This window comes from Pinus tabuliformis, chromosome 4_1 (assembly GCF_031772625.1).
Source record: "Pinus tabuliformis cultivar Carrire ecotype Pingquan chromosome 4_1, CPIR1, whole genome shotgun sequence".
NCBI lineage: Eukaryota > Viridiplantae > Streptophyta > Pinopsida > Pinales > Pinaceae > Pinus > Pinus tabuliformis.
Window position 1 is genome coordinate 495,893,478 of NC_142303.1, and position 144,179 is coordinate 496,037,656.

The window sequence follows — 144,179 nt, forward strand, 5'->3', positions numbered from 1 at the left end:
TGTGATGAAGATCATTACACCAAGGAGTGCTCTCATCGCGCTGAAGTTTCTAAATTCATTAAGGGTTAACTTACTCATGTTGTTTTGAAGGATCCATTTCCTTCTCAAGAAAATAAGATGGTTTCTAATAACCCATCTTCCTCTTCCACTTCAGCAGACATCATGATGATGTCTTCACCAATTATGGTAGCTACAAGATATAAAGACTATGGATCAGTATGTCCTAGTTTGAATGGAGATGATCCCGGTTTATTTGTTCAAGCTTTGACAATATATTCTCCCCCTATTTCTGAACCATTACACATAGAAAAACCAAATCCTGATATGCTAATTTGACCGCCTCCTAAAGATGTTCTTCGAAATTCATCTTTTAAACCGCATGCTAGAGATGCATAGAATTATAAAAAATTTGAAGATTTTCCTATGTCACCTTTAGCAATGTCCATTCTCAAAGTGCTTCAAACTTGTCCAGCACAAAGGAAATTACTATTATTATATGTAGAAGTAGTAGATCTCCAGGACTCTAGTCTAATCATTTTTTATCTTGAGAATCATGTACCACAACTCCCACGTCAACTGGCAGTCCAATTACCAGTTTTTGTCAAAATTAGATGAGTTTTCCGAATAGTAATTGATGAAGGAGCATCTACATGCAGTATGTCTATTTCTTTTTGGAAATATTTAGGTTCTCCAATGATCAATTAGTCTCCCATGACTTTGAAATCCTTTGATGGAAGAGGTTTTCGACCTTATGGAATTTTGAACAATCTGCATGTAGAATTAGAGGGTAAAACAATTGCGATTGAAGTTGAGGTCATCGATGCTCAACTTGATTATAACCTTTTACTTTGTCAAATTTGGACTTATGCCATGTCTGTTACGGTCTCTTCGATTTTTCAAATGATCATGTTTCCTCATAAAGGAAAAATTGTGAAAGTAGAACAATTTTCCTATTACAGTTCATACCCTAGCTCTGTTGGTAGCATTCCTTTTGATGGAAAATAGACTACTATGTATGAAGATGTTGGTGTTGGTCTTCTTAAAGACTCACCTCTTATGGGGACATTCGTGTTCCATCCACCAAACTTTCCTCATAACGTTTCTGAGTTCAACATTATTACATCAATCACTTTTAAGTCTTTTGATCCTTTGAAAGTGCCTTTAGAGTCAAAATTAGCCTTATACAGTAGTGAGATGCCACTTAGTCCTTTTGAATTGGCTGATGAGGCAGTTCAATCCTTTCCAACCCATCACCATCCAAAAATGATCAAGTGAATATGATCATCAATGATTATTCTCTTTTGTCACATTTAGAACCAATATCGATACCTAATCCTTTTGATAGAGAGTTTATAAATGATGAAGGCATTATGGAGGTAATGACTTTAGATGAAATGCCTTGGGACAATTACCATTATGACTCATATTTCTTACCCTACCTTGGAAAAGTCGAGAATACTTTTTTGTCTATGTTTTCACTTGCATTTGTGAGTAATTTTGAATGCCCAATGTTTATTTTTCATTCTGAATCTGAAAAGAATTTAGAAAACATATTGGCAACTGTGTTAATGAATATCTTAGTGAAACTAGGAATTACTTAAAATATTCATATAGGATTTTCTTGTTGTTTTGAAGAAATTCAAATATATAAAGCCCTATTCTAGGAATTCTACGACATATTTTCCTGGTCATATGAAGAAATGCCACGAATCGATCCTAGTATTGTAGTGCATGAAATTAAGGCTTATTGAAACGCCAACCCTATTAGACAAAGATTGTGTCCTATGCATCTATGAAGAGCTACTGCTATAAAAGATGAAGTTGAAAAACTATTAAAAGTAGGATTTGTTTACCCTATTCCTTTGATTTATTGGGTATCAAATATTGTACAAATTAATAAAAAACAAGGAACCATATGACTATTCATTGATTAGAAGGACATTAACAAGGCTTATCTAAAATACAATTACCCAACCCTGTATATTGATCAAATTGTTGACGATTGTGCTGGAAATGAGATTTTCTCTTTCATGGATGGATTTTCCAATTACAATCAAATAAATGTACTCCATACCAATTAGCATAAGACTGAATTCATTTGCCCATGGGGAACCTTTTCGTATTGCAAACTCCCATTTGGTTTGAAGAATACTGGTGCAACTTTTCAAAGAGCAACATCTTACACATTTCACGATATCAAATATATTGTCCAACCCTACCTGGATGACCTACCAGTTCACTCACGGAAACAAAAGGATCATCTATCACATTTGAAACAAATTTTCATTAGATGTAGGCACTACAATATTCATTTGAATCTGCATAAATTCATTTTTTACGTATAATCTAGTCGACTTCTAGGATTTGTTGTTACAAAAGAAGTCATCTAGGTTGATCCTCTTAAGGTAAAGGCAATTCTAAACTTGCATGCTCCTTCTATTCTTAATCAACTCTATAGTTTTAAGGGGAAAGAAAACTTTTTATGAAGATTCATACAAAACTATGCTAATCTGACCAAGGGTTTTACCTGACTTTTAAAAAAGGGAATTTATTTCATTTGGGATGAGCTTACTGAAAAAGATTTTGATGCATTGAAATACGCATTGACCCATGCACCATTATTTCATCTACCTGATTATCATCAGGATTACTTTCTATATTTAGCTACATGAGATGCCACCATTGGCATGGTATTAGTGCAGGAAGATGAATCTAACAATGATCATGTGATCTATTACCTAATTCGAAATCTCACTCAAATGGAGATCAAGTATGCGCACGTGGAAAAATTAGCATTAGCAGTTGTTCAAGATGTTCAACATTCTTATCACGATATACTTTTACGAAAAATGATAGTCATTTCGGATTGCAACCCTATGATGTATATTCTTACCAAACAATTGCTAGGGGAAAAATACTCCAAATGGATAGTCATTTTACATGAATTTAATTTGGAATTCAAAAGATCTAAATCAAGGAAATATTTAGCTTTCGTTGAATTATTGTGTGACTTTCCCTATACTAACACAGAAACAGTGGCAAAAGATTCTCTGGCAGAAGAGTCTCTCTTTCTTATCAGTACGTCTGATCCTTGGTACAAAGATTTCATCACATATCTTTAAACCCAAACTTTTAGGCCTAAGTTATCTCGAATTGATCGATGTTGAATCTACTACTAATCCCAACAATATAACATTGTTGTTGACTCTCTTTATCATCGTGGCATTGACTCTATCTTTTGACGATGCTTAACTCTTCAAGAGGCTGAAAAGGCACTAAATGATTTCCATTCTGGAGCATGCAGTGGTCATATATCTGGGTATGCCACTAACCAAAAGATATTATGTGTTAGCTATTTTTTGCCTTCCATGTTTAAAGATTGCATTATTGTAGTCAAAAAATGCCATAATGTCAAAAAATGTGAGTGCCTCCAGCTCCTCTTCACCCTATTATAGTTGTCGATATTTCTTCAAAATGGGCAATATATTTCGTCACCTGTAACCCTCCTCGATCGAGGGGCATGGGTATATTATCCTTGTATTTGATTACTTTATGAAATAGGCTGAGGTGATGCCTACATACAGGGACGCTGAAAAAATAGCAATAATTTTGCGCTTTCAATCATGTGATTGCTTGGTTCAATGTCCCACATGGCATTGTTACAAACCATGGTAGCCATTTTCTCAACTTTATTATGAATGAACTATCAGCACAACTCGGCCTACGCCATGATAGCTCTACCCCTTACTTCCCACAAGAAAACAGTCAAGTTGAAGTTGTTAACAAAGTTTCAACAAACATGATTAAACAAATAGTTGGCATCCATAAAGGAAACTTGCATACTATGAATTTTTCAGCCTTGTGGGCATATCATACTACTATCAAAGCATCTACAGTTCTCACTCCCTTCCAACTTTTTTTATTGTTTGGAGGCAGTTTTACCGATTGAATGTGAAATTTCGTCTTTGAAACTAGCCATCAAGTTATTGCTAGCTAACTCTGTAGAGAAAGAGCATTTTTTTCATTTAGCACATTTGGATGAAACACACCATGAGGCTGCATTGGATAGCGAGGCTCATAAAAAACTAATCAAAGCTCAAATTGATCAAAACATAAATCCTCTTTCTTATGCAGAAGGTGACCTAGTCTTGGTCTATGATCAAGCACATGACAAATTAGGTGCACGTAAATTCAATCCTATGTAGCATGGCCCTTACATTGTAAAATGTGTATTAGCTAAAGGAGCCTGTGAGCTCGTCGATTATGATGGTGTCTCTTTGGGAAAACCTAGAATTGGCCTTTACCTCAAGAGATTATGCATAAAATATTTCATGGAGATTTTTACATTACTTGTATTATAATTTTATAAGTGTGTGTGGTAGTTTTAGCAGTTTTTTCAATCCACTACTACTTCTACTTGTCTTGTTTTACAATTGATTTGAAAATGTCGACATTCCCTCAAACTTACATTGGCTTTTCTGATGGTGCTAGTCATAGTACTCGAAATTTGTCTTCTGCAATTTGGCTTTTCTATTTAGCTAGATATGAGTTAGTTTCTATTCATGGCATATGCCTTGGTCAAACAATGAACAACATTGAAGAAAATAGTGCAGTCATTGAACAATTATTTGATGGCATCTCATTTGGGATTTGACATTTGATTGTTAGTTTAGATTGGCAACTCATAGTATTACATTTAAAAAGTGTCTACACAGTAAAAATTTCATCAAAGTTAAGAATATCTTTAAGCATCCATTTGTTGGAAAGGTAGTTTGATTACATTGAATATCAACACATTCCAAGAAATTTAAAAACTTTAACCGATGCATTACCCAACCATGTGTTAAATAGACATTTTCAACCTTTGTAAGAAAAAACAATATATTGATCAAGATAAACTGAAATCAAAAGTAGTAGCTTTTCATTAGATAAGGTATGTAGAGAGTCTTATACAAAAATATGTCATTCAAGGACATCAGGCCCCATGGCCTTTATTATCTAAATATGTCGATACAAAAATCAAAATATATCCCTAGAAGCTAAGCAGCTAAGCACGATGATGATCATGATAGCAAACTATAGCACTATGTTGGGAGTGGGATCCCCCAAGGACAGTTTTGGGGCTAAAAGCCCATGTTTGAGTCAAATTTTGTAATAAAATTGTAAAGACTTTTCATTTTGTGGTCGTGGAGCACGAAGGTGTCATAAGTCAACAAGGGTTGTCCGCGCTTCATTTGTAAATTAAAGTTGGTTGTAAGAGATCTACCCATGGTCCACAGACCATGGGATTGTATAAAAAGAGCTAAGCTCTAAGTTGTTAAAAGGATGAATCATGTAAGAGAGTTGTAGCTCTAAGTAAGAAGTATAAGTTTTCAGGTCATAGCATAGGTAGAGGCTGTGCAGTTGAGTGTGCAAAGGCCTAGGGTGGAAGTCTACAGCTAAGTACATGGACCCCTGCAACTATGTGTGCAGGGTGGATAAAGTTTGTAAACACTTGAAAGATATCAATAAAGAGAAATATTCTTCTATTTCAATGTCTTTGTTCTGTTGATTCATCCTGATATGTTATGTATGAATGTCGTTTATTACTCTTATATGATGCAGGAATGAATATAATTACATTAGATAACTAAATGCAATTACGGTTATCTGTTAACGTGAGGATAACTATAATTGTTTGATAAGATAAGCAAGTCGCTTAGATTAATTGGGGAGTCTACACGGCATGCTTCCATAGCAGCACGAAAGTACCGAAGCGACAGACTAGGGTTGCGTGAAGTTTAATCGTACCCTTCCACGGAGGTATTGAAGGATGGAATAGAGGGCTTGTCTTGTAAGTCCTAGAGTGAACTGACCTGCACGAAGGCATGGATAGAGTGAATGAAACGACATAACAAACATATCATGGTGCGGAAACTTGGTTCTAGCATCCCCCCATACTACTTTAGGTGGGACTTCGGTCCGCACTCTATGGGCTGATGCTAAAAAGGCCAGTAGTGTAGGGATTTGTTTGGCTAATTAAAATTTGACCTACATTAGGTGCTCTAAGGCCAACATATTGTTCTGTTTCCAGGACCGAAATCTGCATAAGAGATGTGTGATGTCATATCACTGGAATCCGACTAAGAAGGAGATCAGAGACTGGTTGGATAGAAAGATCCACAAATTCGCGATGCGGGAGAACAAAAACCCATGACTAACAAACGAATAGTGGTTGGACAGATAGTTGTACACAGAGATCCACAAAATCTTTTTATGCTCCTTTCTGAGAGAGCTATACGAATGGATCGTGAAGCTAGAAGATAGCCAAGGAAGCTGGAAACTTAATGTTCCTATTTTTTGGACCCCGGAGCTAGTACAAAAACTGGAAGCATCTGAGGACAAGATTGCCCGCACTATTGATCATTGGCTCAATCAAATCATAGGAGGATTTGTGACTGAATTCACGATCGACACCTCAGTCAGCTACAGTGAGGTAGAGTAATGCTTTTTCAAAGGATCATGAGGTAAGTACGTGAAATCATTAAATACATGGATTAAAATGTTATTATTTGAAAACTAGGTTATGCAGCTACCTTGATGTTTACGACTACGTGAAGTGAAAAAACTTACAAGAACAAAAGAAAAAGGGTCCAAAGTATAGTCCATTGATTTCACCTCTGCGATGTAACGAGGAAGGGATAGTAAAAGTTTCCCCACAAAATGATATTCAGTTAATAAGACAAGGATTCTCAAGAGTACCACCTCTGCCCACACCACCTCCAACTTCACCCCCATCACCTGCAACTTCACCCGTACCACCTTCACCTCCACTGCAATTCAGTATGGCAAATTCAGTGAAGCTACCTTTGTTCAAAGGCTTGGGAAATGAGGACCCGAACCAATTCTGGTTCATTGTGAAAGCTGTATGGGAAGCTCAGGCTGTTACAGATGATCATATAAAGAAGCCGGCATTGGTTAGTGCTCTGCAAGATAACGCACTAACCTAGTATATCAAGTACTCTAACGATAACATGAATGTTGGAGTGGAAGACATCCAGACAACACTACATAGAGAATTCAGTAGGCCTAAATCTGAGGTACAGTCAATTGTGGGATTCGAAGAAATCATGATGCAACCAAGCGAGATGCCTTGGGAACTAGATCAGAGGTTCAAGTGTACAATCCATGAATTCAACATGAATTTGACAGAAGGAAAGCATCACAAGTGGTTTGTGGCTTTGCTACTTCCACACTTAAGGGTTGCATTGTCACAACAAAAGATAACAACTCGGGTGGAGGCATTGTAGATTGCAATGGGATTACATGAAACTTCGATGCAAGATCCAAATCTAGGGGTTCAAAAAATCCAGGCACAGTTGAAGAATCTGTGCCTTGAGATGCAAAGTCTGAAGCAGGACAAGACAGTTTGACCAGAGGTGCACAAGGAGGTATGTTACTTGAAATTCAAGAGTCAGGGGCATGACAAGGGCCATTGCCCAGTGTTTGTGAACTACATTGCAAGAGGAGGACCAAGGCCTTTGAGGCCAAAAGCTCAAGTAGGTCCAAGCATGGGGGCATGCATTATGGTGTGCTATATGTCAAGTAGCAGGAAAGAATTCCATGAATAATTGTCATTTTCTACAGAAGTTTGTACAGACACCGCAACAATTGTTCTACAAATTTTGTAGGTCGGTAGGGTATGATGAGTGTAACTGTAGGAGTTATGAATTGGTGATGGATAGAAATCCTACCTATAGGGTTTAGGTATAAACACGACCCCATGACTAGATAACAAGGATGGCAAAGATAGGATTTTAGGGGTGTGGATGAGGCCAAGGCGGAGGAGGACCTCGCAGAGGTTGGGGACAGTTGATCTACTACAATTGCGGAGGACCAGGACACTATGCCTACAATTGTACTAACCTAAAACATCCATTGAGCAAGTATTACACTTTTTTTGATCATGAAATAGAGGATTGTCCTACGCTGATAGCAAGGATACATGACAAAGGGGCACTACCACCTCCACCGACTCGAAACCTACAGATGATGAGGTCTGAGCCGCACGAAGAGGATCTACACGTAAGTATAGTGCTCAGAAGTGGAATCACGACAAGAGATGACAAAGGGAAATAGCCAGAAGAGATTACATGAATTCGCAAAGCTCTGATGAAGGAGGCAAAGTTTAATTTGGAGTGTGCACGTGAAACCTTCATGGAAGCTAAGAAGAGCTTCATTGTGGCCTTCACCTCAGGAAGCAAGGATAAGCTAGATCAGGAAATGGACCCTTCTATACTCACAACCTTCTTGGAGACCTACATGAAGTTCCTGCGTGATAGTAAGGCTCTGAAGGGGTTACAAGATCTCATTAATAGATGTGCTCGAATTACTCTGGTTGAACCGCACATAGTACGAAATATTGGCAAGCATAAAATAAGAATAGGGCAGGAGATAAGGTTGATCACGCAGATAGGAGAGTATGAAATGGATCAGGTTATTTTGGACCTCAGGTTAGCTGCAAGTGTCCTACCAAAGCAGACTTGGGAACGGATGGGGAGACCCACACTGCAATGGTCTCTGATTCAGCTAAGGATGTCCAATCAACAGAAGATCATCCCCATGGGGCGGCTATAGGGGTGACTATGGATATTGAAGGTGCGAATGCGCTGGCTGATTTTGAAGTAATAGAGATAGTGGATGACAGCAACCCCTATCCTGTGCTCCTAGAAATTGATTGGGTTACTGACATGAAGGGGGTAATCAACCTAAAGAAGCGAAGGATGATATTTGAGAAGAAATCGCTATGCACGATAGTACCTTTATATCCTGCTAAAGGCTTGCGCTATACGGAACCAGTTCGTGATTATGAGAGTGATGAAGATTTGGACTGTATCTATAAGATAATAGTGTGAGACCAAGATTGGGTGAATCCCACTACAGATGGATGAATTACATGGGATCATGAGAGTTCCTGCAATCCGGACTCCGATGAAGAATTAGAACACTAGCAAAATCAGTTACATGAAGTGACTACACTGAAATGCAACATGATGACCCGATCGATGTGCTATGTGTCCTCAGAGGTAAGAAATATGCCTACTTATGATGGTCTAAATGAGGTACATATCTTTTTGAATGCATTTGAAAGGGAGGTACTAGAAAAGCAGCACTTCTAGGCATTGGACTGGGTATTGTGCGCTATGCCCACAAGATGGTGGGGTACGCATTAAGGATGCTTTGATGATTGGCGCGAATATAGGAGGATGATGAGAACACAATTCAGGAAGCCTAAGATGTGAATGACAGACAAGTATGATGGGCAGGATGATACACATGTGCATCTAGCAAATGGGCCCAGGCTTGTGGCGAAAATCCCCAACCTGAATGGGTGCAATTGTTTTGTCACACTCTAGGTGTTGTCCCAATGAATTGGTACATCAAAATAGATATTCGCCATGGTATAGGTGAATGGGATATTCTGTGTGAGGGATTCATAATGACATTTAGTTTTGAAGACGGGTTTGACTGTATTGATGAGGCGCTACAAGAAGTGAAAGCAGCAATCTTTAGGATACCGCGGGATCCTTTGGACCTGATTCAACCTGAGTGGGACACCTAGCTAAGTCATGTGCTGGAATGTTATAATGTGACTACTGAAGAAGAAGATGAGGATCTGCGGAAGATTAACATTCTGGAAATACAAGGTCATCGTGAGGTTGGAGGACCACAGATTGAGAACCCTGATATAACCGCGCCATTGAAAACGAAACAAGTAAACATTCGTATAGAGGTAGTACCCAAACTCACGAAGATTGGAGACTACTAGGATGATGCGACAGTGGATAAAGTCACTGAATTGCTCCGCAAATACCAAGATTTATTCCCTACCAGGTTTATGAATCTAAAGGGGATAATCGGGGACCTAGAAATGATGAATATTACATTGAAGCCTAATGTGAAGCTGTTTAAGCAAAGACCTTATTGTCCAATCTGGAATATAAGGAGAAGGTCCACTTAGAGCTAGACAAGATGCTCGCAGCAGGCATCATTGAGCCTGTGGAAGAATCTGACTGGGTAACCCGAATGGTGGTACAGGAGAAAAAGCAGAAGGATGAAATAAGGATATGTGTGGATCTCAGAAAGATGAATGGCCCTTGCATACATGATCATTTCTTGACTCCCTTCACTGATGCGCACATCTCATAAAGTTGAATGACCCTTGCGTACATGATCCTTTCTCGACTCCATTCACTGATGAGGTGTTCGATAATGTAGGCGGCCAGGAAGCATATTCCTTCACTGATGGACTCTCTAGGTACCACCAGATCAAAATCATGTCAGAGAATAGGAGAAAAAAGACTTTCATGACTGAGTGGGGTTGCTTTCAATACACTGTAATGCCATTTGGATTGAAGAATGCATCTATGATCTTCTCGCGTGTAGTTGTGGCTACGTTCAAGGAATTTATTCATAAGTTCCTGGAGGTATATTTTGATGATTGGACCGTGTTTGGGATGCTAAAATGCCATGTAGCAAGCTTGCGCCACATGTTGGATACCTGTTGAAGATACCAGATCACACTCAATATAAAGAAGTGTATGTTTTGTGTTCCTTTTGGGACAGTGTTAGGGCATGTGGTTTGCAAACAGAGACTAATGGTAGCTCCCGCAAAGATAGCAGTGATAATGAACTTGGAAGTGCCGAGGAGTGTGAATCAGCTGTGCCCTACCCTAGGACATACGGGATATTACAGAAATTTTATCAAAGGCTATGCCCAGATCACCACACCTATGAGGAAATTTTTGAAGAAGGATGTCACATTCTATTGGAACGAGGAATCTAAAAAGAGCTTGGATGTACTGAAAGAAAATATGGGCACCGCGCCAATTCTAGTCTTCACGGATTAGAGGAAGGAATTTCATGTACATGTCGATGCGTCATATATAGCACTGTGGGCAGTACTCACACATGATGGTGGAGAAGGCTTCGACCATCATATCTCATTCACAAGCCGACGATTATTCAAAGTGGAGAAGAACCGTTCCACCAATGAGCACAAAAGGCTATCTATGATGTATGTGCTCAAGAAGTTTAGGCACTACTTGTTGGGAGGCCATTTTAAGATGTATACAAATCACTCCCCATTGAAGTTCCTGGTTAATAAGCCTATGTTGGGGGGGGAGAATCTTCAAGTGGATCTTATTGTTCTAAGAGTATGATTTTGAAGTGATTGTGAAGCCTGGATGACTGAACGCTGGACTAGACCATCTGTCGCGCATCGAAACGGTGGAGGAACCCACTAACTTGGAAGAAGGATTTCCTGACGTGTAGTTGTTTGTAATGCGCATTGCGGATGGTCATTCTAAGGATATAATACATTTCCTAACTACAGATATTGTACCAGAAGGATACATTGTCCAGTAGAAGAAGGAATTAGTAGAGCGCGCAACCGATTTCTCAGTCACTACTGGGCATCTGTACAAAATGGGGTTTGATGAGATATTGTGACAGTATGTACGTGAGTTTGAAAGAAGCAGCATTCTCGTAGACACTCATGGAGGCACTGCGGGAGGACATTTTGCAGGAAGAGCAACCACACAAAATATTCTACACGTAGGGTTGTGGTGGCCAACCCTCCATCAAGACTCAAAATCATATTGCAAGGTGTGTGATGTGTGTCAAAGGACTGGTAGGCCATCACAAATGAATGAGATGCATTTCAGTCCACAGATGACGTTGCAACCCTTTGAGAAATGGGCGATATATTTTGTGGGACCCATTCAGCCCCAAGGAAAGACAGGGGCAAGGTACATCATCCCCGTGACGAAGTATTTGACTCATTGAATGAAGGCACAACCTGTGAAGGATTGCATAGGCGTGACTGCTGCAAAGTTCCTCTTTGAGCACGTACTGACACGATTTGGCTGTCCAAAATCTTGATGAGTGATCACAGTACGCACTTCCTAAATGAGACGATCAGCACACTAACGAGGGAATTTCAGGTATATCACCAGAAGAGCATGCCTTATCACCCACAGGCTAACGGGATGGTGGAAGCATTAAATAAAGTGCTTAAAAATGCACTACCCAAGGTTTGCAATGCTCAATGAAGTGATTGGGACCTATGCATACCTACAGTAGTATAGACTTATCGAACGACATGCAAGAAGCTAACTGGACAAACCCCCTTTAGGCTTGTCTATGGTGTTGAATTGGTAATGCCTATGGAATATATTGTGCGTAGTCTATGCATAGCAGCACTCACAGCTATGAAATATCGTAGAGTCCTGAAGGAAAAGCTTGCACAACTGGATGAACTTGAGGAAGAGATATTTTTAGCTAGATTTCACCAACAGGTCCAAAAGCAATGTGAAAATGCATGGCATGATCGACACATTAAGCTGCACACATTTAAATTAAATGACCTGGTTTTACTATATTATAGTAAGTTTGATAAATTTCTAGGGAAATTCAAAATGCACTGCTTAGGGCCCTATGTCATTAAGGAAATTACTGATGGAGGAGTGGTACAGTTGGTCAAATTGAATGGAGATCCCTTCCCAGGAAAGGTGAATCAAAGTCACTTGAAGCCATACACCAGCGGTCCGGCCATGTGACTAAATGAAGGTAGAATAGTCTTAGCGCTCCAAGAAGCTGAAAGGAGAAGCGGGACTATAAACTACACTGCTTGGGTTGGGGAGCTACGTGATTGGGGGATGGTGTGAAGCAAGGAAGTGTCACAAGGTCCACGACAGTGTGGAGGGAGCTATGTTACTTCATGATTTGATGGTAGAAGTGAGGCCAAATGGAGTGGGTGGCCAACATTTAAGAGGAAATGTATGGCTTAGATCCTTGAGAATATGCCGCCAATCCGGCATTAATGAATCGAATTTGAGGGGAATGGTTGGATTTGAATTCGAAATGCCCTATAAATTACAAGTGGTTGTCCAGCAAAAAACACTTAGCATTTTGAGTATTGAGTTGTTGAGCTCTCAGACACCTATGGACCAAGAGTTCTTTGAGGATTTCAAAGAGACTCTCATATTTGAGAACTTTCCAAAGACATCGCGAGCACTGTTATAAAGTGTTATGTCAGTGCCCACAGAAATTATAAATAACAAACAAGTAGTGGAGGAGCCAGCACAGGAAATGGAAAGACAGGCAAAAGCAGTTGCTCCAGAAGTGGCCGAAGTATTGGCAGAGGTACCTAAATCACCAAGAATGTCGATACCAAAGCCAACTCCAACTGAGGAGACCCCAAAGGATAAGAAGAGTAAGCAACATGCCATACCAGTGTGCGCATCACCAAGGATAAACCCACCAAAGCCCACTGCATAGGAGAAAAGTAAGGTCATAAACCTAGAACTAGAAGAGGAAGATATCAAAGACATCCTGATGGACGATTAGGATGTGGGAACTGAAGTGGAGGAGGTTGAAGCCTAAGGTGCAGACCCTATTACTCGATTGTCGGACTATGTCCCTCCATGCAAGTCTAAGTCCATGGTACCAAAGGACATCGATGAGAGTAAGACTCCCCTGCAAACCCCTGTCCTACCGGACAAAATTGTTTTCGATGGTCCAAACTTGGCATGAGTGCCGCTACTAAAACTTGAATACTAGGACTTGGCGGACCACAAGAAGTTCCCACACCTAGCGATCGAATAGCTGATGTGACGCATCATTGATACGAATACAGGAATGACTACATTAGAGCTATGGAGGTGGCTCAAGGGGGTAGAAAAGGCAAGGTTGCTCAACCTGCTCTAGGTGTCGCACTGTAACCACACCCCGGTGATAGTTTTGGTCATCAAGTAGTTGTTGTGCTTGGTGCATGATGGGTGTCTATGGCTGGAGGAACCGATACCCATCACAGATAGGTTCATTCACCGAATAACGTACCTACTATATACAGGTGACAATCCAACCATGATCTTTGGTGAAAAGGGTGGTGAGTAGGCTCTTGCAAAATCAATGAAGGAAAAATTTAAATTGGTCAAGAAGCCAGATGGGTATGCCATATCTAGCACCTCCAACCCCGCTGTGAAGTTAGCCACACAGATCCTCATAGGGAAGGTAATGAGGAAGTGTCATGCTGATGAGGTGTTGACGCCTGTCGTTGCGCTCACACATCAGTGTGCTGAAGGAGTCCAGTTCAACTGGTCAGACTACCTTTACAGAGAGTTCCTGGTGAGCTACCACGAAGCACAAGAGCTTAGCAAGACGTTCCACTACACATGTTTCTTGTTTTCCATTGTCCTAGTAGCATGGGAGCTACCAGAGGACAACCAGTTGCCTTCGGTCCCCCTAGAGCTCCCTCAAGTAGCAAAGTACGCTACGCTGTAGGCAACCAAGGATGCAGAGCTAGTCCAAGACAACAAGATATTCTGGATCTTGATGGAGATGAACATCAAGATGGCCATCAATTGCAAGATGCGATTGTTGCCCATGGTGTACACCAACCTATAGGGCTACATAGAGTTCAAAACTGATTTCCATCGAGTATCCATCAGGGCATGGAAGGACCCTGCGCAGAAGTGGTACGACTTTCTGTATCTAGCCACTGATGGCGCCATTGATGCAGTCCTTGATAAATGGTCAGCGGAGTGGCACACTACCACGGACTTCGCGGTCGGTGGGAGAAAGTCCACTGTACAGAAGAAGAAGGAGGAGGCCAAGCTGAATATGGAATAGTTGGTCGTACTACAAGAAAAAAAGTCATTGGTGAGGGTCATGCCTGTGATGGACCTTTAAGGTCTATGACCAATGTCACATATGGTGACAATATTTAAAAAAGCATTCTTGTAAGTGTATATAGTGATGGTCCTTTAAGGTTTGTCACCAAATCCATTTTCCATGACGCTTTTGGTGAGGGTCATTAAAGGCCTGTCACTAATTCTCTCTCTGGTGACACTTTTGGTGAGGGTCATTAAAGGCCCATCACTAATTCTCTCTTTGGTGACACTTCTAGTGACGATCTTTTATTGATGTCACCAATGATAATTTTGGTTACTTTTGGTGACGGTAAATAAATGTTCATCATCATTCATCATTCCAATGAGTTTTTCAATGAAACTTTTGGTGACGGTTGTTAAAGGCCCATCACTAATTCTCTCTTTGGTGATGCTTTTGGTGAGCGTCATTAAAGGCCCATCACTAATTCTCTCTTTGGTGACACTTTTAGAGACGATATTTTATTGAGCCTCACCAATGCTCTTTTTGGTTACTTTTAGTGACAGTCAAAATATGTTCGCCATCATTGATCATTCCAATGAGTTTTTGATGACACTATGTACCTGTTACTATATTGTTTATCGAAAGATAATGATTGAAGACCATTTTTGTGGAGTCTTTTTAATTATGTGTCCAAGGTCATAGTGGTTATAATAGTCGGCAGTCAATTTTTTAAGAAGTAATTAGTGTGTATCATCTCCCTCAAGTTATCATAATATAGTTTTCCTATGAGTCAATGCATGATTCATCTCTATTAGGTTTATTATCTAGCAAATTTTCTTTAAATAAAGTTCCACTAGTGTGTGTAGGAAGTATATTATTTAATACATAATCAAGCTATGTCAATTCTATTAATGAGAGAGACTTAGCACTCATAAACACTCATGGCACACCTTAACATGCTTTGGAACAATACATTAACATTCCTTGGCACCTCGCATGCCTTGGAAAATCCTTGTACCTGGAACATATTTGTACCTAGAACATCTTGCCATGAGTAGGATGCCCAAGCACATGTTGGCATGCCCTAGCATATCATAGCACTCCCTTATCATGTGTTGGAATTCCAAGTAGTCCCTAGCATGCCCTAGAACACCTTGGCATAATATTGCATTGACAAACATTAGCACTTGGCACGAATTGGCACTTGGCATGTATTGGAACATATTATTAGTGTGCCTAGAATGCCCCTTTTGAAAAAGATAAAGTTTTCGACTTATTAACCCTCTTATGTGTTCATTTCCTTGCATTTTAGCTTGGTTATTCCTTTTGTTTCCTTGAAACTTCTTGACGCATATTGGCATACTCTGGTACCCTACACATCCTAGCATGTCTTAGCACCTCGCATGCCTTGGCACTATTCGGCACATGTTAGCACACACCGGAACTACCTAGCACACTAGCACTTCTTGATATTCCCTGATATTCCCTGGCATTCCTTACCCATGCTTAGCATACCTTCTCACTCCCTCCTTGGAATGGCATCTAGCATTCATTGACACTCTCCGACACACCCTCATATTCATTCACTTCCATGCATTTTGACCTAGTGCTCCCTGGTGTTGTCCTGGTACTCCCTAACACTCCTCAACATGCATTTGCACTCTCTATCACACCTTAGCACTCTTTTATATGCTCTGCCACTTCATAACATGAATCACACTCCTTGGCACACATTTGCATTAGGCATGTGTTAGCACTTGGCAAGTCTTAGCATGTTTGGCATGCGTTGAGATGACTTGGTATGGGTTCACATGGTTTAATATTAAACTTATTTGAGATAAATTATTGGAAACTAGATGAGAAGAAATGGAGGAAGATTTGGCACTTAGAATGCATTGAAACTTGGAACTTGGCACCTATTGGCACCTAATGTTGGTGTGCCTAGAATTCCCCTCATGGAAAAGGTAAATTGATGACTTATTAACCCTAGTATGTGCTCATTTCCTTGTATTTTAACTTGTTCCTCCCTTTTGTTGCCTTGAAAGTCCCTGGCATGCATTTTCACACCCTTGTACATCTTGGCATGCCTTAGCACTTGGCACATGTTAGCTTTTTTGACATGTCTTCGTACTATCTGGCACATTTGAGCATGTCGTGGCATTCCCTAATACACCTTGGCAGTCATTACCTCACAACTAGCATTCCATTTTTCCATTAATTGGGAACCTTACATTCACTAGAACACCTTGGCACTCTGTAGTTGTCATGCCCTTTGTTATCCTCCACAATGTCCTAGGTTGATGACGAGATTGACAGAGGTAACGACAAACCAAGATTTTAGTTTGGTAGCTAGCCCTACCAAACCAGAGAGGGATCTCTCTATGAAATCATAGCCAAGAGATGACTGGAATGTAAAGGATCTTACGCTAGATAGCTAGGCTTGGGTGGGTTTTGGAAAATTTAAGGTTTTGTTGCTAGATAAGGGAGAAAAACCAGGTAGCTAGGTCAGAGGATCAAAGGGTTACAACAACAAATATATAAAGGAGCAAGGTAGAATTACTTTTGTGATGGATCCTAGGGTTTTTCACTATAGTGTAGTGTTTAGAACAAGAAAAAGGTCTTAATGACCATGAAACATGAATTCATTAAGCAAGAAAGAAAGTAATAGATAATGATTTTTCCATCAAAACAAAGATTTATGCAAAGAATTTTGTTTATAAACTATAAGGATTTAACCATTGAATAATTGATGAATGGAAAGAGAAGATGAATATATTTCATATAAGTCTAGAACAAAGAAAAAATAACATCACAAACTTACTGATCATGAATTCCTAGATAATAGTTTCAAATTGTGTCCTTTGATTTCCAGAAAATGTCCAAGTACAAGCTCCAATAGTTCTCTACTCTGAAATCCAACCCGTTCTATCATTGAGAAACTGATACATAAAGACCAAAACAACATCTCCCCACTCTCAAGGGTCAAATCGACCATGAATCTAGGAACTGTTCCATGAGGTGTTCTAGCCAAACCCTAAAGTCTAGGGAAGTTAAAAACAACTTCTACAATTAACTTTGACTCCAACCTCTCTCATAAATGAGGTTAAATTTACATAAAAACATCTTAAAAAGACTAACCACCCATTATTTACATTTAATTTTACCACTCACATTCATCTACTTCACCCTTTTGACTTTTACCAAAGTCAAACTAGGAATTACAAAAGATTACACAATGAAAATTTTACAAAAATCTCATAAATTTCCAGGTGTGCAGCGAGTTGTTGGAGGCCATTTTTGAGTGCCTTTCCGAAGTCCAAATCAAAACATGAAGCCTTTTTTTGGAAATATGGGAGAGTTTATATGTATTGAGCGTAATTTTGCACTCAAAATGGCCCATTTTTTCTGAGATATGACCATTCTCCCAAGGTGTCTTCAGGTGTGCAGCGAAATGGAAAAAGAGGGGTAGAAAGTTGAGTTTTGGACTCTTTTTTGCAAATTTCTCAAAAAATTAGCCCCATACCAGGAAAGTTGGAAAATGGGTTTTGGGAGGGCGTCATAGGATTTCCAAAAATGTTGAGTTTCCATCATTTGAATCCGTAGGGAAGAAGCGCAGCGTGAGCTTATTGCGCTCCTAGATAGAAAATTGCCAAAAAATTGCAAGTTTGTACCAGTCTACACAAAAACACAAAATTTTCTCAAAATCCTCCCAATATTTATCTAGATATACATGATGAGGTACGTTATGCAATCATGGATGCATCATCAAGAAAATATAACTTACCCTTCTCCTCTTGGCTGATTAGGGTTTCCTTGAGTTTTTCCTTCAACTGCTTGATTTTGACCTTGACAACATGATTCCTTGTGTAATAATGGACGCCCATTTTATTTTGAAACTTTTTATCCCTATTAGCCTTTTAAAGGAGATTATCAAGGTGGAAATTGACTTTTTCAAGCCAAAACTACCTATCTTCATTTATTTCCATGGCAATCCTCTCTTCAAAGGTCAATTCTTCCATTGGTGCCTTTTGTTCTCTTTCCCTTTGAAGTGCCTTCCTAAGACCCATTGAGCTTGGTCTCTTTCTTGCCACATGTCCTTCATGCTACTAAGTTTCATCATGGTCCACCACTGCCTTTCCTTTCATATCTTGTTTCTTAGCTTTCAATTTCTCTTTCTCCATGACTAGTTGTTTTGCCTTAAGTTGACTCTTTTCTTGCTCAAGGAATGAAATGATGAATTTGGCCCTTTCCAAATTGTCCTTGATCTCCATGGTCTGATAATCCTTCTCTTTGATGAATTTTTGCAAGGTTTGATTCTCATCATATGCCTCCAAGTCAACTAGGTCAAATTCATGCTTAATGGGCTCCTCATCATGCAAATAAGCCTCACGATGTGATGGTGATCCATGTTTTGTTGATGTAGTAGGCTTGTCCCCTTCCTCATTTTGAGGAGAAAATACAAGTCTTTTTCCTCTCTGATATGTCTTTTTAACGTCAAGCCTAGGTGCCTTGGAAACATCATCATGTTTTCTTGATGACACCACCTCCATGGGTTGTACTAACATGGTTTGTTGCTGGCTTGGTGAAGTGGTTAAATGCGTTTTCAAGGCTACCTCAATGAAGGTGTCCCATGTCATGTTTTTCTCTTTCAACTGACAGAGTACTATAACCTTTGTTAGGCTATGGTGAAAGAGGTTGGGATAATGCACTTTTCCTTTCAATTTCACCCTTTCATAAATTTTAGTTAGACTCCTATACAAGTAGCTGGACAAATTTAGAGAATTGGCAGTTGTAAAGTGCATGAGAAGTATTATGTGGCATTGATATAGCCTAGAAAATATGCCCTCACATGTGAAGAACTTCATGAAAACCTTCATCAATGGTGCATATCTCTCCAACAAGTATGTAAATGGAAAAACATATGAGTGAGCTCCTTTGTATTGTGATTTCAAGTAGGGTTTGTACTTTTCTAGGTCTAGATTCATGCATTTGAACCAGTTTTCACCATGGTTTGGTATGCATGTAGCTTGAGAGATGACATCCACTAAAAACATGAAATCAGTCCCTGCAATGGTGATCTTGTATTCCTTCAAGGTGAGGGCTAATATACCTGTGAGATGCTCATGGTAACCTACTTTCTGCACTCTTTGACAAAACCCTAAACAATTGACATCTTCAAAGCATTTCATGACAAATGGGGAAGAGGTGATTTCATTGCAATTAGAGGGCTCAAACCTTGGTATCTTCCCTCCTTGTTATACTTCCTCTTCTCTGATGGTGATGAGCTAGGCTCCATACTTCAAACCCTAGGTGAAAGGCAAGAAAAAATAGTGACTTCAACTACAACTACAACAACTTAACCAAGTTATAGTTACTATAACTAGACTATGCCTTATTCACCTAAGAACTTCCTATAACACATCTTAGGCTATGGATTTCCAATATCAACTCATCCCACTTAACAAGTTACCTATTCAAGGCTCACATACAACCATGGCCATAGAAAAACTAAGAAACATAGTTTACATCTTGACATGCTATAGCACATGACACATCTAACAATCCCTTAGCCCTATGTGGCATGTCATGTTAGCATCCCCTACATTTCTTGGCATGCTTTGCACTCCCTAGAAAACCCTAGCACTCTCTGACATGCCCTAGCACTCTAGCATGCCTTGGCACTACTTAGCATATAACCTTGTCACTCCCTCCTTAGAACACTTGGAACTCATTGACACTCCCTATCACACACTCTTATCTCTTCATTTCCATGCATTTTGAACTAGTTCTCCCTTTTGTTTTTGTGGAACTCCCTAACATTTTTTGGCACGCATTAACACACCCTGGCACTTGGCACATCTTGGTATGTTTCCTTGGCACTCTAGCATTCCTTGGCACTACCTAACATATCTTGTCGCTCCCTCCTTACCATACCTAGAAGTTGCTAACACTCCCTGTGACACACTCTTATTCATTCATTTCCATGTATTTGAAACTAGTGATCCTTTTTGTTTCCTTGGCACTCCATAACACTCGATGGAATGCATTGGCACACCCTAGCACCTGGCACATCTTGGCATGTTGCCCTAGCCTCTAGCATGCCTTAACACTACCTACCATACCTTTTTACTCCCTCAACACACTTGTATCTCATTGACACTTCCTATCACAAACTCTTATTTCTTAATTTGCATGTAGTAATTTGACATAGTGCTCCCTTGTCTTTCCCTGGAACTCCCTAACACATCCTAGCACACAACATTTAGATGGACACATAATAGACATAAGGATGTTAAAATTGTGAAATTCTAAATGGGAAAAACATCATTTGATGGGAATTTTATTATGCTCAAGAAATTGCTAGAAAGGCTGAGATATGCAATCTAATCAAAGTTTTTGGTGCATTCTTACTCACTGACTCCTATTGTAGCAGCTACAACCACCCTCCAAAATTTTTCCTTAGCCTGTTTTTTAGTCTCCCTACCAACCTTACACAGCACTTTGACTTGCTTCGTCAAGTACTCAAGATTCAGTGCCTTCCTTGCACAAAGGTAGTCTATCAATCGTAGTTGATCCATTCCCTTCACAAGTTGCTCACCTAAACTTGGTCCAGTTGTAGGCTGAGCAATTTCCCTTTCAAAATTGTGCATTTCTGGATGGCAACCAGCCTTCCCTCTAGGAATTGTGCAATCCTCTCTGACAGCCTGTTGGGCTCTAGGATTGCACAATCCTTCCAGCGAACCCTCCCAGCAGGATTTGCGCAAATTTTCCCAGTTGTAGGTTGTTCAGCACAGGATTTACACAAATCTAGGCAACAGTTAGTTTCTCTGCCCAGAAATTGCGCAATCCCCTTGGGCAGTCATCCCAGCTCATAGGAAGAAATTCACAATTTTCTCCATCATTCGAGCAGTCTCTCGCATGTGCAGCTGAGTTACTGAACAAAATAGACTTGCATGCATGGGCCGCTTCTCGTATGGCAGCATGTAAAGGCATCCCTTGTTTCAGGGATATATGTTTATCAATTGGTGTTACATGCAAGGAGAAATTTTGAAACCTCCCACCAAGTGTCGCTTCCCCTAAATTCGTGGCATGTGCGTCACAACCTCGATGTTATCAAAACTCATTAATTGGAAATTGCATAGCTTATTCCTCACATCAACCTTTCAGCTTTGACATCCCACATCACTTCTAGGAACAATTAGCACATTCAGCTTAGTTGTTTTGGGGTAAGTCGGCTTCCCATGCCTTGTGTTGCATTTCTATTTCTTTTTGTGTTTTCTCTTATGGGAGTATTGTCTGCTTGATTTATTTGAATGCTTTCTGTCGTTTACAGGTATACTAGCTTTTCCTAGCTCCGTTTCAATTTTTGTTTCTATCTCACTCCTGTCACATGCATGAAATTGTTTTTCACAGACGTTCGCCCAACTGGCAAACGACCTCACCCACATGCATGTTGATCTGTTTGCTAAATCTTTCATTCATGTTTTGCATGCACTGTAAATCACTTCTACTATCACTTAGTGTCACCATGCATTTACTATCTTAGTTGCTTTCAGTTGCCCGTCGGCGAGTCGGACCAACATTGGCCTGGACTCTACCTTCACCAAGGCTGCATTGCGCAATCTGGGGAGGGAAGTCTCACCTTCCTCTCTAGATTTGTGCATTCCTACCTAGCACTAGCCTCTAGGACTGTTTTGTGAATTTCTGAAGGACAGTGGCTACTCTACCCAAGAGATTGTGCAAATTTGTCCCTAGGCCAGCAGTCCTTCCCAGCTAGAATCGCACATTGCGTAATCCTAGTAGTTAGTAACTACGCTGGACTGTGCATTGCATAGTTCCAGTAGTCAGTGAGTCTCCCTACAACCCAAAATATCCCTTGAGTAGTCTTGGAAATCAGTCTTCTGACCTCCTAGCCAAAATTACGCAACCTTCATGATCATTCACCCAAGTATGTTGCAAGTCAGTTCTCATGTTCCTTTTGGTTTTTGACTAACAGATTGCTTGCTATGAGTGTTTCCATGACTCCAAGTATCGTAGGTGTTCATTTTCCTCTCAGAAGTATAGGTACAATGGTTTCCAAGAGAGCATAGATGAATACACCATTCAGAGCATGCTTGGGGATGCAGTCGATCAAGTGTCTATGAGCTTACCTACTCATGAAAACATCAAGTTGTTTGTAGACAAGGACAACAAGAAACATCATGAACAATAGTTGAAGGTAGCATACCGAATGCAATGAACACGATGAATGTATTGAATGTAAGATGAAGGTTGTGGAAAAAAAGGCAGAAAAAAGTTGCAAGACCAAATAGATCCACTGATAATGAAAACAACTTTGGAGACTCAGGCTATGAGGTGACAGCGTGACATGAAGGTGAATATAGAGAATGGAACAAAGATGGAGTTGGATGTGCCAAAGCAACAACTAAAGGAAGAACATGAAGCTGAACATATAGATGAATGACTTGCACAAAGATCAGGAACAACAATAGGTGCAACGTGCAATCATGGATGAAACTGCGCCCGTACAAGTTAAAGACCCATCCCAGTAGCTAACACAGAGAAGACATGGTGAGCAATGTTGTTGATCACATGCAAGGGTGTTATAGACATTTTTGTGCCTTGCAGCTCCAAGCATGAAATGTCCATAAACCAACGGCTCCTAAGTTCCTAAAAGTGTTGTTCCAACCCCTAAAGGAACAAGGTCAACAAATTACAGCTTCTCCCAGAAGTTCTCCACCAGAAACTGCTCAGAATAAGTCAAAACAGGATCATTTCAGCTGCTCCACTAGCTAGTTGCATTGCATAGCACCTAAACACACTAGCTAGGTGCATTGAAACGCACCTAAATGCACTATGAGGTTGCGTTGAGTGGGAAATGACAAATGGCAGTGCCATTCCGCGAGGTGGAAAGACAATGGAAGCTTCTAGAAACTTCTCCTATGACACTTGCCTCACTGAATTCGACCAAGGATGAGTAAGAGGCTTTCAGTCTCCAAGTGGAAGTAAGAACTGATAGAGAGAAGACACTAATCAAATCACAAGCTAACTCATCCTCCTTGCATACATATATATATGGATCCCTCATCCCAGAGATCCAGAGGCTGGAATTTTGCACATTGTAAGGAATTGTTGTTGCTTTTGAGATAGATATCAGAGTATTCGGTGATTTATGCTTTGTTGGAGGTGAAGAGGGGCTTCTTTGCTGGGAGGTTGATGCTGGGTCAAGAATCATCGGTTGTAACTCCTCCTGGATCTTCTTGTATATCAATAAAAACTATTTGAGTTTCTCCTCCATGATTTTGTATCATTGATGCTTGTTACATTTGTATGGTTAGCTTAAATCTGATCCTAAGTTGTTTATGAATATAGATCCATGTCTTTGTATAGTTTTCTTCTTCTGTGATCTTACAGGTACTTGGTGAAGCTGGGAAAGTAAGGGAGCAGGTAGCTGGAAGATGTCAAAGAAGAGAGGGATTGGATCAAAGGATTAGCGCAAGACACAGGTCGGTTCTTTCTATCCCCCTCTATCTTTAATTCATAAAGGAAATACAAAAGTAGTTTTTCTCTGTTTGTTTCTAAGGCAGCTGTCACACCTTAGTGGGATAGAGCAGTTCTAAATAGACACTTTTCCCGGTAACAAAATGGTGACTCCGCTGGGGAAGATTGTCTAATTAGTTTGTTTGTGTATCTTTTAGTTGTTTGTTTCATAAACTTATAAGTAGCATTCCAACTACATTTTCCATAACAAATGCAAAGTAGACATCTGCTGCTTCAATACATTCACTGGATCTGTTTATGATTTGAACAGCTCATTCACAAATGATCTGATTGCCCTTGTGATAGCTCTTAGACCCTCCTTAGATCTACCCCCTGATTGTGCATTACTGATTGCTTTTACTTCGCCAAAAACCAAAGACTATACTGCAAACCGTGACCCAGAACCCGGACAGATTCTCGTTTCTGGCCCAGTGCAGGTACTGTTAAGAGTTCCTGCATTTCAGCGCACTTCCTGAAAGGGCAACCTACGCTGCAATCCAGTTTCTCTTTGTTACAGGTGCGCTGATCAGACTAGCCCTGTGCAGCTGAGGTTCTTGTGTTTCATTCTTTCCAGTTTTGTCTCTGAATTTTGCATCCTGTGATCAGTATATGTCTGTTTAAAAACCCCTTTTACTTGCTGTTATTCCGCCTCCTTTGTACAAAAGAACTGTAGATGTTTTTGTGTGTTTGTAGCGTCGTTTACAGTTTTCCATTGCAAAAGTAGAATAGTCGTACTGTCGTCCTTTGATTTAGATCTGCCGCAAGTGTCGATTTCGATCATAGGATAAAGTTTGATTGCTGTTGATGGTCGATTATACTTTTACTATTGCCTTTGGTCTGAATTTGTGACTTTCTAGTGTCAAAAACGAGTATTTATTTCAAAATTTTAAAGTGTCATAATCGTCTTTATCTTTTGATTTCAAAAAGAAGCTTGTTTGTGTTTGTCGCTTGAAAGCAAATTCAGATTTGTACATCAACTTTATTTTTAGCATCAATACTAAGAAAGTCGAAAACAAATACATGCACATGTGCATTTGCATATTGACAGTCTGTTTGGCTTGATTTAGGAAAGTGCATTTACAGTGTGCTATTTGCTCTTTGTGAAAAGATTGTGTCTTTCTTTTCCCCTAGTAGCTAGGATTTTCATTGCAGAAAAGAGATAAAATTTTGTTTATCATCTTTAGATTGCATTTTAGGAATTACATCTACATCTCGTGGTGAACCCAAAAGGCAAACTTCATAAGAAAGATCAACTTAAAATAAATTCAATGAATCTAACAACGCTTTGGAACTTAATGCACAACATTTAGAGGTCTAGGCTAGAGACGTATTCCGGCGTCGTAAAGCCTGGTAACTGTTGTCCTCATTGATGGTTGGGTGATTCCTCCACTTTGAGACGATAAGTGCCAGTACGGACTTGTGCTCCCACGTACCGTCGAGTATATTTTTGGAGACCCCTATAGGCTTAAATCCTTTATCCATAGGAAGCCATGTCTGCCGCCCTATCGATCGTAATGCACTGAACACAGCATTCGGGAAGATTGACTGCCGTACTGTAAAAAGTATTCTACAGTTTTGTGATCGGTTTGGTACTCCCTCTACCTAGATCTCTAGAGCAGTCCCTTTCGTTCCTTTTCAGACTCCTTAACAGAAAAGGTCCATCTTAGCACTTGTCACTTCAGGCTCATTAAAAATCGAAGGAGACTAGAGTCATCTTTTGTTTTTTCTCGACTCTTAAAAACTGAAAAAACTAGTTGTGTCAAAGCGTCTAAAAATTTATTTTAAACGGAATATTCATTACCCTTTCCTACGTTGATCTTGGGTTGAGAAAATGGAGTCTACCAACCAAGGAATTCCCCTTGGAGGAAATACTAGTCCCTTCTCCTCTTGGGGAGATGTTGGTGCGCCCCATATGGCCACATTGTCGCTTCCAGGACTGACAATTGGTTTGCCTGTATGGCTCTTCTCAACCTCTGTCGTTCAGAACACCACTATTCCTGAACAATCGAATCAGCAATTAGATGAGTCCGGAGTTGCCCACCAACCTTCTACTTCCTCTAATTCTTCCTCTCCTCCTTCCTCTTCGTTTGATGGGGCTGGTAAAGCCAAAAGTCAAGTTCCTAAGGAGAAGAAGGAAAAGAAGAAGAAAGAGAAGAAGAAGAAGGAGCTAAATGCGAATGGGGGAAAATGAGTATTGTCTAACGAAAATCCACACACTGCACCGACCAGGCCTAAATCGCCATGTGTCATTTGCAAAGGAGACCACTTTCACAAAGATTGTCCTTGCATCCCTCGGATATTAAGGGACTGGTCTCCTAGATTGCACAACCCAGTGTCGTCAACCTCTGATGACCATGTTGAAAGCATATCGTCAACTAGTGAAAGTGAAGCCCCAGGACAAAAAGGGAAATATAGGTTTCCTTGTAAATTGTGCGAAGGCAATCATGCCGTCCACCGTTGTCCCTTCTTAGACGAAGCTAAAAGAGTTTTGGATGATCGTCCGGTTTCACCGTTACGACTTCGTCCTGGATATAAAAAACTCTTGCCGAGTCCGTCACTAGTTGAAAATCTGGCTGGCCCGCACAGGTGGTCAGCTGAAGCACCTATAATTGAAGATAAACCATCTGGATCCATACCAGACGAAAGTCAAAAGGTCGAGGCGGCAGTTGACCCGGCCTTGCCTCCAGAGGTTTCATCTTCAGATGATACAGTCACTGAGGAGAATAAGGATGACACCGTCCAAATTCTCTTCATAAGCACAGACTCCAACGAACATGGGGGCAATTCACCCGTTCCTTTACCGTAGGAAGGAAGTTCGTCAGAGTCATACCCGGCCGTACATTCGGTCCCACCTCCAAGCAACCTAGTTGTCTCCTTCGACTGGAATCAACTAGGCAGACCCCGTTTACCAGCAAGCATACCATTCCGAATTATCATTCAAATATATAGAATGGTTATGGCTGGTACCATCATAGATGAGGGGGCTTCTGTGAGTATCCTTTCCTCAACTGCTTGGAAAGCGCTTGGTTCGCCATCGCTTTTGCCTGAGATGAGAAATCTGACAGGTTTTGATAAAGGAACCAGTCGACCTTTAGGGATCCTTCCCGATGTGCCCATAACATTGAGAAGGAAAACAGTTCGCATGAATGTAATGGTAGTTCAAGGACCCCTGGATTACAATCTACTCCTTGGACGAGACTATATTTATTGCATGGGAGCAATTGTCTCCTCACTCTTTAGAGTAATGTGTTTTCCGCACGAAGGAAGGGTGGTCAAGCTCGTAGACCAACTTTCATTTCCCGGATCACGCATAGCAAATAGTCATATACCATCCCTGAATGGTCTTTTCACGCAAGAAATGTCTCAATTTCCAGTCCATCCTCCCGATGAATGCGAGTAATTCGGAGGGATATGACTGAAACCCAGGGGGCATGCATCCTGGTCTGCTTCGGCAGGAAAACTTCGGGTACAGGGTAGGTTTCCGCGGGAGAATATGCCTAGTCTGTACCCCCGTCCGTGAGTGGAAGAGGGGGTTATTCTAGTACAGGATTCTCTTGTCAAAGTTATGTCAGTGATGGTCTCACTATATCATCCGTTCACCTTTGTTTATTTCGGTAGACATTGCCAAAGAGGTGTTTTGTTTGCACTGTGAACAGAACAACCTTTGGGTGACCTATAAGAGGTAGGCCTCTCTTGGTAAAACAAATGTTTTGGCGGATAGAAGTAGAGGTAACCTTGAAACTTTGTTTTATACCTGGGGGCATGCAAACCTTTTGGAGTTCAAGCAAAGAGCGACTATTTATTTTTTTTAATTTTTAGGACCTCTAACCCTTTAAATTCGTAGGATTGGTCGTCTCCTAACTTGCATAAAGAAAGGATGTGGGGAAAAACTCTAAAAATTTCCGTTTTATATGAGACATTCTTATCACATGACTGGATTAATCGAGCAGTGTTACTGCAAGGTTCAAGCTCGTTAAAAAATAAACCCGCACCGAGCAAATGTTTCCACCTGCGTTTAAGCTCGTTAAAAAAATGAACTATTCCCCGGTAAATAACCACTGTGAATGTAGTACTTCAGCCATTAAAGCCTTGGTCATGTTTGCACCATCACGTCCACTTTTACATTGGCTGATCATTCACCTCCATTTGATTGTTTACCCATTTTTAGGAACAACTGCGAAGAGTGATTTCACTAGCCATCCTTGTGACACTGCAGTGATTGGAAAATTCCAAACCTTACCTGGAATCAGCTGCTACCCATTTTATCACTCGTTCCTCAAAAGACGAGTCTCCTTTAAGCTCTCTTCAACTGACTCGTAAAATATGAAAAGATTTCCGAGCCATTGGCCTCTCCAGCTCGTTAAAGGGACAGGAAGTGATATCCCTCATCTAGATTTTAATCTTTTTGGACCTGAGGGATTATTACACAAAAAGATCAAGCAATTGTTTTGTTCGTCTCGTTAAAACTATCGAAAATTCATCCCTTCTGTATTGTTTTATACTTTTTCGGACTTAAGGGATTAGATGACGAAAAAGGAATTTTGGAGTTACCTTTACGTACCTTTTCAGACTCTCTAAAAATGAAAAGGACCGAGTTATCTTTGTCGTTAAATTCGTTAAAAAGATTAATAGCGACAAACTTGTCTTTAGACGAGAACGAGTTTCACTATCGCTAGGCTCGTTAAAACATAGCGATGGGTTTGCCCGAAGGCCAAATTATAGAACAGGCATATGTTATCCTCCTCAAGCTTGACAAAAATAAAGAGGTACTGGTCAGCAATGACTGGGGAAAAATTGGGAAGAAAACTCAAAGAATATTTATTGGTAGCAAGTCACTCTTGAACATGACACTTCCACTCCTTTTCCGAGTCAGGTTGGGTTGTTTCATTCACCGGTCACATCGCCATGGTCACGCCATACCATCCACATTTGGGGTTAATGCTACCAATCCATCACATCAGTGTCGCCGACATGTTCAAGAGAAGTCATCCAGAGAAGTCACCTGTGTCTCACCCACTACCATACATTATACTCCATTCTTTCATGACCGCCACTCTGAACCGTATATCATCAGATTGTTTTCACCTCCATCAAAATCATTTGCTCCTTTCCGTGTCATTGATGTGGGATTCATTAAGGCCCTCCTTTGACGGATCACTTCTTGTCGACATCAGCTCATTATCCAAGAAGTTGGTCTAGGAACACCCCATTCAGTACTTTGAAGCTTGCATGCCTTAATGGCAAGTTTCTCACTTCCGGCGACAGGTTTACATCAATGGCCTTCGACCGAAAGATTTTGCGTGGTGTTCGACGCCAAGTCCTTTATTCACACCACGTGAATTGTACTGTAGTACCTTGAGGGTCATTATCATTATCGGTGATTCCTCTCGCGCTTGTTAACAATTTACATCATTGACTGGTAATCAAGCGATGTCTTTCCATGTTCGACTTCAAAACATTTCTCACATGGATCGACTTGTACTTCGAGTGAAGATCGGACGAGATTGAAGACCCCGGATCTAGTTTCATCCATCCGGGCTGCGATGTATTTTCAGGAAAATAAAGACATTAAATGTATAGAATTGCAGCACAGATAATCATCCTACCAAAAGGATGATGGCTCTATCAGAATCATCAGTCTACACTCAGACGATTGTCTATCCTATGTACATGAAAATGAATTTATAAAGCTGAGCATGGGAATGCCCGCCTCAGCTAGATCATGAAAAACAGTATGAAGATAATGTATTGTATTGTATCTTATTACAGGTCTCCTCCCAGCATTGAAAGAACTTTGGATCCTCATAATAAAGCATTTCACCCGATTAACGGCCTCATACTTTAGGGGGCAACTGTTATAGACATTTTTGTGCCTTGCAGCTCCAAGCATGAAATGTCCATAAACCAAGGGCTCCTAAGTCCCTAAAAGTGTTGTTCCAACCCCTAAAGGAACAAGGTCAACAAATTACAGCTTCTCCCAGAAGTTCTCCACCAAAAACTGCTCAGAATAAGTCAAAACAGGATCGTTTCAGCTGCTCCACTGGCTAGCTCCGTTGCATAGCACCTAAACACACTAGCTAGGTGCGTTGCAACGCACCTAAATGCACTATGAGGGTGCGTTGAGTGGGAAATGACAAATGGCAGTGCCATTCCGCGAGGTGGAAAGACAATGGAAGCTTCCAGAATCTTCTTCTATGACACTTGCCTCACTGAATTTGACCAAGGATGAGTAAGAGGCTTTCAGTCTCCAAGTGGAAGCAAGAACTGACAGAGAGAAAACACTAATCAAATCACAAGCTGACTCATCCTCCTTGCATACATCTATATATGGATCCCTCATCCCAGAGATCCAGAGGCTGGAATTTTGCACATTGTAAGGAATTGCTGTTGGTTTTGAGATAGATATCAGAGTATTGGGTGATTTATGCTTTGTTGGAGGTGAAGAGGGGCTTCTTTGCTGGGAGGTTGATGCTGGGTCAGGAATCATCGGTTGTAACTCCTCTTGGATCTTCTTGTATATCAATAAAAACTATTTGAGTTTCTCCTCCATGCTTTTGTATCATTGATGCTTGTTACATTTGTATGGTTAGCTTAAATCTGATCCTAAGCTGTTTATGAATATAGATCCATGTCTTTGTATAGTTTTCTTCTTCTGTGATCTTAGAGGTACTTGGTGAAGCTGGGCAAGTAAGGGAGCAGGTAGCTGGAAGCTATCAAAGAAGAGAGGGATTGGATCAAAGGATTAGCGCAAGACACAGGTCAGTTCTTTCTATCCCCCTCTATCTTTAATTCATAAAGGAAATACAAAAGTAGTTTTTCTCTGTTTGTTTCTAAGGCAGCTGTCACACCTTAGTGGGATAGAGCAGTTCTAAATAGACACATTTCCCGGTAACAAAGGGATTCAACAACATGCATGTCATTGAGCGTACGCATGCAATCTAACCCATTAAACACACTCACTAAGGCAAAGATAGGAATAAAGTCCATCTGGGGCTAAACATGTACTTTGGCAAGTTGATGCACATGACCACCAACACACACTTGAAGATTAGCACAGACACTATGCATCAGTGTCTTGACATTTCAGCCAAACTCGAGAAGACCATGTGCATGTTGGCAAATGAGTTGGACAATGGAACTGAACCACACAGTTGGTGCAATAGAGGCAAGAGTTCACTTCAGCAAAATGTCACCATCAGGTGCATGCAGACCATCATAGACGACCAAGGTTGGCATCATCTCACAACCTTCACCATCACAAGCATGTTAAAGAGTTGGTCTCATCACATTGGACCGAGTGTCAGTGATGTCTTGCTTGGCTTGCTCAAGCCATGTTGTCCCACATGAGTACATGTGCATTGTAATGTTGTGTCATGTCAAGTGTAAGTCAAGTGTCAATAGTTGGATGTAACAGTCATGGAGTAGGTGAAGAGTCATGAGGGTAGTTGAAGTGTCACAAAGGCAAGTGTCAAGGGTCACTCCACCTTTGCCATAAATAGTCCCTCATAACTCATTGTATAGACTTTTAGTCACCCAAGCTTCTACTAAGACTATCTTGAAGAAGGCTTGGACAGTATTGTAACATGCCTTGGCTTCTCCACTGCACAGAGCTAGTACATCTCTTTGGACGAGCAGGTAGATGTGGCTATAATGTTCCATTGTTGGGGCTAGTAGGTTTACATGGTGTATTTTATGATTGTGACTTACACTTCTTTATATAATAAGAGCCAACACATTTTCATGAATATATTTTTATTGTAGTTGGACTGCTCCGGTTGCCTTAATGATATATGTTGTTTAACTTACGTACTTGTGTATGAACTGATTTGTATGCAATTATATGAATGTTGTTGTTAATGTGTTGCATACGTTGTTAATGATGTCACCATCCATGTTGACTGGTCTGTCGGACATCAGACAGACCTTTCACATGAACTTTTCTATAACCACCATCACACTCGTCTCAGATTGATCTATGAGTGCATTTCGTGTTATCTTACCTTGTATGTTGTGGCTTCTGCATCCAAGTGGACTTCTCTGCCACAAGTTGTGCATGCCCTTTGTGTTGTGTGTTCCTAGCTGATTTGGGACTGATCCCTTTCAACCTAGAACACACCTTCACCTTCCTCTCCCTTCAATGGGTTAGAACCTTTCATACACCTTCCTTGACTCATTGCATCAGTCACACTCTTGCTACTGACAGAGTTATCTTACTCGCCTCTGTGCGACATCGCAGTCAAGGCATTACCTTATGACCCATTGTTGGGACTCCTACACCAAACTATTTGAGGTCTAATTGGGACTTCTTACCAGGGAGATCCCCTTGACATGTTGGCAGGTATAGCACCATCAACAACTCCCTATCATGCACATGTCATCTAAAGAGGCACAAAAAGTGTGAAATGCAACTTAAAAAGGCTGAGATATGTAATCTAATCAAAGTTTTTGGTGCATTAATACTCACTGACTCCCTATCACACACATGTTGTCTAAAGAGGCACAGAAAGTGTGAAATGTAACTTAAGATCTGTAATTGATTAGTAATTTTACCTAAGGATATGTGGAAGACATCCTTCAAGATGTGACAAGGACTACTTGCATGGCCACTGATGCCATTAAGTGTTACCAATTATGGCCTTGCAACATTCATGGGATGATGAGCAAAGTTCTATAACCACATTTTTACTCAACTCTAATTATGTACTTATACATATTAGTTTTCAGCCGGACCTAGGATGAATAGGCCAACTGTTTGAAACATGTGACAAGTTATTTGTGAACATGAGGAAGTGTGCATTTGGGTAGAAGAAACTTGATTATTTTTTATTTTTATGTGAACCATGATGGATTAAGCATTGATCAAATTATGTTTTCAACCATTGTTATTTGGCCACCACCTATGTATATGCGTATCTGAATTTGCCAATGTGGTTGTTGTAATAGATGACATCAAGCATATACTAAAACCTATAGGTATAGGTGGAATGCCAACAAATGCATACGGTTCCTATGCTCAGACAAAGTATCAACTTTTATATGATGTTGTAAGATGTGGGATACAAAACATTCAAGGAATTAATTTAACCTAATAATCAGTCCAATAGCTAATTTGTGGAGTACCACTAGCTAACACTGCAATTAGGTTTATTTTAATTGTCAGATAGCCACTAGGGGGTGTGTTCTTGTCACCAACCACCCTCCTATTTAGATCACAAGATAGATGAGAAGGATTGAATGGAACCATCAAAAAACCCTAAATCAACATGAACCATAAGTATATCACAAGGAGAAGAGGATATGAACCCATGATTTAGAGAAATATAAGATATGGTAGCATTCAATTCTTTTATCTTACTGTCATACACGAAATTTTTATGACACTATGACAAACAAGTCCGGAAATATATGTGGCTCTATGACCCTTCTCTATGGTTCATAACACATCTGAAGTATTATATCACTGTGGAATGGAAACTCTCTTCAATATATATTTTTGTGAATTACAAATGTTTCCAATGAGATCTACATAAACATGGCATCGTGACAGATTCAAGGAATCCAAGGCATCCAAGGTAGCGAAATTTTTTGAAGATGACAGATTGGCGAATAAGATGGTGGTCTGAACTAATCAAAAAGGATAAAGGAATACGACTTTCTGGTTAATATTTTTTAGGACCCACACTTATGGAGCCAAAACCTAGTCTAGGCATTAATAAACCTTTATTATTGCATGCATATTTCCATTATCATTAGCGATGACAATATTATGCCTTGGGGTGATGCAATGATTTATAAAGCATTGTGAACATGATGATCATAGTGAGGTTCATTCTTGCAACATGGACACCCAGTGGATTGAAATGACAGGCTACAGCTACATGCTTTGATATATAATTTTTTAACTGTGCTTAGCTTGGCATTCGGCTAGGGGTTTTACAATTCTAAGATATGATTTTAGTTTTCTTGTCCAGATTTCAAGGATGGAACTTCGAAATAGGGTGAGGGAGGAGTCATTCCTATTGGTATCTCTATAAATTTTCTTACCATTTAAGGTAAGAAGTTGCAAGGAATTGTGGTTAGACATCTTGTATCCGTATCTATTTGGTAAAGAGTTGAACTCAATGCAAGTTATTTCCCTCGTACAATTTGGAGAAGAATGGCCCATGTGGCATCGACCGTTGGAGTAAAGATTCCATGGTAGGAGTGACTAGACATAATAATTTCCCTTTGGTCATGAGAACTTCTAATTGGAAATCATCCAAACAATTCTATAATTTGGCATCTCACACCCATTGTTGCTTGAGAAAGAATGCATGCACAATAATCCTATAACCATCACTTTTTGTTCTTGATGGTTTTGTTTCAGGATTGTAGAGAAAATCTATAGCAATGGTATTACTAATTAGAGCTAGGAAACATACAAAATGTTTTTCCACATTATAGCAAACACAAAGCATGTAATTATCTTGAACACTGTTAGCAACCTCTAGATGTAAAGTAAAATATAAAGGAAATTTGTGTATTCAAAATAGGTCCTTAGCATTAGAGAAAGTTTCTTATTCCAGTGAAATTTTTTCTGGCTTCAACAATATTTTATGATGTTAAGGGGTTTGTAAGGTTCATTTCTTGAAATTGACTCAACTTTGAATCAACTTTGGAGGACCATTAACTCCAAGAAGATATATAATGACCAATTAATTTCAAATCCCTTGAGTAGATCTACATGTTAGAACAATATATATGACAGATCTGAACTAATAACAAACCCAAACATGTTGTGGAAGACATCCAAACCAGCGATCTCTGATCCCTATATCTTTGAGGCAAATATCAATCTGATCATTTTCTCTAAGGAATCAGAAGGTTAAATCTCCCTATAATGTACAAAGTCACTATGACAACATACTTCTAAAAATCAAGGCATCTATGATGAAATTACTGAAGACGTCCAAATCCAGTAACTCGTCAAAATCCAGTAACTCTTCTTTGTTGAAAAAAGTGAGTTCTTGTTGATATCTCCTATGGACAAAAAAATCAAATGAACAATTGAAGACTCAATTTGGCATATTATTTGTCATATTGGGAAATTAAACCGCTAGTTTCCTATTAATTAATAGCAGATAAATGAACACATGTTTTAAAGTAGATAAATGAACTTTCATTTCTAAAGGCACCTATTTCAAAGGAGATATATGAAATGAACTCACATTGCTAAAGACTAAGCTCTTCAATTTCTGAATTTTTTAAATCCATTTTTTCTCCAAATTAATTAAATATGGAAATTTTGACCAATTTAAAGGCGTAAAGTTGAGATATATTTAAAATCATATAAATTAACTACAAACAATTCACTGTTATAAAATATATATTTATTTTGTTAATAAACTTAATGTTAAAATCTATCTAAAATCACAAAAATAACTTCAAATAATTCATGAATATAAAATATAAATTTACCTCTTTTAATGTCCTCTCCTCTCCCTTATCACATCCCATAACCCCTAATGTGTTTATTCTCTTAGCCAAGGGGTCCCAAGGGTGTAGTTGTAGGGGCATTGGGACCAAATTTTTGGGTTCATAACAATAGGAAAAGTGGAATGGCATGACCAAAAGGGTTGTGGGGGGTATGTTACGGTGTATTGAATGGGGCAATGGGACACAAGGGTAGCATGGATGGTAGAAGTCGGAGGTAAAATCATGGTTTACTAAGATCTATAATCCTAACATTAAAGAATGAGAAGGGGGCTTAGTACTTAATTTCATAGGGTTTATGGGACCTAGAGGGAAGGTAGTAAGAGAAATTGATAGGGGAACCCCCAAAAGTGGTGATAAGGGGATTATGAGTCCAATTATCACAACCTATAACCCACTAAATTCCCTATCCCCTTAACTCCCAATCCATAATCCCTTAACCAATGCACTCACAACTCATAACCCATAGCTCCCTTGACTCATTAAATCGTAAGACACTAACCCCTAACCTATAATCCATGAACCAGCTCCTAAGCCATAACTCCTTATCCTATAAACTTGTGACCTTTAACCCCTAACCTTCACCACCTAAACACCTTAACTACTATCCCCTTAACCATTAACACCTAAATCCCCTAAATCTGAAGTCCTTAACCGCTAAACTCAATTGTGTCAATGTAGAATAATATACATAAGAGAAAATAAAATGATATTATCCACGTCAATGCTTGAAATAGCCTTAAATTAGCCATGAGTGGTGAGCCAGGGGGTGAATGTGGGGTATTATTAAAGTTACATCATGTTTAAATTCCTTTTACATTGTGAGGTTGTTCTCCAAGAGGGTTGAAGAATCATCACAAGGAAGTAGGACACAATTTTGTGGGGGAACGATTAAAGTTTTAACACAATTCAAGTGATTTACACCAACTCCAATGTAAATGACATCATTGGGTGTTTGTGTCAAGTTGTTAGAGAGGATATTTATAGAAAATACATTCAATGTACTTAAACTTCATCTTTTTAGGGTCTCCACTCTAACATGGATTTGTACCAGGAACACTTCATGCAAATTAAAGGGGGGCTTTTTATGTAACCACATACACACAACTAGAGTGCCGGATGTTGCCCTTTAGATCCTCCTTGGTGTGTTCAAAGTTAGTTTACATTCGTGTCGAATTGAAACTAATAATAATGATCTTCCTCTTCTTAATAACATCCTATTTTCACTTGTGCACTTGTGCTTCCAAATATGTGAAGTCAACAATAAAACACACGTTAAAATACATGAATGTCTCTCAACATGTGAAATAAGTAAACCCTTACCCGAGTCTTCCTTTGTTGGAAATTTCGGCTTTTTGTCACAAGATATATCCTCTTCTTTGCAAAGAGGACATAAACATGCTTTTTTATGTTTGTAAATGTACTCTTCACCTATATCCTTCTCCTTTACACCATGTGATACAAATGCCAGTTTTCTTATTCTTGGCTATGGTGTTCTTCTTTTATACATGTGACCATTGACTATGCCATGAAATCCTCGAAACTCTTCTTAAAGGATGGGAGCTCCTCCTCATGGATGAAGCTAGTGGAATGTGACAAGTTATCCAAAATTCATCGAAATATGTAATTTGCGCCTTGGGAAGTGTGAAAGGTACCCTCGGTGGAAAAACATGCATAAAGATTTGTGACCAAGTGCCCTAAATGTGAGATATTGCCACTTGTCAATTGTGCCTCTTGTTGATTATGAAACTGACACCCTAGTTGTGCAAGGCTCACAAAGTGTCACTTTGTGTCAAGTGAAGGTTGTTTCCATTGTCACCTTAGAAATTAATCCTCTCACTTTGGATTAATCATTGAATCCTAGGGGTGTCCCAAAGAAAAATTTTATGGGGTCTTTTATGTGACTAGATCACTAGCATTGAAAACCATCTTTACATTGGATGGTTTAACATCTTGATGATCCCTATCTTATTGACCACAATTTTTTTATTCATTATTACTTTCATCGCAACACCTCCAATAGATATTGATGATATTCATGAACCTATTTCTAGTTGTGATAAGGGGATTAGGGGCTCCCTTATCACATCCCATAACCCCTAATGTGTTTAATCCCTTAGCCAAGGGGGCCCAAGGGTTTAGCTATAGCTTTGTCATATGAACTCATGTGAAGCAAGATGGACTCAAAGTTCATTGCAAAAATAATGTTATGAACATTCCCACTCACTCCCTTCTGATGCCACTTTCCACCAACCCGCACCCTCACTCTACACCCACCCGCTCCTCACCCAACCTCCCTCAACCCCACCCATTAGGGTTGGTAATTTGAAATGAGCATAACTTTTTCATTTAAATTCCTTTCTTATTGATCTTTTTCCTCTAATTTTCTTTTGTGGTTTTTTTAAGCATATTTCACTATATTCAACTTGATTTCTTATATGATTTATGGAAATTTGTCTTTAATCTTTGTATCATAAATTTTCAAGATACATAACTATTGTAGTTGAGCACCAATGTGGATTCCATTTTTTTTAAATGGAATAATTTTTCAAGAAGTTAATGTTATGCTATCAAATTATATTTTTAAAGACATTTTACTTGTAGATTGTAATATTCTCAATCTAAATAAGATCATAATTACAAGTATCAACTATGTCATCTCATTTAGACTTAGTATGCACACTCCTAAAAATGTCAATATCTAATGACATCTAGTGTTCTTTTTAATAAATTCACATTTTAGATATAATGTGGAAGAAATTGAAAATTAAGCACCAATAAAATTTAAACCCACTAATATACAAATACCTCTCGACCCTAATAGTTTTACTCAAGATTTATATCATTGAACATGATCCATTTTTTGTCCTTGTTTACTATGCTCTTCGCGGGTAATCAACCCTAATAGTTTTATTCAAGATTTTGTTTACTATTCTCTTTGTGGGTAATCAAGCCTAATAGTTTTATTCAAGATTTCATTTACTATGATGTTCACGGGTAATCAACCCTAATAGTTCTATTCAAGATTTATATCATTGAACATGCTCCATTTTTTATCCTCGTTTACTATGCTCTTCGTGGGTAATCAAGTGTAGAAAAGGCTTGTAGTGCCAGCCAAGGAGTCGAGTGCTTGACCTGGTTGCACTCAATCGGGGAGCATAAAATGGAATTTCTCGCTACTCCTCTATGCACGCTCCTCGTTCAAAACCTATATGTGACTTTTTTCAGTTCAAAACCTACGCAAATTTCCTCCGCAGGCCGCCTCTGAGTGATTTTGTTTCCATCCATAGGTGCTTAGAATGGGAGCCATACCAAGGACTTCATAATTAAATAGTGATTTGGGATCAATCTAGGAGCATCAAATGGAATCTATCACTAATCCTCTTTGCACACTCCTCTTTCAAAACCTATCTGTGACTTTTTTCAGTTCAAAACCTATGTAAATTTCCTCCGCAAGCTGCCTCTGATCTCATGCAGGCCCCCTCTAATTTCCTCCGCATGCCACCTCTCGATGTATTGCTTACCTGGAATAAGAGGAGCTATGCCCGTTCATAAGAGGACCAAAAGTCTCCTAATTCTCATTGTCACCCTCATTAACTCTTAATCCACCGAAGATTGAGATTTTCAGGGATTTTAACGGTAAAGAATACATAGTCAAATTTTGGATTGTTAACTGTTGAGCTACTTATATATGAAGAATTATTATTAGCCTTAATTCCATGAGCCTCCATCACCAAATGGATCACCAGAGTTGTAGGATTTATCCAAGCATTTATATTCTGATTGGAGATTTTATTCAAGGGTTTCTAACATCATTGAATGCTTCACAGGAAAAGAAAAACCCTGATGCCTTAATCACAATGCATGGGTATGTTGTGCGCAACAATAAGATTCCCATATTCAGGCAGCAGGTTGGGTGGTTCTAGATCCAAGCCAAACGCGCAGCAGTTTGATAATGAAGGGATTGGCATGGATGGGTTCATAGGTACACATTACAAAAGAGCGAGCACAAAAAACACTTATTATCCGTTGAAGGTTGAAATTCAAATCCTTTCATTCTGCCTTTTCTAGGTATGCGATATCTTGACCTTTGACTTCACTTCAACTAGGCTTCTTAGGGTGTACTTTTACCAATAGAACTACCATCCGTTAGAAATCGATACAAATAGGATAAAGAGGAATTAGCCATAGTGGTATGTCCAGGACCAGCATTCTTCTGTTCCTTTGAAGCAGATGGTGACCGAACACATGACAAATTTACATCTAGGCCTATAGGAATTCCATTGGCAGATACTGGAAAAGAGTTGAAATGTCATATACAAGAGTAGAATGTTAGATCATACATACACTTTTCTTATATTTTCCTCTTAAAATACATACAAATATCAGCAAAGTAACTATCCATTTAAAAGAGAAGCAACCAAACAGCTATGAAAATCATAATTTAAACAGTAAACTTAATTGTTGTAGATAGCATTGATGAAAAATATGGATATGTACTGCCATGTAAACTCCATGGTTTGTTAGTGTGGCACATCCCTTTGATAGTTACAAGATTGTTGGATTTTATTTTTTTTGATAAGTTTTCCCAAAGCCTTTAAAATTATACAGCCATTTACTAACATAGCATTGATGAAAAATATAGATATGTACCACCAGTAAACTACATGGTTTGTTAGTGTGGCCCATCCCTTTCATTGTTGCAAGAGTGTTGCATTTTCTTTTTGTTGATATGTTGTCCCAAAGGCTTTAAAATTATACATGCATTTACTACCACGTCCATTGCATGGTTTGACTATGGTGCATCCTTTTGAAATTTACAGGATGCATAGGCAAAAGGTATTGAACCTACTATTTAGGCAAAAGGTATTCAGCCTCCAATCTGCTTGCATATTGAAGGAATTTGGTCCTATTTATTTTCATTGAGTAGTTGTCCTAGGTGATCACCTTTTACCTTAATCAATCTGGATGGTTACACTTAGTTGGGACAATATTCTCTCTTATTGTTATATTCTATATGTTATATCTCTTTGCTGTTATGTTCATTATTCTTCAGTCCTACATAATACTCTCTCTTGTTACAAGGCAGAGTCAACTTGATTTTGAATACCTTGACTCTCTTCGTCCTCCCCACTGTCTACATACCACATAGGAGTGGACTATTGTTGAAGGATCAATGCTTGCTAGTTATGAGGCATTTAAAGACTTAGGTCCTCCTCATTTCCACTGAATTGATGTCTTTCCCTTAACTAATTTAGATTGGTATACTAAGCTAGCATAGTAAGAGGATTTTCTTGGTACTTAGTTGCCTTATTGGGAATAGACTTAGTTAGCATGCATATCTATTGGTTTCTCGCATGCATCTAAATTATGGCTAGATAAAGTATTAACTTGCATTAAGTAGGATTTCCTTCATCTACCTCTAAATGTGTTCAAAATGTTCTCTGGTGCATTATTATCCTCCTGAAATGTTAAATTCTTTGCTAGAAAGCATATCATTGACCGAGGCTTCAAGATTTAAGCGCCATATGGAAGTTCTTTGAAAACCAACATTAATATTTTCAGGTCTCAAGAGTGGCTAACTCATAAATTTTTATCTCAAGCTCTCGATTTTAGCCATCCAAATTGACTAATTTGATTTGAAATCTAAAGGCATACTACATTCAATGGCAAAGCTTGTGAGTGGTGTGAGGTGGTGGGGTTAATATATCAATTATTGAACTACACAGCCCTCCTGAACGATTAAAGCTAGAGCAAAAAAACTAAAATGCATGTCAAATATAAATAGGTGCATATTTGTAGTTGATATGCATTTTGGAATCAATCATGCAAAATATTCAAGAATGGCTCTTTTTTAATGCAAGCCTAAGGGTGTGCAACCCTACATGCACCTGGTTGATAACTAGCTACGTAGTTCAATTTCTTTTTCCCATTAACAAAGTAGAACCTTGGAATGGATTGCCCTATTACATTAATATGATAAATGATTGTGGTGCACTCACATCTCTTTGGAATTAATATGTACGACACACTTGTTGCCTCTCTTTTTCCATCCCATTTTCCAGACATCTTTCCAGCTTACATCTCACTTTTGCTAGAGTTTCAGGCTAGTTTGAATTTGGTTTCATATATTTTAACCAAGTTCTCATAAAACCCTCTTTGGATGGTTTAAGGCTAATTTCTTAATCTCAATAATTCCCCTCTTCTATTCATAATGGTAGATTTGGGTGATGTTTTGAAACCAAGCTAGTGAGATTTGCTAGGGAACCCATCCTTAAATGGGGTTAGCATTTGTTGGAAAGCATTTGCAACATGAACGATTGAGTTTCCTTTGACTTATATGCTCTTCAATTCATGGAAATAATCGTTCATGTATTTGGATTGTTGGACAATATCAAGTTCCTCTTAAGCAAAGAGCTATAGGTGGTTCTTTTGGTAGTGGTAAGCTCATTTGCTAATATTTTAAGAGACATATTAGAATTTCACATTTATTTACTCTAATAGAGAGTATCAAGTATCTTCATCATCTTGGATTGAAATTTGACACTCTATGTCAACCTTTGTCAATTTTTGTGCTAGCCTGACTTTTTTGTTTGGAACTATCTCTTACAATTGTTGTGCTTCCAATAGGCTGCTCAAGATCAGGTATGCCCTTATCACCTTACAACTAATGCAAATAGTTAATAAATGAATGTCCTTCAAAATAAATCACATCTACTTGTACAACCCTATGCTATTTTACCCACCAATTGCTAATTTGGCTAACCTTAACTGTAAGAAAGACATCTATAACAAAAAAAAATTGTCATGAAACTTGCATCCCCTCTTTAGGTCACATTCCAAATTGCAGTCTTCAGTAGAGTTACTTTCAGATTTTGGAATTGGTATTCATGAGCGTGAAAGCATTGGCTATCTCTTTCTCTTTTCCTCAATGTTCTACTTTTGGATGTGGTGTCAAGCATCATGATCCCTTCTTTGTATGATATTTTTGTCAGGTTGCAATTAGGTCACACAATAAAAGTGTTGGATTGGATATAGGAACATATTTCATCAACATAATTGGTTGTCACTTGATATTTTCCTCAATACTTTGCTTATAGATGAGGTGTCAAGCATCATAATATGTGCTTTGTATGATATGTTTGTCAGGTTGCAATTGGGTCTCACCATGAAGTGTTTGTATGAATATAGAAACATAGTTCATCATCACTCCTTTCACTTCTTGAATTAATTGCATCTTCCCTCATCAAGTAATTTGAGGAAATATTGCATTAACTTAGGATCAAATACCATTAACCTATTTGAAGACTATTTTGAAGTCATGTGACTTACCTGCAATCTATCTTAGTGATATTTTAAATATTAAATGAAAGCATCTGCATCTTTGATCAAACTTTCCTTATTGCACATTCGAAGGTGAAAATCAAAGATCAAGGGCTTTATTTCTATTACAATTAGGTTTATGTGTCTAGTAAGGTTCTTTTTTATGTGCCCTTTTGTAGCACTTATTTTTGAAAGTAAAAAAATACTCACTGCTATGTTTTTCCCAAAAGTTTATTTGAAATGAAGGTTAATTTCTTCCCTTTTGTTTGTTGTAATTCATCCAATGCAATTATCTTAGTCATCACATTTACTAATCATTAAAAAAATTGAAATTTGTTAAATCTCAAGTAGTGGTGGATTTGATGGAAAATTTAGTTGGCTAGGTGAGTTTTCTTATAAAATTTAAACAAAAATAGTGAGATTTGTTTTTGTTTATTTGTTTGTTTTTTCTTTTGGAAATTTTAAATATAAAAATAAAACCATTATATTCAAATTTACAAGGACCCTATTGTGGCTATGGTTCTATTCCTCGAATTGGACTAGTACGGCCATGGAATTAGTCAAACCAACCAAGTTTGCTAGATCGAGTCATGTTTTGATAACATTGGCTTGCCCATTTGTCTAAGGGTCATTTTAACCTTCGTTCCATCTCCTATGTGCTCTAACAAAGGTGTATATGATGAGATGAGTTGCTTTTGTATTGGATTTTTAGAATCTGGAGCCTCCATGGTAAGATTTGTTTGGATCCTTGATCTATTACGCCAAACTTGTAGGGACCACAAGACCTTGTTATTAATTAGTCTTGAATTCTCCTTAGTGGCTAGTGTTGTAACAAATTTCCCTATATGTTTAATTCTGCAACCTCCTATATCTATTGGTTGACGTATGGCATCCTAAGTAATTAAGGGAATTCCTCCTTTGCTTCTCTTCTAAAGGTAAGAGAAATATATATGTTTGAGATTTGTGAGGATATGCTTTGGAGGGGAGGCTAAGGAGATCCCATAGACTAGGGAAACATATAACACACTCTCTATTGATATATTTGTGGCTTTTGTTTGCTTGAACATGGTGCTAGGAGCTTCAACATGATCTTGGGCCTCCTGAATCAACCTCTTAACCTGCTTGGCTTTCTTCATCCCTCTCTCAGGAGGCTCCATCTAAGTAGCTTCTTGCTCTTGCCTTGGTCTCTTCTCCTCATCATCTTGCTTTGAATCATGTTGTGGAGGCCTCTTGCCACCTATTTGAGATTTTTTCTATGATCCTGCCTCAGTCTCCTCCTTAGGAGCGAGTAGCTCCTCCATCTAAGATATTGTTACTCTCTCTCTCTCTCTCTCTCTCTCTCTCTCTCTCTCTCTCTCTCTCTCTCTCTCTCTCTCTCTCTCTCTAGAGAATCCCTCAAGGTCCTGCCATTTTTGAACCTCAAATCCCGCCTCAAAACTATCTTCTTTAGTCTTGGTAGATACACCTTGTATTCCTGAGATATCTCACTGTACTCAATGAAATGGCACCCTAGGTGTTGCTTTCTCTCTCTCTCTCTCTTATTCAATCTTATTTGTTCTTTATGTGTTTTTTTCTTAAGATGATAGTGTTTCTTAGAGAATTCATCCGAAAAAATCATATATATAAAGAAGAAATGAAAGATTTGGGGTGCATGGTGTATGGTTGGACCATGCTCTTCCATGATGGACTTGGACATTAGAGGTGGTTTACTATTTACTGGTAGACCTTGTTTGGATGTTTTAAAGACATTCTTCCTCGAAATGTTGGATAAGTATGGAGCTTGGTGACTTTATGTTGTTGATGCATGAAGGGAGTTTATGTGCTTGGAGTAGAGTTGGGTATTTGAGAGGAGATTATTGAGCCCTAGATAGCACAGGGTTGCTTGTTTGCTTGCATGGAGGCTTACAATTAACATGTTGACTCCTGGGTTAACGGAGTGGATATGTAGGTGTGGGAGTCCTTAAGGTGACACATGACCCTCGATATGCATTTTCCTTAAGGAGACACACGATCGTGGAGATGAATTGGAGCTTTGGACCTTTGGAGGATTGTAAGACCTTGGGGAGTGGTGTTCATGCCATGGATGCCTTGCTTCTTAATCATTGTCACCTTTGAGCCTTACACATGTCACTTAGAGTAGAGTGCCTCACATGGGTGGACCTACTTGTGTCTCGCAAGTTTGCTTGTAGTGGACTAGGTCCACTTGTTATTGTAAATCCCCTTTACCTCTCCTATAGATAGAGGAAGGAGTGAGTTGTTATTATAGTGGATCATGCACTTGTGCATATTCCTTTTCATACTTGGGTTGGATATGTAAGAGTAGTGCTAATTTCTCTCTCTCTCTCTCTCTCTCTCTCTCTCTCTCTCTCTCTCTCTCTCTCTCTCTCTCTCTCTCTCTCTCTCTCTCTCTCTCTCTCTCTCTCTCTCTCTCTCTCTCTCTCTCTCTCTCTCTCTCTCTCTCTCTCTCTCTCTCTCTCTCTCTCTCTCTCTCTCTCTCAATATTATTTGTACTTTATATGTATTTATCTTAAGGTGCTAGTGTTTCTTGGAGCATTTACCCAAAAACTTCATATATATAAAGAAGAAATGAAACCCATAAACATAATCACAACCTATCATATAATTCTCCATGCTTTAAAAAAACCTAGATAGGGAAAACCAAGAGAAACCATAGCTCCACCAAAGATACTACAACAATCAATCTTTTTGAATATCTTTTTGAAATATCTTTGGTGTGGCTAAAGTTTCTATTGGTTTCCTCTATCTAGGGTTTTGGAGAACCTAGAGCATTATATGATGAGTTGTGACTGTGTTCATGGATTTCAATTCTTACACACACATATGAAGTTCTCAACTATCCAAAATTATGTTATTTCAGATCTGACTTCCAGCTTACCACTACCATAAATTGTGTAATTTCAAAGATTTGACTTCCAGATTTTCATAAATACAATGTCCTCAAAAATATATTTGAACACTTCCATATAAAATTGTCTCACAAACAACAATCACATCACAAGCGGCAATTGAACTTGGTTGGGGAGGATATTAATTTATCCTCTCAAGTTTGTGAGTTCTTTCTATTGTCAAATCGAATCGAAACTAGATAAAAACCCGATAAAAAAACCTATTGACCAAAAAATACATAAATTATTCAAATTTAGGAAAAATATATATATAAATGTTCATCCATATGAATCACAACCATTATACAAAAAAAATTCCATTTAACTTGAGGTTTCCTGGAAACAGATTTGGAGGTTTCCCAACATGAAATTCCTAAAGAATATGTTTTCTTGAATCCAAGTCTGCACCATATCATAGTTAAAATCTAAAGCCTCTGGCACCCTTAAACCTGGCACTAGTATTAGAATCCTATACCATACTAAGAGTATATTTGTGCTAGGAGATTTCAACATGCATTTACAACCACATTTTTTCTTAAGGGTGAAAGTGCTTATATGCCACATAACCCTGTTTGAAGGACAAAAATCCATATTATAAAATAGAAGCAAGCTTGAAATGCTTGTTCTATAGCTAGAAGTATTGTTATGACATTGTTCACAACTTTTGAGTACTTTCTTGAGGGACTTGAAAAGGGTGTAAAAGTGATTTAGTGGGTCAGAATGTTCAATGATGGGTATTATTGTGAGATTATTTTCCTAGCATGCGCCTACTAAATTGAAAATGGGTTTTTTCTATTTATTGTTTGGGCCAAATATTGTAATAGTAGCACTAGTGCATTAACTATGCTAAAAGGTCACCAAAAAATAAAAAAATTATTCAAATTTAGGAAAAAAACATATATATTAATGTGCATCCATATGAATCACAACCATTATACAAAAAAAATTCCATTTAACTTGAGTTTTCCTAGAAACAATTTGGAGGTTTCCCAACATGAAATTCCTAAAGAATATTTGTCTTGAAGCCAAGTGTGCTCCATTTCATAGTTAAAATCTAAAGCCTTTGGCACCCTTAAACCTGGCACTAGTTTGAGATTCCTATACCATACTAAGAGATATTTGTGCTAAGAGAATTCAACATGCATCCACATTTTCTCTTAAGGTGTGGTTCTATGCCACATAACTCTATTTGAAGGACACATATCCATATCATAAAATAGAGGCAAGCTTGAAATGCTTGTTCTATAGCTAGAAGTATTGTTATGACATTGTTCACAACTTTTAAGTACTTTATTGATCTTCAAAAGGATGTAAAAGTGATTTAGTGGGTCAGAATGTTCAATGATGGGTATTATTGTGAGATTATTTGCCCAGCATGCTCCTACTAAATTGAAAATAGGTTTTTTTTTTTTTTTGACAAAAAAGGACTAACATTTTACCCTCAGTAAGTAAGGATTCTTTAAATAACCTTCTAGCTTAGTTCCTTTTTGTTCCATCTAAGCTTGGCAAAGTGTCATGAATTTACATTGAACAATGTAAGAATCTAGTCTTCTCTAGAAAAAATCAAGCCAACTCTTTCATTTTGCAAATTACCTACCAGTTCTGGACATATTCTTTGAAATTTCTATGTTGAAGGTGTTGGATTTAGGTAAGTGATGCAGAATGCACACCTACAGTTCTATTGTTCACCTATTAGACCAGTGCAAATTATAGGCAAACTTGGAAGGGTTGGACATGACTGTTCTAACCATATTCTTATTGGCCTGCAATACATATATTCATAACACATACCTACAATACTATTGTTCACCTATTCGGCTAGTGCATATTGTAGGCATACTATCAAATGTTGGACTTTGCTATCTCAAATTCACACATCAACATTAAATATGCAATGTATTGTGTGAATCCTTAGATATGTTTGAGATTGCAAACTAACTGTTTAAATAAATGCATGTATAAAACTTTTATATTAGCAAAATAACCATCAATATTTTTTTCTAGCATTTTGGGCTGAATTCACAATAGTATTCTAAAGAGTGTCATTTCAATGTCTAGAAATTATGATATAGAAATGTGAGATATATACTCTACATATTTGGGTTATCTCCTTTTCAAATATGAGCTTTTTTAGGCTACATGTTAATTGTTTGAACTTTGAATTTTGAACTTTGAACTTTGAAGAATTCTTGAATGGACTTCATAAATACTTGAATGAATGGACTTTGTAAGGAAATGGTACCATAAATTGTGTTATTTTAAAGATTTGACTTCCATATTTTCACGAAATACAATGTCCTTAATAAATACTTATGTGTATAGATACTTATGTTTAGGATTATATATGTGTTGGAGTGGTTCCTTTATGTTTTACTATAATCCTGATGCTGACAATCTTTAGCTGACTTTTCTCATCAATTGTTCATAGAATATGCAAAACATTTCATTGTCAAAATGTGGCAAAAATTACATTTCTCCTGATTTATTTTTTTATTGTTCATGACAAGATAATTATGTTGTAGGAATGAGGTATCCTACAGTCTGCTTCAATTTGTGGATATTTTTTTTCCTCCCATTTTCTTACAAGGATGTAGATTTAATTTTCGTGTTGATGGTTTTTGTATGTATCTTATCTAACCCCAAGTGTTGATAATGGAGCAGACCTTGAGAAGTAGTCGTGGAAACAAACTATCAAAGATTAATGTTACAATACCACTTCCACCTGGTATCAAAAAAAGTTTAATGGTAAGTGACATAAGGAAGAGTTGTCTAATGACAGGGTTGAAAGGGCAACCTCATGTCTTAGTTCTAAGTCATTTATTTGTGTTTATTAGCTATAAGGAATCTGTTTTTTAGATTTACCAGATCAATTATTTCATTAATCCAATATGCATGGCATGTATTTCTCACCCGATGTTAGTTACATGACATGGTTGATATAACATTCAATTCTAGGCCACTTTTATTTTATGTTGGAGATTTTATTGATTAAAAGGATGTTCATATTTTGATTGGTTTACTTGGAGCTTGATTTAAAAAAGTTTTGTAAAGTTCATGTCGATGTTATTTTTTGAGGGTGAGCTCTTTGCACCAGTAAGGTCAAATGAGTCCTAGAACATAAGTATACAACAAGCACATCTTTGGCCTTTGTTGTGTATCTATTATTCTTTATATCATTGATGGATGGTTATTGATGATGTAAAATAGAGGATGGGAAGGTCTTGCCAATTATTTTGACAAAATAAAATAAAATGGAGTGGTAGAATTGTGTTTTAAAGGGTGAGCCACAAATCAATAGTTGAAAGGTAGAACTTGAGAATGCTAAGCTATCTAATCTAGATCTAGAGACACAAAAGACCGTGGAAAAAAATGATGATATTATGAGTCTTCCCAGCAAATAAGCTCTAACTATTAGATCACTGTCCAAATTTCAGTTATCTACAATGGAAATAGTGACTCTAGCTTTATTTGCATGAAGAGCAACTTTGGCCATTGTCCTATTCATTTCCTATGAATGATTTTGATTTTCAAACTCCAACTAGTTTGTTGTTAAATTAATTAAATCTTTGATGACAAACTTACAGTTTTCAAAGCTCTTTTCTAAATGTATTTTCTTGAGAAAATTTGTCTTTTTACTTTAGGTACTCTAGATTGCTGTTGTGTGACATACGCTATGATATAATTGCCTGGATAAATAGGCAGAAGCATTGTGCCACATAGACTTTTTTAAATCTAAAGAAACAATATTTCCAAATACAAAGTTTATTAATTAAGAACATCTTTTAGACTTCTTTGCTAAGTTATGATTATATTTTGATAGGGGATTTTGTGTACGTTGATATTGTTTTGTCTCTTTGGTTTCTATTAAGTAACAATGGTTAATAAGGTATTTTTCTTGAGTAGCAGGCACACATCTTATTCTACTATCGACAGAAAACTCCATGGTTTTCAGGCATGAAAACAAAAATGCAAATGTCAGTGGGATATCCAAATCCATGTTGGATGAATTTAATACTAGTGATGATTTTGGTTCCTTGTCAGATAAAGAATGTCACAAGTCAAATTCAAATAAATAGAAGTAGCTCAAGAACGAAGGTGAAGCTATTGCTTTCTGTCCAAGTCAATTTCTTTTATTTGTTGGTTGTTGTCATATTTTGAGTGCAGACTTGTGAAATTCCAAATTGCATGTTGGTTTATGTAAAGGGGATATATATATATATATATATATATATATATATATATATATATATATATATATATATATATATCATATGTCGTTCATGGTTTCCAGAGATCCGTGTTACATTTGCATAGAAGTTTAGATATCATTCAGATATCTAAACACAAAACAACAACAACATTGAGATTTTTCCTTCACTCAACCTATAACATATTGCATATGTCTTCATCAATGTACTTCTTCCATATGCTATCCACTTATGACATTTCCTTTGCAATATTTGGTGCATTTGCTAGTTACAGGTCATTTATAGATTACAAATGTCTTCAGAGTTTCACTTCTAATTGACTATTCAATTGAACATATTGATTCTCTTATACATAATTATTTTTCCCTCCACCCACTTTTCATAAATTCCATTACCATTAGGTAGCGACCTGCATCTTCGATGTTTCTTTTCTTGTTTAGTAAAATATTGCCGAGACTTTAATTTATTGAAAGTTGTAGAATTTACAATTTATGAAGTTTCAAGGTCTAATTTTTAAAAGTCTAATTCTTTAAAGGGTGCTAGCTCAATGGAAGAGCACATGCTTTACAATAAGGAAGTTGGTGGTTCGATTCCATTGTGCCTTGACATCCATATGGAATGGTGATGATCATTTTTTGGTGACGAAGGCTTTTTTGACCATCACCAATGAAATTTGGTGACATTTTTCGACCCTCACTAAAATATGAAATGGTGACGATCAATGAATGCCACCATATATACACATCAATAGTGACAACCCTTCAAGGTCTGTAACCATAAATAGTTGTTGTTGATATGAAATGGTGACGATCGTTGTCCATCATTATAGTCATTATTCGGGATGGACCTTGAATGTCACCACAACTCCTATACTTTTGGAAATGCTACTTTTGGTGACAGTCAACGAACATCACCATATATATGCACCAATAGTGACAACCATGAAAGATCCATCACAATAAATTTTTGTTCTTCATATGAAATGGTGGCAATCACTATCCATCATTATAATCAATATTTGTGACAGACCTTGAATGTCACCATAACACCTATACTTTTGGTGACACCACCTTTGGTGACATTCAATTTTTGGTGATGTAGACTATGTTCTATCACCATTGCTCATATGAAATGGTGATGGTTGCTATCCATCATTATAAATCATTATTGGTAAAAAACTTTGAATGTCACTAAACACCTATACTTTTGGCGACACCATCTTTGGTGACATTCAGTTTTTGGTGACGAAGGCTATGGTCCGTCACCATTGCTCATATGAAATGGTGATGGTTTCCATCCGTCATTATAAATCATTGTTGGTGACATACTTTGAATGTCATTACAACATCTATACTTTTGGTAACACCAACTTTGGTAATGTTTAGTTTTTGGTGACGAAGGTTCTTTTGACCATCACCAATGAGCTTATGGTGACACTTTTCACCCCTCACCAATGACCTTTTTTCTTGTAGTGTCAAGAAGAGGAAAAAGGAGGCCACTGATAAGGTCTAGGCAGAGCAGGCAGGAAAGCAGTTTTTTCAATCCACTACTACTTCTTCTACTTGTCTTATTTTACACTTGATTTGTAGATGTCGACATTCACTCAAACTTGCATTGGATTTTCTAATGGTGCTAGTCATAGCACTCGAGATTTGTCTTATGCAATTTGGCTTATCTATTTAGCTAGAGATGAGTTAGTTTCTATTCATGGGATATGCCTTGGTCAAACAATGAACAACATTACAGAATATAGTGTAGTCACTAAACAATTATTTGACGACATCTCATTTGGCAGTTGATGTTTGATTGTTAGTTTAGATTGGCAACTCATAGTATTACATTTAAACAATGTCTACACAATAAGAATTTCATCAATGTTAAGAATGGTTTTAAGCGTTCTTTTGTTGGAAAGGTAGTTTGATTACATTGAATATCAACACATTCCAAGAAATTTAAACACTTTAACTGGTGCATTACCCAACCATGTGTTAAATATACATTTTCAACCTTTGTAAGAAAAAACAATGTCATCCATATATTGAGCAAGATAAACTGAAATCAAAAGTAGTAGCTTTTCATTAGATAAGGTCTGTAGAGAGTGTTATACAAAAATATGTCATTCAAGGACATAAGGCACCATGGGATTTATTATCTTAATATGCCGATACAAAAATCAAAATGTATCTGTAGAAGCTAAGCGTCTAAGAACGATGATGATCATGATAGAAAACTATAGCACTATGTTGGGAGTGGGATCCCCCAAGTACAGTTTTGGGGCTAAAATTACATGCTTGAGCCAAATTTTGTGATAAAATTATAAAGACTCTACATTTTGTGGTCGTGGAGCGTGAATGTGTCATAAGTGGTCAAGGGTTGTCCTCCCTTAGTTTGTAAACTAAAATCGGCTGTAAGAGATCTACCCAAGGTCTGCAGACCATGGGATTGTATAAAAAGAGCTAAGCTCTAAGTAGTTAGAAGGACGAATGATGTAAGAGAGTCGTAACTCTAAGTAAGAAGTCTAAGTTTTCGGGTCGTAGCGTAGGTAGAGGATCTGCAGCTGAGTGCACAGAGGCCTAGGGTGGAAGTCCGCAGCTGAGTGCGCTGACCCCTACAACAATGTGCACAAGGTGGATAAAGTTTGTGAACACTTGGAAGATATCAATAAAGAGAAATATTCTGCTATTTCAGTGTCTTTGTTCTTTTGATGCATCTTGATATGTTATGTATGAATTTCCTTTATTATGCTTATATGATGTGCAAATGAGTGCAATTACATTATATGACTGAACGTAATTACGGTTTTTTGTTTACGCGGGGTTAACTATAATTGTTTGATAAGATAAGCAAGTCTCTTAGATTAATTGGGGAATCTACATGGCACGCTCCCATAGCAGCATGAAATTACCTAAGCAGCAGGCTAGGGCTGCGTGAAGGTTGATTGTACCCTTCCGTGGAGGCGAAGGTTGATTGTACCCTTCCATGGAGGTACTGAAGGATGGAATAGAGGGCTCGTCTTGTAAGCCCTAGAGGGAAGTGACCTACGTGGAGGCAGGGATATAGGGAATCAAACGATATCACAACCATCTCAGGGTGTGGAAACTTGGTTCCATCATCCCCCCATACTATTTTGGGTGAGACTTCGGTCCATGTTCCGCGAGTTGATGCCGAAAGGGCCAATAGTGTAGTGATTTGTTTGGCTAATTAACGTTGAACCTGGGTCAGGCCCCCTCAAGCCAACACACTAGCAACCCGGTGTAATAGTCACCTAAGCAGTCCTGGAACCCCAACAACGTGCCTCTGGTACCAGAGAGGAAAATCATCAGTCAACTTTGCTCTTAGCAGTTCATCGCCTAATTCAACTGTACATACGAGACTAAACAATATGAAACCTGATGGCCTGGGGTGCTCTTTTGGGGTAGGGGTCCGCCCAAGATAGTGAGGTGGCCTCACTAGGATTTATTACGTGGTCTGGCTTGTTGGTCGAGCTTGCTGGGTGGGGCAATCTCTGGGATGTCTATACTCAATGTCTCTAAGTTGTGTTCTAAAGCCTCTAGTGCCTTTGTCACCTCTCAGTTTGGTGTTGAAACTATTATAGGATGGTCACCACGCCTGTCAAAATGTCATAGTCCTATTGGTTGAACTGGACCCACATTTGCATATGTATTTTGAATAATTAGCCTTGAAAGATGAAAAACACATAAAAGTTTAAAATTTAGAGAAAAACATCAAAATGGGAGATTCTTACCTAGGTCACCGCACTGTGTCCCGCTAGAGGATTGATATCTGGGCATCCTTGTAATCCATCCCTGCATATCAAAAATCCTTGATCGAGATGATCCCTTGACCTAGCCAAACAAAAAACTCAAGAGAATATCTCACCACCAAACCATTACCCCCATGATGAGCCATAAGCAAAACCCACCTCGACATCTGTGGATCTCGAAACCCCACCTCATTCACTAAAATATTTTGTGGCCTCAGGAGTTGAATCCTCCCTAGAGAAGAATAAATCATAATGGCACCATAACTAAAGTTCTTCAGTCTACCATTATTTTATCTCATTAGTTGTCCTTTCATGTTGACAACCACTGCCTCACACCAGTTAAACACTATGGATTCCCAACATTCCAAGACATTTTTCATCTGGGCCTTTATGACCAAGTGAAGGGCTGCACTACCACACAATTTTCTAACCTTGAAAACTACGGTCCTCAATGCTAGGTCCCCAATAGCCTGAATATCTATCATGCTATCCTTGAGTGGGGTGTTCCCATAGTATCGTCAGGGATATCCAGAAGTAGTATCTCGACTCGACCTTTGCCCACATAAAGAAATATCAATACCTCTAGGGGAGAGCCGAGTCAAAAAATATATATCATTGAAATCAACAGTGACACGATGATCCTAAATAAAAAATAATTGATCCTAGACATCCCAGGTTCTTACCAACCATGTCATGAGCTCTACCTAAGCTTTCATTCCTAGAATTATCCAATACTTGTAGAGACCACAATTTCTCAAAGCCTGCATAGTGGATGGATCATTCAAATTTGTTGAATCTTGGTACTCATGTTCTCTCTCCCTCCATTCCATGTTTGAATGGTCAAATTATCCTAAAATAACATTTAGGAGTTAGAACAATCTTTGAAATAAGTTGTGGATTTTTTTGGGGTAGAATTTCTGCATTTTCAAAACCCTCCGTGCTTGTGCAACCTTTTTTTGGTAAATATAGCATAGCTGCATGGATACATGGGAGAGTTTCCGCACAAGAAACGTTTCTCAATACAAAAAAAATTACCAGCCTACATGGACCCGATGAAGAGTTCTCGCACAGGGCCGAGGGTGCATTTTTAAACATATAACCCCCAAAAAAATCAAATGAATACCTAAAATTGAAATGTAAACAAATAAAAATGGAGATATTGAAGATATCTCTTACCTGGAGGAAACGGTTCATCACTTCATCCACCAGTTTTCTCAGAATTAGCCTCGGATGTTTGATGGTAAAAGTCCCTCTTTCTGCTCTCCAACTGGTTAAAAATAAATGTAAAAAATAAAGCTACTTTTTTAAACTTTTATAAGTTTTTCAATGATTAAAATATTATTTTTATGTCCGGGAACTTTTAAAAGTAAACAAATTTAGTGCTTTTAACCTAATTTATAGTATTTATGATAATTTATTGAGTTTAATGTGCATAATAGGTTAGATTGCTTAAAAATGGATCATTTTGACTATGATCGGATTTTTATCACTTTTCATGCTCTTAAAAATCACAAAAAAATGAAAACCTAGAGTCCTCTTTTTAAGCCCTTTTCAGACTCTCAAAACATGAAAATATTACCAAGCACTTGATTGTTCAAAATCGTAAAAGTAAATGAACAACCATCCACTCAATATAAGTTTACCCCTTTTATGAACTAAACTGGACTATTTACGAAAAAACTATACGTTGACATATTATGGTCAATAGAGTTCTCTCCTGTATTATCTTATTCTTTTTTGGGCTTGAGAGACTAAACTTATGAAGAAAAACACTGTGGATTTTACTTCTGTTTTTCTCCTAACTCCCTAAAATTGGAAAAAAATAAGATTTACTTTCTCTGGGCTTGTTAAAATGTTATGGTAAAAGAGATGAATGCGTTTTCTTTTCATGTCATTTTAAACTCTTTAAACATGAAAATGACATCGATTTACCCCTTTATTGAACTCATTAAAAATTAAATAGTATAGGACTTGTTAAGCATAATGAGACCAAACAACTCCTTCTTATGGTTCGTTAAAAGTACTTCGGAGGACACATCTAAAGGATGAGCTTATAGGAAAAGCATATGTTATACTCCTCAAGCTTGTAAAAAAAAAAGAGGTACTTGCTAGTAATGGTGGGGGAAAAGTGGGAAAAGGTATTTGTTTTACATTCATTATAATGGTGGTATGTCGCTCTGGAAAATGACACTCCATCACACTTGTGTTAGTTTGGAAAATCTATTTGTATTATAGTTAATCGAACCCCATTTAAGCTCTTCAGTTGGTTATGCGTATTATCATTGAGTCAAATGTTTCCAGGTCAATTATCATGTCGTTATATGTTCAAGAGAATTTCAACCTCAATTCGTATTCCTTTGAAAATTTTAGCCTTCAGTTGGATTGACCATCCCTCAGTCAATCCTTGCTACTATTCGTTAAAACTTGACATTGTATTTCATGTCGTAAACGTTTCTATGATGGTTTGCTTCCTATCGACTTCAACTCATTATCTAGAAAGTTGATCTAGAAACGTTCAATACCTTGAAGCCCGCATGCCTTAATGGTACATTTCTTACTTTTGATGTCAGGTTCTCATCATTGGCCTTCGATCGAATGACTCTATGAGTGTTCAACTTCAGATCATGCTTTCACTCTCTATAGATTGTACTGAGAGTACCTTGAGATCCATTGTCATTATTGGTGGTTTCTCTCACACTTGTTAACAGTTCACATCATTGAATGGTAATCAAGTGGTTTCTACCATGTTTGACTTCAAGACATTCACACACATGGCTAGATTTGTACTACCGATCAAGAGATGGAGGTCAAGACCCTAGCTCTAATTTCATCAATCCAGGTTGTGAGGATTAATATATTCATGATTATGTAGAAAAATTCATAGTTGAAGGTTGCATCCATACTGTGTCTACTGTGAACATGATTCTTGATTTTTTCCTGTACTTATTTATTGACTTGGCTTTACTCTAAGAATGGGAATGCCTACCTCAATGATCATTATATATTTCATTGTAATCCTTGAATATTTCTTGTAGGATTCCAACTATTGTATCCAATCAAATCTTTGGCATGATAAAGCACTTAAATATTTAAAAACATATTTTTCAGGCTTCACACTTTAGGGGGCAATCTGTTACACATCATTTTGTCACCATGAAACTTGATCATTAAAATGGATCTATCACCATCCATATACATGCTCCATTATAGTCCCTTAGAATTCAAACAATGAAAAAACCTTGAAGAAGATGTGAATTTTGGATAAAATGGCTTTATGAATTGTTAAGTGTGACATGCACACTTCTCCTAGTAAGTTTCCACACATTTGCAATTTATATCCCTGATAACTGTGCAGAACTCTGCTTTGTCTTCCACTATAGACTATGCAGGTAAATGAAAGAAAAGTAAAAATAAAAAATGAATTCCAGAAGCATTGTTGGTTGAATATATCCCAACTGAAAGCTTCTAGGACATATCTATTTGAGCCATATCCCTCAGATCATAGAGCTAATTCCATTTCATGAAGGAACCCTAATCCCCCAATTAGAGGATTTCATCCTTCTCGTTTGGGTCTGAAACTTCTTCCTCTTGGCATATAAATTGACTAGAGGATAGAGGGATTAAGAGGTTTAGAAAAGATACAGTTATGTTGTTGGATTTATATTGAAAGGTGTATCAGCTAAGGAGATGTTTAGAGATATTTGGGAGGAACCTCATGACATCAAGGAAAAGGTTGTAAGGCTCTTCTTTATCCTTGAATTAATACAAATGAATTATCTTTCCCATTGTATTTTCTTATTGAAATGATGAATGGTTTATGATTCTTTTGATATTCAATAAGATAATATCAATTTCTAATCTCCTTGCTCATTAGATTAGGTTTGTTTGAATTGTTATGATAGCATATGCCTTTGATCTCTTTTATGTCTGTGATTGCAGGTGTTTTCTAGCTTTTGGAAGATTCATCAAGACAGAGTAAGGATCTTCATCAACCATTTTGCAAATAGGTAATCTGTTTATTCTCCTACTCTTGGCTTTATAATTCAAATGAAATAAGCTTAGGGAAAGAGTCATTCAATTGCCTGTGTATTTCTAGTTTCCATTATGATCTAGGGAGATCTCTCTAGTCAACAAGAGGGATTTATCCGCCGTAACAATGGGAATACTAAAATAACACCTAACTAATGTCTTGGTGTCCATGTTTTGGTTCTTTCATAGGTTCAGGGATCATCCCTTGTACCAGCCATGACTTTAAATTTGAGCCTCGTGTCTCTCTTTCTGTTATATTTCTGGCTATCAACCTGTAGGTGTCCCCACACTTTTTTCCATGTTTCTTCATGGTCAACTATTCTCATGATCCTTAATGTCTTGGTAGATGTTTTCATATAGATTATAGCCTTCATTTCTCTGACTAGATTTACAGCCATGCTCTAATTGTTGCCTTTGCATTATCCTTTTCCCCAACTCACAAACCTTCTATAACCTTTCAAAGATACCACTAGAATGAGTTGATTTCTATTAACAAACAATTTTCCACTACTTCTTTCTTTGCTTAGGTTGGTTCCATTAGTTACACTAAAAAAAATGCATATTCTTATACCACTCATATCTTTGGAATGAGCTTCCTTTTAGTCTTCTTTTAATTCTCATTAAACAATTAAAATCCTGAGCTCCTTTTGCGATATTTCCATGCTCGTTAAATATATATGAAAATGTCAAATAAATTTTGGTCCTCTTCTCATGACTCATTAAAGTCATGAAAATCCTGAGCTTCTTTTGCTACCATATTTTGATGCTCTTAAAACTTATATGAAAACATCAAGTTCTTTCCATCTTTTCTTTCTCATTAATTAAATTGAAAATCAGTGAATGACCTATTCTCCATTCTCAAGCTCATTAGACCATGAGAACAAAATGAGTGTACTTTTATCTCTTTTTTGACCTCACTAAATAACTTATGAGAAAGGAACCTATTGAGGTTACTTGTCTTCTCTTTTATGCTCATTAAACCATGAAGGGGATCCACTATACAAGAATGACAGAGATATTTTAACTTATGCATCTCTGTCTCGAAATTTGTATGTTTCCCTTGAACATGGAACTTGTTCGAGTCATACTCTTACAATTGGTGTTCATGCAATTTTGAATGACACCTTTAGATTGAGTTGAGTAACTCTATTAATTGATTCAATATTTCACCCGATTGGTTACCCTTCGATTATAAATTTGGGATTTGGCAATGCCTCCCAGGTCACCATCATGTATGTTGGTCTTCTTCATTCTATGCTTGCAAGTTCACTATTATGTCATGTAATTACATGCTGAAGGGAATTCTTACTCAAGAGTCAACCATCTGCATGTATCACCATTCCTTTTTTGTCGATCCTCCCCATGTTAGTTCTACATCAATTCTTCATTTTCTATCATCAGAGACCTTATTTTGGTGTTTAGTTCATACCGATGATGGGAGATACAAGAAGTACCTCCTAAAATAGATTTCTTCTCATTGACTTCAGCACCATATCCAAGATGTATATATAGAAACACTCTAGTACCTTAGAGCTTGCAGTCATCAGTGGTACATTTCCCCGTGGTTTTCATTAGGGTTTCATCATCGACCCATGTTGACTGATTCTATGGAGTGCTCGACTTTATCTCATTCATTCACACACTCAAAAATGTTTTAGGTACCTTCGAAACCATTTTCATCATCAATGATCTCCCTCACTTCGGTTAACAAGATACCTCAATGCCTAGTAATTATATGGTCTTCCTACATGCTCGACATCATCTTATTCATTTGCATGTAGCTGATTTTATACTATCAGGAAGTGTTGAATACCTTGGGGCATCAAATCCACTTCACTCATCATCATTACCTCCCCCAAGTCATGATTGGACTGTAACACCCTCCTCCCACATCTATCCAACTAACTGGCCAACAAGGGTAAACATGTGATGATAGGCTACTGTGATTGGATTCAACCTCCTAGGTGACCTTAAGGAAATGGAATCAACAAAAACACATCATACAGACCTTCCACATCATATATAGGATCCTTGGGAACTATCCCAACACTTCTAGTAACCAACCTGTGTGTCCCATTGAGGTTTTAGGCACCTTGGCCTCTGGATACTCCCATGCTATGGCCCTAAAAATATCCAAGAGGCTTCAGACACTCTCATGACAAGGCATGCTAGCGTCCAGGGACTATTTTACTCAATGTTATGCCAGTTTCCCTGAGATTTGAGACACATTTTTAGACCTAGAGCCGAGGTCACTGCCCAAAATTGAATGACACCTTCAGAATAGAAAGATAACAAGGAAATAATAGGGCAAATACAAATACTTGAACAAGCCCTTAACTGGACCCATACTAACCATTCCAAGACTTTCATCGATCATATCACGAATATGTAATCTATAGGTGTAAATCACAGATCTAAGCATAGGGGTCTCATACTCATCTGAGAATTTCTAAGAAGCATTGATTCCTCAACACATTGGTTTACATTTCATCCATTAGGTCATAGATACATTGTTCAATCATTTACAAGTAAAAACATGATGAGATCCCTACATAGCTACTATCATAAAACATATACATAACCAACATGATAGCAACAAAATACCAAGGAAATCACATCCATATGATCCACATATAAACTAGTATGATACTCATAGAAATACAAGGAGAAATAACCTCTTATTGCTGATGAAAAATCCAAACCTAGGATGAGACTACCACGTTCTACTTGACCATAGAATGGCTTAGACAAATCTCTCTTCAGTCATTCACCATTGCCATATTACAAGCTTAAATGCGCAATCTCATAGAAAACATCAATCCAAAACCATCCAGGGCTTCTAGAGGCCATCTGCCTCAACCCGTCAAATAAATTCCACCTCATGATCAAACATCACAAAACCATCGTCAAATTGGTCCCTACCCAAGCCTTCCAGGGCTCCAGAATGTTTATTCTAACCAAGGCTTGCAGGGCTAGTAACTCAACCCACAACTTATTCCGGGCTTCCAGAGCATTTGTCCAACCAGAACTTCCAGGACTCGTAACTCCTACCCACCTAGGGCCTCAAGAATGTTTTCAAACCAAGGCTTCCAATACTAGTAACTCAACCCAAGATGTTATAGGTCTTCCAGAGAATTTGTCCAATGAGGGCTTCTAAGAACTAGTAACTCAACCCAAGCCAAAGGAAACATGAGAACCAACCAAAACAAAATAAGGAAATAAATCCACAATCACCATGGCTATCCATGAAATGGAAAGGCTAGGAAAATCGATTGTCAATGAGTGCAATCCTCCATGCCAGTGATAGATCATGGCCAATAAACCACATGCATATGCCATGCATGCCAAAACTAATGAGGAAAACATACATGCAACTCGGTACCTCCAAGAAAAACCCGTTATAGTTGTTGATCTTGATGTCCTCTTTCAATTTCATGCTCTTCCTTCTCCTTCTTACTCCAAAACTCTAAGTATGCCACACCCTCCAAGAGTGCTCCAAGAAAACTCTAAGTGTCCAAGAGTGAGAGAGAGAGAGAGAGAGAGAGAGAATAATGAGAGAGCTCCAAAAATGAACTAACAAAATGTTACTCAGTGATCCTCAAATCCTTTTTATCAATGAGGCCTCTATTTTATTCATTTTCCATTATTTTCCTTTAATTTCCTCCTCACATGCAATCTATGACCTTTCACCTCCCTTTTCTCCTAATTTCAATTATTTTCATAAATAAATGTTCCAAAAATGTCATTTTCCTCTCCGAAACCTTGGCCACTACCTTTTCCAATTTCCTTAGTCATGAACAACCAAATGAACACCCACACTAGGATGTCTTGCCCAACATTCAGCTTGGAATAAGTGTCCCATCAACCGTGGTTATTATTTTTCCATTTATTAACTTTTATTACATGGAATTCTCACTAGGGTTGTTACAGAAACCTCCCCCTTGGTGGAACACTGTCCTCAGCATTAAAAAACACCTATAACCACAAGATTGTTCTAAGCATAACATACTATTGATGGAGCTTTATAACTTAGCTCGTTGCAGTATTTACAACAATCAACCTGTTGAGAAGCAAACCAACATTAAAACATAACAAACATAACATCATAAGGACATGACATGCATACCACTTATTGAAAATTTATAACATAGCTTATGGTGGTATTTACATCCATATACATATGTACATATAACAAAAATCACTAAACATGTACCAAAACACCATAACAAAATTACTTTGCCTCAACCGGCCAACAATGAAGGATGCATAGCCCGCATCTAATCTGGAATCTCCCATGTAGCTTCATCAGACCCAAAGTGCTTCCATTGAACCTTAACCTACTCAATTTCTCAATTCTAGAACATGAGCACCCTTTTCTACAATATACATAGAGGCTCCAGTTGGAATTCTCCATCTGGTTCCACCTAAAATATAGACCATTCAATCACATGATCAACATATTTAACATACTTCTTAGGGAATGACACATGGAAAATATCATGTACTTCACTATCGGAGGTAGTGCAAGTCGATAGGCTAGTTTCCCAATTCTCTCAATAACACTAAAGGGTCCACAAAACTGTGGTGCCATCTTGGCACATGATCTAATCCGTAAGGAGCTCTTCTTTAGTTTGATGCACAAGTACACATGTTCCCCAACTAGAATTCCTTGAACAACTTATTTTGATATACATATCTCTTCTACCTATTCTATGTTGCCTTTTGATTCTTCTTGATTACCTGCATTTCTTGTTCCATGTCTGCCAACATGTTTGGTCCAATCAACACCCTATTAATTGGATCACTCCAAGTGATGGGAGTATTGCAACTCCACCCATACAATGCCTCAAACAGACTCATCTTCAAATATTCTTGATACCCATTGTTGTAAGAAAACTCTACTAGCGGAATATACTCTTCCCACTTTCGTTGTTGATGCATCATGTACATCATCAATGTGTCCTCCAATATCCTGTTGACCCTCTCTGCCTATCCATCTGTCTACAGATCATAAGTTGTACTAAAGGCCTACTCTCTACCCAAACATGAAAATAAATCCTTCCAAAACTTGGAAGTGAACTTTGCATCCCTGTCTGACACAATCTTCTTTAGAACGCCATGCAATCTGACTACATCTATGATGAATACATGTGCCAATACGCTAGATGAGAATATAGACTTCATTAAAATGAAATGTGCAACCTTTGTCAAATTGTTGGCAACAACCATATGGAATCACGTTGTCTCATTTTCCTCAGAAAACATGTGATGAAATCCATGGAAATGACCTCCCATTTCCATTCTAGAATCGCAATCGACTGTAGTAGTCCCCCTGGATTCTTACACTTTTCCTTCACACGTTGATAATTGAAACACCTAGCAACAAACTATGCCACATCCTTCTTCATATTTGACCAATAATAAAAAAAAAATCAATGTGGTCAATGTCTTCGGATAGCCTTGGTGTCATGAATATGGTTTCACATGAAACTACATAAAGATCACCTTCTTGAGCTCACTACTTTCTGGCACATATATCATGTCTCTAAATCTAACCAATCCATCTGTTGTAAGGCAATTGTCCACATCCTGTGAACCTACACATGTACATGTACTTGTACCTATACATGTACTACTACCTATACCTCTGTCTATACTTGTACAACCACACGTACTTGTACATTCACTCTGTTGTACCCTGTGCATAATCTCCATATACCTGACATCCTGTTGACCTTCTTATAACATCCTATCATGTGATTTTATCACATAGGAGCTCATAACTTCTAAGTGATTTACATGTATATGCATGCTAAGAGCATATGCCACCTTGTTCTATTTACCTTTGATATACCTAACCTCAAAATCGAACTCACTGATCATGGCCAACCACCGAGCTTTCCTACCATTCAAGTTTAGTTGGTCAAATAGATAGCGCAACCCACTGTGATTACTCATTAGCACAAACCTCCTACCTAGAAGGTAGTGCCTCCGCATCCTTAATGCATGCATGAAAGTTTCCAACTCAAGATCATGTGTGGGGTAGTTTTGCTCATGCTTGTTTAGTTTTCGTGACTCATAGCATACCACTTGTCCATCCTTAATAAGGACTCCACCATGTCATCTCTTGCAAGCATATGTACATACTACAAACTACTTGTCTAGATCTGCAATATTTAACACTGGAGCATGTGTCAACAACTTCTTAAGCTGCTAAAAACAAGCCTCGCACTCCTCGGTCCAGTCAAACTTCTTTCCTTTCCTCTGTAATGATGTAATATGATAAGCAATCTGTGGGAATTTCCTGATGAACCTCCTGTAATTTCCTTCCAACTCCATGAAAGATCTCACCTCATCCACATTTCTAGGAGCTACCCACTACATGATGCCCCTTATCTTTTCTGGATCTACTGAAATGCACTCCTTGGAGACAACATGTCCCAAGTAATGTACCTCAGTCTAAAATAAACTCCACTTGTTGAGCTTAGCATACAACTGATGCTCTCTCATCAACCTCAAAACTACTGCTAAATGCTCGGCATGCTCTTCCTCATTTTTAGAATATACCAATATCTCATCAACGAACACAATCAAAAACATATCCAAATAAGAATGCAACACACTCATAATACCCATACCTGGTCCTGAAAGATATCATGTAAATTTCCTCCTCTTGGATGTGTACCTAGTGATATTCGAATATCAGATCAATCTTCAAGAACAATGATACTCCCTTCAACTGATCGAACAAGTCATCAATCCTCGGTGTTCCCTGTGGTGATACACTTGGCCCGATGCATCCCTTATCAAAAATTTCCTTCAACTATAGCCTAAACTCTATCAACTCAGGTGTACTCATCCTATAAGGTGCCTTTGATGCTGGAGCTGCCCCTAGCACCAAGTCAATGGAAAACTCTATGTCCCTGTGAGGTGGAAACTCTGAGATATCCTTAGGAAATACATCCTGGAACAGTTGTAGAACTAGCTACCTGCTCAAAACATCTGCATCCTCAACCTCCTTTCCTTTGTCACTAGAAATGTGCAGTGAGAATAACACACACCCTTTCTTGCGACTGCACTTTGCTTGCATAGTTGTCACCATTCTAATTGATGTTTCTTTCTTATTACCTCGTAAAATTCTTCGTTCACCATTATCATCCAGACACTCATTGGATTTGTCATAACAATCCATTTTGGTTCTATGAAGGTAGAACCAATCCATGTCCAACAACATACTGTATTTTCCCAATGTTAATACATTCAAATGTGTTGCGATAGGCATACCATTCAAATCAAATGCACAAGCTCTTACCCAATGATGAATTCGCTTCTTTGTACATGTAGCCAACTGTGCTAACCAAGATTTTGCATGAAATTCCTTACTAAAACCAAACTTATCCACCAAGTCAGGACTAACATAGCTATAGTTAGATCTAGGGTCAATCGAAATAGAAATAACTTGATCACAAAGCTTACCATCCGTCTCAATGATAGATAACCAATGGTCTGCCTGTTTGTTATTCAACGTTTCGTAAATACGCGAAATGCTATGACCAACATCCCCAACAGTCTACGGCTCCTGTGCACTATATATCTAAGGCCTACCACCCTGATATTATGGATAATCTCTCATGCGATGATCTCTGCCACAAGTCCAACACTCTATAGGCTTCCAACATGCATCCTTGTTCTACTCCTCTGATCGATGTCCCTATCCTTTTTTAAATGCATTGAACTTCTTAAGTGGCACTATGTTCTCCTTATTACTTGAATCCTAAGGTATTGCTTGCTTCTTATGCCATTTTCCTTTGTTATTTCCATTACCCTTCCAATATGCTTTAGTCAAGGATCTGTGCTTCAATTTGTCATAGGAATTCTTTAGTTTCTGGATGGCCTCCTCCAATGATCTAGGCTCATCAAACTCAATTCTGTCTTTGAATTCCATCGATAACCCACTAGTGAATCTTTAAATCTTTTCCTTCTCCTCCTTGAGGTAAGGCACATACCATAGTAGCTCAAACATTCTTCACATCTTCCCACAAAATGTTTGTTTTACCTCTGAGACTGAATGTAGATATTATAGCTTTCATGTTATCTGAGTAATCATGCAACCTGAAGAACTTCCTCATGCCAAGTAACCATGCCTCTTCAATCTGTGATTTATTCCCCTCTCCATCAAATGTTGCTATCTTTTTTTTCTTAAACTCGTCGAGAAAATACCCCTTATCGCTCCTCTTGTAAGGATGATAATGATGTCAATCATCATGCATATCAGAACTACAACTAGAATGGTACCTATGTCTATCACCTCTCTTATCCTGACTTTCCAACGGTCTTCCATCTCTGACCGTGTCATCTCTATCTGACATATGACCACCATGCGACCTACTACCATATGCCCCATTAATTTTTTCCTCTTTCTCATTGCTAATCTGAAGTGGCCCATGTCACTACAATTCTAACAAACTCTGAAGTATCGCCGCATTTACCTCTACTATCTTTTCCTGTGCCTGTATGATTTTTTCATTATCTTCCTTACAACTTCTTATTTCTTCCTTTAATCTTCTCAGTGTATCTGCCAAGTCAGAAGAATTCCCAACACCATAATTCTCATCTGATCCTTAGGGAGAGTCTTTGTAGTCTACCATCTTTCTAGCCTTTTCGATATTTCTTCCTATGAAGTATATCATGTCATCTAAACCAAATCACAATAAACCAACGTACATTAGTATATTTCGGCCAGGATACCTCGTCTACAAGATCAAAAAATCAGCATGATACATGTATAATATTATCATGACATAATATAGAAACATAACACATAATCATATAACCATGTAACCATCATTCTAGCTAGGGCCCAATCATCAATGTATGAATTTATAAACAACACATACCACGACCTCATGTATGACAACAACCACTACATCACTATACACTTGACCACATGCAAACATTAACATATATAAGCAATGCATAATCCACCACACACTCATAATGACACACTCCACAACAACAAAACCAACTTCGCATGATGACATCACTTAAAACATGATCCATACCATACAAATGCAACAAGAAAATGGCCCTATAGCACAAGAAACACATATGAAATGGACATGAATTCATGAAAAACACATAGCCCATCGATTCCGAGGGGTGAACCATGCTCTAATACCACTCTGTAACACCCTCCTCCCACATCTACCTAACTAAGCAGCCAACTGGGGTAAACATGTGACGAGAGGCTTCTATGATTAGATTCAACCTCTTAGGTGACCTTAAGGAAATGAAATCGACAGAAACACATCATAAAGACCTTCCACATCAGCTATAGGATCCCTAATAGAACCATCCCAACACTTCTGGTAACCAACCCCTAGGTCCCACTAAGGTTTTAGACCTCTTGAACTCTGGATGTTCCCATGCTATGGGCCTGACAACGTTGACGAGGCTCTAGATGCTCTCGTGACAAGTCATTCTAGCATCTAGGGACTATTTTTCTCACTTTTGTTCCATCATCCCTGAGATTTGAGCCACTTTTTTAAGCCCATAGCCTAGGTCACTACCCAAAATTTAATGACACCTTCAAAACATAAATATAACAAGGAAACAAAGAGGAAAATAAAAATAATTAAACAAGCCTTTGACTGGACCCCTACTAGCCATGACATGGATTTCGTTAAACATATCATGAATATGTAATCTATAGGTGTAAATAATAGATCTAAGCACAAAAGTCTCATACTCATCTGAGAATCTCTAAGAAGCATTCATGCCTCAACACATTAGTTTTCATTTCATCCATTAGGTGATAGATACATTGTTCATTAATTTAAAAGTAAAAACATGATGAGATACATGCGTATCTACTGTCATAAAACACATACATAACAAGCATGATATCAACAAAGATATCAAGGAAATCACAGACATATGACCCACATGTTAACCAGTATAATACTCATAGAAATACATGGAGAAATAATCTCATATTGATGATGAAAAATCCAAATGAAGGATGGGACAACCACATTCTACCCAACCATATAATGGATGAGCCAAATATCTCTTCAGCGATTCACCCTTGTGACATATTCCAAGCATGAATGTGGGATCACTTAGAACACATCAATCCAAAACCATTCAGGGCTTCCAGAGCCCATCCACCTCAACCCATCAAACTGGGATTCCACCTCATGGTCAAACATCACAAAACCATCATCAAATTGGTCTCCACCCAAGCCTTCCAGGGATAGAGAGTGTTTGCTCCAACCAAGGCTTTCAGGACAACTAACTCAACCCACATCTTATTTTGGTCTTCGAGAGCATTTTTCCAACTAGGGATTCTAAGACTAGTAACTCCTACCCACCTAGGGCTTCCAGAGCATTTTTCCAACCAAGGCTTCCAAGACTAGTAACTCAACTTGGGATAAAGAAAACATGAGAACCAACCAAAACAAAAAAGGAAATAAATCCACAATCACCATGGCTATCCACGAGATCGCAAGGCTAGGAAAATCCATTGTTGTAGAGTCTCATGACTTTTTTGTTTTGGACACTCTTTTCATCCTTTTTTCCTCTATTCATCATCATTATCAACTCAAATAAAGAAGTAAACTATATATTTTGACATGGTAAGGTAATCAGATGTCTTATTTTTCATATTTATTAATGTTCCTTATTATTAAGTTAAAATATTACAATAGATACAAAATTAATACGATTCTGCACTTGTTTCATGATTTTGTGTCTATCTCCATGTTTTACCATTTTCAAGTACACTAGCCAAGAAAAGAAGCACATGGGAAGATGGGGATTGATCTCCTCATGGATCTCCTGCTATTTTCCCAAGCCAAATCATTAAGGAAAATTCCCAGTGGAATAGTCAAAGAAGTAGGTCAATACATGGATACGCGAAGCAAAGAGAGTTTAGATCAATCAAAACTCTCTGATTTTCTTTCCAAATAGAAAATCGTAGAGAAACGTTATTACTTCATTATAGATTAGAATTAAACTAGGATTGTTTTAAGTTCTATAAGGCATAAAAGTCTCAATCTCTTGAGCATAAATTCTATGTATAACTTTATGAACAGAAAGCAAGGAGACGCATATGTAATCTTCGAATGACTGTTTAAAGTTTTATAACTCTGTTCTTTTTAATTGAATAAGTTTTTTCATCAACCCCATGCGTAGTTAGTTGTTGAATTAAATTTATAAACATGTTGTTTTGTGGAGGGACCCTGTAGACAGTTGAGGTTTAATCTTTTACATTTAGCTCCGTCATCATTTTCGTTATTTCTGTAATATCAATATCATAGCTTCATTTTCTTTGTGGTAATTTATTTATAGTCTTTCCTTTACTATCTACAAATTTCAATCATTTATATGCTTTCCATAATAGAACCATGTATATACTCTTCTTCTTTTCATAGAATTTACATCTGTTAGATTGCATTCCTTTTGTTTTTTCTTTACTATTTCAAAGTCAAATTGTTAATTACAGTGTGTAGATATTAACATAGAATGCTTTACAAATTCATTCTAGAATAGAAGTAATTCTCTTTTAGAGTATAAATAATTTTCTTTTCAGAATATAAGTAGTTTATTCATATATTTTAGAATAACTTTATTTTTATTTTACTTTCAAAAATACAATTTATCTTAAAGAAGCTCTTCATAGAATTTACAAAGAAGTTTTGTTTTTCTATTACCTTGCATAGTAGTTCTTTTGAAATCAATGTGTTGATGGTGTTGGACCCTCCAATATTTAGGGGATCACCCCGGTATGAAGTCCCAACTAGACCTCACATCGTTTGGTGTGGGAGTCCCATAGTAGAAACTATGCAATTCCCAAGGGGAATAGACAGTCAACTACTAGGTGCTTGGCAGTAGAAACTGCGCAATTCCCAGAGGGAACTAGCAGTCTGTTGTTGTTGAGGAAAACTACACTGAGGCTAACAGGTCATCCTGCTGATCATCTTTGCATAGTTTCTGAGCTAAGTAGACTATTGTCCAGCAGAAGGCCTGCTTATGAAAACTACGCAATTTCTTGCATGAGCAATCAGCCGACTGTCGGGAGGACTGACTGGGAAAACTGCATAATTTTCTAAGGGAGACAGGGACAAGCACTTGTTGTCTATCCGACCTGTCTAGGAAATTTACTCTGTCGGTAGAGTGGGCAAGGTCAATAGCCTCTGCACAATTTTTGAGGGAAGTCAGTCATGGGGTGGCCACCGGGTCCAATTGTCTAGGTGGTCACCATGAAAGTTGATTGGATTGCTTGTGATCAACACATCTTGGAAATACTTGCTTGGTGCTTCTCCCCTGTTCAGGGTGACAGCCGATCACGTCAATGGTGAGGATATGGTCCGCCTATCAGAGGGGAGTCTGGTCATCAGAAATTTAGCAAAATGACTAAGTGTGTGAATTATCGAAAGATGCATAGGTGATCATGAAAACACCACTCACATGACTCGATGACAAAATGACTCAAAAGATCCAGAAACACATGTTCAACATGACTGACCGATGGTGCAAGTGATAAGTGCAACACTCGTGATTGATCATTGATCAACTTTGATGAAACTTGTGTGATAGTGAATGTCACTCTGTGTGTGTACGAAATATTATTTCATTGTGAACACAACAAGTACACACGAAGCGAAGACTTTGAACATAACCAGAACATGGTCACAAGCATGACTTAGACACCAACATGGAGAAACTTGGGTGAAATCCACAAGCAAGGAAGATGTAAGGACTCCCACAGGCTCACGAAGTGAACCTGGGGGTGTTCAGCCATCAAGGGAAACTCCCAAGGGAGGCTCTGAAATTAGGTGCAGGCCAATATTTTGGAGGGTGGTTGTAGTGCTATAGCACTTGGTGACACACTGGTAGAACTCCAACTTCTCTATTTTGGTTCATTGCTAGCACAGGGCCCTGGTCTTTCGGGAAGTATTGGATCAATCCGCGGGCTACTTCGACTTCCCCACTTACCCCATGGACATACATGGTTCACCCTTTGCCAACTTAGGCAAACACAATCAAAGGTTCAACCTAGATCTCGGTGTCAAATCTAGGAAGGGTAGTTTAGTTCGTGAGTTGAATATTTTCAGAGTATAATTTTTCATCCCTGGTGTTTCTCTACTGCTAGTAGGGTTGGACAGTACCCCAATGGAGTCATGCAGGAACAAACACTTTGCTCCGCTACTATCGAGCCTAGTCCATACCCCCGTGGAGTTTCATTCTTCACCTCTCTCCATAGGAAGTGTTTCTCTTCTTTTCCCTTTGTATTTTTCAAGAGGATTATGCATAGGAACTTATTTATTTTGGGGCAAAAGAGGGATCCTGACTTATTAAGAGCAGAAGAGGTTGATCCTTCAGAGAAGCATGTAAGACCTCTGACATAGGTTTTCACATTTGGATTTTCCCCTTCTCCGTTTCTACTAGTTGGATGAGCTTGAACACATAGAGTAGAAGGCTGAGTACAGGAATGGGGCTTCCCAGTGTGGACATGGGTTCATGGTTGGAGAAAAAATTCCCTTGCATATGTCTCGTATTTCCTGTCAAGACTTCAACCGCTGAAGGTTATAACCAAGAACACAGAAGGTGGACACAAGACTAGCCAAGTGCTGCAGTGTCCCAAGTCACTTCAAATTTCAGCTAAATACTCTATTCAAAAGTGAGAACGTAGTAGTTGGCAACACTTATTTCTAGAAACAAAAATAGTAATATACCAAGCAAACAAAACATACATAAACAAAAATAGTAAGTTGAATCAAGAAAAGTAAAAGCAATGATAATAAGCAAAGAAAACAAGTTTAAAACAACATCAACAAGCAGACTATGTACATGGCACGGGCACAGCCCGCCCTACTGAAAGTAATGCTTGAGATCTTGATCATTGGCAATAAGGTTGTCGATCCTCCCATCAAGTGATTGCAAATGATACATGTGTGGGCCAAGTTTCTCATGGACTGTGTACGGACCAATCGACAAGGACTTGAACTTTGTAAGTTTTCCTTTGTCTTCATGGGGCTTATCCCATTTCAGAACTAAGTCACCTACATCGAAGTTAGCTTTCCCTGCAGACTTCTTATCGAACCATCTCTTGATATGGTTCCAGTGGAGTGTGAATTTTTGTTTTGCTTTCATCCTTTCTTCCTGAAGCTTATGGAGGGAATCCATCCTACGATGAACTAGTTGGAAAGGCTTGCCTTGGGATTCTTGGGAAAGCTGAAGTGCATGCAAGTAGATATTTGGTGGGAAAATGGCTTCTTTACCATAAACTAGGAAGTACGGTGAGGTATTTAGAGAGGGCTTGGGTGTCACACAGTCAGCCCATAATGCATTTGTTAGGGCAGTATGACAGTTACGCTACTCAGAGAAAACATCTTCTTGACTATACAGATGAGGTTTTTATTCGTGGACTCTACTAGACCATTTCCTTGTGGGTAATAGTTAGATGAGTGCTTTAACACAATACCAACCTATAATGCAAAGACATAGAGTTTCAAAAATGAAAAATAAGTTGCATTATGGATTTAAGACATCTGTGGTATATATCTTTAGACATAATTACCAAAGAATCCATAGTAAAAACCATTTTCCCTCAATGTTTCAAATCCCAACTGGGATCCATCATAAAGACTTTCTTGAATGCTGGTAGTAGAAGAGCTGAATTGAGGTAAATAAATAGTTGTGAGGAAAGTGGATTGAAGGATGAGATGAATGTCGGCTTAGTTTTAAGAATTTTAGTTTTGAAGAGAAATATTTATTTATTTATTTAATTTTTTTTTTAATTATATAAATAGTATATAATCAATAATATTGTATTAACTTTTCATTATTAATAATAATAATTAATGTATTAGAATTAATTATTAGTAAATTGTATTAATATTAAATTATTAATCTATTAATGTTAATAATAATTCATATTAGTACATTGTATAAATATTACAATTTTTAATGAGTTAATAATGGTAATAACAATTTATATATTAAAATTAATTAATATTGATAATATTAGTTATTAATATTATCAATATAAATATTAAAATTTTTAATAAGTTAATAATAGTAATGACCTATTAGTATTAATATTAAATTTATTAATAAAATAATATTAATCTTAATCTATTAATGTTAATATTAATCTATTAATATTCTTAGTATTAATCTATTAATATTAATATTAATCTATTAATATTAAATTTATTACTATTATTAACTTATTAAATTTTTTAATGAGTTAATAATAGTACTAATAACCTATATATTAAATATTGATAATATTAGAAATCAATTTTAATAATTAATAATCACTTAATAATGAATAATTAATTGAATAACCTAATAATTAATATCAAGACCTAATAATTAATAGTAATAATTACATTAGTAATCATTATTATGAACATTGACTTAGGAACTGTTTACTTTTTTAAAACGGTTTAACTAATTAATAGACTTATTAATAGATCTTAATTAATATTTAATAATAATAGCTTATAATAGCTATTATTATTATTATTTTAAATGTTGTAGATGTAAATGATGTAATTACAAACTAATAATTATTATTGTTATTATACTTAAATTGTTATAGCACAGCTACTAACTACTAACTATTAGAAAGAAAAATCTACCTACTGATTGCTATACCTGAGGAGTATTGGTGACCTTAGTTTTTCTGATTAAGGGCATCCAGCTTCCACTAATTTCAATACCATTGTCTCTGTTGAGATTTTGTTGATGTTTGATAATTTCAAGAGCTTCTCTAATCTTTTGCCTATGATGATGTTCTTCCTTTGCGATAATTGAGGCGCTTTCCAAGCAGACATGGTGTTTAGTTTTAGAGGAGTGTTCTGCCAAGGCCGAAGTACGAGATCTTTCATTACTAATATCAGCTCCATGTTCCTTAAGTATTGTTTGCAAGGAGTGACCTGTTTCCCCAATGTATCTTTTTCCACATGAACAATCTATTTTATAGACCCCCTTAAGCTGATGTCTATCATTATTATCTTTGACAGACGTCATACCCTACCTAATAGTTCCAGGAGCTGAGAATTGCGTGACTATGTTTTTATTGCTTAGGATTTTGGCAATCCTATCTATTACTCCATGAATATATTCCTTGGAAGGTGAAAACCATTGATCGCAGGCAGATTTCAGCCAATTTTACAGTTCCTGGATCAGTAACATCTTTTATAACCTGAATGGCTTCATCAAGAGGGATCTCAGTGAATAAGGACACTACGTCAAAGCTAACAAGGATGTCATCACGTTAAATCTTCTCATTTTTAATAAGTTTCACAAAATCATAGGAGTCTTTGACGAAAGAATCAGTATTCCCTACAAGTGATACAAGAATGTTGAAGCATGAGATGATGTTCTGTTGGAGGAAGCTAATGACCTCCTGATCGTTCACTCGTTTGAGCAGAACTTCTTCTATCCACCGCGTGAAGTAGTCAGTTGCTATTAGGATGTAGCGTTGTTGCTTTGACGAATGAAGGAAAATTTCCATAATGATGTCCAAGCCCCACTGTAGGAATTGTTCGGTCAATGCAACAAGGTGTAGTGGGGCTGCTGATCATAGTGTTTTGTCGGCACATCGCTGATAGATCGGGCACTTGCAGGCATAAGCATGTCCATCCTTGAATAATGTGGTCTAGTAAAACCAGCTCAGATAACTTTGTGTGCAGTGGTATTTCCGCAAAGTGACCCCTGGCGGGTCCGTCATGTAGATCTTGAAGTACCTTCTCTGATTCATGTGCCTCCAATCACCTGAGAAAAACTCCATTATTGTGCTTTCTATAAATCACTCTGTTCACCGATTGATATGCTAAGTCTTTCAGGCACAATGCCCTCTTCTGTCTGATGGAAAAGTGAGAGGGTATGGTGTCGTGCTCAAGGTACTGGCACACATCTACATACCAAGAGGTTCCATCTTCAGTGGGTGTTTCTTGCCTTATGTCATACATCTCAATTTATTGCTCCCAATGGAAGACATCTTCTTCGCTATCCAAAGCGTGTACTAATTCAACTGCAAGTCTGTAGAGCCCATGTCCTTTGATCGCATGCACTGGCTTGATTTCATGATCATACTTTTGCAAGCCTGTCATCCAGTTCGCAGGTCATTCACCCAGTTCTTGTTGTACAAGCAATGTGCAGACTGTTGGGTGGGAGATGAAGACTATGCAGTGGTTCTTCAGTAAGTAGGGCCTAAACTGTTTCACTGCCTTGTAAACTGCATAAGCTTGCTTTTCAATGGCAGGGTAGTTGAGATTTGGTCCCTGCATGCTTCCACTCATGAAGGAGATGGGACATTCATCATTAGCTTTGTCCTTTTGAGTGAGTACTACAGCTAGTGAATTATCGGAAGTGAAGGTGTATATCAGGAAATGCTTCTTGAAATATGGGTTGTAGAGTGTAGGTGCTTTTGCAATGGCTTTCTTGATCTAGGCGAATGCATACTTTTCCTTCTTACCCCAGCTGTAGACTACGTCTTTCTTGATCATGTCCTACATGGGCTTAACTATCTGTGCATAATCTGACATGAACTTCCACAGGAATTTTATCTTGCCCAAGAAGGATTGCATGGCTTTCTCATTGACTATATTAGGGATCTATGTAATGGTATGGACTCTGTATAGATCCACCTTGTTCCCACTTTTGGCAATAATGTGTCCGAGGAGGTTCCCCTTCGACACTACGAATAGGCTCATTTTGGGAATCAAGGATATCCCTTATCTCCAGCATCGCTCAAAGATTTTCTTTAGATGGTGTACACAGTCTTCTCATCTTCTTGATAACACAGTACATCATCGAGGTATACCACCACACTCTATCCAATGAGTCTATAGAAGGCGATGTCCATCGCGCACTAAAATGTTGTGCTTGCATTTACAAGCCCAAATGACATTTGTCTATAAGAAAACGTACCCCACTTGATACAGAAAGTAGTTTTGAGTCGGTCAGGTTATGCTACCAGAACCTAATTGTATCCTAAGAAACTGTCAAGAAGAGAAAACATATGTGCCCTAGATAGTGTTTTCAAAATATGGTCCATAAATGGCATAGGGTAGTTGTCTTTGTCTGAGGCACGGTTTACATTCCAAAAATCAACACACAAGTAGATTTCCCCAAACTTCTTACTTATAGGAACAAGGTTGGAGACTCATGTGGAGTGGCGAACTTTGTATATGATCCGTGCATCCAACACCTTAGTACGCTCTTTTTATATGAGGGGTTCAAGTGTGAGATGTACTTTCCTTAGCTTCTATTGATATTGCTATACTCCTTCTTTGATTGGGATGATACGTTGGATGATCTTCATGTCATAAGATTTCAGATCATCATACGTCCACACAAACGCATCTCGATATTGTTTGAACAAGCAGATAAGGGCTTGCTGCTCTTGCTGTGTACAACATGTACCAAGATTGAAAAACTTCGAATCATGTTCTATTCCCAGGTTTATTAGTTTGTGCCTCATGGTGGAACTATGGGTCTTGTTGTTCCTTGGCTCCTGAAAACATTCTTGCAAGTCATAAATCTTTTCCAATGTTGCCATACCTTTTGTGATAACGTGGCCTTTCCTGTTACTAGCTTCTTCTTGCACAGAGCGCTCGTGCTTGTCATAATCTATCACTGCATCTTTGAAGACATCACCGTTGGTGATGAAATGCAGTATCTGATGATCATCATTCAACATGTGTAAGTTATTTATGGTGTCTGGGATAGATGGTTTGTACAAAATTTCAATAGTAAATCTATCCCTAATCGGGGATATTCTCGGAGCTGCATTTGCCAGTGCATTAGCAGCTGCATTACGCGTACGTGGTACAACAATGATATTAAATGCTTGGAAGTTTGAGATTAGTCACCATACCTCTTGTTGGTAACTTTTAAGGTGCGATGATAAATAGTGAATGGTGTTATGTACTTTCCGTACCACTATTTCTTAATCACCCACCACTTTGAGTGCGACTACATGGAGGTTGATGGCTTTTTGCAAGCCTAACATGAGTGCTTCATACTCAGCAATGTTGTTCATGCACTTGAACTCCAAGCGAGTTGAAACCAGATGCTTCCTATTGTAAGGGTCGATCAAGACACACCCAAATCCTGAGCTATCCTATCCCTTTGATCTGTCAAAGTACATGGTCCACAACTCATCTGTACATGGACCGCTTGATGTGCTAGTACTACTGCTCGAACTGTTGCTACTACTACTGCTACTATTGGTACAATGTGTTGTACAAGTTTCATTACCATCAGTTGGGCAAGGAAGGAGTTCCAACTGCGCATCTGGTGGGGTTTGGACTAGTCGTACAGGACAACACCCTAATGTTGTCTCAAGGAGGCAATTGCCGAACATGAGTTCCACGACGGAAAATGGTTCATTCTTGCTATTGAGAGGAGTGACATTATTTTTCATGTACCTCTCGAATGCTACCCAGATTTGGTTGCACTTTCCCTTGTACGAAAGCCACATGTGAGAACAATCTGTAGCAAAATATTCGTCTAGCTTTCTGGACGAGTCTCTGCTGAGTAGCAGACCGTATGCTTCTAGTATGTCCACAACCACTATGTTAATGCATTGGTGGACTCAGCCATCATGAGATACTCAGATGATCACGTCTCATAGTTCACCAATGGCTAGAACCAATGTTTGATCAAGTTGGATGATTCACGCAGATGTCTCGCTCCATCATTAATTGATATTTTTCGCAATGGAGAGTGACATGACATTTGCTACCACACTAGAATCAACCAAACAGTTGTGAACATTGCAGTTGAAAAGTTCAAAAGATAGCAGGAATGGAAGGCAACCTGAGTTTTCTTCTTCCATCTAGAGTGTATGGAGCATAGTGGAAAGTGTTCCGGGAGATGCGCATGCTCCCTTGCTAGTAAAGGATACGATGTCTGTTGTTGTCAGTCCCAATGCATGCAGTAGGATATCTCACTAACTTTGGATCTTAGCCAACTCGAACAAACTGATGTTTGCTTAATTTTTCTTTCTATCATCAATAATGTTGTAGTCCAAAGGTGGTAACCATACCGAGGTGTCTGGGGTAGAATGGGTGTTTGTGTTATCCAGTAGAGTGTTTTGTAGCTTGCTGCTCATGGATGTGCCTTTGTCAGCCACTGTCTTCCTGGACTTGCTTTGTGTTTTCTGTTTTGGCGCGGTCAGTGGATCAACCTTCCTTATCAGTAGTCTGATCTTTTCTTGCATCTCCCAAAGTGTATGAGGATCCCCTTTACTCCTAAGATTGTAATGGTCGGTTTTCTTTTGGGGCTGCTTCTCGGTGTTCATCTTTGACATCATTTTCAAGCACTGATATGTGTTCACCACATGCCCAGAGCCTGATGGCTCATCAGGTGCAACCTCTTCGTCATCATCAATGTCTTTTGGCTTCTCTTGCATATTGCTTCCTGCAACGAGTGTATTACTCCAAAAAGAACTTGTCACTCATTTCTAGATCGAACAAGAGTTCTCGGGGTGTTTTTCTTCATGGAATGAGCAAAACCAAGGATGTGCACACTATTTGAGCTGGAACACGAGCTTCTGTGTAGTTTTGGAAGCGAACTGGTTGTTGTTTGATAAGTCTCTTGCCTATCTCTACCTTGGTGGATGACTTTTTACAAATGTGTCCCTTTTATGTTGTTTGATTTTGGACACTTCAATGGTCAAGCTCTTGATAAGGTGAGTGAGGGTTAATGGTCAATGGTCAGTTGCTTCCTTGTCTCTACCCTTGCTCGCCACTTCTTGGGACTTTCTGCTTGCATCCTTTGAGTCCTTTGTTGATTTTCCATCCTTGATGACTCCAATTGTGCGCATGTATTTTTCAATAGTGATAGCCTCCTTGCAGTTTTCCAGAAGTGTTGGTTTCACATCTCACTTAACGAACTGTGTAATGTTGGTTGGCAGTGCGGACATGTAGTAGTCAACAGTGATGGAGTCACAAGGTTTAGTGTCCACTACAAACTTGTTCAATATGTCTGTAAAAATCTGATTGAAATCTTTCACTTTATCTTTTCCCTCCACCTTGAGGCCTCCCAACTCTTTGAGTAACATCACTAGGGTCTTATCATTAGTGAACTTCTCAAGGAACATGTGTTTGAATGCACCCTAGTTCTGTATAGTGTTTGGTGGAAGGCCGTGATACCATGCAGTTGCACAGCCATCCAAGGTACATGGGAACAATATACATGCCACGTCGTCATACAGTACCTCAAGGATCTACAACTATAGGTATAAGTTGTCCAAGTTGTCTTCTGCCTTCACTGTACTGTTATGGTCGAGGTTGATGTTCATTCTCTCCACTCGCTTCAGCATCTTGTGCAAAATAGCTAGGAGAGATAATGGTCCCTGAGTCATCCATTAAAGATTTGGGTCAGCCATCTCTTATTCTTCCTCGTCCTCTTCCTCTCTTTTAGAATTTGATGGTTCCAGCTCTAATTCTATTGGTTCGTCTCTGCCTCCAATTCCTTTGTTGCCTTCCCCTCTGCCTCCTATACTAGAGTTCGATCCCAAGATCACAAGAGTGTCTTGTTCACCTCGCCGGAAGACCGGAGGTTCCTCTCTGTCTTCAATAACTTCTTCTAGACCTTCAAGTGTGGCAAGGATTGCTTCTTCCACCGATGATACAAAAACTCTTGTGGGAGTTGCTTTTGGCTTCCTAGATGTGTGTGGAAGATGTTGTATGCCTAGGATCAATTCGACTGCTTTTGAAAACTGGTGAGTGATGGGACAGATGAAGCGAAGTTGAGGATACAGAATCTCGTGTTCAATATTGGGAGGTGAGGAGTAACCAACTCCAGATTCACGAGTAGGTGAGCAGGAGTGCGAGTTACTAACTTAACTAGAGGGTTGATGAATGAGTGTGAGGGGATGTTCATCCATATACAACTGGTAGCCTCCTTCTAGCACCAGAAATGTTGACGGTGTTGGACCTGCCAACATTCCAGGGATCACCCCATATGAAGTCCCAACTAGACCTCACACTATTTGGTGTGGGAGTCCCATCCAGTATGATGGCCTAGTTTCCATTGTCTTAAGGATTTGCCTCAACTCATGCTTGTCAGCATAGGAGAGTAGTCTGCTTTTCCTTCGAGAAGTGAGGTTCATGTTCCTGGTGAATGCTAGTGTACCTGTTTAATGGTTTTTTCACTGTAAGGGGAGAGGGTGAGAGTGTGTCCCAAGTTGGTTGGGATGAGTTACCAAGTTGGCTAGGAACACACAACACAACAAGACGTGCACAGCTTCTGGAGGACTAGTCCACACGGATGTGGCAATCACAACACACAAGGTAAGATAACATGTATAGCACTCAACCGATGAGTTCGAACGAGTACAATAGTTGTTACAACAAGATTTATGTGAAAGGTTTGTCTGATGTCTAGGGATATAGCCACCATGGGCAAGACAGTGTTAACAGCATATATAACACATTTCCATTATCAAATTATGTATTACAACAAGTAAAATAGTTCAATTTTTCAACACAGGTTAAAGTAACATGCATTACAAGCGTTCAACATTAGTCTTACAAAAGTTACAATACATGTGTTAAAACGTGATGGCCTATTAGCAGGCTTCTGAATTAAGTGAAATTTCCAAGACACATCGTTACACCATACATCACTAACCCCATGAACGGGGTGTTGGAGCCACTACTTACTCCTCAAAGAAAATATTACAGACTATCTTGGCTATGTGGGAGGAGCTGAGGTGAAAAGTCATTTCATGTACAAATGAGGGGGGTATTTATAGCCAGGGGCGAAACTTACCCTTGTGGATATTCAACTACCCTCATGATTGTTTGAATTCCATGACTTTTCAACTTTGCATGACTCTTTTTACAAAAAGTGGGTCTCTTGGACTTCCACGTTGCATTACATTGGTTGACAACATAGCCCATAGTAGAGATGTGGGTGACATGACTCATGACATGATTGGACATGACAGTGTTGGTATATTCGTGTTGCTACTAGAGTGCATGTTGAGCTACAGTGCTGCTAGGTGATGGATGTCTTCATTGTGTAGAATAACTAAACCTCCACATGGAAAACTGCGCAGAGTCTTCGATGGTCTTTGGTTCACTTGATGATGCTTTGGCACGTTGTTCCTTGCTTGCATGTTGGAAGGCTTGATAGTCTCATTTTTTCACAAAAGGTTCATGTTCGTCCATTCATTCATTTGTGAGCACATCTTGCATGTTTTCTCGTCCATCCGTCCATGAACACATCTTTGCATGATCATCCGTTTGCGAGCACATCTCTTCGCATGCATCATTCATTCGTCCATTGGTGAACCTGTCCTTCTGCATGTGCTCCCTTCGTTCATCCCTTTCATTGTCATGTCATGTTTGTTAGTGTACCTATGCCTATAGTCACTCATGATGAGACAACATCAAATCCAAAAACCTCCTAGTCTACTATGACACATGATCATTTCAGATGCAGGTGACTGAGAGAGGCAGTAAGGTTGTGAAATGGGATAATGGCTCTGGGCACTATTGATGAAAACTGTGCAAGAGTCACTGAGTTGACAGTGAATGTCCATGAGGTCCAGCTCAGCTAGAAGAAAAAATTGATCGAATTTTGGGAGAAACAGTCCAGGCTGCAGGAATGCAATGTAGGCAGGATCTGCACAGTTTCTGGAACGAGCGAGCAGCAGGGGCTGGGGGGGGTTTACGCAATTTTTTCGAGGAATAGGTTGGGCTGCAAGGAGGATCAGCAGGGAGGGATTCTGTAGTTTTTGGGAGGAAGTGGCTAGGAGCCTAGAAGTTAAAACTGCACAATTCCCAAAGGGAACTGCCAGTTGGCTGCTTGGTCACTAGAAGCATAAACTACACAATTCCTAGAGGGAGCTAGGAGTTTCCTACTTGGTCACTGGTAGCAGAAACTATGCAATTTCCAAAGGGAACAGGCAGTCAACTGCTGGGTGCTTGGTAGCAGAAACTGCGCAATTCCTAGAGGGAACTGGAAGTCTACTCCTAGGCGCTCTTGGTGAGGAAAATTGCACTGAGGCTAATAGGCTGGCCTACTAATCATCTATGTGCAGTTTCTGAGCTGAGCAGATTGTTGTCTAGCAGAAGGCATACCCATGAAATTTGCGCAATTTCTTGGATGAGCAGTCGGTCAAGTTTCAGGAGGACTAACTACGAAAGCTACGCAATTTTCTGAGGGAGATAGTGATGGGAACTTGGTGTATGTTTGGCCTATCTGTGCAATTTCCTCAGTTAGTAGAGTGGGTAAGGTCAGTAGCCTCTGTGTTTTTTTTGTGGGGAGTGAGTCACAGGGTGGCTGTCGGGTCTGACTGTCCGAGTGGTCAACATGAAAGTTGATTGGATTGCTTGTGATCAGCGCATCTTGGAAAGACTTTCTTGGTGCTTCTGCATTGTTTTGGGAGACAATCGATCAAGTTGATCGTAGGGCGATGGTCTAACTTCCAGAGGGGTGTCCAGTCATCAGAACTTCAGAAAAATGACTAAGTGTCTGAAAAATCAAAAGATGCATAGGTGATCATGAAAACACACACTCACGACTTAACGATGAAAAAACTCAAAACATCCAAACACACATGTTCAACATGACTGACCGATGGTGAAAGAGATAAGCACGACACTTGTGATTGATCGTTGATTTACCGTGATGACGCTTGTGCGATAGCGAATGTCACTCCATGTGTGCATGTGATAGATGCTTTCATAGCGAACACAACAAGTACACACGAAGCTAATACTTTGAACATAACTAGAACATGGTCACAAGCATGACTTAGACACCAACATGCAGAAACTTGGGTGAAATGAACAAGCAAGGAGGATGAAAATACTCCCATGGTCTCATGGAGTGAATCTAAGGGTGTACAGTCATCAAGCAAAACTCCCAATGGAGGCTCTGAAATTAGGTGCAGGCCAAAATTTTGGAGGGTGGTTGTAGCCGCTACAACACAACGATAGTCAGTTAAATAGGATCATGATAGTTTGTTTTTAAATTTATTTTCAAAGTTGATTATAGGAATTTAGTTGTAAATCATCAATTTCATTAGGAATATAAAAATAAAGAAAATCCTTAAAACAAACACAATCCTCATTTTAATAAACTCAAAAAAGGCTTCTAGCATATATAGTGCATTTGCACTTCACATGTTTGCCAACTCTGGTCGATAATTTATGTAAGAAATTTAAGAACACTAAATTTTCCTTATACCTGTTCTAAACCCATTTTCTTTATACCCCACTCTACACAATTACTGAGTTTTTGTAGCTCTAACAGATTTCTAAAACCAATTTGACATGAATTTCTGATGAAACAATTGAAAGAGAGATTGGCTCCCTCCACTACAAATCGCCTGAAGACAATATAAAGGAAAAGAACCAAAGGTTAGAAAGAAATCATTCAAAGGTATGCAACTCTTTGATTTGGTAATAGGGATCAAAAACACTCAATATATGCATAATATAGACATCGTACTACCAAACTTCAAAATCATTATTACTAAGAGTTGATAGTATCAGTTCAAATCAGATCTAATATGCCATTCACTCCTCATAATTATACTTATTATTTAACCCACATCGCGATTTTATTGATTTGATCGCCCAAATCATGTTCATTCATGCTCTCAATGGTTAGATTCTGTCACACTACTTTATACCCTTACCACTTACACTCCCATCATTCATACTCTCATCCTCATCACTCTAAAACCCTTTGAAACCCTCATACCCTATCAAATAAAATAGTCTTGAGACAAAGCTTCTTAGCCATGGGGGTTATAGTCAGAACAAAACTAGCAAGGAGAAAAATTTTAGAAGGATATCCATAGACAAGAGAATTATTTCAGAAAGTGTAGTGGTTGGAGTTTGTGGAGAAATTTGATGGTTTCCACAAAGAAGTAACCAAATCTTTCTCTAGAGCTTTTGATGGGGTGGAAGTCGAGATAGGGGACATAAAATTTACAGTAACAGAGTCCTTTGTTGCCAAAGCTACTGGATTGCCTTGAATTGGAGAAAAATGGTTTAAAAATAGAGGTATTGAGAGGGAGGACTGGAAGGTTTTTCTGAATAACCCTAGCATGGACACCACCATTTTCAAGAAGGGCATTATGGGCACAAAATTGAAAAGTAAGTGGAGAAATTTAATTTTGATGATAAATTTTATTGAGGACAATGAAATAAATATTCGGTTGATGATGAATTTTATTGAGGATAATGAAATAAATATTCCATACTTCTTACTTAATAGTCTAAGGAAGATGTCAGGGAATGTTCAAAGGAAAATTCAGTTTATAGAGAATACCATGTATCACCATGGTCTTGTTAAAATCCTTGTTGAATTTCATCTTAAAAATATGGGTGATAATTGGGAAAGATTTTTAGTAAGGAATCATTTTAAGGAAGATACTCAAGAACAACTGAGTAGTAGCAAAGCCAAGAGAGGGAGAAAAAGAAAAATTGAAGAATCAGTGGAACAAGAACAACAACAACCACAGGAGCCGTTAGAGGATGACATTCCTCTTGCAGAAATTTTAGAGAATATAAACAAGAAAATTGTTAGAAGAAGGAAATCCAGCGAGGAAATAGAGAGCACACCTCAAATATACTAGCCTAAGATAGAAAGGAAGAAAGAAAAAATTCAAATGCCTCTTGTGACAAGTTTAAGAAGAAGTACCACACTCAATTGAACCTCAAAATAACTGCCCTCAAAAAGTATGGAGCATATCGACTTAGAAGAAGAGGAAGATTCAAGGGTTTCTCCACCAACTTTCATCTCACCTCCTTAGAGCTCAAGCCAAACAACACTTGAAATTGATCATGTACATCAAGAGATTTATGATTATATTGAGTCCCTGGAGAAAAGAGATGTAGCAAGAATGTCAAATTTAAATCAAGAAGAAATCCAGTTTAGTAAACCACAAGAACCTCCAGTGATAAAAGTTTTAAAACAAGAAAATTTTGATCTGGAGACACTAAAAAGGTACATTCAGAAGGATAATCAGACCCTAAAGGCATAGAGTGAAATCAAAATAGCTAAGAGTGACAATTTCCTTTTACACCTAAGTCTGTGGTATAAGAAAAATAAGAATTTGAAGCAGAAACACAGAGCTCTACAAAGACAAGTCATAAACATGAAGTACAAGATTCTCATGAAAAAGCCAAGGATGGAAGTGGTGGGAAAGAAACAAAAAAAGATGAAGTTGGATGTAATTGTATAGGTCTCAAAAGAAATGCAGTAATTAAATAGGAGACATCAGTTTTGTGTTTTGCATGAGGACAAGCAAAAACCTCAGCATGGAGGAATGTAGAGCCTCATGACTGTTTTGTTTTGACACTCTTTTCATCCATTTCTCCTCTTTTCTTCATCGCTATGAACTCAAATAAAGCAGTAAACTATATATTTTGACATGGTAAGGTAGTTAGATGTCTTATTTTTCATATTTATTAATGTGCCTTATTATTAAGTTAAAAGATTGCAATAGCTACAAAATTAATATGATTTTGCAGTCGTTTCATGATTCTGTAGCTATCTCCATGGTTTACCAGATTCCAGTAATTTAGCCAAGGAAATAAGCACATGGGAATATGGGGATTGATCTCCTCATGGATCTCCTCCTATTTTCTTGAGCCAAATCATCAAGGAAATCGCCCACTGGCGCAGTCAAATAAGCAGGTCAATACGTGGATAAGCGAAGCAGCAATAGTTCAGATAAATCATGACTCTTTGATTTTCTTTCCAAATAGAAAATCATAGAAAAATGTTATTACTTCATTATATATTAGAATTCAACTAGGATTTTTTTAATTTTATAAGGCATAAAATTCTCAATCTGTTGAGCACGAATTCAATCTGTTGAGTGTATGTAATCTTTGAATGATTGTTTCAAGTTTTATAACTTTGCTATTTTTAATTAAACAAGTATTTTCATCTACCTCATGCACAGTTAGTTTTTGAATTAAAGTTCTAAATCTGTTGTTTTATGGAGGACCCCTGCAGACATTTGAGGTTCAATCTTTTACATTTATCTCAGTCATTTCATTTTCATTGTTTCCACAATAAGATTATCGTAGCTTCCATTTCTTTTTAATCATTTTCTTAAAGTGTTTCTTTTACTGTCTACCAATTTCAATCATTTATATGCTTTCTAAAATAGAACCATGTATATACTCTTATTCTTTTCATGGAAATTACATCTGTTAGGATGCATTCCTTCTATTTTTGCTTTATCATTTCAAAGTCAAATTGTTAATTGCAGTGTGTAGATATTAACATAGAATGCTTTACAAATTCATTCCAGAATAGAAGTAATTCTCTTTTAGAGTATAAATAATTATCTTTTCAAAACATTAGTTTATTCACATACTTTAAAATAACTTTCTTTTTAGTTTCCTTTCAAAAATATAATTTATCTTAAAGAAGCTTTGCGTAGAATTTACAAACTAGTTTTGCTTTTCTATTACCTTTCATATTATTTCTTTTGAAACTAACGATAGTAAGTTAAATAGGATTATGGTAGTTTCTTTTTAATTTTATTTTCATAGTTGATTGTAGGAATTTAATTGTAAATCATCAATTTCATTAGGAATATAAGAATAAAGAAAATCCTTAAAACAAACACGATCATCATTTTTATAAACTCAAAAAAGGCTTCTAACATATATAGTGCACTTGCACTTCACTACTTTACCAACTCCGGTCGATAATTTATGTAAGAAATTTAAGAAAATTAAATTGACTAAACAATTGTCAATCCAGGAAATTCTCAATGTCAATGACAAATCATGACCAATAAACCACATGCATATGCCATGCATGCCAAAACTAGTGAGGAAAACATACATGCAACTCAGTACCTGCAAACAAAATGCAGTGTAGTTGTTGATCTCGATGTCCTCTTGCACTTTCATTCTCTTCCTTTGACTTGTTACTTTAAAAATCCAAGCATGCCACACCCTCCAAGAGTGCTCCAAGAAAACTCTAAGTGTCCAAGAGTGAGAGATAGAGAGAATAATGTGGGAACTCCAAAACTGAACTAACAAATGGTTTCCCACTAATCCTCAAAATCCTTTTTATCAATGAGGCCTCTATTTTCTTCATTTCCCATTATTTTCCTTTGATTTCCTTCTCACATGAAACCTATGACCTTTCACCTCACTTTTCTCCTAATTTCCATTATTTTCATAGATAAATGTGTCAAAATTTGCATTTTCCTTTCCAAAGCCTTATCTATTTCCTTTTCCAATTTCCTTAGCCATTACTAATGAAATGAACACCCACACTAGGATATCTGCCCAACATTCAGCTTTGTAATAAGTTTCCCTTCAATCGTGGTTATTAATTTTTCTTTTATTAACTTTTATTACATGGAATTTTCACGAAGGTTGTTACATGGAAAATTTGTTATGTACTTTAATGGCCATCATTGAGAGCACTCACATCAGTGTCTAGTGCTACTAATAGATATCGTGCCAGAGATATGCATTGTATTATGACTATTCCTTAATGAAATCAGTCCACATTATGTTTTGTGGGAATCTATGTTCTATTGTTTCAGTACTGAGTATGAGTATTCCTATGTCATGGATGTACTTCTTTATGTATCTAACTATAATTTTGAGACTCTATAGTTCTCATGTTTGTGGTCTCTCCCTCTACCTCACTCTCTGGTTCAAATATTATAATGTATTTCATCCTTTAGATTCTCTTATGACCTCATACATTAGAGGCATCTATTATAGCTTGAAAATCCACCCCCTAGGGTCTAGAAGATAAGGACAGTCCTTGCTAAGTCAAAGGGTCAAATTATGATTGGTAAAACATCAAGGAAAATGATATTTTAAGGGATCAACACTCTTAACCAGTTCCGAGAGAAAACTAGAAGGCTCGACAATTCCCTTGACTAGTGTTAAGGAATGAACTAGAAGGCTAACAACACCCCCTCTACACTAGAGTTCCAAAATAGAGAGAAGCTTCGACTGGATAAGCACTGATACGGTGTTGTTTAACAAGCTTGATTTAAATAATAATTTATTTGGTGTATTTCAATAATGACCTATGATATGGTCAAGAAAGTGTCTAGGTTTAACGAGACCAATCATGAGGAAACTCTATAAAATACAAGCTCTTCACTTTTCACAATGGAGAAGAGATGAACTATGTTGAAATGTTTTTAGTCTACATCAGTGATAAACTTATGCATGCAGGTATAAAATAGTGAGGATAGAGGTTATGAAGGAGGCTAAAGGCACAGGCTTCAAGGACTCAAAAATTTACTCCTATTCATCTGGAATGCTTTAATAATAAAGACTCCCCATTTTTCATCTTCCACTTTCTCTTGTGAATTTTATGGTTGATATATATTATGCTATGCACTAATATTATCTTGTAGGGATATTGTTTTTTTTCCTTTCTTTGTGTCCAAGACACTTGGGAGATCAGGAAAAAATATCTTAGGGAGATCTTACTAAGAGCTAGATTCACCAAATAGAGACTAGGATTCTCATGGCATAAAGGTAGACCTTCACTTTCCTATTGTGATTTAATGCAAGTGGGATTATATTATATTATCTCCACTTCTTCATTCATACACACTATCTCGGTAGGCCTTGGGAAAAGTCTGCTAGGTTTAAAGTAACTTATTGATGCAGGCAAAATTTTACCTTAAACATCATGCCCTAATTATTTCTCATTAAATCTGTTAGCCTTCTTCAGTTTTAACTCTACCCACACATGTAATATAATTACAATTTAATTCGATATATGAAAGATAAAATTTGGGTAGGTTGAATATAATTAGTTAAAGTTTGATATCTAAGAGATTTTTATGAGATAATTATTTGAAGCAAGCCTCTTTCAACTTGCTAATAAGAAAATTTCCTCTTTAGTAGTGTTTTCCCCAACTCGACAAGACTATATATATATATATATATATATATATATATATATATATATATATATATATATATATATATATATATATATATATATATATATATATATATACATATACATATACATATACATATACATATACATATACATACATATACATATACATATACATATACATATACATATACATATACATATACATATATATATATATATATATACATATATATATATATATATATACATATATATATATATATATATATATGAGGTAAGAATCATCAATCAACTTATTCATAAGAATCTTGATTCATATTATCTTCTTGGAATTTTACAACATTATTTTTAGACATTCATCTTCAAAATTTTCTTCCAAGACTCTTGTACCATGACCTATACTATGAGCTGCTATTTGTTTCCTTACAAGATCCAAAATTTTCAGTTCTTTATTTTCAAGATCATATTTAACATATATATCTTTAAATTTATGTAGATTTTTCTTGCAATTATGTAAGAATTATTTCACATGGTTAGGATAAAGAAGGATGACTTTTTCCTCTTAATATATTTTGCATATATCCATAGAAATATCATCGAGAAAAGCATCTCAACAATAATTACCAATAACATGAACGTCATGATCATAATTCTTAAATTTATGATTGAATCATTTGAGGTAAAATTTAGGTTTTGAATATTCTCACAAAAGGGTTGAATATTAGTTTCTAAAAAATGAGGTGTAACCTCATCTTTACATGGTTTGTATCATTATTTTCAAAAATTCCATGAAGGCACTCATTACAAGATTCCTCTAGAACTGTGTCATTTATTTTACAATATTTTTTATCTAGAGTGTTTGAGGCATAATTGAAATCTTGATTTTCTTGCAAGCTCTTTTTTTCCTCAAAAAAGAAAAGAAAATCGTAATGTGATTTCAATTAAAAAATTATACAAAGTCACATTTTGTATATACACATCACTATGAGTATTTTTTTGATTCAAAAAGACTAAATTGTCTTCTAAATAGTTCCATGAAAAATATGTACAATTCACCCTACAAACCCTTACATTTTCAAAGAGACAAAAAAATTACAAAATGATGAAGATATACTTCACCTATATATCTGGAAAAAAAATAGTAATGACAAGTAATGGGTGTATATTATTTGAAATATGTAGTTAGTTTTGCGGTGGAGAAGCCAAGTTAAAATCATCCCTAAAGGGTCTTTGATAGAAATCGTAGCATGAGTTTTTTCACTATTCAGTAATTTGGTAGAGGGCTTGAGCAAGAGTTGGCCTTCGTTAGAGATGAAATCTACCCGAGAATTCATTTCCCTGTAAATGTGTGAGAATAAAAAATTTTAAAAAGTTGATTTTAATTTCATAACCTCCTCCAAAATCGGAACAAGTAAAATATTCTTGCATCGTTGAGCTCCATTGAGTCTCCATAAACTTATAACCTACAACTTCTCTTTAACAAAACCAAGCAGATATTTATAGGCCAACAATTTTGCTAATTATTAGTTCCTCTCCCAAAGCCCATCTTGATTTGAAAGAAGTGATTCTGGAAAAAGGTATAGGATAAAATTTCCCCCACTTAGTCGATTTCCCTCTTGAGATGCACCATCAATGAAATCATGGGAAATATTTGTCAAGGTTTTCTAAAATAGTGATGTTGGGAAGAGGAGAGGCTTGGTTTTTTGGGAAATGAGCTAGAATTCATAGTCTTTCCTCAACCACCCATAGAGGAAAAGAGGGAAGGTCTCATAAAATATCTGTGTTCTAAGCAAACTAGACTTGCAAAAGTGGTGCTCCAACTTATCCAAGCTTCCTTAGCATTGCTTCCGTTTGAATCCTAAACCTTACCATTGTTCACTTGATATTGGTTCTAGACCTGAAGAGTAAAGGGGTGGCTAATAAAAACATGTGTGATCAATTGTTCACCCATTTTGCATATAGAACACCATCGTAATCCTATCTTATATCTACACTGCATTACATCCCAATTGAATACTTTGTTTCTAAGAACACACCCCATAATGTTATGATATTTTGTTGGAAATTTAGCTCACTAAAATGATCTCCACCACCAAATTGTATCTTCCAATACTCTTTCCACATTTAGACAATCATACCCTAGCTTAAGAGTATATGTGCCTGATGGATAGAAATACGAAATTAGCTAATACTCTCTATTTAAAATTATGATATGTCCCTCACATAGTGTATCCAGGTAACTATATTAGACATCCTTGAATGCATGCTCTAGGCCAAGCTTGTACATTTTCTTGCTTGAAATTACATTCATCCTTTTCAACATAATTACAAAGAAAATAAATATGTAAATCAATATTATTAGAATCATTTCCCTTAAATAATTCATAATATTCTTTGTAGTAATCGTATATAGCTTCAACACTAGGAGATGGAAAAGGTATTAATTCAACCATATGGTCATGATCATCATATTGATATGTTTCGTAGGTACTAGAAATTTGTTCATTTTCATAATAATGATAATAGGAATCCTACTTGGAAATAGATTGAAAAACGAATCTATAAACAAACCCTCACTTGATTTAATATTATATGTATGAGTGGTAGATTCCTCTTCTTATTTGTCATAAGACGCATTCTTAACATAGTTAGTATGAATATCATGTGAGATAAAATCAAAACATACAATGTTATCTATAGTCTAAGAAGATAATTAAAAAATTAAACCACTTACTTGAAGAGAATCTTCCTTTGTTGATTGTTGGTGTAAATTTTTAGGAATAAGTGATATTATTCCTTCTATATTAAGTGTCTCACATGTAACCTCTTCTTCACCTTCACTTTTTTTACATTTATCTTTATTGTTATCATCAAGAAAATGAATGAAAAGTAGTCCGAAATCAACAATAGCTATAAAAAAATTGGACTCTTTAGGGTTTAAATGTATACCTTGATATTTTTTTGGAATAAAAGTGTTCTTGATGATATTGGTTAGATGCTATTATATCCTATTCATTAAAAAATGAATATGAATCAATGACATGTTCATATATACTTGAAAACACAACTTCGTTATTGAAATACTACTTTTATGGAACAAAAGAATATAAATATAGCTCTTGAAAAACTTTAGGTTCACATTTGATTTGAAAATTTTCAAGTTCAGATTCATCACTACTACTAGTGCATTCATATTATTGAAACCCTAGATCAACATCATCATGATGTTCATCCATGTCACAACAATCTACAAGAAACTCAGGTGGATACATGGTTTTATAACATGTATGAAAGATGGAATTGAAATCTCTCAAGGAAGAAACATTTTTAGGAGGTAGACTTCTATACCATTTCCTCATATCCATTTCTAAAGAAATAATAAACAATTTTGTTACGGAATATTCATGAAAAACTCCAATTTTATAAATACAAAGGTGAAAATCTATTAAATGTTGTATGGGAATATCATCATCACTTGATAAAAAAAGAGGTAGATATTTATCACACATGTCAATTTTAGACATAATATCTGGAAAAATCAGTAAACCAAAAAAACTAAAATGACAAAATCATGCAACTATGGCCATTAAGGAAAGAAAAATGTTAAATATGAAATTGTTAGGTGAAATTTCTTTAAAATAAATATTTTTTAGAAATAACCGAGTGCATGTTATTATTCTCCTCTTCACCACCCAGTCACAAAATTAATCATTTGTCGCTTACCAAGAAAATTAAATATTTCACTTCAATATCTAGCAACAACACTAATATGGATGTTTTCCCTCGCGATAATCCCATTAGAGGTCAATTTCAATGCATCCTCTCAACTTTTAGACTAAATTATCACTTTACATCCTAACCCATCCATTATACAAGAGGGGGTAACCATCAATGTGTCAAAAATGGTAATCATTATGTATTACCTTAGACGAATTCATTTAACCTTTTAGATATCCAGATTAAGGTTGGTTGATAAAGTAAATGTGAGGATTTAAACTAGACTAGAAATGATGAAACACTTGAAATTAGATATTTAAGATCAAGCCCCCTCCAACATACACCTTAACCCATCTGACAGATACTTCAAAGTTGAAAGGCATAAGATTTAGAAGAGAGATATGTTAAGTGAATTACATGAGTATTCATTGGCATATAGAAATACAAATGTATCAAATGAAAATGAAAATAATATAGGTATTTCATCGATGGTTATGCATAAGGTTCATTAGGTTAACATATTGAATTCATTTCATATGTTAACAAAACAAATTGATAATTTTAACCCGATAGTTCTCAACAAATGCAAATTTTTAAAATATTTTATATTTTAGGAAACATAATCTTCATGACTAATGAGAATAATGAATATCATACTCATACATAAATTCTAGAAGAAATATATATTAAAACCCTAAAGCATATAGTAAATGGTCCTGCCAAATATTGTATATTTCACCATTCATTTATAAAAAGATATTTATGATAGTCACAAAATAAAATATCATGAACTCAAAAGACTTATAGAATGAAGAACATATTTTGGAATATATACAATGGACAATAACCTAGTGGTTCACAATAATAAAATTGAATTCTTATTTGATTGATGATGAACATATAATTCTTTTTAAGCCAGTACCGAAAAAAATTATATTAATATAAAATATTTTTTCATTGAGAGCATAGGGTTGTCAAAAAAATGATCTGGGAGTGTAAGTCTCCAACCAAATTTTCCAAACAGAGAATCAAGACATCAAAAACTATAACGAATACTGATCAACATTCCACTATTCTTTTACAAACATTGTTTCCTAAAGGAGAACAGTAATATGTGTACTGAGGGAATCACAAAATTCAAAACACCAGTAGTAGGAAAATTATGAAAAAGGGAGTGATCCTTTGTTGTCACGTTGTTGTAATGAGAACCATCCAAAAACTTTCAAAATGAAAACCACCAATGCTATCTAATCACATTAAAGGAACAACTAGAAGGCACCCACTGAAGTCCACTACGTGTTGTAGGAAAAGTGGCAAAAATATCTTTGGAGACAAAAATACCATGATACATTAAGTAGTGAGACATAGGTACCAACTGGAAGCTAAAATATGAGATAATCACTAGAGATAGTGGAGATGCATTATATGGTGGAGAAGTATTGGTTTGCTGAGTATTAGTAACAACAGGAGGTTCAATGAGGTCCTCCGAGTTAGAATTAGAAGAAACATATTTTTCAACCCTTTGCAAACGTAAGTATATCATACAAGCATACGCAAACATTCTTGAAAAGGCGCTTGATGTCCTGTCGACCTACAAAAAATTTGTAGTTGTTTACCTGCTTATTTCTGAGAACCAAATGAAAGAGAGTGTCCAATTATTGATGTACCTCCATAGAGTGTATACAATGAACTATCCTCCTTCAAAATTTCCTAGGGTTGTGAATCCATTTAAGGTCTTTGGCACCCATATCTGAATAAGATAAGTAAGGCATGTCTCCAAACTCTCTTGACTCTAGATGTCATATTTCCTTCCTAACCTCCATACGAACTAAATAAAACAGAGTTAAAACTGAATTCCGTCCAAATAACAATCTTCGTTGAGAAGTAGAACTGCTAGCACCCCTCGTCGACACGGCATCCTCTATCGAGGTGACATAGTCACAAAGAGATTCATATGAATCACACTGACCCAACATACCCAAAGACAATGGACTTGACTAACACAAAGAGTATTTGGACAATACCCCAAGTTTTGAATCCTTGACCCAAGCAGAATTTTGTTGTCACAGAAGCTCAATAATTAGCTTTTGTGAATAATAGAGTAAAAAAATGACCCATGACAAATAACTACCAAAGGTATTAGAAACACGATCCGAACAATAACAATATCTAAAATCTTGAAACCTTTTCTGTAATAAAGACTCGTTGATTTTATAGATATGACAAGTTGAAACAAGGTACTCTTGGATACTACTTGCATAATATAGACCATGTTCATATTAAAGATGCAAATAATTACAAACTAGATACCAGAGTTGGTCACAACACACAGACATCAACCAATATAGACAAAGACCAAAAATATTAAACCACAAAGCTTGTAATCACCCTATTACACTATAGGAGTAGTAGAAATTTCCAAAACCATATGGAGAAGTTCCTAGGATACCATACCCCACATACCAAGATAGGACAATTGAAATATATACATAGATAATTAGTTCCTTAGAGCACTGAGGAAGGTAGAACCATGACCAACTCGAAAATTAGCTCCGAGGTAGTGTTGTGTAGGAATAGGATAAAGTACATTGACCTCTGACAAAAAACCAAAGATATATGAAATTATTGTGACCAAGAACCATTATTCCCTCAGGAGGGTGGCGACTCCTCAACTTACCACCAGATGGATTCAAACAAAACCAATGCATAGTTTTTACTGTGACATATTAATATAACCGACAAAAAGAGTGGGTCTTCTCTCCACCAACCTAGATCACGTCATACCTTTTCCACCCTGTGGCTGATCCCTTACATTTATAATGATAAAACAAAGTGGAATGACATGAGGTAGGAATAATATTTACTTGCCAGATCAGGATGTGGAGATGGCATGTGTTGGCGCTAGCACACTTGTTAAGAGAAACATTCCTCGCCTATTGTAGCCTACCACTAATAAGCTCAAATTACGCATCACCCAAACCAAAAATAAATAAACCAACCCCACCATGTAGACACCACCCATTATTTCAAAGAAAAACGTGGATACAATAAAGGAATGAGACACAAAATCCCACCCTCCTCCACCAAACCTCGCACATTTATGAGGGATCCATGTTGGTTGGTGACATTTTTCCCCATAGTCATTGTCTTCATACATATGTACAACGAAGAGATATATGGTGATACTGGAAGACATTTCAAAGTAAGTTCTTTGTGTTCATCCTTTCCACCCTCATTAACCAATAAAAAATAATAAATATTTGACTTATAATAAAGTTACAAAAACAACACATTTATCTAGACACAAATTATCAACCAAAATAAACTAGTAAAATAATATGACTTTGGTAAAATATCAAATAAGAAAGCTATTTATTACAATAGTAAATAAAATAACAAGAATGTAATAAATAACATTACAATAATGAATAAAATAACATAAATGTTTTTGCAATATATATTTAAATCTCAAACAAATATATATTTAAATCTCAAACAAATAGTACAAAATTTTACACAAGTTTACACAAGTGTAGAAAAATTTAGATTACAAAACGTAAGAGGATGGACTAATTCACATTGTAAAATGAGAATCCATTGGCTAGCCATTGGTTTTCCTAATAACAAGGTATCCTTTCCCATAGTAAATCTCCAACCACTGTTTTTTATTTAGCATTTCCTTTCATCCTTCTAATTTTGTGTGTTACCTTTCTTGTAATATAACTTCCTAGAAAAATAGAAATTAGGGTTGTGAATGTTAGTTCACAATAACAACGCTACTGGATAATCAGATCATCCATATATAAAATAATTTAATCATTATAAATATTATATATAAATATAATTTATATACCATGTTAATAAATTTATTGAAAAATAAATAATTATTTTTTATGTAAATTTATTTAAAGATTAAATCATTTTAGTTTAATAATTATATATTTATACTTTAATCCTTTGAAATAAAATAGTAACTATATTTTCTCATTGAAATAATTATTTAACGAAGTAAAGGAAAAAAAAATATTTTGGTCAAGAAAGATTACAAAACATAAGAGGATGGACTGAATTATTGTAGAAGAAAAATCCATTAGCTGTCGTTGATCTATTTCTAAAAATTCAAACTCATGGTTTTAGTGAGAGCAAGCTATCACTCCCACCCATATTTTTTTTTCTTCATTTTATATTTCTAAGTTGGCACGTTACCTCATCCGTTATATAACCCTATTTCAAAAATAGGAGTTATAGTTGTGAATATTAGGTGACCATAACAACACTATTGGATAATCAAATCATCCATATTTAAAATGTTTTAATAAATAATATGTTGAATTGAGGCTTTTGTAATCCATATTAACTTTATAGCTGTTGGAGTCTCTACTTTATCTATTTAACATGCAAAGCCTGATCTGCTCATTCAACTTGTCCTGACGATGAACCACACTAGTTGGTTTGAAATGCGTCAACAAATAAAATATCTTGTGATTTACGCCGAAAAATCTCTCATAAAATAATATGTTTTAAGGATTATAGATATTATATATAAATAATATTTATATACAATCAAATATGTTTTAATTATTACTGATATTATATATAAATATAATTTATATACAATCACACGAATAATTATCTCTTATTTAAATTAAATAATTTATTGAAAGATTAAATTTTTTTTTCCATAACTAATTTTATATTTATAATTTAATTTTTTGAAATAAAATAATATTTATATTTTTTCATTAAAATAATTTATTAATTAAACTATTCATATATATTCAAATTATGTGTAATGATACTTGACCATTTATGCACCATATAGGTCACTACTAATTAATTATTAATCTCTTTTCATCTTACTTATAAAACTGTAATCTTTTATATAATAAAATTATATATTAATGGATTTATCAAAAAAGATACATTATTAATTATTATTATTATAGAGAGTGTAGTAATAGATTATATAGCCATTATAATCTTTATACTTCATATGACATTGTTTCTATATACAAAATAAATTATTGGAAAAAATAATATATATTAATTATATAATTTTTATTTATTAATTGAATATATTTCACATTGTTTTTATTTATTAGTGACAACAATATTATCATATTTATTTAATGTTTGGGAAAATCATTGAAAATCCTTCATTGTTATTATTATTATTTCATTTTTCAATAATATCCTAATAAATTATAGGTTTTGTGATCCCACATTAAGTTATCAATTCTTTTATAAGTAGTTATTGTTATTATTATTCATTTTACACTTAATGCTTTAAAGAGTAAAATAAATGTAAATGGAGTAACTTTTCTAAAATGATAGCTTCAAACATCAATGTTTAATGGTCCGTATCGAAATTGAAAAAAGAAAACATAATATTTAAATTTAATATCCACACCCGATGGATTAGAGGGTTGAATTTTTCTTTGAACAAAGGATATTATGCATATTAATTTGTATTGTTTTTATCTTTATGTTGTTCTGATATATTTGTTTATAATATATGTGGCATAAATTTAATTAATAATAATTTCATATTTGCAGAAATGACTTTAATAAATGTGTATTTAAATTTATGTCCCTTTATTATACACGAGGTGTTACAAGATTGATTTTGATAAAATTTGGAAGGTTTTCTTTTTTCAAGTAATAATAGTGTGTATAACATTTAATATTGTTTTATATATACCTTTTATAATTATGTTATATTATACGTATAGATGTCATATTATGTTATTACTGATTATATAGTAAATTATATATATATATATATATATATATATATATATATATATATATATATATATATTAAACATTTTAAGAATAATATATAAATGATAATGAGACTTTAGAGATTAAGAGAAGAAGATATTATATAGTTAAGGACATTTATTGAGAGGATAATGAATTAATCATGTTAAGATTAAGGAATAGGAAAACATGTATTACAATAATTTTAGGATAGTAAATTATATTGTATAATTTTAGTATTGGAGTGTGTTTATATATATATATAGATATATTAAACATTTTAAGAATAATATATAAATGACAATGAGACTTTAGAGATTAAGAGAAGAAGATATTATATATTTAAGGATATTAATTGAGGGGATAATGAATTAATCATTTTAAGATTAAGGAATAGGAAGACATGTATTACAATAATTTTAGGATAATTTATTAATAATGTGTTGATTTTAATATATTGATTTTAAAACTTTATAATATGTTTCAAGAAGTGTTGAAAGGTGATGGCAATATTCATGGAGAGAAAGAGGAAAAATGTAATTATGAGGATTAATAAATGAAAATGGGATTCTGTTAGGTGGTCGAGATAAAATCACTATATGGTAAAAAGTGGGAAGTACAAGAAATTTTAGGAGGGTTAAACCTGGTTACAAAAAAAGGTTCAATGGTTATAAGAGTGTATCTCTTAATTATAAGTACTACCATAAGTTACTATATATTAAATGATATTATCATTAAGAACTAAACATCAAGTAACCAATAGGCTAACTCTCTAAGCCAAGTTATGCAATTATTTTTTTTAAGCATTCAATCTACAATTGATCTATTTAATGCATGACTTAGGGATTTCAATTTTAGTCAGTAAAATAGTTGCCTATGTGTATTCTTCATCTCTTTTTTGCCAACATTGTTTTGCTTCCTGCAAGAATCCATAGTCTCGATAAAGGTGACTTAGTACCATATAAACATGGCCCAACTACTCGTGAGCGTCCATATCTCTAATATGCTTTCTTGTATTTCCCAAAAAAATGCTTTTATAGATAGTGCTTTGAAGATTCATTTTTCTTTGACATGGCCATATTAATTTGTATGTATATTTTTCATGTGCAATTGGGTGTTAGCGGAGTGGGATTATGCAAGGGTGTTTTATACTTGATTGGAAGATTACTCACTTTTAAATTTTATACTAAAGTCTTCCCTCAATTATTCTAGAAATCTAATTTTAATGTGAAGTGGAAGGAGCTCAAAGAAAATTTTTGTAAGACACCTAATCTTTTTGCACTACTGTTCTAGATATTAATCCATGGTAACTTAGGAATTCCACCACAAATATAAAAATTATATTTATAAGTCCTATAATTTTATAAAGATAATTAAGCACAATGTTTCTAATCATAGGCATACATTAAAGTAAAACCAACATGTATCATTCTCCTTTGTCAAGGGTAACAACTCTTTACAAACTATCCAAAGAAAACATAGAAAAAATTATAAATTATAAATTCGTAATCGAAAAATCATAAATAATATTAAAATCTTAAAAAGAATGGGAAAAAGAAAATGAAATTAAATATTTATAAAAAGTATCAAAATTTTATTTCATCAAAATAATTTAATCTTCTAAAATAAGTTATTCAATTAAGACATGCCTAAAAAATACTAACATCCCAATAAGCATAATGAAACCAATGAAAGATGAAAGAACGCAAATTTTAACATGCGATAAGAAAAAACAGAAAGGAGGAACTGACTTGTAAAACCTTATTCCTATGAATATTTTGTCTTTCAATTGTTTTGAATATATATAAGTTCTTCTTTTTATAGATTTAAAATAAGATTGTGGAAGATAAAATAGCTTTTACAGAGAGATGCAATGTTCAAATAATTAGGCTTCTTTTATTTATTTATTATTAAAAGTGTACGTCAGGTCCCACTAGCACAACCAGTTGAGGATGGGCCTCATTAGCAAGGCGACCCAACATCAAACCTCGCGGGGGGTGGTTGTGCCCTATGCTAGGGGGAGGAGACATGTTAAAAAGTTGAGTCAGCTTAGGTTTGGTTTGGCACAGGTCGAGTGTGATCCCCATGTAACTTTGAAAGATCGGATGCCTTTGGATCGTGACTCTTCAAGCCATAGATCAAGCCTCGAGGATCATCGACAACTTGAAAAAAACCAAAAATTAATAAAAATGGACAAAGAAAATATAAAAACAAATTGACATAATAAAAAATAAATTCTAAATTAATTGCATATTTATCAATTTTAAAATCATAATCAAATCAATTTTAAAATCATAAGGACCTCTTTAATTAAGTACACGCTAAAAAATATAATAGTGAAGTGTAAAAATAAAATTTATTGATTTTACTCTCCTAAGCCATTCTTACTTCCCAATTTTGTAAAAAAAAAACGTACCAAACATTTCAAACCCAAATATTTAGATAAATCTAATTGAAAAATCAAAAGGATAAGTTAGGAGTAGAGAATCAAATCTTTAGCCAATGTTTTTGTGAGCAAGACAATTACTCACTAAAAGAGATGAAAGATAAAGAGAAGACAATTACTAACCAAAAGAGATGAAGGATAAACAGAATCTTCCTTGAATATTTGTCAATGAAGTTTCATGTTTCATTTCAAATTGAGGTAGTACTTCATAATTTTTTATTTTTTAGTAAAAGCAAAAGTAAATTAATAAAATTTTAAAAGAAATAAATAATAAATAACCTAGATAATCTACTCTAAACTTGTACCATAGTAGATAACAATGACCTAGGTGAGATCAATGTAGATGCAACCATTCATATAATTCTAATCTTGCAATTACATGTTCATCACAAATCATTAATAAAATATGGAGTAATAACAAACTAAAGGTAGAAAAAATTTTAGATTCATTCTCTTTCATTCCTAAGGTAGTGGCCATATTTTCTAGAATGCGACATATTTCTTCATCTCTAGTCAAAATTTCTTTCTTCTGATATTCATGGATAATTGAAACCACATTGTCTAACAAAAGGTCTCTTATTCATCTAAACAATCATCAAATGTTATATGTTCTTTACTTGAAATATCATATTCTCTCTAATCCACATCTATTAGAACGAAGAAAGTTGACAAACGATGTTATTCACCTATAACTTACTTATGAATCCTTAGGATTTTCATGTAAACCTAAATCAACATGGGAATGAGTATCACTACATGATTCAGATTCATTAATGATTAGTTAATATTTTTCATTTGAAAGTGAAATAAGATATTGACACTATTATCTAATTAAAAGAATATCCCTTAAATAAAATCTGTAGATAATATGTATAAACCTTTTAAAAAAAAATTGAATGAGTCATTTTGTTTTATCCTAAAATAATTCAATTCATCATATTATTTATTACAATAATAATTCTCAAAATTAAATAAAATCTCATCTATAAATTCTTCCAATGTATAGATAGAAGTGGTTGGAAATGTTCCACACCTGGTGGAGCTTGACGTTTGAAAATAAGAGTGAACAACCTAGAAATGGCACCATCATGAAAAATATTATGACAAATACAATTTTGAATGGATTGAAAAGCATGCTCAGATGTAGATGTTCCACTTTCACCATCAAACTTATCTTTTGACAAGAGATTAATTATTTTGAAGAAATGCTACATGATACACATCCAAAATCACATCTCCAAATAGTGGTTTGGGAAGGAACAAATCATAATAAAATGAAATTGAATTAGAATGACTCCACAAGGTTAGCTTTCCATTTGTCCCATCTTCTAGTGCTAAGTGTTAGGAAACATATCTCCTAGAATAGGGGATCATCACCTAATCATGGTTCCAAAGGGACCTATGTTGCTTTGATATGTTATGTCCTTTGGTATGTAGGCCCAGTTGTCGTTGAATGGATTGGTTCTTGAATGGAGACTTTCTTTGAAGCTAACGTAAATATAATTATAATCTAATATATTAACTAAAAATAAAACTAACCAAATTATCTATATCTACTTTCTAACTGAAATCTAACTATCCATATTGGGATAAATAAGCAGTTCACAATATCTCAATTAGGAGAAAGTACACATTAAATTTTAAACGTTGAGAGGAAAATAAATTTCTTTAGATAGGAAATAATTCGTCGCTTTGAAAGTTATTAAATGCAACGCATAATGTAGCTTAGAGAAGATTACATTATAATTTCAATGTCTAAATATAATTAGTGAAAAGAAATAGGATAATTCACTTCAGAATTGAAAATAGTTCCAAATCTCAAAAATGAATACTATAAAACATTCACAATAAAGTGCTAAAATAGTCCACATACTAGTAACAAGAATTTATTTTCACTAATTACTGGATTTTGAATATAATATTAATTGATTTTGAATATAATATCAAATTAATATAATATTATAAAAATTCAATATTAGGTTCTCCACCTGAGGATAACAGTAGCATTTGAAATAGGCCAGATAATAGTATGCAATCCTAAGTCCATCTTCTAGTACCTTCTTTTGAGGTCTTCAATCCTTTAATAGCCAGCTTGACAATAATACACGTGTCCTTCATTTCTAGATGATCAAACCTCGAGTCACCAAGATTTCAAACGAAAACCTTATAATAGTGAAAGATATATTTCTCATAATCTATTCACCCCTTGTCCTTAAGCATATATATAGTTATAAAAAAAAATTAAAAATAGGAAGAAAGCATTACTCCATCCTTTTCTTAATTATGTCTACAAATAGATAATTTGTTGATCCAAAATGATTTCGTAACAAAAATTAAAGGGCTTGTTTGCTATGCTATTAAATCTTTTCCTCGATGTTTCTTGATTTGGTGTTCTCGTTGTCCATATGATCAAAATTAGAGGATTGGATCTATTCAGTGGTTCATTATTTCAATATTTCTTTGCTAGCCAATTTTTACTACCCCATGCAGAAAAACAAAACATTGATTAAAATGGTAGAATATACGATAAACCAGAAAAAAATAAATTTATTCAAATTTCCAAATAACTTGATACTCTAATATTTTATTTAAACTTAAGTACATTAATTCCAATCATAATTAAATCCTTATTAACGACATCATCTATCGCGATATCGACTATTCATATTCTTTTTTTATGTTGATATTCCAATATTATGGAAAAAACTTGAATAAGCTACCTACTAACTTTGTAACTATATGTGATTATTAGATATTGGCATATCGAGATTTATAAAAATTGTTGACACTTTGATATGTCAACATCATGATATTAGGATATTCCATGAGATGACATAATCATGACATCATAATAGATGACATGGTGCTAACAATTTTATGGCCCTAACCAGCAAAAGATGCATGTTAGAAAATAAAAAAAAATGGATTTTAAAAAGAATGACAATGAGTGCCATGTGTGAAGTGCCACATCATATGCCACATAAGATACCACAATATATGTTACATCATATTCCATTTCAAATTCCATGTCATGTACCACACCATATGACATTTCATGTGTTCCACATGTAATAACATGGTTGGTTATCAAAGGATGAGGTTGCCTTCTGACTTAACTTATCAACATATCGATTGGTTTTGTGGAATGTGTAGTTATAGAATAAATTTCAATATTTCGATATTACAAAAACAAAACACTAGAATATTATATTTATTGGTTATATTAGACATAATTGAGAGGTAGCGCATCGAACCATATAAAGTTCTTAAGGCACCCAACTCTACTTGAGTACTCACATTTTGTATGGCTTGCAAATAACTCCAATATTTTGATATTGGGATACCCATGATAGTTTATTAATGCACAAAAAATTGTTATTTAATGCACAAAAAATTGTTATTTAATTTAAAAATTTTAGTTATATTAGATATCAAAAATTTGGGGCTCTTAGTGGAACGCAAGATGTAATGGTTGAGCTTTGATATTCTGATATGAATTAGAATTTTAGGTTTCAAAATAAGAGAATAAAATAATGGAGGAAAGGGGAAATTTTTGTGTTTAAATCAATAAAATGAAAACAATGTGGGCTATGAGGATAATGGGACTGTGGAGAAATAAGTAGAACCTACAAAGTCTCAATTATAAAGATAAAAGTTAAACAAACAAAATGTATTTAAATTTTAAGAATTTTTAAAGAACTTTTGGTATTTTACACGTATTTTGGTTTTTCTACGATGCCTTAATATAATTATCATCCACTAAGATAATTAATGTAAATTTTAAAAATTTCCTTATAAAACCCTTATTTCAAGAATTCAAATTTGGTCCCATTAATTTATTCAATAATAATATGAGTTATTGTTTATACAAGTCATAATAGAACCAAAATCATTCATAATGCTCTTCAAAAACTAAAAAGAGTGAACAGAGTCAAAAGGAGAAGTAACATGAAAAATATAGAAATTTCAAAATTTCATGGAGACCCATTTATTTTCTCAAAAAATAAGGGGAGTTGTTGAGATATAGATAGGATGTTAAACACAATAATTAAGATAAATAGGTTACGCTACTATATTCATTTCCTGAATCATGGGAACATTTCAATACTTCCATTAGGTTCACTACATCTCAAACTCTTGAATTTATATTTGTTGATTAAGCATTGTTGTATAAAGAGGTGTGGAGGAGATATAGTATTGAAACTTTCATGCTAGGAGCAATGGTGGCAAAAGGTTGGTACAAAGAAAAATGACAAAATTCAATAGGTACATATAAGTCAAAGTAAAAAGAAATGGGGAGTAAACTCAAATGTTGGTACTGTAATATATTAGGGAATCTTCTTGTTGGAAGAGAAGGGAATCGAAGAAAGACACTAAAAAGGAGGAAAATATGGTCAAACTACGTCTGGGTATGATTTATGGAGTTTTTTATATTTGTAATGTTCCTCAATACTATGAAAAATGGTTATTAGATTCTAGTATTTCTCATTACATATGTTCACATAAAAGTTGATTTTCTCTGTATCAATTTCTTAATGGGGAATCTTTGTTATGGGGAATAATATTTCTTATAAGAATAATGGAGTTGGAAGCATCAAAATTAAAATGTTTGATAATATTATAAAGACATTAATAGATATTAGACATGTGCCTAAACTTATATATATATATATATATATATATATATATATATATATATATATATATATATATATATATATATATATATATATATATATATATATATATATATATATGAGAGAGAGTACTTGATATTATTAATGTGGCTAACCACTTCCCGAGATTTGTGGAGGAAGAAGATGTGGAGACCTTAACTGACTCGGTCACTGCTGAGGAACTGGAAGGAGTTCTGAAATGGTTCAAAAAAGACAAAAGCCCAGGGCCGGACGGATGGACCATTGAATTCTACACAGCTTTCTTCGATGTTTTGGGTCAGGACTTACTACAGGTGGTTGAAGAAAGCTGGACTTCTAGATCATTATATCATGCCATCAACTCTACATTCATCGCTCTCATCCCCAAATCTGACTCCCCAACATCCTTTGATGACTACAGACCCATCTCTTTGTGTAACTGCATCTATAAAATCATCTCAAAGACCATTGCAAATCGTCTTAGACCTATCCTCTCCCGTTCCATTGCCCCGCAGCAATTTGCTTTTCTCGAATCTAGATAGATCCATGAGGCCATTGGACTCGCTCAAGAACCCCTCCATTCCATCTGGTCGAAGAACTTAAAAGCCATCCTCCTCAAAATCGATCTGTCTAAAGCTTTTGACCGTGTCAGCTGGCTCTATCTCAAAATGATCGTCATTCATCTGGGTTTCCCTCATGCATACATTTCTTGGATCATGGCCTGCATTACCACACCATCTTTCAGTATTCTTATCAATGGTTTGGCTACAAATTGTTTTCATTCGGAGAGGGGTCTGAGGCAGGGGTGTCCGCTATCACCCCTCCTCTTCCTGTTGGTCATGGAAGGTCTCAGCCGCCTCATGGAAGCGGCCAAGCGATCTGGAGACATTGGGGGCCTTCGCATAACTGACCTTTGCTATCTCACTCATCTACTCTTTGTGGATGATGTTCTTATACTTCTCAATGGCAGTGTTCGTGACACTCGAACTTTCTCAAAGATCCTACAACTTTTTTCCTCTGCCACGGGTATGATGCCAAACCAGATGAAATCAACCATTACCTGTGCATGCACATCTGTACAGGAGACCCAGACTGGCTTACAAGCATTCCCTTACTCGGTCCACCCCCTGGATAGAGGTCTCAAATATTTGGGGTTCAATCTGAAACCTACTTGCCAAAGGATTGTTGACTGGGTCTGGTTGGTTGCCAAATTGGAAAAAAGACTCACAGGATGGAGCTTCAGATATATCTCCAGGGCTGGTAGACTGGTGCTCATAAAGTCTGTATTAGAAGCCACCCCGGTGTTCTGGATGGCCCTAGCCTGGATTCCTAGAAACATCCTGGGGCGGCTACAACAGTTATGCATCCGATACCTCTGGAATGGGAGACAGGATAAAAGAGTATTTGCATGGATCGGATGGAAGAAAATCTCATTGCCCAAAAAGTGGGGTGGATGGGGACTAAAGGAACTACCTGAATTTGCAAAAGCACTGGCCGCCAAGATGGGGTGGACTCTGCTTACTTGTCAAAATCTCTGGACACAGGTAGTCTATTATAAATACATTTGGCCTCATAATATTTTGGATTGGGCCCGTTTCCCTACTTGGTCAACAATGGGATGCTCATCGGTTTGGAAGGCCTTGATTCAATCCCTTCCTCTCATTCGGAACAATCTTGCTTGGTGCATTAATGATGGATTGACAGGCAGAATTGGTTTGGATCCTTGGATTAACTGTGGGGGTAGACATATCCTTAATCCAGATCTTATAATGCACCTACAAGCCCGGGATATCCGACATTTTGCACAGATCGCAGACCAACAGCGCACTGATATATTTTCCCAGGCTTGGAAATCCGCACAGCAATTGGATCTCCCTTTGCAATGGCATCAGGAATGGGATCGCTATACTGAGGCATTATCTGAATCTCACATCCGTATAAAACAAGGACCGGATGAACTTATTTGGTGCATTGCTGATCATGGTATATATGCTCCAAAATTTGGATACACTGCTCTCATTTCTCACAGAATGCCTGAATCGTTACAGTCATGGTGGCAATCCATTTGGAAGCTCAAGGCTCCTCCCCGGTCCAAACTTTTCTTTTGGTGTGCACTCAACGGCAATGTACCCACAGGGGAACATCTCACCCGCAGAGCCATTTTTGGCCCATCATGGTGTATCTTCTGTAAAAATGCATCAGAGACTCAGGATCATATATTCCTCCTCTGCCCTGTCATCCTCAACCTATGGAACAACATATGTAATCTGTTGGGTATCGTTGTCAATTGGAAAGGGATCGATATTAGGAGTGCTTGGGATACCTGGTCACACTGTCATCCGGGCACTAAATTACAAAACCTTCCACCTGTGGCTACTTGGCATATATGGCTTGCTCGAAATCAGGCTATATTTGAAGACCGATTGATATCATGGAATCGGGTAGAGGCCACCATCATTGCAGCATATCATGAGTTACCAGACCCTCCACCCCCGAGACCGAGATCCATACAGCCCATGCCCAACTTTGATAGATCCATCCCGTGGGCTTTCTTCGACGGAGCAGCAAATCAGGGTGGATGTGGCAGGGGTTTTGTACTGCACATAAATGAACACCATCGATACCTTGCAAAAATGGGCTTTGGCAATGGATCTAATAATTTCGCTGAGCTCTCTGCTGTCCACAATCTTCTACATTTTGCATTATCGCATCATCATACAAGAATCAATATATTTGGGGACTCATTGGTGGTTGTTAACTGGATTAACAATATCACTACTTGTCATACACACACTCTCAGCAATTTATTACATGATGCACTCATACTCAAAGCAGCATTTAACCATTGCACATGTTTACATATTTACAAAGAGCATAACAGCGAGGCTGACAAATTATCCAAAGAGGCCTCGTTACTTCCCCGAGGTGAGGGGATAATAGTGGAGCAGAATGGAGCAGAGGAGTATCAATTTTACCACAGGCCATTCATAGATCAAAGAGAACAAAGGGACAACAGTCCCAACAGCTGATAGTCAATGGCGCTTTTGTTTTTTGTTAATAGAAATATATAGAACATGGATATTATGCTTATAAACAGAGTCCTCTTTCGGACAGCGGATAGAATGCACAGTCAGATGAATGTACACAGAACAATTTTGCTTATACCTACAGAACAACACCTTGATGAGGTGAATTTTGTATGAACAATCCAGCAATGCCTCGGCATCTGCTTTATGTAATTTTCAAACATTAATGAAAGTTATTGATTTTTCCAGTGGAAAAGAAAAAAAGAGAGAGAGAGAATTGGATCCTAGAGGTCATTAGTTTTTAGTTCAAAGTAGAGCATTGAAGGTGTCCAAGGGCACTTTGGTGGTTATGAAGGCTAAAAAGACATGAAATCCTTACAATTTGGATGGAAGTATTCAGATCAATGAAGTAGGAGTGGTATCTGAGGAGGAGATTAAATTCACTTGTTTATGGCATCAATGACTATATCATATGAAAAATAAAGGACTAAACTTGCTGATAAATCACAAATTACTTCCAAATTTGAAATCTTCAAATTTGAATTTGTGCAAACATTGAATTTATGGAAAGCATTGTAAACAAATGTTTTAAGTAGAAACTAATATTAGTAAACATATTCTTGTTTATATCTATTAAAGCTTTTGGGGGAAATCCCCTATAGTTTTTTTTAGAGGATAGTCATATTCTATAATATTTATAGATGGGTTTTCTATAAAAGTATGGGTAAATGTCTTGAAAATAAAAATTGTGGCATTTAATACATTTAAACGATTTCGGGTTATGGTAGAAAAGATAACCAACAAGACAATTAAATGTTTAAGAATTGATAATGGGGCAAGTTCATTTCCTTATGATTTAAAAAATATTACAAATAAGCTAGGGTTGAGAGACAAAAAATAACGATTTATACTACCAAGAAAAATGGTGTAGTGGAATGCATGAATGTGACTCTTCTAGAAAAAGAAAGGCACATGTTTAGTAATTTCATTTTGCAACGAAGTTATGGGAAAAATAAATCATTATTTCTTGTTATCTTGTAAATAGATCGCCACCAATTGTAATAAATTGTAGAATCTCTTAAAAAATATGGATATGTCATCCTCCTGTTTTCATTCTTATTCTTGAAAATCAAAATTCTAAAATAAACCATAGGGATATGTCATCCTGTTGTTTTCGTTCTTATTCTTGAAAATCAAAATTCTAAAATAAACCATAGATTGAAAAAATATATCTTTGATAATTATGATGATAAATTACAACTTGATAAAATTCATTTTTGGTTATTATATCATCATTAATAAACTGAAAAAATAATAATAACTTAATATTTATTATGCATTTTAACAGCTTAATATTAACAAATTTTAACAACTTAATATTTATTATACATTTTAAAAAATAACTAAATAATTGCAATTTGTAACTTGACTCAAGTTGTAACAAGATAAAGGTAAAATATAAAATAAAGTAAGATAATGAAAATCGAGACGAAGAACTGAGCACTAAATATGTTCATAATGAATAAAATGGACACTCAAAATGATAACAAAATTAAAATATCCGCTGAATTCAAAGTTGCTATTTTACATAATCACTTTCGCAAGTGTGTGTAATTTTGAAACATTAAGAACTAGTGTATTTATTGACGCTCAATTTGTAAATGAAACATTGAATGACATAGAAAGTTGAAGATGAGCGTCGTGAATTTTTAAATTTAACAATAATTTCTTTTATCTCAATAATGTAATATTCTAGGTGTAATCTAATTTTATAAAGACATTTATTGTTTGGTTGGTTGATTTGAATCAAAATATTATATATATTTTTAAAATTTCGAGTTTAAGTTGTTTAATTTATAAAATTTGATGCCCAAAAAGTTTTTGAGAGTGTTGAATTTATTTATGTATTCAAAAATATAATTTAAACAATAAAAAATCACATTCTTGTTTTAAATTGTATCGCAAAATTCTAAGAAAAAATAGTTATTTAATCTATAAATTAAGCTACACCTCCTTCTTACTTATGATGGAAATGTATATACCTATAATTAGGCTAATGAGCGATGTATATTGCGCGCTTTCGTGCTTAGGTTCTTATGATATGTGGTCTGCAACTCCATATAAATATGTTTTATATTGAGGGCTCATCATACCCGGGCTATGTGTCACTATTAGTTGAGTGGCCAGATGGCCTAGATTGTAATGACAATATAATTTAAATTTATTTTAATAAAAATAAAATAGGTTGGATGCGGAGCCCACCCCATGGTAAGAGTATGGGGGCATGTGTGTTGGGTCCCTATAATACTAGTGATTACCCCATTACTATTGTATTTACATGCCTTATTAATATTGTTGTGCCCCTATTATCCCCATATTGTTATTATTGTGCCCCATAGAATCCCTCTATTGTTATTTTTGTGGCTTTATATTATTATTGTTAGGTCAGCTAGGTTATATTGTGACTCCTTAGACTCCTATATATATAGAGGAGGTTTTGTGATTTGTATCATCCAAGAATTGTTCATTTATGTAATGTAAAGGAGGTTGCCCCCTTGAAGAGGCTGAATTCTAAGGCGTTGATCTATATTTTTTATCTTTTCTTGAGCTGGTTTCATAACATTTGATATCAGAGCTTTGGATTCTAGGGTTTCGCTGCTCCAAATAGGTCATCGTGGAATTTTCGCTATAACTTTTTTTCTACGACGTTTCAAAAGCTAAAAAAACCCATTTTAGAATACATCGCATTGAACCTCGGATCTGAATTTAAAATCTTTTCGCGCTACATTTGCAGAGATATGATCTGAGGAAGTTGGTCTTTTTGCATACTCCTGAATTACATTCCAAACAGGTGACCTGGGGAAAATCGTCATAACTTTCTCTCTGAGCATCGGATTGAAATTTCGTAAGAAGTTACAGAAAGAGGATGGATTGTAGTTTCTTGTAGTTAGTTTTCAGAGCCAAAGGTTGAAACATTAACTCGTGGCATGTTGTACAAGTTCGCTCTACTGAACTAGTCTATAATCAAGTCATTGTGTGAGATTTCACATAACTCTTCCTTGGAGAATCCAATTTGGGTCATACTGGTGGCATTGGAAAGAGTACACAGAGGGCTACTGCAGATCGCAATTTCAGAACTGGGTGATCAGAAAGTACAAAGATACATCAGAGGCAATATCGAGCTCCTACAAAGTGAAAAAAGGTGTGTAGATTTTTTTAAATTTTTGCTTAAGCTTGGTTTGAAAATTTATTTTGAAGGAATTCAAAGGGCATAGTAGAGAATTATTATCGGTAACTGATGCCTCGAGGAAAGAAAATGCAAACACCTAGTAAGCAACCTGAAAGCTCTAGCATAATTCATGAAGAAGAGGAAGAAATGCTACATGATATATCAAAATTACAAGAACAAGTGCAACAAATGTCACTCTCACAAAAATCTAACAGAAGCTAAGATAAATGGCGTCGAATCTATGATAAAGGGCATGGAAGCTAAGATGGATGATTTGAAGATAGATTTCAAGACAGATTTGAAGAGAGACGTGGCATATTTGAAGACAAATTTGAAGACAAACATGGCAGATTTGAAGACAAATTTGACAAATTTTCTACAAGAAATACTTACTAATGGTGAAAAGGTAGTAAAGGAAACTCATGATGTGAACAAAAGAAATGTTAATCATGATTTCTTATACTCTAATGTGGGATCGAAGACCCACCATATTCCAGAAATCGATATGAGGAAGTTTGACGGCAAGGATCCCGCAACATGGATATTAAAGATGGAGCAATTTTTTGATCTCAATAATGTGAAAAACACACAAAAGGTACGTATTGCAACTTTATATTTGGAACCAAATCAGTTTGTATGGTATCGATCATTTTGCTCTCGTAAACAAATTATCACTTGGGAAATTTTTACGGAATAATTGATAGCACATTATGAGGATACAAAAAGCAACACTTTTTTTAGCCAATTGATAAGTCTCAAACAAAAGGGTTCAATAATGGAGCACATTGAGGAGTTCCAAAAATTGAACATAAGGGTAAAAAAAATTCTAGAGGAGCATAGGATTGATGTGTTTATAAGGACTTTAAAAGATAATATCCAACATGATGTTCGCCTTTGGGAACCTAATTCATTAGAGAAGGCATTCAAGTTAGCAAGAAAAATGGAAAGAAAAATTATGGAAACCAGGAAACATACCACTCACAACTATAAGGATGGAAGTGTTGTTGCCCCTAGTCTTACACAACCTATAAGTTTGACACCACAACAATTGGAAGAAAAAATAGCAAAAGGGCTTTGTTATAGTTGTGATAGCAAATACACTAAAGTCATGAGTGTGCTGAGAAGAAATTATTCTACATAAATTGTGAAGATGAAGAAGAAAAGGAGCAAGAAAGGTCAAGAGAAGAGGATATACTCCAGGAACAAAGCCTAGATAAAGAAAAAATGAATCCAACCATACCTTGTAATGCATTGGCGGGAATTACCACTCCTCAAACCATCAAGATAGAAGGACAAATCAAGAATAAAAAGGTAATAGTGTTGATTGATTCAGGAAGTACCCACAATTTTATTTATTGTAAGGTAGCAAAAGAATTGAATTGCTTCTTATATACAACACTAGAGTTTCAAGTGATTGTTGCAAATGGAGGAATAATAAATTGCTCTAGAAAGTGCCATAATATCAAGTTATCGATGGGAGAATATGTATTGACTAGCCCAATGCTTTCCATTCCAATGGGAGGTACTGATGTTGTACTAGGAGTCAAATGGCTACAATCCTTGGGTACAATAGCTCTTAATTTTCAAGAACTTTTCATGAAATTTTCTGTGGAAGGAAAGGAAGTTGAATTAAGGGGTATTGTAGGGAAACCGGGAAAGATAATCAGCTCTAACGGTATGACAAAGCTTCTAAAAATGGAACAAAGGGGTGTAATTGCACAATTATGTTCGCTAGATGTTTCCACATTGCAATCATCTATTTCTCCAGATCCCCAAAAAGTCTTGGACAATCATTCCAAGGTATTTGAGACTCCGAAAGGTCTCCCACCTATTCGTGATCATGATCATGCTATTCATTTGATTCCAGGAAGTGTTCCTCCAAACATCGGGTTGTACAGATATCCCTATGCCCAAAAGAGTGAAATTGAACGTATCGTTGCAGAAATGTTAGAGGCTGGTATAATTCAACCGAGTCAAAGTTCTTTCTCTGCTCCAATAGTATTAGTGCACAAGAAGGATGGATCATGGCGCATGTGTCTGGATTATAGGGAGCTCAACAAGCTCACTATTAAAGATAAGTTTCCCATTCTCATCATTGATGAATTGTTGGATGAATTGCATGGATCAATTTACTTCACCAAGTTGGATCTTTATTCACGTTATCATCAAATCAGAATGAAGACTGAAGACATTCCAAAAACAACATTTAGAACTCATGAGGGTCATTATGAATTTTTGTTCATGCCTTTTGGCCTTACCAATGCATCTTCAACATTTCAAGGTTTGATGAATTCCATTTGCAAACCATTCCTTAGAAAATTTGTGGTAGTATTTTTTGATGATATACAAATCTACAGCAAATCTTGGAAGGATCATGTTGAACATGTTGACAGGGTGCTACAACTATTGGAGGAGAAACAATTATATGCAAAAAGATCCGAATGTTTCTTTAGAGTACAAGAGGTGGAATATCTGGGTCATATTGTATATCATGAAGGAGTTAAGGTAGACCCTAGCAAAATTAAAGCCATTAAGGAATGGAAAATCCCCACATCCATAAAGCATTTGCGAGGATCTCTTGGGTTGACAGGGTATTTTCACAAGTTTGTTAAGAATTATGGGAGAATAGCAGCACCTCTAACAACATTATTGAAGAAATATGCATTTTCATGGACTCCAGAAGCAACAAATGCCTTTGAACATCTTAAAGAGGCAATGTGCCAAGCACCGGTCTTAGCTACACCGGACTTCACAAAAACCTTTATTGTGGAATGTGATGCTTTAGGAAATGGAATTGGTGTTGTTTTAATGCAAGATGAAAGACCCATTTCTTTTGAAAGTCGTCCAATCAAGGGAAAGTTTTTACACAAAGCTATTAATGAGAAGGAAATGTTTGAAATACTCCATGCACTTAAGAAATAGAAACCTTACCTAATGGGAAGACACTTCAAGGTAAAAAGGAATCATGAAAGCATTAAATACTTTTCAGAACAAATATTATCCTCTGAAGAGCAACAAAAGTGGGTCACAAAGATGTTGGGTTATGAATTTGAAATCATCTACAAAAAAGGGAAGCAAAATGTGGTGGCAGATGCACTCTCAAGAAAGGATGAGGATGTGGAAGCATTGTTGTGCGCCATTTCTATTATCCAACCAAATTGGATAAACGAAGCAAGGGAGGAATGAAAGAATGACGAAGAAGTGTGGGCACTTATTCGAAAGTTACAACAAGATTCCAGTACATCTGATACATTTAGATGGAAAAATGGTTCTTTATGGTATAAAGATCGCTTATACCTCTGTAAGAATTCCCAACTAAAACAAAAGAATCTTATGGAATTGCACATTTCTCCCTTAGGAGGGCACTCGGGATTTTTAAAATCTTACCACAAGGCTAAGAAGGAATTTTTTTGGGATGGCCTTAAATCGAATATTCAAAAATTTGTGGCGGAATGTTTGGTTTGCCAACAAAATAAAGTTGAAACAATTAAGACATAGGGTCTATTACAACCTTTATCCATTCCAAGCCAACATTGGGAGGAGGTTTCAATGGATTTTATCATAGGGTTACCCAAGTCTGAGGGAAAGAGTGTCATCATGGTGGTAGTTGACAGACTTACCAAGTATGCACACTTTTGTGCATTATCACATCCATTTAGATCTAGTACAATTTCTACTGCATTTATGGAAACAATTCAAAATCTACATGGAAACCCAAAGATTATTGTAAGTGACAGAGATCCCATTTTCACTGGAAATTTTTAGACAGAATTATTTTCTTGTCTTGGTACTCAGTTAGCTCATAGCTCATCTTATCATCCTCAATCTGATGGGAAAAATGAGATAGTAAACAAATGCTTGGAAGGATATCTTCGTTGCTTTGTATCTGATAAACAGACACAACGGGTCAAATGGTTGCCTTGGTTGAATGGTGGTATAACACTTCCTTCCATACAGCAATAAAAATGACCCCATTTATGGCACTTTATGGATATCATCCACCATCCATCACATCATATGTAAGAGAAAATTCTAAGGTTCAAGTAGTGTAATATCACATCGAACATCAACAACAAGTCCTCCAACTCTTAAAGGATAACCTCGTGTTGGCATATAATAGAATGAAACAATAGGTAGATCAACATCGCACCGAAAGAAGTTTTGAAGTAGGTGATTAGGTATTCCTACGGCTACAACCATATAAGCAAATGTCCCTCAAGCAGGCTACGAAGGATAATAAATTATGAACAAAGTATTATGGTCCATACAAGGTGTTGCAAAAGATTGATACTATGGCATACAAATTGGAGCTTCCTACAGCTTCTCGATTGCACCAAGTTTTCCATGTTTCATGTTTAAAGAAGGTTATAGGTGAGAAGCTCCCAATTCAAACAATATTGCTATAACTTGACGAGGAAGGAAAAATTATATTGGAACCGGAAGCAGTCACAAAAACAAGAACTCGACAACTATGAAATCGATCAATTTTGGAGTATATTAACAAGTGGAAGAACTTATCCGCTGAAGATTCCACATGGGAGGATGAGAATTTTGTACAGAAGCATCCAGAACTACTCAAGCATTGAGGACAATACTTTTTTGAAGGAGAGGGGCATGTTGGGTCCCTATAATACTAGTGATTACCCCATTACTATTGTAGTTGCATCCCTTATTAATATTGTTGTGCCCCTATTATCCCCATATTGTTATTACTGTGCCCCACAGAATCCCTCTATTGCTATTTTTGTGGCTTTATATTATTATTGTTAGGTCGGCTAGGTTATATTGTAACTCCTTAGACTCCTATATATAGAAAGGAGGTTTTGTCATTTGTATCATCTAAGAATTGTTCATTTATGTAATGTAAAGGAGGTTGCCCCCTCGAAGAGGCTGAATTCTAAGGCATTGATCTATCTTTTATATCTTTTCTTGAGCTGGTTTCATAACAGTGTGACTCCGTGATAATGGGAAATGGTGTGTTAGTGATAGTTGTAGGTGAAAAGGGTACTTGGAGCCCATGTGGCTTTAGGAGTGCCACATGGAAGAGAGAACCATGCAGTGGGAAAAGTATATATAGATACTTACCCTAAGCATTATAATTCATTTTTTATTACTATGATGACTCTGAGGGCTTTGGACTTCCTAGCTAGATGTAAGGTGCCATTTGGGGTGTAGGTTCAGAGGAAACAATTGAGGCATTCATGGTTGATCATAAGGCATCGTTTGTAGCATAGGCTTGGGAGAATCCTCTAAGACATTCCTAGTTGGTCGTAAGGCATCATTAAGGCGTAAGTTCGAGAAAGGAGAGTTGTGTTGATTTGAAGGTTTGGAGGGGGTCTAGAGCAACATGGCTATGGGTTGGCATCTTGGACGTTAGCCTAGAAGGTGCTTGGAGCCCTGGACAACATGATCATTGGGCTGGCACCTTGGCTATTGATGTATGATTATTTTTTATTATTGTTAGCTGCAAAGTTGCAACCCCGGTTTGGGAGTGACTCATGGTTGAAATTCATGAGCAACAAAGTCTACGGTAGGGCGAAACATGGAAAAATCATAACTAGTCAAGCTTCTTATACAAATAAATATCCATGTACCACATCGTGCTAAAATAGTTATATTTATCGTATGTGCCACAGTGTCCTGTGTTTATTATATTGTTTTTCATTTATGCAGCTACAATCTTAAACCCTAGATTTAAGGGTTTGTGTTAAAATGTTTATGGTTCCCCTAATACTTCGTTGTGCATGATATATATAAGAAAGAGGGAACAGCGCCTCTATGTTATTTTACAATATTAACTTGTTTCTATATAGTATTTTATGCATAATTGAAAGAAGATATTGTTCCCTATGGGTTACCCTATTGTATTAAATACAAATTGGCTAGCTTCTTCGGAGATTTTGTTGGTTACAACTTATATGCTAATCACAATTGTCTCATAAATCTATGAGATTAATTATATATAAAATACATTGAATGCTTTAATTATTTATTTATTATATATATTTTTGGTAATTTAAACAAATGTTAATTGTTAATAACTAGAGAGGCAGATGGGTTTTTTAGAATTACAGATAGAATAGTTGATGGATTTAATTGGTAAAGTTTGGTTGTGGTGATGTAGTGTTTCCCGACCATATTTTACTAAGACCAGTTTAGATCCATCATAACTCCAAATCTACTATGGGTTGAGAGGGATCAAATACCTTTTGACTCAAAAAAGAATTTTGTACTTCAAGATATTTTATCCCTCTCGCCACCTAGTAAATACAAAGTTAAGATGAATCTAGGTTGGTTAAATTATTAATTACAATTATAAATATAATTGTTAATTCTATTTTTTATTTTATTTTTATTTTTATGTTACAACATCTCCTCCAAATTCGATTGTGCAAAATTAGACATTTTTTATTAAATATTGTTACGAATAGAAATTGTTAATATAATTTTTTCCTATATTCCAATATTTATTACAGAGAATCAAATTTTCAGTCAGCAATATCCACTTTTTATCTCGAACATAAAACCTACTACAGATTAAAACGTGGAGTGGATTTCAAAGATAGCTCGTACCGTGGATAATCCCAATTAATTACCTCTAAATTATCTTATATTTTATAGAAAGATGACTTCAACACATGTAATTTCTAAAGCCTAGTTACAGGGCTTCTATGACCCAAGAACGATAGAAATTTGCAAGGGACTTTCGGCCCTTGTGTGAACTCCAGTAATCCAGTTTGCTCTTGCGCACACAATAATTTTCAAAAAGATTCGATCAAGAAGAACAAGTGATATTTCTGATCAAAAAACTAGTTCTGTAAAAATCAATCGTATTGTTGAGTGAAACTCACGGTTCTAAAGGATAAAATATCAAATTACAAATGGGTAGTCCCAGGTCCTATGACTTCTTCATAATTTTCCTGTCTTATGCCTATATGGTAAAACACTCTCTCATGTAAAATAATGTCGTGGACCTTTAACTTTTACAGAAAATGTAGGTGCAATAAGATCATGGTTTAGCTGCAGATTTGTTAAAGCTTACTCAATTGAGGTGGAGGTAGTGAATATTTTATTATTAATAGAATAGAGAATGAAGGACATTTTCATTATTAAAATTAGAAAAATTAGAAATAGAACCAAAGAGGGGTATTTTTAATGATTATTAAAATAAAATGATTTTAATATATATACATTTTAATTTAGGATTTATCAAGTGTTGAAAGTGATCAAATTTATAGAGGCCTATTTTTTTTTTCAAATTTTACATTCAAATAATAAATTTACTCCTCTAGAAATTTGATCTCTCCTAAGAAAGATTCTAATTCAAATGGATGTAAATTAGTAAAAGTAATAATAATAATAATAATAATTTAAAATAAAATTATAATTGAATTAATTTTTATGATTTTTGTAATATGTATCATGAAATAATATTTTGATTTTTATGATAAATTGATGAACATGAATATTTCATCTTAATTTTACTTTTTCAATTATAAAATAAAATAATAATAAAAATATACTTCAACTAATTTTTTAATTAAATCAAATAGGTTTTATTTTTATTTTTCAATTCATTTAAATTTCTTATTTCTTTTAATAAAAAAAATTAGTAAACATTAATATATAATACTCATATAATTATTTTATAATTTTTTTATTTTTATAGAATTTGAGTTTATATATATATATATATATATATATATTGTTTTGAGAAGTTTCATCTTAGTTTGGAATAGATGTCTTTTTATCCTGTTATGTTATGTAAATATGTTATTTGGTCATAATCACATAAAGATAAAAATAAAATAAATAATTATATTTATTAATTAAAGAATTTTAACTCCATAAAATTATATTAAAAAAATTATAATTATAATTAATAATTAAATCAACCTAGATCCATTTTAAATCTGGATCTATCAAGTGTCAAGAAAGATCAAATCTAACTTGCAAACCTCTTTTAGATTGAAAATATATTTGATCCCTTTCACCACTTGGTAGATATGAAGTTAAGATAGATCTAGGATGATATTGTAATTTCTATAATTAATATATAAGTGCACTTAGATGTGCTCTACCTGCTACGGAAGAGATGTTATAATATTATGGTATGTAATTTTTTTGTTAGTAATATGGTGTTGGCAATGATATAAACCTCAGAAACAATCAACGACTTGAATTTGACATTGACATTAATAGGCTTTTAGAGCTTTCATGATTATCTATTGACTGCAAAGGTTTGATGGAGTGTTATATAAGTGTCTAGAAGTCCTAAAGGTGCCTAGAAAGTTGTGGAATAAGTGGCAACAATTTATGGGCATAGAAAGTATAATTTATCTAGTTATAGGTAGTGTCACAGAGAAGAACTGGATTAGTGTTGCACTCTACCCATTATATGTCGACGTAGTTTAGTGTTAGGTTTCTCATTCAGTGCCTCGTAGTTTGTTGTAGACTTCAGAACAAAATACCATAAGCATACACCAAAGTAATTGCCCATGGATTTTCCAAACAAGGATTGATTGAGTTGGTTTACAATGGATTTGATTGAATTGGTCTGCAAATGGTTGTGGAACGCAATGATAAATCGATTATGGAGTCGATATGGTCCTCCAATTGGTGTAAACATAATTAAGTATTGGTTATCAAGTTAGTGGCATGAGATCTAGTTGTTAGTGTGATTGAGCCTCCAAATTGAAATGTGAATATTGAGTAAAGATTGTAATAGTTTGATTGGGTCAAAGGGATAAGAATCAAATTAATTTCTTAGCTAATGGCATAGATATGGTCAAGTAAGTTGAGAAGGTGCATAATCATTGTTATGTAGTGTGCATAGGAAGAATCGATAATAATAACGTGTATGGATCTTGTTAAGATGTAAGGGATCAAGTTATTGGTCTTGGATCTAGTTAATTTAGACTCTATTGTATATACCGTTATATGGTTGGAAAAAATGTGTATGGGTTTTCCAAATAGTGAAGGTGTATTGTGTGTTAATTAAAGAGTGTAGGTGACAATTTTGGAGTTAGTATGCACATAGATGGAATGATCTAGAGACATGTTTATAAAGAGAGTGTGCATGTGCTTTATTGTGTGAGTGATTGTGCATGATATATCAAAGTTGGTGCGCATGAGATATGCAAATATACAATGTGCATGTCCTGTGAGTAAATCAGTGTGGATGCATTGAGATAGGAAAAAACATTGTTTGATCAAATATATATGCACTTGAAGATATAGAGCATAGTGTGCAAAATTTGTGACAAAGAAGTGACTCAATATGCACACTTGTAGCATAGATTATAACTCCTATAGAATGCATCTTAAAGTGGCAAAGCTAATGCAAACATGGACAGAGGCGATCACTTCATCCTATAGTAGATCAATCTGTTTTCTTGATCAAAGGTTAGACAAGTGTGTAATTGAAGTTGAGGAGTGTACATTCAAATTGTTGCCTGGTCTTTAGACTCAATTAAAATGTTGATTATCATGCGAGAAGTGTATGGTCAACGTATTGGTTGAGTGACATAGAAGTAGAGATCAATGGTCTGTAGAGTATAATGTAGAGATGGAGTTCGAAGTTCCCATATCGAAGTTACCTTACATAGATCAATGGCTGACAAAGTATGTGTGTGTTGACATGTTTTTATTGCAAGGGTTTGAGTAATGTATTGAGTGAGGGTCTACTGTTGTAATATGTATATTTTTATTATATGATGGTCTAAGTAGTTATGTGTTGGAAGATGGCATTAGTGTCTTAATGTATATGGTAGAGAGAGGCCTATGTTGAAAGTGTGCATGTTGCTAGTTTTGATGAACTAATGTATGAATGAGGGCATAATATTATATCAATGATTGCTTAGTATTGTGTCAAAGTGAGTATGTTGCTAGTGTTGATGGCCCAATATATGAGTGAGGGTATAGTATTGTATGAGTGATTACCAAGTATTTTGTGAAAGTGTGTATGCTAATAGTGTTAATGGATTGATGTATGAGTGAGGACAAAGTATTATATCAATGATTAATTAGTATTGTGTGAGAGTGTGTAGGTTTCTAGTGTTGATGGATTAATTTATGAGTGAAGGCATAATATTGCATCAATGATTGTTGAGTATTGGGTTAGAGTGTGTGTGAGAAGCAAAGTTGTGTGGGAGAGAGATTGATGTATCGTAATGAGTAGAAAAATTACATGAGTCCAATATGAAAATGGACAAAATGAGACCCATAGTGTTTTGTATGTAGAGATTATGGATCCTAGTCTGAAATATTGTGAAACATGTCCACAGAGAAGATGAAGGTTGAGGCCTTCAGCGAGGGAAGTAGTGGCTTATTATGACATGGTGTAACAACCTCCTTCATGTAGTAGTTTGAGAACTTGGGAGAAGAGGCTTATTTCCAGTGGTGGCTAGAAAAACTTCGATGTTGGGGCATATCTAATAGGTGGTGCCTTGCATGATCATGGGAGTAGTTGATTCCATTAGATGGTGGTCTGCAAAGTTTAGATAAGTAATGGCCTAAACTGAGTGTTGCTCCCATGAAGAGCAAGTTGTTGCTTGCACAATGTTGGTGGCCAGTGCATGAAGATGTAAAAATAATAGTTTAATAATAGGAAGAAGATGATAAAGACAACAACCGATGATGGTTTTTTCCTAGTTGGATTTTCCACCTAATACCCAGTGTCCCCATGTGCGATGGTTGATTTATGTGTTGTTGATCTCATGTTTATGTGTGTTGATCTGTTGCTTATGGTTCATGTTTACGCATAAATCTTCTCATGTGTTATGTTGCTAATTGGTTGATGAATCAATGTTTATTTAAGAAAGACAAAAAGAAAAAAGTGCAATATGATTAATCCACGGGTACACTATTATTTCACCACCCCTTCTCATTAGTGTGAAGCTTCCAACAATTTTAACTTCAAATAAAAATTAATAAAATAAAAAATAAAAAATAAAACCATATATATAAATGTAATGAACCTAGACCTATTTTAACTTTAAGTACCAAGAGATATTGTGAAAACCTTTAATCAAATTTTACACTCAAAAGATCTTAATATTATTATAATTAAGTTGAAATTAGGATTATATCTATTGGAATAAAATGTATTTTTTAATATAACTTTGATATATATATATATATATATATATATATATATATATATATTTATTAATATTTATTAGAAAAATTATATATAAAAATAGAATTATAAAGATTAAATTCTTAATTAAATAAAAAATAAAAAATAAAATAGTTTATTTTTATTTTAGTGTAAATATATCTTAATTTTCAATCTTTTAAATATTGAAAAAAATCCATTTCAATTAAAACAGGAGAAACTTGTTAGCAATGCATTTTGTTATCTCACTCCATATAAGCCTACAACTAAATGCAATATATTTTGGCACCATGGATCAAAGGTTCCATGTAATTGTGTTGTGATGGACGTATGATACTATACATATGGAATTATGTTTTGCTACCATAAGAATAGCATGAGTTGCTGTCACATGAAAAAGTATTGTACTGAGTTGCTGTCACATGAAAAAGTATTATGTGAGTGACAGAGAGCATACCATATTCATGATAACTTAAAAGCCAAACTCATTTATGTAGAAAGGTGTTCCAAAGCTTTTGTGCGACCATCTGCAAGTAGTCTTCAATCCGATATCTGAAATGATCACTTTGCAGACTCCCAATAGTGTTATAAACTGTTCATGGTTTGCGTTCTACAAGTCTGAGAATTATGTGTTTAGGATAATTTCCGCAAGCACTGTAATGTCTGAGAAGGTTTTTTGTTGTTATACCTTTTGGAGCAGGACAGGAATGGGTGGAATTGGAAAGAGCTCCGTTAAATCTACTCTTCCATTTTTTTTATTGACAGAGCTTGCTGTTGGTGCTTCAAAACCAGGGCAGATGGAGCGGTAAGAGAAATGCCAGATTCTCTTGAAAACGTTAGTGTTTTTGAAATTCTATTTATACACTATGTATAGAGTATTTACAGAGATAAGCTCCCCTCATTGGCTTAACTTCAAACCTTCCTCCTAAGTTTTGTATAGGAAGATATTTTTTCAATACACCTAAAGTTTTAGGATCCCATCCGAAGGACGGAAGCAGATAATAAAATGAAATAGACGTGACGTAAAAGAATTTGTGTAGAGATATGCTTATTTGGGTTCGCTCCAGTGTAATCAAGTTTTTGTGAGATTTTGAAAATAAGATATTTAAGAAAGGCTGCGAAGTCTCAGTCTCTCCACATGAAATTGCATAGTTTGATGAGAGTAAAATAGAAATATATTGATATCAAACAGACCTACGGAAACAATTTTGTTTAAATAAAATTAAGATATATTTAAGGTGTAAAATTCAGAGAGTCCTTTTTATTTAAGTGATATAAAAAATGAGGAGGTACCTTTTTCTTGGTTCAAAGTTTGCATATCATTTTCATTTTTATAATATAATTTACAAGTTTAAGGTATTTTTATTTGGTTCATATTTAGGAAATTGTTTTCGTAATAAAATTTATGGAGTAGTTTTGATACACAGTATTATATAAATTATGTCATTTAAATTTGAAATTCATGTAGGCTTATATACTAAAAGAAAAAATAAAAAGTATTAGTAAAATAAAATTTGAATTTGAACAAAATAAACAATAAGCTTTACATTATAATATTATAATATTTTTTTGCATGTAAGTGATTTTTATTTTAATTTGTAAGTATAGATAGTTTAATTATGACAAGTCTAGGGGATTTGCATGGTTATAAGGAGCTTTTGATGCATTGTGACCCTTTAGTGTGTGGCACTCACATGTGTTCCAACTAACTAGTGTTGAATAACATTAATCCATCGAAACTATGTCTCACAATATAACACTTATTAATTATATTCTATAGAAGTTATTTAGGGAAATGTCATAACTTTTTCAACACAAAACTAAGAATCCATAATGTCCCATTCAATAATTCTTCAATAAATAAAAGTGTGGTATAAACTCGTGAACGTCTATAACAACACAATGCTTAACTCTTATGGAGATCAACTCTCTAGCCTTTTATTTTTATTACAATAGCGAAAAATACCAATTTTGGGTAGTCACAAGCCTTTAGTGTGACCCATCTCCATACAAGGTTAAAAACACAAAAAGCTAGATTGGTTGGAAAAATCACCATGATTTGACTTTAGTCACCCAAAACACCAAATTTGAGACTACACCCATCTCCATACAAGCTAAAAATCACCAACAGCTAGCTTGGTTGGAAAAATCACCATAATTTGACTTTGATCACCCAAATCACCAAATTTGAGACTACATCCCAAAAACACCAAATTTCGTTCCATGTGGAATGGCTTATCTAATATGTCCAAATTTCATTCCATGTGGAATGACCAATCTAATATGTAATGTCCCAAATCACTTTGGAGATGTCTTTCCTACTAGCTTAACGTGTCTCCTTACACTAGAGAAGCGAAAATTGTTAAGGGGACAAAGAAATTGTCCGTAACTCTATTCTATAATACCAATAAACAAAAGGGGCAAAAGTCACTTGGAGAAAATAAGAAAAACTCACTTAGTGACTTTATTGATTAAAATAATAATAGAGGTGCTTCTATAAGGTTGGAGAAAGATCCAATAAATCTTTAAAAGGGGAGAGGGGGTTACTTCTCAAGCATTTATTATATTAATCATATCTCTGAAAATCGACTTGCCTCAAGAGAGTCTCGTTCAAGTGATTTAAGAAGAATTATTCAACTGATTTCGATGGACTTCTAGTCCCGCCCTAATTGGCTCTTAAGGGAATATCACTTCAAATATATTTTTTGTGATTTACAGGGGTTTGGAGTTGATTCAAATAGGAGAAACACTTGGTTGAAGGGTTAATTTCCTGAGATGGGTTATTGTAATTGTGAGATCATTTATTTTAATTGCAAGATCATTTGTTAGGACTAATTTTCCATTTTCCCTAATATTCTAGAGGTTTAAGTTCATCATTTTTCCTGGAGGCTAAATTCTATTGTGGAGGTCGAGTTTATTTACTAGAATCGAGTTACCTTGTAAAGAGGTTGAGTTTATTTTCTGGGGGTGGGGAAGGGGGGGGGGGAGATTTCATTTGTTTAGGCCACCATGAATTAACAAATCAAAGAGGATGAATTACGAGCTTTAGGAGGAGGAAAATTTTATTATATTTGAGGGGGGGAATTATATTTCTAGAAAGGTTGAATTAATAATCCCATGAGGAGATTGAATTGACAATTCCAAGAGAGCCAAGTCGCTATCTTCAAGAGGGTCAAATTTCACAGGAGAGCTAAATTCTCATAAGGCTAAGCTCTAATTTTGAGGGTCAATTTCTTGTAATAGAGGGATACAAAATGTTGGGTCAATTATCATTTTTACACTTGATATTTCAAAGAAGTGTTTTAGGTTTTAAACCCTCCCTTGTATGCCAATTTATGGGTAGAATTTAATAAAGTTTTGATTTTTCCCCTAGTTGAAATTTCATTATTTCATTGATGGATGGAAATTTTGAATATTGTTGTAGCATTTAATAACTTTCCTTCCAGCTATTAATATGTTTATCTTCTAAGAATTTCATAAATCCTCTAGGACATCTCTATTATTACATGTAAGTTATTTTGAAAAATATGACAGTGGTATTAGAGCATGATCTTGGCCTGTCGTGGGTTTGAAGCAAAGTAATGCCAAGAAGTAAGATTATAGAACTAGATTCAAAAGGAAAAGATGAATGTGACAAAGGTAGAGGACCCATGGGAGATAGTGATGTAAAAACATTCAACATCTAAGTCATTAATCCCTTGGAGGATAAAGCTTCCAAGATGGGTCTCAATATTTTTTGAGGAAATTAATCATTTAATGTAATTAAATATTGTTTAGATAAAAAATCGAATACCGACAATTACGAAAAATACAAAATGAAGAGATTTAGTCTCTTCATTAGGGGTTGTTAGATTCATGTTAGTTAGTCATTGAGTATTAAAAGAATTAGTTAGGGCATAATAGATTATATGGGATAAATATTAGCATAGGATTTAAAATAAATTAGTTATAATTCAACAAATTAATGAAACATTTTAAGCCTATGGGCCTTAAGAAGGATGGGAGAGAAGACAAAAATCAAGTGTGTGAGGAAGATGGCCAAAGAAGCATGCCTATGTTGAAGATTAGTCCAAGTATTATGTATATTTGAAATTGATTAATGAAAACAGTTAGTATTTCTACTTTAATTGTAACTATCTTTGTATACTCTTAATATGGTGATGATTTTCTTTGCATAAGAAACAATTTGTTTATATGTACTCATTGGGTTGAATCGTGATAATACTTTTTGTGGGGAAATTGATGTCAAGTTCATAAATTATGATTTCATTAGTGAAGTTGTGGATTACTAGTTTGCATTAAGAATAAATGAGTACTCTGTGAACAACTTGTGGGGATACCCTACCTTAAATTGATGTTCTTGGTAATGTATTGACAAGTCTAACTCAAAAGCAACATGATAGGGTTCAAAAGACTAGGAATTGCATCAAACTATACTCAATGAAGGTTATAGTTGAGGGATGTTAAAGGCTAAGGAGAGTAGTATGGGTTCATACCAAAATAACTAGACTGAGTGCATTTTGATATTTACAACCTAGTCAAGTTGTGGATCCTTAATTCTGATAATTACAACCTTCCATATATACTAGGTTTTTAGGTAACGTGTATTTATGATTGTTTCTTTATTTAGAATCGATTTGAAGTGAAAATGTGAATGGTAGAGAATGAATTGGGATTGACATTCCAAGAACTAAGTGGTAAGTTATAAAATTGATCAAATATTTATTCTTAGAAGTTTTAGTTACCTTGTGACAATTTTAGGATCATAGTACAGTTTCTTATTACATGTGTACAAATCTTGTTACCAGGACAATGTATTTCAACATGGAATTTGTTGGGGTAGATGAATATGTGTTTGTTGTCCCAATTCAAATATGGAATTCATTTTCTTGGATTAAAAACCCATATTTCACAAAAAATATGCATGGTTTTATACTTTGTCGTAGATGATGCCAATCATAATTCACTGGCACTAAATAAGAAATGTGAAAACATGTCCAACAAAAATAAAGGTAAATGTACAAATTATGCTCAAAATCAATGTATTTGCACATTCATATTTGAAATATGAGTATGGAATGAATGATCAATCGTATGAAAATCCTTAACTACAAATGTGAATTTATAGCATTGTAGATGCATAAACAATTAGCTTGTTGTTCAAGATAAATGGCTTGTAGTTATAAGATATTGAAATCCTTATAAATTTATCATTATGGGACACTATTTGTGATTACGAGGTGAATGATTTTGAATTCAAGATATTTAAAGTTATATTGAGTTTGGGGGTATTTAGCTAAGAATTTTGACACATACTATGTATAATCGAGGAAGACATTTGAGATTGTTCCTACATGTGTTCACCTTATGCCATATTGAACTAGGCTTGTCTGCAAATCAATATTAACAAGGTGGAGTGGGGAACCTGTCAGTTAGGTGGTCAACATGTTATGTCCATATAATACTATTGTAGCCCCTTATTGTTTTTTTTTGGGCCCATGTAGTCCTCATATTGTTATTATTGTACCCCATAGTAGCCCACTATTGTTATTGGTGTGCCCTTACATTATTATTGTTATGTAGGCTTTTATTGTATTGTGACCCCTTAGACTCCAATATATATAAAAGAGGTTTTGTAATTTGAATCATACAAGAATTGTTCATTTTTGTGATGTAAAGGAGGTTCCCCTCTCGAAGAGGCTATTTTTGAAGTCGTTTATCTATCTTTCCTTATTCTTTTGTGAGCTGGTTGCATAACATTTGGTTTCGCTTCCTCAGATGGGTCATCTTGGAATTTTTGCTATAAATATTTTCCTACATTGCTTCAGAAGCTTAAATTGTTACGACATGGATTAGAAATAGTGTTGATCTTCGTGTAAAAAATTTAGATCTTGTTTTTCTATATTTTCAAAGATATGATTCGGGGGATTTAGGGTTTTTGTAGGCTCCAAAATTCAGTCTCAAACAAGTGACCTAGGGAAAATCGTCATAACTTTTGTTTCAGGATTTAGATTTAAACCCTGTAAAAGGTGACTGAAAGTGAACAGACTGTGTTTCTTGTTGTAGATATTTCATTGTTGAATGTCGAAACAGTAACATGTGGCACTCCGTAAAAGTTCACACTACTGAACGAGTCTATAATCAGGTCATCATGGGAGATCAGGCATAATGCTTTCTTGAATACTCCAATCTCAGTCTGAATTGTAGGGTTGGAAAGAAGACTCGTAGGGATATGACATGATGAAATTTTAAACCTTGGAGATTTAAAATTATAGAGATACAATAGATTCAATATCGAGCTTCTACAAAGCAAGAAAAAAGTGAGTATTTTTTTAAAATTTGCATAAGTTTTGTTTGAAACAATAGTTGAAGTGATTCACGGGGCATAGTGAAGAATAAACATCATTGTTTTATTCCAAAATGAATCAAAGCAATAAAATGGAAACACCTATTAAGTAGCCATAAATATCTACTATGACACATGAACAAGAGGAAGAAATGCAACATGATATATTAAAATTACGAGACCATGTGCAAAAAAATTCACTCTCACAAAGAGTAACCAAAAATGAAATGGAAGGTAAGATGGATGGTTTGAGGAATGGTTTAAAATCAGACATCGAAGGTTTGAAGGATGACATGGAAGCTAAGATGGTTGTTATAGAAGCAAAATTGAAAGGAAACATCTAATATTTAAAGAATGGTTTAAAATAAGACATGGAAGGTTTGAAGGAGGATTTGACAAAGTTACGACAAGAAATGCTTCCTAATGGTGAAAAGGTATTACATGAAACTCATGATGAGAATAAAATAAATTTTAATCATGATTTCACAGACTCTAATGTCGGATTGAAGACCCACCATGTTCCAAAGATGGACATAAGGAATTTTGATGACAAGGATCCGATAACATGGATACTACAGATGGAGCAATATTTTGATCTCCATAATGTGGAACACATAGAAATGGTACACATTGCAACTTTATATTTAGAACCCAATCAGTTGGTATGGTATAGATGGCTTTGTTCTCATAAACCGCTTGTCACTTGGTAAATTTTTATGGAGGAAATGATAGAACATTATGAGGATACAAAGAGCAACACCTTCTTTAGCTAAATGATAAATTTGAAAGAAAAAAATGATTAATGAGCACATTCAGGACTTCCAAAAATTGAATATAAGGGTAAATGATATTTGAGAGGAGAATGGGGTTGATGTTTTCATACGGACTTTAAAGTATAGCATCCAAAATGAGGTTCACCTTTGGGAACCTGATTCATTGGTGAAGGCATTTAGGTTGGAAACAAAAATTGAAAGCAAAATTATGGAAACAAAGAAGCCTACCACTCACAACTATGAAGATGGAAGTGTTGTTGCTCCTAGCCCTCTACAACCTATAAGGTTGACACCACAATAACTGGAATAAAAAAGATAAAAATGACTTTGTTATAGTTGTGATAGAAAATACACTAAAGTTCATAAGTGTGTTGAGAATAGATTATTTTACATAGATTGTGAAGAGGAGGAAGAAAATGAGCAAGAAACTTCAAAAGAAGAGGATATACACTAGGAACCAACCTTAGAGAAAGAAGAAATGAATCTAGCCATATCTTGTAATGCATTGGAAGGGACTACCACTCCCCAAACTCTGAATATATAAGGACATATGAAGAAGAAAAATGTAATAGTGTTAATTGATTCGCGTAGTACCCATAATTGTATTCATTGTAAGATAGACAAGCAAATGAATTGCTTCCTATATCCAACACTAGAGTGTTAAGTGATGGTTGGAAATGGAGGAACTATAAGTTTCTCTGGAAAGTGAAATAATATCAAGCTACCATGGGGGAATATGTATTGAATATTCCAATGCTTTCCATTCCAATGGCTGGTCTTGATGTTGTACAAGGAGTCCAATGGTTAAAATCATTGGGTACGATAGCTTTTAATTTTCAAGAACTTTTCTTGAAATTTTTTTGGTAAGGAAAGGAAGTTGAATTAAGGGGTATCGAAGGGAAACTAGGAAATATAATCATCTATAATGTCATGAAAAATCTTCTAAATAAAGAACAATGGGGCATAATTGCACAATTATTCTTACTAGAGGTTCAAACATCGAAATCATCTATTTCTCCAGATGTCCAAAAATTCTTGCACAATCATTCCAAAGAATTTGAGACTTCAAAAGGCCTCCCACCTATTCATTATCATTATCGTGCTATTAATTTAATTCCAGGAAGTGTTCCTCCAAACATTAGGCCTTACAGATCTCCCTATACCCAAAAGAGTGAAAATGAACAGATGGTTACATAAATGTTAGAGACTGGTATAATTCAACCTTGTCAAAGTTATTTCTCTGCTTCAGTAGTATTGGTTCACAAGAAGTATGGATCATAGCACATGTGTCAAGATTATAGGGAGCTCAACAAGATCAGTGTTAAAGATAAATTTCCCATTCCTGTCATTGATAAATTATTGGATGAATTACATTGACAAATTTACTTCACGAAGTTAGATCCTCGTTCAGGATATCATCAAATTAGAATGAAGACAAAAGACCATCCAAAAATAACATTTAGAACTCATGAGGGTCATTATGAATTTTTTGTCATGCCTTTTGGCCTTACCAATGCACCTTCTACATTTCAAGGTTTGATGAATTCCATTTTCAAACACTCCCTTAGAAAATTTGTGTTAGTATTTTTTGATGATATACTAATCTACAACAATTCTTGGAAGGATCATCTTTAACATGTTGACAGGGTTCTCAAGCTCTTGGAGGAGAAAAAATTATATGAAAAAATCTCCAAACGTTTCTTTGGAGTATACTGGTGGAATATTTGGGTCATATTGTATCTCATGAGGGTGTTAAGGTAGACCATAACAAAATTAAATCCATTAAGGAATGGAAAATCCCCACAACCATAAAGCATATGTGAGGATTTCTCATATTCACAGGGTATTATCACAAGTTTGTTAAGAATTATGGGAGAATAGCGGCACCTCTAACAACATTATTGAAGAAAGATGCATTTTCTTGGGCTCTAGAAGAAACTAAGCCCTTTGAACATCTTAAAGAGGAAATGTGACAAGGATCGGTCTTAGCTATGCTAAACTTCACAAAAACCTTTATTTTGGAATGTGATGCCTCATGAAATGAAATTGGTGTTGTTTTAATGTAAGAAGGAATACCCATTGCTTTTGAAAGTCATCCAATCAAAGGAAATTATTTAGACCAACCTATTTATGAGAAGAAAATGTTGGCAATACTACATGCACTAAAGCAATGGTGACCTTACCTAATGTGAATATAATTCAAGGTAAAAACATATCATGATAGTCTTAAATACCTTTTAGAATAAATATTATCTTCTGAAGAGTAGAAAAAATGGGTCACAAAGATGTTGGGTTATGACTTTGAAATCATCTACAAAAAAGGGAATGAAAAACGTTGTTGCAAATGCACTCTCAAGAAAGGATGAGGATGTGGAAGAATTTCTTTGTTCTATTTGTATTATCCAAGCAAATTGGATAACCGAAGAAAGGGATGAATGGAAGAATTAAGAAGAAGTGTGGACAGCCATTCAAAACTTCCAACAAGATCCTAGTACATCTGATACATTTAGCCAGAAAAATTATTCATTATGGTACAAAGATCGCATATATATTTTTAATAATTCCCAACTCAAACAAAAAACTGTTTTGGAATTGCACACATCTCCCTTAGGAGGTCGCTCGAGATTTTTAAAACCTTACCACAAGGTCAAGAAGGAATTTTTTTGGGATGGCCTTGTTAGGTGCCTATACTATTAGCTTAACCTCTTATTGTTATTAGTACAACCCCCTTATTATATTGTTGTGCCCATGTAGTCCCCATATTGTTATTATTGTGCCCCATAGAAGCCCCCTATTGTTATTATTATGCTCTTACATTGTTATTGTTATGTTGGCTCTGATTATATTATGTCCCCTTAGACTCTTGTATATAGAAAGGAGGTCCTATCATTTGTATCATCCAAGAATCGTTCATTTGTGTAATGTAAAGGAGTTTCCCCCCTCTAAGAGGCTGATTTGTAAGACGATCATCTATATTTTCTATCTTTTTGTGAACTGGTTTCATAACATTTGGTATCAGAGATTTGGATTCTAGGGTTTTGTTGCTCCAAATGGGTTACCATGGAATTTTCGCTATAACTATTTTTCTGCGACGTTTCGGAAGCTAACCCAAAAACCCATTTGAGACAAATCTGTGTTGAACCTCGATTCCAAATTTCAAATCTTGAATCACTATAGTTTCAGAGATCAGATTTGAGGAAGTTAGGGTTTTGCAAGCTCTAGAATTCCATCTCAAATAGGTCATTGTGGAATGTTCGCTATAAATGGCTTTCTACAAATTGTAAGACTCTAAAATTAAAACCCATTTGAACTGGAAACGTGGTGAAGCTTGGTCCCTAATTTTAGATCTTGTTTGGCTATATTTTGGAGATACAGTCCAAGACATTTAGGATTTCTGCATGCTCCTGAATTACATCCCAAACAAGTGACCTTGGGAAAAGCGTCATACCTTTCCCTCTAAGAATCAGATTTAAATTTCATAAAAAGTGATAGAAAGTAGAAAGACTGTATTTTGTTGGATATCATTTTCAGAACCTAAGGTCAAAACAGGGACACGCAACACTTCTTACAAGTTTTCTCTACTGAACCATTCTATACTTAGGTCGTCGCGAGAGATTGGGCATAACGCTTTCTTTGTGAATCCAATTGTGATCAGATTTGTGGGGTTAGAAAGAGGACCCAGAGGGCTATAATAGGCTAAAATAGTAGAGCTTAAAGATTCAAAATTACAAAGTTACAATTGTTTCAAGATCGAACTCCTAAAATCAAGAAAAAGCGATATGAGGAAGTTTGATGGCAAGGATCCAGTAAATTGGATACTATAGGTGGAGCAATAATTTGATCTACATGAGGTGCAACTATTACAAAAGGTACATATTACATCTTTATATTTATAACCGAATCAATTTTTATGGTATAAAGGGCTTTGTTCTCGTAAAGCACTTTTCACTTGGTCAATTTTCACAGAAGAAATGATAGCACATTATGAGGATACAAAGAGTAACACCTTCTTTAGCCAATTCATAAATATCGAACAAAAGGGTTCAATGGAAGAGCCCATTGAGGAATTCCAAAAATTGAATATAAGGGTAAATGATATTCCAGAGAAGAAAAGGATTGATGTCTTCATAGGGACCTTAAAGGATAACATTCAACATGAGGTTCATCTTTGGGAACCCGATTCATTGGAGAAGGAATTTAGGTTGGAAAGAAAAATTGAAAGTGGAATTATGGAAACAAGGAATCCTACCACTCACAACTATAAATATGGAAGTGTTTTTTCTCTTAGCATTCCACAACCTACAATTTTTACACGACAACAATTGGAAGACAAAAGAGAGAAAGGGCTTTGTTACAATTGTGATAGCAAATACACTAAAGATCATAAGTGTGTTGAGAAGAAATTATTTTACATATAGTGTGAAGAGGAGGAAGAAAAGGATCAAGAAATGTCATAAGAAGAGGATATACACCAGGAACCAACCCCAGAGAAAGAAGAAATGAATCCGACCATATCTTATAAAGCATTGGAAAGAATTACCACTCCTCAAATTCTCAAGATAGAAGGACATATCAAGAAGAAAAGGGTTCAAGAAGCGAAAGATCACATCGAGCATCAAGAAACAAATCTGAAAAAATCTTGTAATGCATTGGCAGAAATTACCACTCCTCAAGCTATCAAGGTAGAAGGATATATCAAGAAGAAAAAAGTAATAGTGTTGATTGATTCATGCAGTACCCATAATTTTATTCATTGTAAGATAGCCAAGGAATTGAATTGCTTTCTATTTCCAACACCAGAGTGTCAAGTGATGGTTGCAAGTGGAGGAACCATAAATTTCTTTGTAAAGTGCCATAATATCAAGCTATCCATGGGATAATATGTATTGAACAGCCCAATTCTTTCCATTCCAATGGGTGGTGTTGATGTTGTACTAGGAGTCCAATGGCTACAACCCTTGGGTACAATAGCTTTTAATTTTCAAGAACTTTTCATGAAATTTTCTTCGGAAGGAAATAAAGTTGAATTAAGGGGTATCACAGGGAAGCAAAAAAAGATAATCATCTCTAACAAAATGACAAATCTTCTAAAGAAAGAACAAAGAGTTGTAATTGCACAATTATGTTCGCTAGAGGTTCCCACATCAAAATCATATATTTCTCCATACCTCCAAAAAGTATTGGACAATCATTCCAAGGTATTTGAGACTCCTAAAGACCTCCCACTTATTCATGATAATGATCATGCTATTCATTTGATTCCAAGAAGTTTTCCTTCAAACATCAGGCTTTACAGATATCCATATGCCCAAAGGAGTGAAATTGAACGTATGTTTGCCGAAATTCTAGAGGTTGGTATAATTATCCAACAAATTCAAAAAATGAAGCAAGTGATGAATGGAAGCATGACGAAGCAGGGTGGGAACTCATTCAAAAGTTGCAGAAGATCCCAGTTCAAATAATATTGCGAGAACTTGACAAGGAATGAAAAATCATATTGGAACCTAAAGCAGTCACAGAACCAAGAAATCGATAGCTATGAAATAGATCAATTTCAGATTATCTCATCAAGTGGAAGAACTTACCCGCTGAGGATTCCACATGGGAGGATGAGAATTTTATACAAAAGCATCCAGAACTACTCAAGTGTTGAGGAAAACACTTTTTGAATGAGAGGGGCATGTTAGGTCCCTATACTACTATTTTAACCCCTTATTGTTATTAGTGCAACCCCCTTATTATATTTTTGTGCCCATGTAGTCCCCATATTGTTATTATTGTGCCCCATAGAGGCCCACTATTCTTATTATTGTGCCCTTACATTATTATTGTTATGTCAGCTCCGATTATATTATGTCCCCTTAGACTCCTATATATAGAAAGGAGGTCTTGTCATTTGTATCATCTAAGAATTGTTCATTTGGGTAATGTGAAGGAGGTTCCCCCTCGAAGAGGCTAATTTATAAGGCGTTCGTCTATCTTTTCTATATTTTTGTGAGATGGATTCATAACAGGCCTTAAATCTTATATTCAAACGTTTGTGGTGGAATGTTTCGTTTGCCAACAAAGTAAAGTTGAGACTATTAATACCTCAATTTTGCTACAACCTTTATCCATTCCAACTCAATGTTGGGAGGAAGTTTCAATGGATTTTATCATAGGTTTACCCAAGTCAGAAGGAAAAAGTGTCATCATGGTGGTAGTTGATAGACTTACCAAGAATGCACACTTTCACGCATTATCTCATCAATTTAAAGCCAATATAGTTGCTACTTCATTTATGGAAACAATTCAAAATCTACATGGAAGCCCAAATATTATTGTAAGCGATAGAGTTCCCATTTTCACTAGAAATTTTTGGACAATTATTTTCTTGTCTGGGTACTCAATTAACTCATAGCTCATCTTATCATCCTCAATCTGATGGGCAAATTGAGATAGTGAACAAATGTTTGGAAGGATATCTTCATTGCTTTGTATCTGATAAACAAACATAATGGGTCAAGTGGTTACCTCTAGTTGAATTGTGGTAAAACACTTCCTTCCATACTGAAACAATGATGACCCCATTTATGGCACTTTATGGATATCATCCACCATACATCACGTAATCATTAAGATAAAATTCTATGTTTCAAGCAGTGGAAGATCACATCGAAAATCAACAACAATTTATCCAACTCTTAAAGGATAACCACACATTGGTGTAGAATCGAATGAAGCAATAGGCAGATCAGCATTGCAATGAAAGAACTTTTGATGTAAGTGACTGGGTATTTTTACAGCTACAACCATCCAAAAAAATTTCCCTCAAGCAAGCTAAGAAGGATAATGAATTATCACCAAAGTACTATGGTCCTTACAAGGTGTTGCAAAATATTGGTACTATGGCGTACAAATTGGAGCTTCCTGCATCTTCCCAAGTGCACTCATTTTTCCATGTTTCATGCTTAATGAATTTTATAGCTGGCAAGCTCCCAGTTCAAACAATATTTCTATAACTTAGCAACGAAGGAAAAATCATATTGGAACTTGAAGTAGTCATGGAAACAATAACTCGACAACTACGAAATCGATCAATTTCAGAGTATCTCATCAAGTGAAATAACTTACCCATTGAAGATTCCACATGGGAGGATGATAATTTTATATGGAAGCATCCATAAATACTCAAGCATTGAGTACAACACTTTTTTGAATGAGAGGAGCATGTTAGGTCCCTATAATATTAGTGTAGCCCCTTATTGTTATTGTGTGCCCATGTAGTCCATATATTGTTATTACGCACCCCATAGAAGCCCATTATTGTTATTCGTGTGCCCTTACATTATTATTGTTATGTAGGTTCTGACTATATTGTGACCCCTTAGACTCCTATATATATAAAGGAGGTTTTTTCATTTTAATCATCGAATAATTTTTCATTTATCTAATGTAAAGTTGGTTTCCCCCTCGAATAGGATATTTTCAAGTCGTTTATCAATCTTTTCTTCTTTTCGTGAGCTGGTTGCATAACATTATGGAGAATAAATGAAGAGAATATTTAGATTCAAATAGCATCACATCTAACATGAATGAAATGATTAGGATGTTAGAGATCTTGATTGATATGATGGGGCAGTTGACTAGTGCCACATCAGGGAATCAAGGCCATCAAGACAATAATGGAGAAATGGGATATCACTTAGGTAGAGGGATTCATTCTCAAACTAACATGGAGAGCCATCCTTATTTGTACGGGAAAGCCAATAGACCCAATGTGCCCCAATTTTTTGACGATGCATCAGGGGGCCATGACATGGTTTTAGTAGAAGTGTAGTCATTTACATCAAATTGGGAGGTGTACCATTATTTGGGATATTAAATTCAGACATCCAACTCTTTTTCATATTTCTTTCATCTAAGAGACATGCACAAGTTAGTGAGGTTTTACAGGAACAACAACTAGAACCAAGATTTACATTGAGATGTGGGGAAGATGACACACCCTGGTTTTGAGGGACCATCTAAATTCTGTAAGGACATAGGTACATATGTTAGACAGCTATGAAAACCCGTAGTTATCCCAGGTCATTTTTGAATCTACGGTCAGCATTGTAAAATATTTGGATTAAAAATGGGTTGAGTCTAGGGGCACTGAGAAGGTGAAGAAGATTGAATCCCCTAGTTTTGATAGTGAATTCATTGTAGATGGTGATTATATTCCTCGCAATCATGAACCATAGGTCATGCCTCCAAGGCCATGTCCTCCTCTTCATACACCCAGATGTTCCGAGTTTTATTCCCTACATCACTAACACACTAGCTATCCATTCATGGTTCAACATTATTAGAAATTGTAGAAGGTTGTGATTTTAAACTATTATAAAGATTAGGACACATGTTGTATGACAATAATTTCACCATGCATTATATTTGGAATAGTTTCTTAATTTGTAAAGGTTGGATCCAAGGTTCCAGGTTTGATGAATGGGGGCATCTATTGTTTGTTATCTCTAGTTGGATTACACTATTGTTATTCTTGTGGATTGACATGGTCCAATGCTTGTAATAGGGGGCATGGACAACACCATTAATATTTTTACCTAGCTTCATAATGTGAGATGGGTTCTCTACTTCAACATCTAGTTGCAATAATAATATTTTTCTTCTATGTAGATTATTCATCTATGAAGTCTGGACGTTCCACTTATCCTAGAGCCCTACTAAGTATTTTCCTAAATTGAAATATCTACATGTGGGATTCAGACTTGTGGGTATGTTGAGTCAATACGTTTCCAGACCTCAACACTTTACAAATAAAATTATTAATATACACAAATAATTTATAAAATGCCTGATCCACTTCTATTCAAGCAAGTGTAGGTATTCCAAGCTAACACAATATCTCTAAGAAAAATGATGAAACGTGAATAATACAAAAAACGAACTTAAAGCAAAATGAGAAGGGTCCTCATTTATTAAAAACACCAATCCAAACATGGGGGTTGTTGCAGCTACAACATGGTACACTTGAGAGCTATGAAGGCCCATAAGAATAGTTCCAATGATCTATCCATACACCCTTCTGGAAGGATAGATCTATTAGTTGAAATGGATCACAATCCTAACATGTTTGAACTTATCAAAGAGAAGTGTTCTTTTAAATCAAATTACATAAAGAGGCCAATGCTATAAAATTTAAATCCAAGGAAGGGGACATTTATGCTATGGTTACTGAAGAGGTTGTAAGGGGGTTGGAGGGTGGATGTAGCAGGACATTGGACCCCTTGTTTATGCTTTAATGAAGTTATCATTTAATTGAAGGGTGGAGGTAGAAGACCTCTGGAATCCATGTGATGGACTCACTGCATTTAGTAGTTGGTGGATGGAGGTGGTTGGACCTCCAGAGCTTCTGCTTTAGCAAACAGTTTTGGCCTCATCCTTTGAGCAATCCCCTCATGCTTTGGAATTTTTTGCGAGGGTGAATAGGTTGCAAATAAGAGCACTATGTAGCCCAATTTAAGGTTAGGTGGAGAGTCGTAGTCCCGAACTCGATTGCCCATTCCTAATTGAGATAATCATATCTCACTCTTGATTAGTATAATGAATATCATGTATGTTCTATTTGAGTTGAATTGATGTTAGTGATGTATGAGGCATGATATGTGATGTGGTTTATCCTATATTTGAGGTATGGTTGCTGGTATTATGCTTTTGTAATGACTATAAAATGTTGTGCCAAATTATGTGTGTATGTGTGTAATGGAATCCTCATGAGGAATTGGTCACAAAACTAACACTCAACCCAATATATCAATCACCACAAAAGACATGCTAAATTCCAACCTAAACAACTAGGCTGAAAAGTGCATAGCACTGAGTTGACTTCTATTTATGTAAATAATTTCTTGCGAAATTGAAAACAACACCACATAAGCATGAGAATTGACACCATAAACCTTACGTGTGTATGGTCTCTTAATTCTAGAAATCCAAACAAATAGGTGTGGATACAACACTATTCATGATATTGATGATTACATGAACATACCTTTGTATGGTAAAAGAACAGTTATAACTCATACTCTAGACCTCCATTGAATAAGTACGCAACTATGTAAAGTTTTACATACTGTTTTTATGCTGCAAAAAAGGATGGTGATCATATTTACATATAATTATAGCTAAATGTGTGCCACAAGAAGGTGTTACTATCCTTGAGGCACTATTTGAAGTCTATAAATCCCCAAATTGTATGAAAATTGTAACGTCTAGTGTGCATAGCGCTGAAGAAGCATCAAACAAGATCATATTGATGGCTTTCTTGTTATTTCTATTATTCCCTAGCTTGCAAGCTCTTAAAAGAGTGTGAAAAAAAATCAAACGTTGACACACAATTACAAAGGCCCATTACTTCTTGGAAGTATTGCCTTGCTTAAGGTTTGATATGATTTCTTCAATGGTGTATTCAACATGATCCATGGGAGAATGTCATTTACTATGCAAGCCTTATCCTCACAAGCTCATTGTGTTCTATCCTCATCTCTTCTTCTTTAGAAGAGTAAACAATATTTCAACTTTTCTCCGTTACATGGTACTTATTTAATCTCAGTGCTTCCACCTTTTTTCTATGGATAAATTCCAAGAAATATCCCTCTATGTAAACCCATCAATCTTATATGAACAAGATAAGTTCTTGCACTTACAATGTCCTTTAGTTTAGAGGAAACCACCATCTAACTCTAAAAGTGTCAAGAGAGCCATGAATAGTCCAAGAACACCAAATATTTCTACTACTAAACCCAAGACATATCCAAGTGTTCTTAATGCTTTCGAATCATATCTATTTTGTGAATGATGCCTATAACTTGCCCTTGCTTTGCGTGATCAATCAAAATTGAACATGAAGGTAATAGAAGTCAATTCATTGGAAATACTTTAAGCATTTGTCTGCAATATTATATCCATGTGCTCCTTGGAAATCCTTATAGAAGATGAACCTAAAAGTTGATGGAGGAAATGTCTGAGGTTGTAAATATGTCATATCTCTAAATAAGGTTTTCAATGCCAACACTAGATAATGGAAATTGGATAACAAATAATTCCACTTTCCTTTGAGATCAAAAATGTTATTTCATAGCTAGAAATTGTCTAACTTAATAAATTTTATAAAATATTTTAATTTTGTACCTTTCATAGAACAACTGGCCTTAATATCTATCTACACTCATGGATAAAATCGAAAACTTTACTAAAGTCATCCTCCAAAATCCTATGGCTGGTTAATCCATGAGTCCCTATGTAAATACCAAATCAACATGAATACAACCTATTACTACCAAAAATACAAATAATGTTAGAGGAGATGAGCACGAATATTTCTTTTGGTCCTCCACAAAGATTCCTCATATAGAATCCAGTGCCAATTAGGTGCACTGTCTAGATTGCAATTCTTATATTAGGTCAATATATCACATTCTTCTATATGAAAAATAATAAAATTCATATTCCACCTATCTATTGTTTAATAATACGGCATTGTAAGTGAATATAATATCCTATCCTTGTATGTTGTGCAAAACAACCATCAATACATAAGAATAGACTCTTCCTTGAATGTTATATCAAAGAGCAACAAAAACTAAACATTGTATGGAATTTACATCCCATACTACTTGAATATGAGTTACTTAAATATATCATTTTTCAAAATAATTCTCAATGCTACATTTTTTGCAATAGGGGAAGATAATAACCTATAACCATTATATGGTGTAAATAATGGTTATCAGAATTGTGTGAAACAATTGTGTTCATGTCATGTCAAAGAGTAGCAAAAAATTTAGTTGTAATTATTAGGAACTTTACTATAGCAACAAAAGGTTGAATATCTCCCATTGAATAACATCCCATAAATAATTTATTGTGATATTTTTAGAAAATGTAATTTATATTTGAATTTCTCAGCTTTGTCTTCTCTTCTCTTTTTTTTTTTTTACTACTCAATATGGTTGGGGCTTCCATCTCCAATAGTTTTTTTTTTAACTCTTTTCATCATCAATAACCATAGTGTATTCAGTATTGTTGTTTCTACGAGGCCCAAATGTAAACAAAACCTTCTCTCCATGATACGCAAAATCTTTCCCACCCAATTTAGTTCCACCTTAAATTTCTTTAACTTTATCCATAATTTTCATGTACAATGAATGTTGTTCTTGTAAAGAGGGTAAGATAAAACCTTAGATCTAAAGGAACTATAAAAGGTAAGTGGAACCCTCATATAATGGTATAATCCTAAAAGAAGAGTTCAAAACTCATAGCCTCATAGGTGATGATGAAAAAACTTTGCATCAAATGTTGAATTCAATTCTTAAAGAGATGATCCAAATAAATGTTTGGATTAGCTACTACAATGATAAATTGAAAGCAATTAAAAGTTCTAGGATAAACCCCCTAAAAAAGACAAAATTCTACCCCATTCTCATGACAACACCATGATTTTTGGGTTAGAATAGTGACCACCTCCAATTACGTAAGGGGGGGGGTGTTACAAGCGGTATCAAAGCTCTCACGGTCAACACTTAGACCTAATTGACTCTATCATGAAGGGAATGAAATATTAAAGATGTAACCCTAGTATTTTCGGGACAAATCTAGTGCCTTATCACAAAGTTAACTGAGTAGGAGGTTCACGTATGAACCCTTAGAGAGGAGTGGGACTCCAGTTCCTAGATACTACAGTTGATTATGAATATGAATTATTATAAGCTTGAAATGGAATGGAATACGAACTGCGAAAATGTTCTCATACTAATGGAAAATGTGGAAGTAATAGTATTAATGGTTTTGTGCATGACCTTGGCAGTGTAATAGTATTACTGAACAAGTATTATACTTTTACACACTTGGAGTAGGAAACATGTTTCTACTATGTTGCATATTTTTCTATTGATTATACAAACATGTTTATGTATCTATGTAGGCGTGCATTTGATGGATCCTATGATTGGTATGATTAGAGGTGCATTGGTTGGGAAATTATTAACTAACAAATACTTGTTTGCATGTATTGGTTATAACATTATGGTCATCGATGGTATGTAGGATATTTACAGGAAAAATGAATACTAATTACATATGATGATCATATTTTTTCCGAACTTGAGATTTCATACAAGTCTTTTGATTCCTTATATTTATGAATGTGAAGGTATTGTGATGCATTCTCTTTATGAATGTTAAAATTTAAGATAGATGCATGCTAATGCACCATGTGTTTTCCTAACTCACCGTATAAGATTGCAGGTACCATGATTGTTGGCCTTAGTAAGAATGCCAAATCCTTCAAAAGTATTTCAAAAAGATTAGCTAAATGGTAAATTCAGTCTCACTAAAGGCAGTCTCAGTAAAGGTGTTGTTGTTTTCTGAAAAGGCATCGGTCATGCAAAAAATATTTTATCATGGTGATTTTATATAACAAAACAAACCATTAAATGTTTATGTTATGGAAACACTGGTTTTTTGTATGATATTTTCTCTTTTTTGGAAACATCGACCCATGATAGTGTAATTATTGTAATTTTTTAAATATGTTATTCATCGAAAAATCAACATATATCTTATAACAATATTCATATAAATTAAAATTTGATTTGTGAATTTGTATATGATGTTTGGATTAATTAGTTATATTATCAGATTTTTCACCTCTTCATTATAATATTTAATCATCCATATATTTAATCAGTGGTGTAACAATCCACAGCGACATTAGATAACAAAATAGAATAAATTAAAATGTATTTTATTATATCAATAAGTGCTTGTTTGCTATACAAAATGTGATTGTTATTGGTAACCTCTTGTCTTTGAATTGGGACACTATGTCCATTACATTAAACAAAATGTCTTATTTCCACAAACAATTATTTCAAAAAATACAACAGGTTGCATTGATATCCAAATACATCACCAATGTTCATTGGAACTATTGTCAATGCTCTAGCTACTTCTATGAATTGGGTTATTTGGATGAATGTTTTGTTGATTGCATCGATTGTTTTTGTCTTCATAATCTTGTTCCATATAAAAACATAAAAATAAAGTGTAATGAGTATATCTACATTGGTGAGAATAATAAAAATTGAAATAAATAATATCCATAAATGTAAATTGAATAGCAATGTACCATAGCAAGAAGTCACTCATAAACTATACACATTGTTTCAAAACAAAGTCTCATGCTTTGTTGCAACAAGCCTTCTGCTAGTGTAGTTCCATACTTTTTTTCTTACATGTTCTAAAATTCATTATAAATC

The 144,179-nt window shown here is 35.7% G+C and overlaps 1 protein-coding gene across 1 annotated transcript; it reads left to right on the top strand.

Annotated features, from left to right (window-relative positions):
- The first annotated feature begins 106,102 nt into the window (after positions 1–106,102).
- On the top strand, positions 106,103–108,415 carry LOC149176689 (uncharacterized). Its single transcript, XM_089421532.1, has one exon. The coding sequence runs from the start codon at positions 106,103–106,105 to the stop codon at positions 108,413–108,415; it is 2,313 nt and encodes a 770-aa protein (XP_089277658.1).
- Positions 108,416–144,179: the final 35,764 nt, after the last annotated feature.

Excerpts from the sequence above, each read along its gene's own strand:
- LOC149176689 (XM_089421532.1), top strand. The coding sequence starts at position 106,103 with ATGGCCTGCATTACCACACCATCTTTCAGTATTCTTATCAATGGTTTG.